At 39.5% G+C, this 144,179-nt stretch overlaps 3 protein-coding genes across 6 annotated transcripts; 2 read left to right on the top strand and 1 right to left on the bottom strand.

Annotated features, from left to right (window-relative positions):
• Positions 1-76,582: 76,582 nt before the first annotated feature.
• AASDHPPT (aminoadipate-semialdehyde dehydrogenase-phosphopantetheinyl transferase) lies at positions 76,583-103,585 on the bottom strand. Its single transcript, XM_059466911.1, has 6 exons — positions 103,430-103,585; positions 102,428-102,653; positions 89,448-89,569; positions 88,570-88,731; positions 81,875-81,952; positions 76,583-77,174 (listed from the first exon to the last, which is right to left on the bottom strand). Exons 1-6 carry the CDS (start codon positions 103,571-103,573, stop codon positions 77,016-77,018), a joined length of 891 nt encoding a protein of 296 aa, XP_059322894.1. The 5' UTR covers positions 103,574-103,585; the 3' UTR covers positions 76,583-77,015.
• A 333-nt stretch (positions 103,586-103,918) lies between these two features.
• KBTBD3 (kelch repeat and BTB domain containing 3) lies at positions 103,919-121,433 on the top strand. 3 transcript variants are annotated; one of them, XM_059466734.1, is made up of 4 exons: positions 103,919-103,951; positions 111,372-111,504; positions 112,757-112,998; positions 115,835-121,433. In XM_059466734.1, exons 3-4 carry the CDS (start codon positions 112,775-112,777, stop codon positions 117,453-117,455), a joined length of 1,845 nt encoding a protein of 614 aa, XP_059322717.1. In that variant the 5' UTR covers positions 103,919-103,951; positions 111,372-111,504; positions 112,757-112,774; the 3' UTR covers positions 117,456-121,433. The 3 variants fall into 3 exon arrangements, with proteins under 3 accessions (XP_059322717.1, XP_059322716.1, XP_059322718.1); XM_059466733.1 differs by lacking the exon at positions 103,919-103,951 and having other exon boundaries at positions 111,475-111,709; XM_059466735.1 differs by lacking the exons at positions 103,919-103,951; positions 111,372-111,504 and adding an exon at positions 111,521-111,539.
• Positions 121,434-124,387: 2,954 nt separating this feature from the next.
• MSANTD4 (Myb/SANT DNA binding domain containing 4 with coiled-coils) lies at positions 124,388-132,549 on the top strand. Of its 2 annotated transcripts, XM_059466801.1 has the most exons (3): positions 124,388-124,417; positions 128,257-128,884; positions 130,601-132,549. In XM_059466801.1, exons 2-3 carry the CDS (start codon positions 128,423-128,425, stop codon positions 131,174-131,176), a joined length of 1,038 nt encoding a protein of 345 aa, XP_059322784.1. In that variant the 5' UTR covers positions 124,388-124,417; positions 128,257-128,422; the 3' UTR covers positions 131,177-132,549. The 2 variants fall into 2 exon arrangements, with proteins under 2 accessions (XP_059322784.1, XP_059322783.1); XM_059466800.1 differs by lacking the exon at positions 124,388-124,417 and having other exon boundaries at positions 127,585-128,884.
• The last annotated feature ends 11,630 nt before the right edge of the window (positions 132,550-144,179 follow it).

Genomic DNA, 144,179 nt, shown 5'->3' with positions numbered 1-144,179 from the left:
AAGGCAACCTATTAAATTAATCATATTTTAAATTCTATGGTGTAGTCTTATATGTCAACAGAATTATGCCTAAAATATACTAAATGACAGGCAGCTTAGTCTCCGTGAATCATTTCTGTTTATGTACTTGAATGGTGTCAAACACAGTCCTGGATCTCCCATTAGATCCTGTCTGCCCACCATGATAAAAGAACCAAAACGTTTATGATGATGTTCTCATCTCATAGTAATGGTAAAAAAGCATAGTTCTTGCCCAGAAGTACTTGGAATCTCGTCCATTACTTCTTCAAAGTTTGCTTTTATTTTAGATAAAGATAGTAATGCTAAGTGATTTCAGAAGCCTGATTTCTCCACTCCTGTTATGCTAGTCATATATACCTGGTGACTTTCAAGACTACCATCAAATATTTATGAGATTCCATCTTCAGGAAGACAGTGATGAATTATAAACACCATCTAATTCGAGTTCACAGGCAGGAATGTCTAGGGTGCTAGAATTAGTGTCAAATCTAGACAGCTCCAGATTTCATGGGAACCTCCAAAGAGGAAAAAACCAATTTAATTGGTTAGCATCTCATATGCTCAAGTTTCCCAGAAGCAAAATTAATTTTGAACATTGGCAGAATGCAGTACATTTCCTGATCTTGGCATAAGGGGAATATTTGGAGATAACATACTTGGGCCTCTGTTGACAGCTAACAATAGCAGATCCACAAATCAGTCATGCTGGGATTCAGTTCATATAGCTGTGAGTGCCTGCAATGGACACATTGGCACGTGTGATAGCACTAAGCTTTTTGCACACCTTGTAGTGAGGAAGTTACACTTCAAGGACATGGGCTGTTTCCTACTCTCTTTCAGATACCTACTCAAAGAGGCAATAAATTAAGCTTGCTTTTTACCCTGACCCTGGTCACTGGCACTCTGGCAAGTGACACTGGTAACTGGTAACATGTATTGGCAGGCCTGGGAGAAGAGAGTGGGATATCTCCTCTAAAAGAGGCAACTCCGGTGAGATCCTGGGTCCAGCTGTCTTTAAAATTATTTTTACAAAACAGCAGAGATGAGGCAGCTAAGGCACTAAAATATGGATAAGAACTCAGGGAGCTAAGAGTAAGTTTTTCTACTTAAAAGGCAAAACATGAAAAATACAAATTTTATTTTCAGATTATCTTCAAAGGACAGAACTCCAGTGCACTTCTATCCGCTGTTAAAAACTACTGACAAATCTTCAAAAAATAATCTAAGGACTATTCAGTGTAAATATCTGCATATACAGGGATATTGGTGATGTTTCTCATGCTTCTTCTAAAAATTATTTTATTGTCATAAATATAGAGCACTGTGTAGAAGTGCTTAAGGCCTTTAGAGAAAAGAGAACCTTGTAGCTGTCCTTACACATTTAACAAAGTCATGCATTGCCTTATTGTCATATTTCATCCCTTCTCTCCCTATCAATTTCCTACTAGTCACTATTCCCTCTTCTTTCCATAAATGTAAAAATGAATTTCAGGTACTGCAGTAGTAATGAAGTCATATGGATGACAACAGGCTAGTGCTCACACCCACATTCTACCTCTATTCACTTTACTGGTGCAGCTGCAAAACCACCACCACAGCTGGAGAAAGAACAAGGAGTACAAGAGTACAGCCCATCATGTGCCTATTCACTTGTTCAGCCATCCTCCTGTAGGTACCTGTGTTTTTCCTAGAGCAGCATTTTCTGACTAACATGTCCAACTCACAGGTGCTGAAGTGGAAGCAGATGAAAAGCAGTCTCACCTTCCTGCTGCCCAGCCTGAACACAGCTGTCGGCACTAGGCAAGCGAACACAGTGGGACCTACACCACGGACATTGAATTGCAAACAGCTCTAAATTAGTCACCCAAGACATAAAAGGCATTCTTGAAAATAATTTTCAGTGAGTTTTGATGCTAGAACTGTCATTAATCCAGATTGCAAGTAACATTTTAGATAAGCATGGTGTCATTGCTGGCAGACACATAATGCCAGTAAGTGCATAGTAGATAATGTCAAATAACAGAATACTGATCAATACACAGATGCAAAAACCAGAGAATGTGATGGGGATTTTTTTACAATAGGCTGAAAGCAGGAACAATATGAAAAATCTAAGAACAAACACTGCTTTCACTGACTATGACATGTAGAGTAGTCTCAGCAAATGTAGTTCTAATACTTGATGGAAGTGTCACTTATTAACATTGTGTTGAAAGATGGTATTTTCCCTAAAAAACCTTGCAGGATCTGCTCAATGTATGGATGGATTCATCAACTTCCATTAAATAAATTGGCTTATTATGACAAGAAATGTTTGCTGACCCTTAAAAGCTACGTATTTCATTAGCTTGCCTTTCAGGCAAGCAGCCCAGGGGGCAGGAGAAGTCATGTAGCTGCAGATAATGGAAAGAGACTGGAGTAACTAGGCAGAGACATGGCTAAATAGCTTTTAAATGAGATTGGAAGAGTGGGCGGGAGGGGGTGTAATAGAGGTCATCTCAGGGAGAACGCGCAGCAGAATGAGGTGCAGGAATGAGCAGCTCTTGCAAGTCTAGATAAAGAGTTGGAAAGATGTTTCTCCTTTACTGGTTGACTGGAAAGTAACTCAGAGGGTGTTGTTGTTGTTGTGTACACATCATCAATAAATATTCTCTCATTCTCCTCTGTCTTCCTGCTTTTTTACTCTGCATGGAGATATGTGGAATATAACTCAGAGAGTGTTGCTGTTGGGTATAAAAACATGTAAGGACTGGTGAAATTATTAGCTATCTTACTGACATTGATGTTTTTGTGAAGAGATGAGGGAGCTTTAGGAAAATTGCTGCCGAAATTTGGCTTTGTGAACAGCAACGCAATTTAGTGAGTAGTTCTTATAACACCAAACTGGGAGCAGCTATCATTGCAGTGGAGCTGTCACCAAAACTCCCTAAATTTTTTGCTGTAATTTGACTTGAAAGCAGAATTCTAGTTTTTAAATGTTCACAGAGTTTGGCAGTACTTCTTAAAACTTTAGTACTTGATATAAGAGTAAAAAATTCATATGGAAAATATTTTAATTGTTTATTTTAAGCTTAATCTCAGTTTTTAAACCTTGTACTGCAGGCTCCAGGAATTTCTGCTATGGCTTTTTTTTTAGATCACAAAATGTGTAAGGCCTGATGTTTGATCCAGAAGATGCATTTATTTATGCTTGTCTTGGAACATTTAGACAATAACCACGAGAGAATATTCCCATATTTAGTCCATGATTAGGACCTCAAAAAAAAGATAGCCTCTGAATGCCTCAAAACACAGGCAACTGTGACAGCATGGCAGATGACACTCTTCCTCTTGGAATGTTTGATGATATGCAAATCCAGCCCCACACTGTATGTATTACACAGTAATGGAGGATGTCATTGCTGGAAGAAAAATGTCACTGTGTCACTTTCAGGGTAATTGCTAGGGAGCAAGGCTGATTTCCTTCAAATGTAGAGTCAGAGCTCTTTGATGAACGGATTGATGAGTTCATTTTTATCTACAGTACAGAGAATCTGGATGTTTACTCTTCATTTTCTGTGCGCCCTTTTTTTCCTCCAAAGGAACAACAGTGGCAACAAAAATCCCTCTTCTGCCTGCATTATTGGAAAGGATAAGAAGACTTTGTTAGCTTAAATCGCCCTACAAGTTCCTCCTTTCTCAAAGCATTACCCTCAGGGGATAAAAGAAAGCTCTTTCCAGAAAAGTAACAAAGTATTTTAAAGAAATTAAGTTTTTCTCCTTACTGTTTCAAAGCCAGCATTTTTATAAAAACGTGGAATGGACTCTGCGCAAGAATGAAATAATCCCATAAAATTATTTCCTAAAGTGATGTGATTTTTGATACAGCTTTCATAGCTTCAGTATAAAGAGGATGGAACAAAAGTGTTCAGAGAAAATAAAAATGTTGGTCATAAACTAAAACTCATTGATGTAACCTTCCAGTTTGATAAACTCAAAGAACCTATAAATAATTTATCATTGTTTTGACCTTCTGTCTCCATTAGTTTTTAACTTGCATCTGTTACCTTGAAAGGCTAAGACTTACTTTTTACCAGTGAAAAGAAAGATGAAAACTGTCAGATAACATGAGTACACCAGGAGCTGCTACTTGTGTGAAAACACAATCAGTTTTGAAACCAAAATAAACCCAAAAAAACCTTCACAGATAGCATTGGAGCTGGCTTTCAGATAAGAACTCAGGACTGAAGGTGTTAGTCATCTTCTTGGAGAGGGCTTATGAGGCCTGACAGAAATACAGTCTGTACACTCAAGTTGCTGCCAGCTTTTAAAAATCATACCATTTTTGGTGTCCTGTCAGACCTTATCTGCAAATCCTCTGCAAGGTCCAAAATTGACTAAATTCCCAGTTCTTCTGTCCCATCAAGAAACTTTGGTTACTTGTCCTGTGCTTACCTGTAGATTGTCACATTAGTCTGCTCAGAACTGCAGAGAACTAGAGAAGACAAAACATGCTGCAGCAGTTAACCTAGACTGGGTTTTCCACCAGTGAAGTCTCCCATGGGCTGAAAATGACACATTATAACCTATCTGAAAGCCAGTATTATGCTGACATGTATGCTGTGGATGTGCAAAGTTTGAAAAGACAGACAAAGTGCACCAATGAAAACCAGATCATATAAATAGGACAAACAAAAAATTTATGGGGATCGGACTGATGACTAAGGAGGTCACAGAGCTGAGATATTCCTATGCAGAGTTGGAACAAAAGCCAGCTTCAGTTCTCCTTAAAACCAGCCCCAAGAACTGGAGTGTTCCGGTCCAAAGGGCTGGAGTATGTGCCATGTTTAAGAAAGAATACCTTTGAAGAAAATTTGTTCACTTGAGAACTTCTTTGAGGGTTGATTATCCCAGTTCAAGAATTTGTAATGAAAATAAGACTGAGATCTAAGGGAAGATTTTGAGTTTTTCTCATTGAAAGAAGGCTTTGCAAGTCAGGGGTTGCTTCAATGCTTACTGACCAGCCAGGAGAAGCTATTTACAAACCTCTGTGTAAATTTATTCGTGTCCATGTCCCCAGGCCTCTACAGAGCTCTCCTTTAGCCTTGGGGGGGACATGAGAGTCTGGAGGTGAGAAGCTGCAAATGAGTGGTTTAGGTCACTTTAAAAATATTACTGGTGAGGTATCAGCAAAAGCAAGTTTAATACAAATTTGAGGAACTTCAATGGCAAGGTTCACTCTCTTGCTTACTGTGTAGATAAAGCACACAAAGAGAAACCTGATTAAAACCAGTCTACAATGGTTTATGTGGAGACCAGACATAAAAAGGGTAAGGAAAGAAAAGAATAAGGGAGGCTCTTCCATTGAGTCAGAAGGTTTAGAATAGACCCCCCCTACCAAACTTAGACTGGATCAGCAGTTTAAGTCTAAAGGATTCAGCAACACTAAATCATAACAATATCCAATCCACACTGTAATTGCAGCACTTAATCAATTAAATAATCTACCACTTGCAAAATGATTCAATAGATTTTTCTATAAGTGTTATAGTAATTTAGCCATAAATCTAACTTATCCATAAGTTTAACACAGTTTTTAATATTTACTCATAAATTTAATTATGAATCTAAAAATGCAACATTCTTAATGTGCACGCACACAGACATAAAGAAGGGTGTGCAAAGGTATACCTATGAAAAATTCCCCTTGAGCTCAGTGAAATTCTTATGTTGGAAGCCTTTGCATCTTCTCGATGGGCAGAGTTGATCCTCAGGGAGTGGAGACTTAGGCTCAGGCTTCATCATCAGCTTTCAGCAGCTGTCATCTGCATGTGGCAAACTGGAGATTTGGTGAGCTCCAGGAGGAGCGCACTCAGAGTATGGTACCCACAGTGGTTCAGGTTAAAGGGCCTCACTTGGCACCACTCTTTGTAGGGTCTCAAGATGCTTGAATTGTCAGTAAATTTCCATCCTGGCCACAATCTGGGTCAGTGATTACTGAGTTTTTCCTCAAAAAGCTCAATAATGAAGTTACCTTACTCTGTTGTTCAGACAGAAAAATAAAAAGTCTCAAGGCAACTTATTAGAAAAGAATCTCATTAGGCAAAAGAAGTTCTGGGAACAGTGTTTCTGCTCAAAGGGAGGTAGCTGCCCAGGTTTCATCAATTAATAAAAGCTGAGTCCTAACAAGCATTCCTGAGAACATAGTGTGGTTGGGAAGGGGAAGGTGTGAGATGTGGTGGTGGGAGATGCAACACACCATGAGGCTGTAGAAATTAGATTATATTTCACCTGCTGATCCAGGCAAAGTGAGATTTTTGACAGGAAAGAGTTTTGCCAAAGTTCCTTATTAAAAACTTTCAAAAACTTATATGGTGGGAAGCAAGTTGATATTGTTCAAACTCTTTCTGTAAAAATGTAAAAGCAGAGCTGTGCTTTCTGCAGTTTGTACCAAAGTACAAACACATGTAAAGAGCACACTATTAACAATAGAGAATCCTACTAAATCCCTCAAGGGAGTGTTGTTTCTTCACAGAGTGAAGAATCTACAGTGCTATCCCCACTCACACTACAGAATCTCAACCCCTCTTAAGAGGCAGGTTGCACAGAATGCTGAAGCCTAATGGGTTTTGGGGGTTCTCATCATCTGAACCCTTGAATGATATGCATCATGGGCGTGGAAGCAATTTCACCCAAGTCTGCCATGGCACAGAGCAGGTGTGGCTTTTCTGCACAAAGCAGGTGCACAGGGCTGTGGGAAGGTCTTCCTCTTCTGCTGCAGGTATGGCAGCTTGAGGGAATTGTGAGAAGCCCATTCGTATTTGGGGGTCATTTATATGCCTTAGGGAAAGGGCTCCTGGCTTTTGGTGCTCCTCACTCAGCACACTGGCAGGCAGGTGTCATTCAGGCATTAGACACTGAACCATTTAAAGTGAACTCAAATTAGCCAAATCATGAGATTGGACTTCTTTTTCCCCTGGAAAAGGGTAACATAACTGGCCAGAGGGCAGAAGGAGACAACTGTCCTGCGTTTTCTAACCCTGGGTACTGTGGGTTTTCCTTAGACACAGTGCAGCCAACAAAGCACAAACAGGCAGCTGCAGAGAATATTTTAATCTGAGCAGACAATAGTAGAGTAACTCCATGGCTGGACAGATAACTAGAAAGGGATCAGAAGGCATCAGCTCAGTTTTATATTTACAGAATATTTTCTGAGGAAAAAAAAGGCAAGACAATTTATAAAACATCCTTAGCTTTAAGTCATTTGGGATTTTTTGGAGGAGGTGGTATTTTGTTTTGCTTTTTTTTTTCTTTTCTCGTCACATATTTTGTTTGCAAAATGTAGCTAGATCCTGAATTTTCTAAGATTCCAATTACAGCTGTCTTGAACAGAAACTCATTATCATTAAATTAGGAAAGTAAAACCAATGGATTTTTGAGTGGAAATTCAAAGGTCCTTTATTATATATTTTACAGATATATTTTTCATATATATATATATGTCTTCATGCATTGATAAACTGTGTGATGTTTTGATATACAGAGTAATAATAGACTGACATTCTTGTTCTGTTGTTTTTGAGGAATTTTGGGAAATATTTCAAGAATTCCGGAGAAACTGACGTGCTTCTCTACTTCCCCTATGCAATAGATAGCAATAGGGAACAAAAAGGGATAAAACTACTTACACTGTGCTGATGAAAGACAGCAAAGATTCCCTGATCATTTGTGGAAAATTAAGGAAACATTCTTTTAACTCTGAACTGAGTTTCTAGTGAGAAAAGTTTCTGGAAAGAAAAAGTTTCCATCAAAGTGTTGCATGAGGCAAGATCCATTATTGGGACCATGGCTACACCCCTGGAGAGCAGCATTTCAGCTGTGATTTATTAGACAAGTTGTTTACAGGCTTTTTCTGCCAGCATCTGAATTTTTTTCTTGCCACTGCAGATTCATTTGATACAAAACCTGTAAATGGTATCCACAGCTACATATAGAAGAGCATCAGCAGTGCGACCATTTCTGTTTCTGGGCCTTTCGTTGCCTGGGGAGGAAATACGTTCCACCTGGAGATGGTAAGACACAGTGACAGCCATACCCATGAGTCTGTGACAGGTTTCTCTTTGAGTGTCTTTCCTGGGACTTGCCGTTCTCTGTTCATTCCCAATATCTGTACACTGCTTTTAGCATGCAGCAGATGCCTGCTCTCTGGAGGATCTAAAGAGAGTCCACTGAATAACTGGTCTACTACAGCCATAAAAAAAAGCTTTTCCTGATGCCTCAGAAAGTGTTTTTGGAAGCCATTGCTAGCAATGCACATCAAGAAAGAGTATGACTGGCTATCTAGTGTGAAAAAGCATCCCTCGGGAGAGAGCAAAGTCTGCTTTAGAAAAGCAGTTCAGTGTGAGGTGAGCTCTACAGACATTTTCTTTTCTTTTCCTTAAAAACCACTCACTCTAGTCCCTCTGCAGAAGCTTAATTCCATGAACAAAACCCAAACATCTCAATTTTCTCGCTCTCCTCCCCATTACCTGACACTCAGTTTTCATCAGGGGATGCAGAATACTAGTTGAAACACCTTCTCCTGGCTGATGTGGAACAACAACACAGACTTCATCTGGAAAATAGTTACAAAGGGCTGGATTCACTCAGATCTGCATTAAGCATCAGGTTGACAAAAATGCCAAAGGATGATCCAGGTTATCAAGGCACTTGTTGAGGCAGTCAGGAGAGGAGTGACAACAGAGCCATGAGCCTGTGAGCCAAGCCAGGCTGGGAACAGCAGGGCTTCAGTCTTGTTAGAGCCCCTCTGAGGTGGAATGGCCTCACGAGGGATGTCTGTCTTGGATTTGCCTTTTGGGATTCATGGTTATTTAGGAGTTAGCCAGTGGCTTCTGACAGGATTGTCCAAGGAGGTTTGGAGTAACCACATAAAAAATATTTTTGGCTAATTGGCAGCCTAATGATATTTTGTCATGAGTCTGGAGCAATGTGGCTCATTGTGTGGGAGTCCAGACAGATATAATTCATGTTTTGTTCTGCCTGTGAGAGAAACCTTAAAAATTTGAGGAATTAATTCCCCTTTGAGCTGAAGGATAATTGGATAACAGAGCCTGTCATTAAGATAATCACTGCAGATCTGCTGCCTGTGGCATTTCTGGACAATACCCTTACAGGCCCTTCCTGCTTGGCAGCTCCTGAGAGCACCAATCTTCAGTTCCCAATCCTTCCCATCCTCTGCACAGGGAGACAAAGAACTCAGGGGCCAGCAGTGCTCAGCCTTCACAGTGGATGATTATTGTGGAGTCCTTCAAAGTCAAATAAATGCATTAATGTAGCTCACAGTATGGAAGGTTAACAGATGGGCTGAAGGATCTGATCTACAGTTTTCAAAAATAACAGATGTAATAATCTGTGCTATAGGACACGAAAGAACACAAGCACACACTGCTGTTCTCAAAGTGAAGAAAAAAAAGGAAGTTTATTTTCTGACTCTAACATTACAGTTTTCTAAGAGTGACAATGTATTGGAGGGTGACAGTGCCACCTCTCCAATGACACTGGACAGTCTAACAGTCTATCAACTTTCTCTTCTTCCATAAAGGAATGCAAAACAATGAGTTATTTACAGAAACTGTGTGATAAAGTTCACTACAAGAATGTCAACATCAGAAGGCTTGGAAAATCTTAAAAAATCAGGGCGACAATAATCTTAGAATGTGAGTTTTGGTTTGATACCCAAGGAAAATGGTCTTTGATCAGTGTAGCTGCTTGGGGCTTGCAAGTTCACATGTGACAGGGGAAGCAGAGAAGAAGTGAAATCAGGCAAAATCCCTGATCTGGAGCCAGAAGATGGGGCTCCTACTGAGCCAAAGTGGCTGCAAAGAGAACATTGGGGCCAAAAGAGCTCCACCACTGCCCTCTCCAGCTGTATCCAGAGCCAATATGCTGACCCTTTGTCCTGCTTCCTGTCTACCCTCACTGAGGGATGGGAAGGATGGGAAATGCTGGCCTTTAAACCAGTCCAGTTTTAAGACTCTTCACCTCTTTCTCCTAAATGTTTTCATTTTCCTTAGAGGGATAAACTTATCCCTAAATAAAACTTACCAGCCCAGAAATGATTGATTACCTGGAACCAATCAAAATTACATTCAACCTGAAATTGCACTTGATGTTTTCAAGTAATGTGTATGTGTCTCAGACATTTTTTCATAGAAATCCTTTTCTTTGGGATTTGTTCATCTTCTGGGAAGCTGAGGCGCCAGAAGAAGAATGTAAACAATTGTTATCGGCTGGTGTGGAATGCAACAGGTGCAGCGGGGATTGGGCTTCTGTGAGTGCTTGGATTTGCTGACCACTCACAGAAAGAGTTTGTCCTTGCTTTCTGCTGGACACAGAACTTTGTTATTCACTCTTTTCTATGCTATTCTTAGGTTAGCAGCCTCTGCAACTTCTCTCCTTATTCTTTTTAGTATAGTTATAATGTATTATATATCATATATCAATAAATCCAGCCTTCTGATCATCAAACAAGATTCTCGTCCACTTCTCTCACCCTGAGACCTCATCAGGTCACTGTAATATGTATGTATGACATACATACATACATACATACATGTATGACATACATACATGTATGACATACATACAGAAAAAATATCAGAATAACACAGTACAAAACAAAATGTATTTGCCAACGTGCAATATCAGTAAACCAACAGATCAATAAACATTTTCAGAGTATGAAGAGGTGACCTTCCTCATGTGTCAAAAAGTTCTATTTATCATCTAACATTTTCTACCTTTTTTTAAAAAACAGAGTAAAAGGCAGAATTTTATCAACTAGCATGTGGCCTGACAATCTCAATGCCTGGACTTTAGGGAAAAGCACACTAAACAGATTTGCCAGACTGGTTGGAGTGGAAGTGGCTTGCATGATGCTTTCTGTGACATTGCATGACTTAGTGTAAAAACTTCCACATGTCAAGAGAGGTGTTCATATTTCCTCTCCTGTGAGATGAAGCAGCCTGGGATAGCAGCTCCTCTTCAGGGATGCTACTTCAAGGCATGCAACTCTTCACATCACTTCTTTGCTGCGTTTTCTAGTACATGGAGTTTTTCAACCCTTCAACCACTGGAGCTGAAATTTTGAAGGAAGCTTCTGCCTGTCATCGAAGCTTACCTGAAATCAACAGAAATACATCAGATGAGCTTGACTTTGAAATGCTCTCAACTCGCAGTTTGAAGTAGACGTGCCTTGTTCAGCTACGTGCTTCCCTCTGTGCTGCCAGTATCAACTCACATTTAGCCATACTCTGCACTTTTCAAAGCCTGCAATATGCATCTACTCAGCTGATGAAACCTACAGCTGGTTTCTAAACTCTTCAGACATTTTGTATAAATGGGGTGTATGCAGCAGAGAGCTTATCAATATCTGTAGGAGAAGTGGTAAGAAAACTGGTTCTGGTTTTGTGGTGTTGGGGAGACTTAAATGGAGATTGCCCAGGCACTGGGAAAAGGGAGGAAGAAGTGGGATCTAATAAAAAGAAGAGATAAACTGGTATTTGAATTTTGGTTAAGAAACTTAGGAGTTGAAAAGGGAATATTAAAGGTGGATAAAGGCATCAGGAAACTGTGCTGCTGGAAAGAGGAACTGGTCACACAGCAGATCTGCGATAGATAGAATGATTGCACTGAAAGCCAGAAATAGCTGGGGAAGGAAAGGTGAAGTCCTTTGGAGACTCAAGGAGAATCCAAAGACTGAGAGAGGAGTCTAATGGAGACTGACAAGGATGAAGCCTGAGGATAAGGCAAGTATTTGGGGATGAGTTAAGAACTAAAGAATTTTATTCTCAGCTGCTGACTGCTGCTTCCTTATCTTTTGGGACAGCTCTAGGAAAAGTTTATGACTTTACTGCTAGGAGAAAGACTGCTAGGTGTCCACAGACTGACCTCTCCAGTGCCCAGCTTAGCCTCTGCCTATCAGTGACAATATTCCCATATTCTCCAACACTTCAGCAAACATATGAGGTGAACAGCTGCAGGATGGTTCCTATCCCACATCCTTTCCTTTGACTGTAAGATTACACATAGAGAACCTGGCTAAAATGGGATTTCTACAGAGGCAGGATTAGGCTACTTAATGCAGTTATCCTTTCAGCCTGAGAGGAGGGGATACTGCTGGAAAGGTGACTTACTAACACCTCCCTCAACAGCACAACCAAGTTACATTCAGGCCTTCTGGAAATCTCTCTAACCTTGCAACAGACCAAGTATTTCCCAGTTGTTTCCCATTTGTTTCATCCATGTGCTGCTAAACATTTCAGGACAACAGCCAAGTTACAGAAGAGGCAGAGTTTGGGGGCTTGGAGTTTTATTTTTTGACTCACTCACAATATTTGTTTTTTTACTCACTCACTCACAACATATATTTTCCCTTTCTGTATTACTCAGGTATGTCCAAGAACAATTTGTTTTTCTCAGATGCTGTTTCCCCCTTCATAACTCATGAAGCATTCCTGTTGTCCCTGCACCACGCCTCTAGAAGACAGATTTCCTCCCTTCTAAAGTAAAATCCACTAGAGGGGGCATCTATCCTACCCGATCCTTGACTCCAGGAAAGTCCCTGGAGTTTCCTTTGGCTTCTCAGACTCCTCCTTTCGTCTGTCTCGACTGCCCACCCTACTGCACAGCTGGGTAAGGTCCTAACAGGGCCCTTTCACTGACGCCTTACCCTAAGTAAAAGCTTCAGTTTGAATAAGTATTTACAAAATCCAATACCTATATGGTGTTTATCATAATTGTTTTTAAGCTCTGTGGGAAAGGCCATCTTTCATCTAGGTGCTTCCCTGCCCCTTTAACAAGACTAATATTGTAGAGGAAAGATATGACCTTTCTGCAAGGTTTTTGTTGTCATGTATTAACTCCACTGGTCTTTCAATATCGAGTTAAAAAAACAACAAACCCAACTACATTATATACGAGATAACAAAGCAGAGAAATGAGTTGCAGAATGGAGAAATGGATTAGCATGTACCACAGTAATGTGTCTGTCTTAAAGACTGAAGACATTCATACATGAGTGTCCTTTTAAACTTTGAGAGGATTGTCCCTGGCCACAAGACTGCCCCAACAGCTTTGAACTGTCCTTTTGTCACAGGCTGCATAAACTTTCTATCTCCTATTGCTGTGCAGAATATTAGAGGAAACATTTTGTATGTGGCTTCCCACATCAGTAGTGCTCAAGGCTATTGCATCTTGTTGAGATAGAACTGTGGGGCATGGCTATTCAAAACTTGAAACATTCTTCAGTTTAGAAAGTATTGTGTCAGTGTAAAATAACATTACTGTTTCCCAACTCAATGTAAACTGTTCACAAAATGAAAAAGAGTTTGAGGGAAATACCAAACAGCAAAAGAATCCATCTCTCCCCACATCCCTCATGTTAAGTTAGAAGCCAAGGAAGGCAATAAAAGAGAACTGAAAACAGAACTTACCCGTGGTCTGAGGTTTACCACATCCCACAAGGCCAGAGAAGGATTGATCTACACAGTGTAGTTCTAATGATTATTTGTCAAATTTATTTTCCATAATGGATGTACCAGGACTAATGTTTTCCTGACAGATTATTCCACACTCTTGATAGATCATATTTTCCTATTGTTCCGACTCATTTTTCCTCTTCTCAATTCTGCTTCTTCATTGTGTCTTAGGTGAAATTTCACCATAATTCAAGAAAATTTTTGTTCCAGCTCTTTTACCTGAAAATATTATGGAAATTTACCTTTAGCACATTTTTCCCTATAAACCTAACTTTGGAAAATAACTAATTCTGTTCAGCACATATCCTAACCTAGGTCCTTCCACCAAGAATAACAGATGTCCAAAGTTTCTAGGAAAAGCACTTTAGTATATATCACAAGTTGAACATATTTGGAGTCCTCCAGTGCTAGACTTACTTGAATGAGTGTGAGCTGCCTACCCTGAGTGTTTTCCAAAGCCTGGCAACAAGGACTGGCCTCAGGGTGCATGGCAGAGCAGAGGGAGAGCTGAATGACTTCAGCTGATGGTTCCAGGTGTCTGAGAAACTGCACCTCTATTATGGTTCTCTGTGAAAAGAAAGACTAAAATTACTTCAGATTGACCAAAGTTGAACCCCAGCTCACATAGCAGAAGAAATATTAAGAATAATTTAGCTTATGTGTTAAGGTGCTTCCAGCAAACTACAGATTGGACCAGAGAATTTTGTTTTTTCTTTCCTGTACTGCTCACAGGCGAGAAGACTCTGACCAGAATGGTGTGAACAGAAGCCAACAAGAGCAGTAAATATTCCCCTACTACTGGTCACCAGGTCTCATTATGTTCCCAGTACTATTATCCCCCCCAACACGGTCAGACACACTAGGTCGTACTCTCCTCCTCTGTTTCTTACTAAAACAATAGGAAAATATCTGGTGTTAGAATATAAGATGTTTATTTAGCCTTTTAGCTCATACTGCATGTTCAATTTCAAAAGACATCTGCACTCAGACACAGTTAAAGAGAACTTGAGAGACTGTGTTTTAAAACACATTGCTTTATATTGAATTTTCTGAAAAAATATGAAAGCACTACATGCAAGACATTGTATAGCGCACAATGTTTTGAAACAAAATATATTCAAAATTAGTTTTTGAACAGCAGGCAAAAATAAATCAGAATGTATTAGACTGGAGCACAAAATGTGATTAAAATCAAATGGCATTTGATAAATTGAATACACAAAATTAAATGAGATGTCATGCTGAAATGGGAGCAGTCATACTGTATGGAAGGAGGGAATACCAAATTGGAGATGATAAATACTGGTCTGAGTATGTGGCAGTGAAATATTGGCATCGTTCAGCAGGTGAAGAGAGTGGTACGAGCTAAGGCAAAGGACAGAAGGGAAGAAAATACCCTCTGACGGATACAAAGGAACAAGTTTAACACAAAGGCCTATCAGGTATGCCACATCTATAAACTATTAAGATACTTAGGGGAAAAATTTCTGGTCTTTTGAGAGGAAAAGTCTCAGAGAATGCATGCAAATGAAGCCTAAATGTGGTGAACTAAGACTATGACTATGATTTATTACAAAAATTTGATCCAATCACAATGCACCAAAGAACAATGAGCAATATGGTGAAAAGATACTACCTCATTCACTTGATTCTGATCAAAAAGCTTTTTGAAAATATTTTTTTAACATTGCAAAGCATATATGAGTTTACCTAAGAAAAAGGAACTGTATTAGCAGGTACAGAAAATGCAGAAACAAAAGAAAAAACCCTCTTATGATTGCTTTGAGAAATTACAGTATTGTAGTCATGAATGCAGCAATTTTATTTCTAAATAAAAAAGGAGATTAAGAAAGTTTGGTACACTGTTAGCACAGCAATCAGTGCAGCCTGTGTCATAGCTGTGTGCATTCTTTCTGCACTCACAGAGGATATTTTCCTGTTCACAAATTTTACCAAATCTCCCCTCCTCTGAGCTGCATTGCAGGCTGCAGTGCAGCTGCACACACATAACACACACATTGCAGACAGACCTGAGATCCATTTCCCTGCATCCTTAGAAGGTCAGCTTCCCATTAAATATGCCTGGGCTGCAGCTAGGAAATCCCCAAATCTCTTGGTTTGAACATTTGGAGATCATCTATGGGGGACAAAAAGAGACAGGATTTGAAGATAAAACTTGTCAAAACTGACTATTGAGATAGTTATTCCAAGTATTAAACACATTCACTGAAGGTTCTTTTGGTTTTTGGCTTTCATTGCTTTGGAACTGATGGAATAAGGGGGCACATGATGTGACTGTGGGGTGGGTTCTCCTTGCAGTAAAAATATGTTTTATCTGGAGGGTCACAAGTACTATGACTATCAGTAGAGAGTCAGCCCCACTGGTTTTTTAACTCACAGGCAGAAATATTTCAAATCCCCTGCTGTCAGGATGGTAGCCTGAGACTTAACAAATTTTGCTTGTACTTAGATACCCATCTCCTGAGTGATGTCTCCTTTTCCCAGCAAGCATTTCCCCAGCTTTTGTTAACAAGACAGATTAATCTGCAAATAGAAGGAAAACTTGCAGACCCCTGCTGCCCTTGCTGGTGGAGCTGTGGCCACCACGGGAGGCCAGGACACTGAGCCCATTAAAATGCACAAGGCCAAGCCAATCTGCAGTGCACGGGAGAGGCGTAATCAGCTTTACCTTCTCATTGTAATGCTTAATACAAATGGATAATAAAGCATTTGGAGTACTGTTGAAGCAAAATGCTTTTTAAAATGAACCTGATAGCAAAAGGCTCAGTGGGCTTCCTTGAATCAAGTGGCAGCCTCAAGCAATCAAAAAGAATTTCCCAAGAGCTTTCTTAATAAAGGAATAAATGGAAACATTTATTATACTTCACACTGCTCATTCTCCTCATCTTCTGTGGTTAACTGTGTTTGTGCTTGGGACCCTTAGTGATGCCTTCCAGTCCCCCAGTGGAGTGAGTGATAGTGTCCAGCACCCCTTTGTCCAGGCAGGCTGCTCACAGACACACAAGCTGTTTGGGCTGCAAGAGCAGAAACTACCTCTGTTCATCAGATGCCCAGGAGAAGCTTCGGAAACCTTCTAGTTAAGCAAGAAGAGAGAGATAAGGATCAAGCCTTGTTTCTGTCCGTTCTAAGTACCAGGAGTTCCATCTACAGAGGTTACTGGGCAATAATTGCAAGTGCAGGGCAATGTGCAGTTAGATATGCAATGTGAGTGATGTGCATCCAAAGGACATAGGGCTATGAGAAACTTAGGCTATAAAAAAAAGGTATTCAAAAGACATAAGCACCGTCTTTATTTTACAGATCCTTCAAGCTGTCTCTCAGGCCACAAAATTTGGAGGGCTACTGAACAATGCAAACAAGATATTTTTCTTATTATTTTATTATACTCACTGTTCTTTGTTTAAGATTGCATCCTTTAAGTGCTGCCCTTTTCCCAGTGCCACCAGACCAGGAGTTGATAGTGGGTCCTGCCTGTGAACTGGGAGATGGAACGCATCATCCACCCAGACCCACCAGCAAAGATCTATCCTTCAGTCAAGTACTATGCTTTGTCAGACATTGAATTCCTTCCAGCAGACACAGACTTTGGCATTAATCACAATAGATATGGTAATTTTGACTTTCAATGAGAGGAAAACATTTTTGTTTAAAAAAAAAAGAAGTCTGATCTATATTCCATTAAAAATAAATGGAAGTGCTTCCCTTAACTTAAAAATGGAAGATGACCAGGCTTTCAATTCATCACTTTATTTCCTATGTAAAATAAGTCTGGCACAACCTTTGTTTACCTGCAGTACTGAAACTTGTCAGGGGATGTTATGCACTGCAGGGGAAAGTGTCACAGTGCAGGAGAGTATGTTGAATGTCCCACAGGAAGAAGAGAAACCTTCTGCGTGATGATTCAGAGAAATTCTTGCAGACCTCTGCCACTACTACAGTCATGGTGAACTGCCACTGTGGTTTGCTTTTTACCCCTGTCCTAGATACAATATTTACACACATACAAGCTCTTGCTTTAAAATAATTCATTTTCTATTTTTCTTATTGTCTTACATCTCTGCCAACCATCAGTAACAAATGGATGGAATCCATCTTTTTCTTGAGGAGTACCAGAACAGGTTTGGAAGAGACAGTCAGGAAGAAAGGAAGATGCATCTGTTTATACATTCCAGTCTTGTGATAAAGTAGAATATTTAGCAGCTTGCTAATGAAGGTGGAAAATGGAATGTGTTTCGCAGAACAAAGCAATCCTTTGAGAACCTGCTTAATGAGATGAAGGTTAGTTGATGACGCAGTCTGTGGTTTAAAGTCCCAAACTACCTGTGTGGAGGAAAAGATACAAATAAGAAAGAAATTAAACTCCTTTTTTTTTTTTTTCAGTCAGGGCAGGGGATAAGATAAGCATCAGGCACAAAAATAGCAGAAACACAAGATTCACATCTACATAAAGAAAGAAGGTACTGTCATTCAATATAATGTAGAAAAAAAATTGTACACAATTTACAATGGTAAGCTTCAAATCTGTTTGCTGCAGTTGTTCAGTAATCTAATACATTATATTTAATAGCCTTACAGTATGAGCCCATATAATCACATAATATCCAGCATTATTCAGTTTGATCAAATTTAAATAGAAGGGCTAAATACAGACAACATTTTCTCCAGTGGGATTAACTGAATAAATGTAAATATGACTAATATGGATACAACTCACTGCCCTGAGCTGCCTTCTAGATTGAATCAAGGACAGAAACAGCCTGTGCATATGTTCTTCTGAGTCGAATACTTATAAGCAGAGCAAAATTTAGAAGGATTACGTTTACTTAGACTAAAAGGGTACAGGAGCCTAGGCTATACATTCTCCAAAGGAATATTGTCTTCTTCTTAGTGAGTGATAGATTTTAAAGCCAGGAATTATTCGAGATTGAAAAAGTCAGTAAATCCACTATTTCTATAAAGTTCCTAAAAGGCAGTCTTGCACATATTGCTCTTAAAGTGCAACTTTGCATAAACAACCCCCCTGCAGAAAAATGTTGCCATCCAGTTCAAGAGTTCATAGATCCTATAGGCCAAACAGACCCTTTTGTGCCATCTCATAGTGTGTGTCTGTTTAGGTTTGAAGAAAACACCAATATTTACCTCATAAGGAAGGATTGTTAAATGGCCCTTGAAAGCTGAGTGAAATTATTGTGACATGATGCATGTGGAAGGTCTTTTATAGCTTTAAACTCCTCATGCCTGGTACTTTCATGATTGGGAGATGGCAACTGGTCAGCTCTGGACTTCCCAGTTATTTATTGTGTTGTTCCCTTGAAGGCTGAATGGAACTAATAGTCCTCTGTGTATTTGGCATTGAATAACCTAATAATTTTTGCAGTAAGTACTCTATTACAAAGTAAATTCTGATTTTCAGTGTATGGTGCAGTTCATGATAAATTGACTACTTAGTAAGTACTGGTTTACGGCCCTGACACATCTTTGTTTCCTTCTGTCCAGGTTTTCTTCTGTCCATGTGTTCTTGGAACACTTTGTTAAGAGAGAACAGGCACAAAGCTCACAGAGCAGGAAAGCTGAAACACGCAAAATCTTCTCTGCTTTTTGTCTGATTAGGGTGTGTCAGAGGGAGTGGATGCAGCACACAGAGCAAAAGATTCTGTTTTAAGGATGATTTTTAACACCTTCTATGTGTTTTGTTTATTAGAAATAATTCATATGAATTATCCACATTCAGAGCCACTGACTGCTACTTAATTATGATGCTATCAGTGCTGAAGGAAGAATGACTTGATGGAAAACAAAATCCTTCATACAATTTATCAGCCTGAATAACAGCCCCAAATAATTAGAACCATAGACTGCCACAGCATGCAGATGGCGCTGAAAAGCCAGCTATCTGCAATCAGTCCAATCAATATGGGTTTATCTTGGCAAGGGTGTTTTTCAGAGCCATAGAGAAAGGCTGTCATGCTTCCATATTTTATGAGCTTCTTTATCCTTAAATAATTGTTGAGAGGTCTTTTTGCTTTAGCCTTATCATTTCCCCTCTACTAGGCATAAATGATGTTCAGAAAAGTATTGCTCACATTCTACTGTATCATATGACAAATGAACAGAGACAAAGAAAAAAGAAGAGAAAACCCACAGACTAATTGGTAGGACTCAAAATTCCCATTGATTTTGACACAATGAGGAGGTGAAGTTCATAATAAAAAAAAAAAAAAAACCAAAAAAAATAGGAAAATCAATGTTAAGATTTCCTTTGCAACCTTACTTTGACTCTTTCCATGACTTAAAAGATAGTTTTACATTCTTTTGCTCAGGCAATTCTTATCTGACATTTGATTTTTCCTCCCATTTTTGTGAAGTTACCATCCCCTACTTGCTGTTTTAGCCACTTTATTGAGGCAAATAAAACTGGCTTTTACAAAATCAGACTGGGTAAAAGGTCAGTGTTTTAATTTTCACAAATCAATAAAAGCAACCTTTATAATATTTTGACTGCATCATTATTTTTAACTGCTATTATTTATTATTGCTATAATAATCATAATAATGAAATATATGTTTTTCTCTGTTCTGTTAAGAGTCAGAAAGGTCTGCAAGACTGCTAGATAGCCCCCAGAAACCTACACCAAGGTTAAAACTTTTGCTTCATCCAGTTTTGCAGAAAGGCCCTTCTCACAGCTGGTCCTGCAAGGAGTTGAATGGTGATACCATTTCATTTTCTAGAGTGCTCTTAAGAGCATTGATGGTCAATAACATCTCATCTAATCAGCACAAAGAGGCAGGGAAGGTCTGTCAGTCTCAATGCTTACAGTGGAGAATTGTGGACATCTCTGGGGACAGAAGCAGCTCCTTGGTGGTGGAGGGGAGCAAGACATGAACAAAAAGGTGAAAGGGGGCTCCTTCTCATCTCCTTGTGACAGCTCCTGGATCTCTGCAGAGCCAAAAATGCTGAGTTCAGACATTTTCTTTCTGTACCTCTTCCTGACCAAGGGCACTGCAGCAAGAGCACTTGGTCAAGTCTGGCTGCAGGAGACAAACAGAGCAAATTTGATTGTTCAGTGTAAAGGAAAAATTATGCTCCCCATGAGTGAAGTCCAGACCTGCTGCAATACAGCTGACATCAGCCAAGCTTCCTTCTAGGACTACAGCTAAATCAAACAAGAAAGGCTGAATAAAAAAAGAAAAATAATGATTTTTTCCCCCTTTATTGCAACTTTGGGAAAAAATGCCCTGAGATGTGTACAAATGTTCTGTTGTGTATATGGCATAGACAGTGCTCTCTAGCCCTGTTCTTGATTAATTTTTTCCTCTTCTTCATTCATTAATAAAGAATTAGATTAAACATGCATATATATTGACATAATTTGGCGTTGTCATGGCAATGATGCTATACCAGAAATAAATGCAGTGTGAAAGTATAGTATAATTATAATCAGGACTCAGATTCAAAAGGAAATATTTCTGAGACAGCTTTAAGTCAATACAATGCAAGTACCTTATTTGTATGCATTTGCAGAGATCTTATTTTTATAACAAATCCTTAAGTAGAAAGGGCATTACTGAGGGCTCGCTGAAGACAATCAGATTCTTGCTGTTGATTTTAGCAATTGTTCTTTCACGAGTCTACATTCATTTTGCTTTGAGCCTGTGCCTGGCAAAACACAAAAAGCAAATTTATTCCTTTCAGCATTTTCATTTTCAATGCTCTTTTTATTTCAGGCTTTGGCCAATGAGTATCAGAGTAGATGCAGGTGAAGGGTGGCATTCTTACAGTCTGTAAGATTCTACATTCTTATTAGTCTGTAAATTCCCACCTCACTTTCACCTGCACACCAGGGCATGTGAAGGAAGATGTATGGAGAGGAGGAGGAGAGGGATGAAGATTAAATTATTTACAGTGCTGCCCTTGAAAGAACAACAAGAAACACAGAAGAAGAGATGTGAGGAAATGGTGGCAGATCATGCCCAAAGCATCACTGGGCTGGGGAGGAGGACGTATCCCTCATATGCCCTAAGGGAGAAGTGGGTCTCATGTCATAGAATTTCTCTTAATTACTGTCATGATCTGGAAGGTGGGAGGGACATCATCAAAGTGCTTGGATTTTCTGAACAGTAAAAAAAGGCTGAGCTTGATAATACAAGTTCAGGATAGAGGATTGTCTCACTTGTTACAGTAAGTCAGTGCCTTGAAAATATTGCTGCTGAATTGTCTGCCTGAACATCAGTGATGCTTCTGTCATACCCTTTATGGCCATGTCTCCTCCTATGGCAGGTTTACCTCAAGTGAGTGTGGCAAAGTGTCCCACGGGAAAGTCACAGAGAGAAAAAGTGTCCACAGGGACAGTGCAGGATGCAGAGCTCACACTGGTTACATGACAACATGTTACAGGAGAGGAGAGGGAGAGGGAGAGGGAGAGGGAGAGGGAGAGGGAGAGGGAGAGGGAGAGGGAGAGGGAGAGGGAGAGGGAGAGGGAGAGGGAGAGGGAGAGGGAGAGGGAGAGGGAGAGGGAGAGGGAGAGGGAGAGATTTCAATTGGAAGTGACCTACAACTTCTAATCCAACTGCCTGAACACTTCAGGGATGACCAAACAATAAAGTATTAAGGCATAAAGGGCACTGTCCAAATACCTTTTAAACACTGACAGGTTTAGGGGCTCAACCTCCAGAAAACTTACTCTGGTATTTGAACATCCTCTTGGTACAGAAATTCTTCCTAACATCCGTCCTGAACCTCCCTTGCTGCAGCTTTGAACCATTCCCACACATCCTGCCACTGTGTACCAGTGAGAGGAGGTCAGCACCTCCCTCTCCAAGTCCCCTCCTCAGGAAGCTGTGGCGAGCAATGAGATTTCCTCTCAGAGCCCTTTTCCCCAGCTAGACAAGCCCCAGGTGAGCTGCTCCTGTCAGGCCATTCCTTGCAGCGCTTTCCCCTGCTTTGCTGCCCTCCTTCAGAGGCATCCGGGCGCTTTCCCGTCCTTCTGAAATTGTGGGCACGGAGCTGCACGTGGTCCTGGAGGTGAGGCCGCAGCAGTGCTGAGCACAGGGGGACAATCCCAGCCTTTGGGACTGTCCCATGGCTGGACATGCTGTGCCTGCTGCTGGGCTGTGCCCAGGCTGGGCTGTGCCCTCCGGGCTGCCAGGGCTCCCTGCTGGCTCACACTGAGCTGCTGCCCCCCAGCACCCCCAGGCCCTCTCCAAAGGGCTCTCCAGCCACTCCTCTCCCAGCTGTACATGAACCCAGTGCTACTCTGTTCTACGTGCAGGATCTGACATTTCAGAGTGTTAAGTTTCAGTGCTGGCACTAAACACCAAGATTTCTCCAAACATCTGTTGCACTGAGCACTCAAAGCCCTTAAGCGGTCACAGGCCAGGAGAGTTAGCCTTTTGGTTTTTAATTCAGGTCACATTTTGGCATACATGTATCTGAGTATGTGTGTGTATGATTTTTACCACCATATGTTTTTAATTTATTTATAATGCATAACAAAATAGTATCAAATATTAGCAGCAGTCTTAAAAGGCATAGATGAAACTAAGTAAGAAACACTTTGTGTTGACAGAAAGGAGACAGGAAAATAATACATTCAGTGAGTGCATTATCATTTACAAGTGATTCTGATGCATCAAATAGCAGAATTAGAGTAGCAGGTTGGTGTAGCAGAATAATCACTCAAGGAGATAGGTCTCCTGACAATAAGAGCATGTTTTTGGTTCAGGAATTGATTTTAATGGATATGCTATGCCTAAAAGGCTGTATAGTATTTAGAAAATTGAGGGCTTGCTGAAGATGTTTTACCTTGCAGACAGATGATTCTGCCAAAGACTGGATGTCTGGTTTTCAAGAGGCAAAAGAAACTTTGAGGGATTTGAATCTTTAACTTGTAGATCAGGCACAGGCCACAGTGCACTTCTGAGTGAAGAGGGGGAAAAGAGAGAAATGAAAAAGCTTTAAATGAAATTTAGGGAACTGAGACACAGATTTATTTTTTCTTACACAGAACATTGTTATTTAGGGATCACTGAGAAGCAAGAAGGGCTTCCATGCCTCTGACATTAGCTGAGGAGGACAATGGATTTGTAAAAGAGAAATTGCATTTCAGTGGGACTTGGGCAAACTAACTGACTACTAATTAGGCCCTGGAATTAGACTCCTGAAACACAGTAACTGTTCTGTTTTCTTCTTAAATAGCAATTAAAATTTGACTGCACTGCCTTCATGGATCAGTTCTGAATACCAAGAACTGCACCACTACAATGTTTATTCTATATTTTATTTATTTGAAATGAAAACTACTAGATCAGATACAGATATTTTCACAGCCTACTCTCTTACTGTGTGTCTGCCATAAGATGTTACTGAGAAAAAGAAACCAGTGCAGGTAAAAAACCCTTAAGAGGTTGAGAATATGTACCAGTAATGTCAGGTATATGACAGGAGTCAAGAATACAGTAATTTTCCTAAGCAGTGATTATTTTTTAATGTAAAATTTAGCATAATAATGTGTATGAATTTGTTACTGAGTAATTAAAGGAATTTAAGTATATAATCTAAAGTAATAACAAGGAAAATGAACTGTAAATAATAATTATGGTATTTTTCCTTAAAAAGTTGAGTCTTTTATGGTATCACAAGCACTAAAGATATCTCCAACGTCACTGCAATCTGAATTAAGAATAAATGAAGATAGCTTAACAGCTCCAAGCGCTGCTTCCTCCACACTGCTGGACTGTCTCTTGGATGCTGCTTACAGTACCACACCCTTTACCATGCTCCTGACTTCTTAAAAAATTGTAAATGCAGTGGAATGATTTATTTGTATTTCTTGATTCTGACCCCAAGTTATTGTTCCAAATATCTTATCTCATTTCCTCTACATGTAATCTGCGTATGTATTTTTTTCACAGAAGTCAAATTAAAGAATTCTGTGTTCTTTTTGAGACACCTAATCTCATTTTGAAGACTCCGGTGCAATGGAAAACATTGCACTTTTCTACGTAATCTCTGCAACTGGAAATTTACTGATAGAAAATTACAGCTAATTTCAAGGTTGAGTGTGATGACCTCAGTCCCAAGATGCTGCTTCTTGTTATTCCTTTTCACATCAGGGAAAAGGGAAAGTTAATACTACTGTCAGTTAACTTTTTTCCTTAATACTGCTAATACTATGCCAGAATAAAATAATTTCTTGCCCTTCTTATCATTTGCTGTCATAATAGTAAAAACCCAATAGCACCACTGTGCCTTTAGAATCCCAAGTATTTGCTTTGTGATCCATCCCATCCTCTTCCGAACTGAGGGCAGCACTGCAATGGTGATCTTCCCTGTGAAATGGACAGACCTGCACAGCCATTAGGCAAAATGAGATGGATCTATTCCCTTCCTTGGCCTGAGGAGAAAATGACCCCCTGCAGCTTAGAGCCCTTCCTGCTGCCTCAACTTTTTGGCCTTAAGCTGCATTAGAATGTAAATTAAGAACCTTGGTTATCAAGCAGGGAAAAGAAACTGTGACTAAGCCTTATCTCTAAATACCTTAGAGGGCAAAAGGGAGCAAAGGGTTGTGAAGGTTCCAGTCTTGCCCATATTATGAAATTAAATAGCTAGGTGCTGTAGCAAATGCCTTTGGAATAAAAATGAGATACACATCTTTAACAGGGAGGATTACTAATGACTGGAGCCACTATGTAGAAGTGCAGTGGATTGTCCAGTTGTTTTTTAATTGTCCATTAATTACTTGAAGTCATTTAAAAGAGGAGTGACTCCATCTTTCTCAAGATTACCTGTCCTAATTAATATGCAAAATGTTTGGAACACCTTTATTGAAAAGCACCAAAATCAATCATTTCTGACATTCAAAACCACAAATCATAGGAAAAGATGACTGATAAACCCTATCAACCACTGGAGAGGCATTAATTTGCTGATGAGTTAGCACATAACAAGGTGGAGTTTATATAATGTTTAACTTGTGGGAAACCCTGGAGAAAAAATAAAGTAACAAGATACTTTTAAATATTACGCATAAAGTATTTTTACATTCATACAAAACCCTCCTGTCTGTAAGAGGCAGTCAACATAAATTCAGATCATTAAGGGATCACAGATCACAATCACTGCTGCCGTTCATCATGAGACAGGAAAAGAAAACAGACTCTACAAACCACATGAGAAAGGTTCATGGGACCAAGGAGAAATATCAAGAGGCTTTATCCATGCAATGTGCCCTGTTGGATCTGCTGCCAGCAGTGAGTGACAGATCCATGCAGGGACTGAAGCATGGAGGCTTGGACAGCTTTCAGGTGTGAAGAGAAGCGCTGCTAAAGCATCCTGCTTAATGGGACAGAGCAGCTCCCAAAAGTCTCTCTGGGTATAGCTGGTGGGTTTTAGCTCTGAATTTCACTACTGGTCAGAGACTACTGGGCTGCATAATATCCTGGCTGTAAAACTGAAGGAGTGAAATAAAGCAAGGTGGGTTTTATTCTGTTTCTTTCTTGCTAAGTGAAGCAAGTGTACACCTGCTTCCTGGAAGTTCACATTAATACTGTTAAATAGTAACATTAGTAACATAAGCAAAAGGTGTGAATTCACTTACAAGGTGAAATGGGTTAGGATTTCTTACCTTTCAAGTTAGGAGAAATATTTGGAATATGTCTCCAAAATTTCTTCAGAAGTCTAAAACCAGAATCTTGCAAAAACATGGATTTTAAGAACTTCCTCATGGTTTGAGACTTTTTTTTCTTGGCACTCAGAGTTTCAACTGTTTGGGGTTAGGATTTTTTCCTTCCAAATTTATTAAAATACACATAGGTTTCATTCCCTTTCTGAAAAATCACCAGGTGCTTGATGAATCCTCTAGGCATGAAATATGGTAGCTCAGTGGGTGGCTAGAACTTTTCCCTCAAAAAGAACATAAACTTGATTCCAGTATGAATAACATCCAGCTAAAGTAGCGATTCACTTTCGTAAAGAGCAAATTAGAATGACATGATTCTTAATCTGCTAATGAGGACATTTGGAAGATGAACCAGAAATAGAAGTACACTTTGTACACAGAGCTAAGCCTACTGTGGACTTGGGGAGGAAGCAGCAGAGGTTGGAAAGCTGCGTGTGGAGACTACAGATGGAAAGTACAGCAAAGCCTGGCTGAGTCTCCTCTGCAGCCGTGGGTAGGAGTGGGATCCTTGAGTGCTGAAGGTGAGGGTATTTCTGAATTGCTTTCCCCACCTCCTTCAGCTTTCCTGAGTCCAGGAAGATGACAGAGGAGTCCTGCTTGCCCGTGTACTGTGCACACAGGCCATTGTCTCCAATGAGACAGTCCAAGTAGTTCTCTACTGCTCTCTTTCTCCACTACCCTCCAGCATGCAGACATTAGAAGACTAAAATAGGGCTTTGTTTGCAGGTGGTGGGCCACTGCAGGTAGCCAGCTGAGGTCACTGTCTGGGGAGCAATCTAATTTCCATTTGACGCTATCCTGGTTTGCCAAGCAAACGGTATTCTATTTGCCATCTGTACCGCAGTTGTCTTCTGTTAAGTGGGCAGTTTTCCTTATCTCTTGCACAACCACTTCTCCCTCTGAGGAGACATCTGCTGATAACAGGCTGTTGAATGTCACTGCATGACTGATCAGAACTACAGCATCCCATTGTGAGGTGCTCCGCCCAGAGGAAGGAGCCAAGCATTCCTACCCAGTTATAATCTTGAGTTTCTGGAACACCAGCACGACTTTCTCCACTGGATTCCCCAGAGGAACATCTGTTTTCTTCCACTGGATCTTCAGAGGAAAACTGCACCCTTCTACAGGATCCCTGATCCAACAGAACCAGACCTGACACTCCAGGAGGGCTGCAGCCACAGTTCCAATTGGACTGCTACCAACACCCTGATCCACAGGGTGTCAGGTCGTGTTCTGACCCTGTCAGTGTTGTTTTGGTTTACTGCATTGTTTATTTTATCTTTTTTTTTTTTCTTCCCTAATAAAGAACTGTTATTCCTTCTCCCATATTTTTTGCCTGAGAGCCCCTTAATTTCAAATTTATAGCAATTCAGAGGGAGAGAGTTAACATTCTCCATTTCAGGGGAGGCTCCTGCCTTCCTTAGCAGACACCCATCTTTCCAAACCAAGACAGACAGAAGGCTCACTGGAGGGGAGATGTAAATCTCCTCACAAGCCACTCTGGAAAAGAAAGTGAGCAAGGACAGGACAGTCCCTGTCTCAAAGTCCCCTGAAAAAGGGACTCAGGAATCCCTGAGTCCAGCAAAGGCTTTGCCACATCAACTCTTCTTCCTCACCTCCTGTGGTTTTGACTGTTATATCACCTGTTCCCTCTTCTGTTGCATTGGATTTTTAGTTTTCAACTCTCTCAAGTATATTTTAATAGTGCATTAAGTAACTCTTTATTAGAGACGCATCTTGGTCCCTGATTCCCAGGCTGGAAACTGTCACACCAAATTATTTTGGAGCCCACATGTTACAGATTATACACTAAAGCATGCAAGGCTTTGAAAGGCCTTCAGACCCCTAAAATATACACAGTTGTAATAGCGAGGAAAAGGCATTTACTTTGATTTTTTTATAATCTTGAGTAATAGAACATTGCTAATGGAAAGTAATTGGAATTTTTGTCAGGAATTTCAAATATGAAAATATAAAGTGCAATCCCTAACTACTAATTTAGAGAAAATGAGGACTTTAATCTTCACATTCTGGAGGGCTTTTTTGTAAACGCTGGTAAAAATGCCTCATTATCTTCTCCAAGCCTCCTCTTAAAACATTTCTTGACCTAATGCCAGGAACAAACTTATAGTGGCAAAACTGCTGCTGCAGTGGTCTAATGACACTCATCTTGACTGATGTTGTGTTACCGATTTCTTTTTGTTTCCATCTGCCTCTTTCCATCTGCTCTTTGTCTTGGATAGTAATGTCTTGAAAAACAGAACTTTACTTTTATTTTTTCATTAACTTTCTGCATATTTCTGTATATGCTGCATTTCTGTATATTCTGCATATACACATTCTACAAAGAAGAAAATAAAAAAATGTCAGGAATTTAAAATATGAAACATTAGGACATTTGTATTGGCTCAAACCAAAGATATGTCTCAGCAAGTTTCCTGCTCTAAGAACAGCTATCAGCACAGCTAACAGCTATCAGCACAGCTAACAGCTACCAGGACTAGTGAAAGCATCCAGATTTGAGCAATCTGAAGCTTTGGGACTTCCTAAACTAGAGGTGTTATTTTTTGCTTTTTATAATACTGGATTATGACATTTCCCAACTAAACTTACAATGTTCATGTTTTCCTGTGAAAATGTGCCTCAAGTCTTAATTGGACTTCATTTTGCTCATTTTTGAACCCTGCTGAACAGTTTCATTCATCACCTGCTTTGAAAACCTGTGGTAGCACTGACAAATCCATGGTAATATTGCCTAAGCAAGGTGCTGAACCTGCAGTTTATATTGCTGGCCCAGATCACTGCACTAACTAGAGCCCCACTGATTTTGGTGAAATGCTTTGCATCTGTACAGCCTTCACTGCTTGTCTTTCATGGTGTCTGAGGTATTCAGTGAAGTTCATATGGGTGTTCTTGACTTCTCTTCTTGAAGAAGTGTCTACCCATTTTTCATTTCTCTGCACAGGAAGAGGAACAGGAGCAGGGCATGTGAGGCAGTTTATGGGGAGCCACAGCTCAGTACTTCCACTGTTGTGCAGATTGTCTCACAGCAGACAGCATCAGCCATTGCCTGTGCCATCACCTCAGACCCATCACCCTCATGGATGCTTGGGTATGGATAACCTCTCACACACGGGCATATACCCACCCTGACATGTCTGGGAGGGCAGACAATTTAAAAAAATCTTGGGTAATCTCATTATTAGCTGAGCTTTGGAGCTCTCAAAGCATTATAGTTGTTCAGGGATGTGGGGAAAAGCCCCTTCAAGCCAAGGTAAAATGCATCTGGATGCATCAATGGTGTTATAATGTTCCATATCTGAGCACACATTGGAATGACTGCATCAGGAGTAATGGCTAAGTGTTTTAAATGTGCACCATCTGTGTTTTCATGCATTCTTGTTTCTGTTATTGAGATACTGAGATCTCCTGTTTCTGTTATTGAGATCAGATACTGAGAGCAGGCAGTGCAGGAGAGACACATTATGCTCTCAAATATTGTCCTAAGAAGCATCTGGGGCCTTGTGTTCCTTTCCTTGATGAGCACATTCAAAAGCACTTTTGGTGGTGCGAATACCTAAAACTGTATTCTTCTAAAAAAACCCCAAAACTAAAGTCAGAATCACCAGCCTGCCCTTTGGAATACCAGAGGCAGCTTCATTGTTTAGATCTTGAGTAGCAGAAACTGACAACAGAGTGTAGTTTTATGTGACTCTTCTGCCCAAAACAGTGGAAATTCCAGATGGATCAGCATTATCATTGAGTCATGGAATAGCTTGGGTTGGAAGGGACCTTCAAAGATCATCCAGCCCAACCCCCTTGCAGTGAGGGTACCCAAACCCACCAAAACACAAGCTCTGTGAATGTGGGTCTAGCAGCAATTGCTCTGTCAGAAGTTATGCCATGAGAACTGACACTGTAGTCAGCTTCTAGACCAGTTAATATTGAGTCATTTATGAATTATGAAACAGTTCCAGTTCCAGTGCATAGAGAGCACTGGAGAGTGATCTCAGGTGAGAGAGCATAGCTAAGGGGATGTTAAATTCCTCAAGGAAGATGTAGGTGAATTAATTCTGCTAAAGCTCTGAAATTGTGAGCAAACGGATCCAAATATTTTCTGCTCATCCTGCACTTACCTGCTCAGAACTAAGAGAAAAGCTGATTAGGGACAATGAAAAACAAAAAGAAAAAAATAAGCATTAATGGGTTTCATTGAGAAAATTACTTACAATGTATCTTTGTAGAAGAAATCAGAGACTGCAGAAGAACAAGAAAAATTTGCAGAAAGCTGTTGAGAAACCAAAGTCTAAATGCATACAGACAAATTTAAAGTTGTTGGAAACGTTGTTTGACAAAGTTGCTAAGAAGAATACTTGGAAAGATACCTAGATGTGATTAAAAAAATGGTGGAATTAAATGAACCGGCTTTCAAGAAAATGATACTTGACTGCAGTATGGTCTAAAAAAGTAAAAAATACCAACCATCCTTTGCACATTCAGTTTTACTTTAAAGTTAAACAAATAACAGAAATTTTATTATTATATTAATCAAAGTATAACAAGTTTAAGTTCAAATATGACGAAAATAATAGAAATTATGTTTCTTCGTTAAAAGTTTCCCATTATTTTAATGAAAATTTGCAGTTTCCCATCAATTACATTTAGGTGAATATATAAATTAAACATAACTTACTTGAAAAAAAAAGTAATACATTTAAAATACTTTTTTAAAGTAAGTCTTAAAAAATACAAGTTCTAGAGTGGAAAATACGTAACAGTGCTCTTTGTGTGCAGAAATGAGATTTTGTATTTATGCTTTCTATTTATCCTGTTGCTGAAGAATGCTTCAACTCTTAATTTCACAGATTGTCTTTAGACATCTAGGCAAAGCCCTAGAATAGAGGCGATTTTCAGTGACAGGAAAATCAATAGTTGGCCCTTAGTGCTCTTTTTTACCTCATTTTGTAGGTGAAGAGCAAGAGAGAGCAGTGATTTTATAGGCTACAAAACAAACCCAGTATTCCAGCAGTGGCTCTGGCAGAGCATGCCTGACCCAGCCCTCACCCCTGTTGCACCCCCTTGCTGGTGTCTGTCTTCTCCTGGACTCCTCTCAGCATGTTGCCCCAGCCCCTGCCCAGAGGGGCTGAGTGGCGATTTCTGTCCTCTAAACAGGCACAACCAGGCACAGTCCATACAGAAGTGTTCTTACCTCTTCCCTCAGATTTCCTCAAATGTTTCCAAGCATGTTACCTTATATTGACCATTTCTATTTGACCAAAATGTCAAATTTAAATGTCTTATTTCATATACCTGAATCCCTGTCATGAAGATTTATTCACTGCCATGCTTTCCTGAGGTGGTTAATCTCTACCAAGGGAGGTTTTGCTTCTCATTCCCTGTCTGGGTCTCAGTGCTGCTCACAGTCCCCTGGAAATAATTCCTGGAAGAGACCATACTTCTCATTTCATCTTCTGCAGTAAACTGTCCTCAGTACCATTTTCTCCAGATACCTTAATTTGCTGTTGTCACTGTGCTGTTAAGTTTTTCTGGAATGATTGTTTGTAAAGAGTTGTTTAGTCACACAAGATCTCTGGAAGTTGACTAACCTGCTTAGCTACTCCATTACACCAGTTTTATGAGATATGAGCCACTTCAGTTCAGTTTTTCTCAGCAGACAAGGAACAACACAAACCTGTACGAGCCCGTGATGATATGGGAATTACTTGGCACAGCAGCAGAGCACAGGGCAGTCAGACCTGCTGGCCAGACTCCAACACACCCTTCTTGAAGAACTGAGGGCAGAGCCTCATCTAGATGGCTGATGAATCAGCCATCAGCCATGACCAGGGGGTGGAGGTGAGGATGAGAGACAGGCACTTCCATACGATCCCACTGATGCATGGAGATGACTTTATTGTGGTCATGAACAACACACTGCTGGGGAAAACACACTTTTTTACTGCTTACAGAAGAGCTGTCTTTTCTGAGACAGTGTGACAAAGCCCAGGGTCATACAGGCAAGTAAACAGCTAAAACACCCTCTATCCTCATGTAAAAGGAGTACAAGAACTGTCTCAAACACAGAGGAAGACTGTTCAGCTGTAATTCTGGATTTCAAACAATCTAGCCAAAATACGACAGACACAAATATTCAATAAGCCACTCATAATCTTACCAATACATTTATTACTAAACAGAGTACTTAGGAATGAAGAAAATTTTTCTATCGCTTGCTGGGTTTGGGTAGATTTGGACTTATAGCTGTTTATATAAATATGAAATAGTAATCTAACCACCAATAAACTATGATGTTTATTTTTGGGATGCCCCTTATATTAGGGTCCTCCTATGTCCTGGGACACATACAGGAACTCTGCTGCTCAGGGACTGACTGTGAGATGGAGTGAAAATCACTACAAGGTACAACAATGAAGGATAAATAGCTCCATAAAGATTATTTGTGAGTTTTGGTGGGTCTGTGACACCAAGTGGAAGGCTACAAATTTTTAGTGTCAAAGAAATAAGAAGGCTCATTCTCTGCTTGAAGGTACCTGGTAGAAATGCATAAAAATCTACTTTTCAAGAAAAATCCTTTTGCAAAATTATGGATTCTTTAAAAAAGCTCCATTTATTTATTCACAGACTTGAAGTTTTTTAGGCAGAGTTATAAATTCATAACAGTTTTTCTGAGTGCTGAGAATTTGCGCTTGGGAATAACAGTGAAATGCAAGACGTTCACTGTCACAATTATAATTGTATATTTATAAGAAAGGCTCAGAGTTGTGACAGCATTTGCATACAAAATCCAAGATATTTGTGTATTCCTTAAGAACATACTTGATTGCATGTCCCTATTCTTCATTCAAATGCACTTTAATCTTGGCTGACAATTTCTACCACAAATTATCCTCTATGCAATTTGCAGTTTCTGATCAAATTTTGAAAACAAAATTAATGACTTTGTGCTGTGTATTAATATTAGTTATGCTGCAATTTAGATGCGATCAAACATTTAAGCTAATATTAAAAGAAAGCAACAAAAAAACTGGACGCAAAATCTGGATGATAAAAGGGCAATACATTTAAGTTCATAGGGAGGGTAAAGGGCTAGGAGAACAGTGGATTAAAGACATTATTCAGATTTTCAAGGAACTGCTCTTTTTAACTGCTATTCCATTGTGTTTTACAACAGCCTCAGCTCTTCTCAGTCAATGAGGGATGGGATAGGCAATGCACTAACTCCCTAGAGAAGATTTCTCAACCAGAACTGCCTGACACTACTTCTATATGCTCTGAAGCCAGAGGACCATGGGCATTGGAAAAGATCATATGACAGTGAAAGAGAGAGAGAATGACTCAGGCTGTTTTCTCTCAGTGAGTCACTCTGAGTCCCACAGTCTCGCACTTGCCTGGACCTTCCATAACCCTTGCACAGGATGAATAAATTCCTGGTGTGAGTGCCATGGTAGGGAGTGCCTCCTCAATGCTCTTAAAAAGCCAATAAATGGATAATTAATGCAACTGAAAATGCAGGAATTGTCCAGGTAAGACTGTTGAAGGATAAAGCAACAACATTATTGAAATTACTTTGTTAGTAGTTGGTATGGTTTATTCATATAAAAGAATTAATGAGTTAAAAATACAGAATTTTTCATTATCTAATCCAACCTACCTGTGTCATTAATATACATACTATATATTTCATGTCCCAGAACCGTAAAGATAATTTAAAATTCTCAGGCTGCAGATCAATGCTTTGTTGTATTTGTAAATATTTTTCTTTTATTCAGTAAAAGGCATTATTTCCTAAATCTGTAAATCTATCAAGTGTGAGAGCCAATGAGCAGTATCTAATATATATATACTCTACTGAATAATTCTCTGGGATCTTCTTTCTAAAAATGTATTAAAGTAATTTATTACAAAGTTCCTTTTGTTTGGTAAACAGAACTAGTCTTGTATAAGTCTGTCACTGAAAATGAAGAAAAGGTCTATTGGAATGAACACCACTTCGGAAACAGAGATGAAATGGAATTACCTCTGATTACATTTCAGCTAATCTGAACAGACAGCACATCTAGACAACAAATTCAGAGTAAATAACTTCTGTTCATCTTGTGACTGATATTTCCTTTCTTCACTGTCAGCCTAGCATGCTAAAGCAAACTTTTGAAAAATTAGAACAGATTGTTTGAATTATCCAAATTCATCTTGCAAAAAGTGTCAAAGTCAGGTTGATAAAGTGTCATTGTGGTCTCAGATTATCTTAAGGTTGTTTTTACATATAGCCCCACCCCTGCTATCTGCAGACCTGCACATCTGGGGGTCCCCAGGGCAGACCTACCACGGCAGGCACCAGACCTGCCCCCTGGTACCAGACCTAGCAAGACACAAAGTTCCTTGGTTTGTGCATGGGCAGGAGCACACTAAACACAACCCAAGTCTGAAAGTCTGAAAGTGAGCAAGACTACACTTTCCCATGGGAATTGAGGAGTTTGGAGCTCTTCTAATTTATTACCCTCCAAACAACACTCTTTTTCACACCTGGAGCCACACCCAAACGCAAAAATGCACTGTTTCCTAGGAAAGAACCCTACTCTTATAACCACCACCAAAAGGAAAATTGCCATGCTGTGTATTCTAATTATAAGCTTGTTGCTTACAAATAGCTATTTTTAACAGAAAAACTCCCCTCATTTCACATTCATTTTCAGAAGTAGGAAGTTACATGGGAATTAAAGAACCTTATTCTATCTACCACAAACCTGCAACTAAGGAAAGACACTATATGCCTCATTTTATTCCTCCACAAATGGAAATAAAGCTACTGTTCCTTGTATAATCCTTTAAAATCTTGTAATAAAATGTTCTAAAAAGAGCCTGTTACTCCTGTACTAGTTGTTCTTCACTGTTCACTGTCAGTACTCCACATGTTTGTGACAGAAAACTGGAAGGAAGCTCTTAAATCAGAGTGCAGTCCCCTGCTTGAATTGCATCATTACTGTATGATTTTTTTCCAGAAGACAATTGAACTCGATCGTGAAACTACTTAAAAGCCTTCCATTGAAAGTATCATTAATAGCATGTAATGATGATAAGGAAATATTTTATTTTTTATTATTTTGAGCCTAAATGCATTCCCATTCAGTATATATCCATTTTGAAGTTTACTAAGGGTTGTTTTTAAGGATGGTATTTTTTGCTTCTCCCTTCTGCAGTAATAATGTGCTTTGGCTTAAATATCTGGTCATGTAGTGTGTTTGTCCCTTATTATATGCCACATTTTCCTTTGGAATTGCAAAGGAGTGCACACGGGGGAGAACATAAGTTTGCAGAACAGCAGAGAAGTCCCACAAAAAATATTACTACTTCTCACAAGATCCATTTTTATGTTTTTGCCTGCACTGAGCTTCAGTCTGCCATGCAGGTGAAACAGACAAGCAGCCTCTGCTGGAAACACCTATCTCAACACATTCCTCTGAGGAACGCTCTTACTTTCATGTCCACGTCCCCACGGTTCCTCAGAAGATACTTGTGCTCACATAACACCATTTCTCTGCCTCATTCAGCTGATGAATTCCTTATTACTGCAGAAATTCTTAAGCACATGGTCTTTCATTTTATACACCATTAAATTTAATTCCATTTCCATCATGCAATCTCCAACATCATGCTCTTCTTCCTGGCCTGCCTGTCTGCTGGGAAAGTCACGATAGCAGAGAGTTCTGTCATCACATATTTGCTTTTGAGATATGATAATTAATGAAAATAATAGTAGATTAATCTCACAAGCAATTTTTGAGGATCCTCACTGTTGCCTTTCCCTGGTGACTTACCCTCTGGAGAACACCATTTTCATTTGGTCTTTGTGCACTTCCCTACCCACCTTAAAGTAGTTACACTAATACATTATCCACATTGCAATTAACTCTCTTGTTCTTCAGTCTCATTATGATGTTTTTAATGTAAAATGCCTACTATATTTAAATTAAAAATAATTTTAGCTTTTAAAGAAAATTAATAATGCTTTGACAGAACTTCGACAAAACCATATTGCATTTATTTATTTATTTATTTATTTATTTATTTATCCCTGTGTCTTTTGTAATTTTTTTCTATCAAAATTTGTTTCAAAGCTGTGCAATCAAATTCATTCTTCAAATTTAAACACCTGAGTTGGCCTTCCAAATTTTAATAAATTAGTTCTCCTAAAAATGCGTAAATTCTCCACATGCAGAGGAAAAAAGCAGATATTTTAGAAATTCTTCAGAGGACAAACTTGTCTGCATTACTAGGGTATTAATTAAAAGACAGGCTAAAAATATTCAAATACTATTTAAAAATTGTAAGAAAATATTTTATGTAATTTTATATCTTTGACTTGTTTTTCTTCTTTTCATCATTCTTAAACCTGTATTGGCTTTTTTTTCCCCCTACAGTTTTTCCCCATGTAAGAGTGAAATTCACCTCAACAAATTTTGATTACTGGCCTAATTAGTTATTTATCTAGTATGTAGTTCCAAAGGCAGAGGTTCCAAATTCCCTCACAGTTAAAAGAGAGCCCAGATCTTCTCAAGGTAGCCACCCTAAAGCATTGTTCAAAATAAGTGAGATGAATTAAATTTGGCTGTAACATATTTCTTTCCGCTAACTACACAAGAAACTAGATGATTATGGTGAAATGAGATGCTTAAACAGTTAACATCTCAAATGCTTTAAATTAGGCAAGATTAATCCCACCTTAGAAGATTGATTTTCCTTTTTATAATACCTAGTTTTTCATCAGATTAATTTTTTAAAATTTATTTTTACTATCTTGGCTGTCTGTTAAATTCCTTTGTATTAGGTGTCTCTTCTGCCTATCATATAATTCCTCTATTTATTGCTATTCAAGTAGTTGTAATTCACCCATGTTCATCGTAAAAATAAAATGGAACAATCCCTAATATTAACACATGTATTAATGTATCGGTGTTCCTACTAGATTTTCCCTGTTTCTCTGCTTTGAGTGATTTTCATTTTTGTTCATCCATGTTTTAATAGTTTGTGTGCAAATAGACCTGAGTGGTTTAGCACATTTGTGCTGCAGTCCAGCACTCTAGAGTTTCTGTCAAAATTACAAAAAATCCATAAAAAGTATTGTAAGTATTCAAAAATCATCATCCTGGCTCAAAAAATCAACCAGTTTCTATTTAAATTGAAAGGATTAATTAAAAAAAAAGTTTAAAGATCTATTTGCCTTGTGCTTTTTAAGTCTTAGAGAATTACAATCCAATGATTTTTCTCCCCAGCCATACAGAAAACGTGAAATATTCATAAATGCCAAAAAGAAAACAGGGAGAGATAAGGCAGTGGAGGTGCTACAGAATAGCATGAGCACCAAAGCTAAAGAATTAAATTTCTTGTTTCATGTTAAAATACTGAGTGATGGCAACAATGTTTGAGAATACTGTTACTTAGTTTTCCCTATCTCTTTCTGTGGATGATAATTCTGTCTAATAATCCTCTATATATTTCTGTGAGTTCCTAAATTCCCCACTCATCTCATTTTGATTGGTTTAAGGCATACTACATTTCAGAGCACCCTGGTCCAGCTGCTAGATATTTCCCCACACATAACCCTGTTTTCAGTTTTATTCCAAAGTAAATCTATTCTGTTGAGCTCCAGGTCCACTTGTCTGCTAGAGAGTTTGACACATTGACATCCCCTCTGAAAAATCCCATTGAAGTTTAGGCCTTCATGCAGTTTTCATACACGCCTCAAACCTTTTCAGAATGCTGGAAGCATGAGTGTACCCAGCCTGGGTAATGAAGCAAGCCTTACTAAATTCCCTTTAAGTGTCTGTCTTAATCCAGGTGATTGCTAAGTAAAGAACAGCAAATAATTGTTTGAAAAATGAGATATGGCCATGGATTCTCTAGGAGTGCCAGAAAAAGATAACCTGACCGTTAGGTTAAGAGGCACACATTTGTTCAGACAGGCACACGGGGTGGGTGAGCCTGGCATCCTCCCTGTGCCTTCAAAGAGATCTCTCATCAGGCCTGTTAGTTGTATTATTATCTATTTCTGCTACATAGCCCCAGGAGCCTCAGCAAGAGCATACTGGTGGCCTCACCACATGTCCAGTGGTCAGAGGAGCACAAATAATTACATTATTTATGGGCAGGCACCCTAAGATGGAACGACTGGCTCTGCAATTTGTCCATGTGCTCATGGGGGAGTCCTGCTAAGGCAGCTGTATGGTTTCTGATAGCCAGGCCAGTCTGGGTGTTCTTTCACGACGTTGCAGTTGTGCTGTATTCTTGTTGTGCTGTAGCTGTGGTGTTGGATTCTAAAAGACTCTCCAGTAAGTGGGAGAATTTCCATGGCGTTTCTTTAGAGAGATATGTGGTGTACACACCAAATGTGCCTAGAATAGATATCTCAAATTTTCAGCTAATGAAAATACCTAACTGTCTTTCCTACTGGCATTTTCACTTATATTTGTGTCTCCTTTTAGCCTGCTTTTAGAGACTTCTGGAGAAAAGGAATGCTTCCCAAAGAAAGACAAATGACATAAGCTATCAAATTAGTTCATTTCAGCTGCTTTGTTCAAGTGACAGCTCAAAAGGACAGCAGGCTAAATGACTCAGAAGCGTGAGACGAATTTGAGTACAATTTATTATCTTGACACTCATTATATAATCTTTGTTTTGTGCTGTACATCAGAAACTGTCTCATTAAATAAATTTCCAAGGATTTTATTATTTTCTCTACTTAAATCTATTTTTAAGCAATTCTTTTTCAACACATAAAGATTAGATTTTTGATGGATGTCTGGGACAATTCATAGCATTTTTATATGCCTCTACATCACATGCTGCATACAGAGCGGAGGCACATGTTTTAGAATTACTGCCTTAATGGTTTTTGTCAACTTTTGGCCCTCACTCTTTTTTAGATTTGAACTCTGCTGGCAAGTCCATATGCATTGTACTCTCTCATGTCTTCTTCTTTTGTCTCAATTTATCTCAGTATTGGTGACTGGGATATTTTGGTTTAATTTTTAGTTTTCATTTTCTTTCCTTTTCAAGGACAGATTTTAGGAGCCAGAGTGGCAGACCTGAGCAGCAGCATGCTACTTCCCCATACCTCTGAAGGTTGCAGGGGGTACAGGCAGAAAAAAACCACGAGAGATGCTTATGAATGACAGATCCAGATCTGAGACACCTGACAACTCCTATCTATGTTGCTTGAACTGAATCAGATTGGGCATAAACTTTATCCACAATTAAACAAGAAGATGAGTTTAATAAGAGCACAGATGGAGACTGCAGTCTGGCCTAAGAGGGTGCAGAACAAGCCATTGCAAATCTTGATAAGAGGCATAGAGATCAAAAACTTAAATATCCTAGTGGTCTACACCACCTATTCTATAAATGTTGTACAAATGCTTCCTTTTCAGTCAAATTTATTACACTATTGTTAAAAAGTTCATGGGAAAAAGGACAGATCCTTTAGTGTGACACCCTGTAGAAGAGAGATCTGCCCTGAATTCACTTCACAGCTTCCCAGCAGACCATTTTACTGGTGATGGAGACAGCACCAGGCATACTGGCCAGCTGCCTGTCTGGTGGCTACCCTCCCTCTGGAGAACGGAACTTTGTTTTTAACCTGAATTTATCTAATTCCAGTTTTCAATCACTATGGTTTGTAGTGCTTCATTTGCTTGATTCAAGAGCTCTTGTCACAAGCCAAGTTGAAGTTGAAATGGAAATGGCAACCTCTTCCTTTAAATCTTTTTGAAGCCACAAAGTGTTGCTTTTCCAGCTCTGACCCCTCTGGGATGGATCCTGTGCCCTTCTCCTCATCCCAGGCACTTTTCCTTCCTCCTGTCTCTTACTGTGATCCCCCAGTAGGTATGGTGTGGGTGCTGGTCCTCCGCTCTCACAGAGCTGGTGAACAAGATACCCAAGGCAAAGAAAACATATTTAGGTCAAAAGCTTTCAACACAAAGAGTAAACATTTCTGTTCTGTTAATCCTCAGTTTCAGAGCTATTTACTATCCCCGATTGCAGTCTGGTCCCTCACTGCCATCCTCAGGGCTTTGAAAGGAAATTTTCATCAGCCCATCCAAATTAGCCAAGGCAAACATGGAACTGTGATTCCTTACAGGTATTTTTAGTTTTTGCTCCCTTTTTGCATTTCATCTAAGGCAGTTTATTTCACGCAGAAAACTTCTTTAAGTCTGGAGACAGAGTCACTCTGTTCCATTTGGCAATCATTATCAGAGTACTAAGGGACAAGACAATGCATTTATGAACGTTTCATAGTGAAAGTCTGGCATCTCTTATTCTGTTGTCGTTGGCTTTACTGTTCCAGGAGCACAATTTCTGCATGCTGTTCTCTTTTTATAATGCAGTCCTAATTCAGGACAGTTTTGAGCTGTTTTTTAGCATTCTATTCAACAGTTTGGATGCGAAAACATGACTGAACTGAGTCCTGTATTGGGACCTTTTTGGCATTGAGTTAAATGGAAAATCTGCACTATGGAAATGTAATTTGCATCAAAAATAAGAAATTATATTTTCCTTTTGCACTTTTCTTCTACAAAGTGCTTTCAAAATACTAAATAATTAATCCCACAGTGATTTTGGCATTCAAACTTTGATTAAAACTTTCTGTAAATGTTAATGTGCTGCTGAAGTTTGAAAATGTAGACACTGTAGACTGGATTGAAAATGAAGACTGTATTGAAAATGCTTTCTGTCTAAATGCTGTTCTGAAGCATAAAAGGTAAAGAATGACAGATTATTCTTAATAATATTGTTCAAAGATGCTTAAAGGTCAGCATTTTAAAGGTGGGAATTTTAAAGCTTTCCCCTCCTGAAGAGAAAACTCTTACCCCCTTGAAGTGTTGTTATCAAGCCCTTTTTTCAACTTTCTGTGACCCAGCCCTTCCATTTCATCTCATCCACCTCTAAACATGAGTGTTTGTTCTGTTGACTAGAAAAGTCCTTCTGTGGCAACAAAACACAAAGAAAAATAAGAACTTCTTCATTTGCAGATCAACTTTTGTGCAATGAAAATGCTGATATGCTCAGAGAAAACACCTAGAAGTTGTACCAAAGCAACCAGCCAAAAATGAAACCAGTGTAAAACAACGACTCTTCTCCAAGTCAGCTGAGCAATCTGGGAAGCAGGAGGGGCTTCAGAAATTCCTCATGGGCTTTGTTTATGGAAGTATCTTGGGCCTATGTCAGTCCCTGCAAAGATTTCTGAGCTTTAAGTACTATTAAAAAATTACAATTAAAGTACATGATAATAAGCAGTCAGTGAGCTTGCTCTGACATGCTCTGACATCTTGATTTCATCCTGTAATATTCCCAGTGGAGTTATGAACAGAGTAATACTGTAAATGGTGTAAAGCTAGAGTGAGAACCCGAAACTAGACCTTGTTGAATGTACGCCAAGGTGGCTTCTTGTTCCATGAGATTACCTTCCCTCTTACACAGACAAAATGAACATAGGTAAAAAACAGCCAAAAAAGATATCTGAGTTTTATGGCTCCTCACAAAGAATTTTGTAATGAGCACCCTGTCTAAGAAATACTTTCCAGATGCTATCTTTCCTCACTGTCAAACTTTTTCAGCTGGCTATGTAAGAGCATGCACTTTTCTGTCGGGCTCACACCCACCTGAAAGAGTTCCATTTAAATATTCACATTTTGTTTAGCATGCTTAATGACCATTGCAATTATTTACAACTCACATACTAAATTTCATATGCTTTTGTGTTGTCTTCATTAGCTCTAATGAAGACAGAAACAGGCAGTAAGGTAAAAAGAGTCAGATCTGCAAAGGGATTTGGAGACTAAATTTATCTTTCCCATTCAGTATAGGGGCATCTGCTCCATGTTCAGGCATATTCTTGCAAATTCAAAGATGAATTGATGCTTCTGTTTTGAGAAATGGAGCTCTGTTTTCAGAAGTGGAGTAGGAGCAGAAATTGCTTAGGATTATTCTGTCCTGGTGGGCCCACAGTCCTGCAGTGTCTTAGGAGGAGTCTGAGCACAACTGAGAGAGAGACGTGAATTCTTAAAACTGACTCAAATCCTTCCAGAAACAAAACTGCCCCCACATGCCCAGACAAGGGAGAAAGAGCCCATTTGCCCTGACTAACACCAGTCTCAGTCTGATCCTCAGACCATATCCTCAGCTGATAAATTTGCCCTACAGAAAACTCTGAGTGTTTTTCAACTGATGAGAAGTGAACTGACACCTGGTGTATGGTCTCTGTGCCTTAGGGGTGGCTTTCCCAAAAGAAAAGCTAGGCAACTTTCAGTATTAAGGTAATGTAAAAGAAGGAGGAAAAAAGAAAAAAAAATTCCTTCCCTACCACAAGTTAAAAAGCATAATGAGGGCACCAGGGTGCGTTTCTCATGCAGGTAAGAAATAATCTCCTTCTGCTATTGACATGACTTAATGAAGAAAATTTTGCAGCTGGTGAACAAAAGAAATATTTCCTTAGGGATGAAAAATGGATCTTCTCTAACTAATCTGACTGAAATCCAACTGCGGCAAATTCCTGGAGACGCTGGGACAAGGCAGCACAACTCACTCTAGAAGAAAGGCTGACCAACCAACTCACGAGTTAGATCAGAAAGCAGAGCAAATGATGCAGTGCTCTCCCATGCAGAGCTGTATGAATTTCCTGTGATTTATAGGAAAGAAGTGGCATTATGCAGATGGCTATTTTACAGTATTTTTGTTAGAGGAAAAAGGCAAGGTCAAAACTATCCCAGGTAAAAAAAAAAAAGGAAAGGGGCTTAGCTAAGGTGAACAGGCCAGGAAAAAGACTGCTGAGGTTCATGCACTCCTTGGATGATAACCCAGAGTGCTCCTCCAAATGGGAACAAATAATATGGCCTGGAAGAGCTGGAGTGTTTTGGAGAGACCACTGCAGCTGCCAAAGGCATCCCAAGGGGAATGCAAAACTCCCACCACATGGCTGCCTCCACGGCTTTTCCCTTGAGACCACACTGAGGCCACAGCTGCATTTTCTGCCTAGGGTTAGGGGTACATCAAGAGCTAGCATCTCAAAAACCACAGAGACCAGAGCTCCTGGCACACCACACCTGCCAAAGCCATCCCAAGGGGAACGCAAAACTGCCACAAAACAGCAGCCTCCATGGCTTTATCCTTGGCACCAACCATAGCCCCAATCTGCTTTTACTGCATAGGATTAGGGTTAGGGTTACACCTAGGGATAGTATCTGAAAAAGCACAGAGCCCAGAGCTCCAGGGACAGCACATCAGTGAAAGGCATCCAAAGTAGAACGCAAAACTGCAACAACATGGCTGCCCAAATGGCTTTTTCCTTGGGCCCACCCTGAGTCCAAGGCTGCATTACCTGCCAAGGGTAAGGTTTAGGGTTACACCTCAGTTTAGCATCTCAAAAAACACAGAACCCTGAGCTCCAGGGACACCACAGCTGCTAATCGCGTTCCAAGGGAAATGCAAAACTGCCACAGCATGGCTCCCTCCATGGCTTTTTCCTTGGGACCACCCTGAGTCCAAGGCTGCATTTTCTGCCTAGGGTAAGGGTTACACCTGTGGTTAGCATCTCAAAAACCACGCATCCCAGAGCTCCAGGCAAAGTGCACCTGCCAAAGGCATCCCAAGGGGACCCCAAACCTGCCACAACATGGCTGCCTCCATGGCTTTATCCTTGGCACCAGCCTTACCCCCATTCTGCTTTTACTGCCTAGGTTTAGGGTTACGCCTAGGGTTAGTGTCTCAAAAACCAGAGACCCCAGAGCTCCGGGGACACCACACCAGCTAAAGACATCCCAAGGGGAATGCAAAACTCCCACAACAGGTTTTCCTTGGAACCATCCGGAGGCCAAGGCTGCTTTCACTGCCTAGTGTTAGTGTTAGGGTTAAGCCTAGGTTTAGTGTCTCAAAAACCACAGAGCCATGAGCTCCAGGAACACCAGGGCTGCAAAAGTCATCCCAAGGGGAACAAAACCTGCCACAGGATGCCTGCCTTCAAGACTTTTTCCTTGGCACCAGCTTTAGCCCCAGTCTGCTTTTACTGCCTAGGGTTAGGGTTAGGGTTACAACTAGGGTTAGCATTTCAAAAAGCACAGAGCCCAGAGCCCCAGACACACCACATCAGCGAAAGGCATCCCAAGTGGAATGCACAACTGCCACAACATGGCTGCCTGCACGACATTTTCCTTGGGCCCACCCTGAGGCCAAGGCTGCTTTTACTGACTAGGGTTAGGGTTAGCATTAAACCTAGGGCTAGCATCTCAAAAACCACACAGTCCACATTTCCAGGGACACCACAGCTGCTAAAGGCATCCCACGGGGAATGCAAAACTGCCACAATATGGCTGCTGGCACAGCTTTGTCTTTGGGACCACTCAGAGTCCAAGGTTGCATTATATTCCGAGCGCTAGGGTAAGGGTTACACCTAGGGTTAGCATCTAAAAAACCACAGAGCCCAGATCTCCAGGAACACCTCAGCAGTGAAAGGCATCCCAAGGAGAATGCAAAACTGACACAACATGGCTGCCAGCATGGCTTTTTCCTTGGGACTACCCTGACGCCAAGGCTGCTTTTAATTCCTAGGGTTAGGAATTAAAATTTAATTCCTAGGGTTACACGTAGGGTTAGGGTCTCAAAAATGACAGACCCCACAGCTCCAGGAAAACTGCAGCTGCCAAAAGCATCCCAAGGGGAACGCAAAACTGCCACAACATGGATGCCTCCATGGCTTTTTCCTTGGGACCACCGTGAGGCCAAGGCTGTTTTTACTGCCTAGGGCTAGGGTTACGGTTACGCCTACCATGAGCATCTCAAAAAGCACAGAGCCATGAGCTCCAGGGACACCACAGTTGCAAAAGGTGTCCCAAGGGGATCGCAAAACTGCCACAGAATGGCTGCCTCCATGGCTTTCTCCTTGGCACCAGCCTTCGCCCCGATCTGCTTTTACTACCTAAGGTTAGGGTTTGGGTTACACCTAGGGTTAGCATCTCAAAACCCACGCAGCCCAGAGCTCCAGGCACACCGCACCTGCTAAAGGCATACCAAGGGGAACACAAAATTGCCACCACATGGCTGCCTTAATGGAATTTTCCTTGGACCACTCAGAGTCTAAGGTTGCATTATCTTCCTAGGGTTACGGTTAGGGTAACACCTCAGGTTAGCATCTCAGAAATAACTGAGCCCAGATCTCCAGGCACACCTCAGCAGTGAAGGGCATCCCAAGGGGAGCACAAAACTGCCACAACATGGCTGGCGTCACGGCTTTTTCCTTGGGACTACCCTGAGATAAAAGCTGCTTTTAATTCCTAGGGTTAGGGTTACACCTAGGGTTAGCATCTGAAGAACCACAGAGCCCAGAGCTCCAAATACACTCCACCTACAAAAGGCATCTCAAGGGGAACACAAAACTGCCAAAACATGGCTGCCTCCATGGCCTTTTCCTTGGGACCACCGTGAGGCCAAGGCTGCATTTACTGCATAGGGTCAGGGTTAGGTTTGAGATGCTAGGGTTAGCATCTCAAAAAGCACAAAGCCCAGAGCTCCAGGGACACCACAGCTGCTAAAGGTGTCCCAAGGGGAATGAAACACTGCCACAACATGGCTGTCTCCATGGCTTTTTCCATGGGACAACCCATAGTATAAGGCTGCTTTTAATTACTAGGATTAGGGTTAGACCTAGGGTAAGCATTTCAAAAACCACACAGCCCAGAGCTCCAGGCAAACTGCAGCTGCCAAAAGCATCCCAAGAGGAATGCAAACTGCCACAACATGGCTGCCTCTATGGCTTTTTCCTAGACACCAGCCTTAGACCCATTCTGCTTCTACTGCCTAGGCCTAGGGTTAGAGTTACACTTAAGGTTAGCATCCCAAAAAGCAGAGAACCCAGACCTCCAGGGAAACCACATCAGCCAAAAGCATCCCAAGAGGAGCGCAAAACTGCCACAACATGGCTTCCTCCATGGCTTTTTCTCTGGGACGACCCTGCGGCCAAGGCTGCATCATCTGCCCAGGGTTACGGTTAGAGTTATGACTACAGTGAGCACTTCATAGAGCACCGAGCCCAGAGCTCCAGGAACACCGCACCTGCTAAAGGCATCCAAAGTGGAATGCAAAACTGCCACAACATGGCTGCCTCCACGGCTTTTTCCTTAGGACCATCCCTCAGCCTAGGCTAAATTACCTGCCTAGGGTTAGGATTGGGCTTAGGGTTAGGGTTTTTAAAAGAGAAAGCCCTCAGCTCCAGGCACACTGCAGCAGCAAAAGGCATACCACGGGAAAGGAAAAACTGCCACAACATGGCTGCCTCTAGAGCTTTCTCCTTGAGACCATCCGTAACCTTAGGATGATTTACAGCCTAGGGTTAGGGTTAGGGTTAGGGTTATGCCTAGGGTTAGGGTTTTTTAAAGCAGGAAGCCCAGAGCTCCAGGCACACTGCAGCTGCGAAAGGACTCCCAAGGGGAAACCAAAACTGCCACAACATGGCTGCCACCATGGGATTGTTCTTGGGATCAACCTGAGGATATGGTTGGATTAAATGCCAAGGATAAGGGTTACACCTAGGTTTAGCATCTCAAAAACCACAGAGCCCAGAGCCTCAGGCACGCTGCAACTGCCAAAGGCATCCCAAAGGGAGCACAAAACTGCCACAACACGGCTGCCTCCAGAGCTTTTTCCTTGCTACCATCCTTAACCCTTGGCCAATTGCCTGCCTACGGTACGGGTTAGGGTCATGCCTAGGGTTAGGGTTTTTTAAACCAGGAAGTCCAGAGCTCCAGGCACACTGCAGCTGCGAAAGTCATTCCAAGGGGAGCGAAAAACTGCCTCAACATGGCTGCATTTAGGATTTTCCTTGGGATCACCCAGCAGCCATACTTGGATTAAATGCCTAGGATTAAGATTAAACCTAGGTTTAGCATCTCAAAAAGCACAGAGCCCAGAGCACCAGGCACACTGCAGTTGCCAAAGGCATCCCAAGGGGAACACAAAACTGCAAAAACATGGCTGCCTGCACGGCTTTTTCCTTGAGACCACCCTGAGGCCAAGGCTGCATTTTCTGCCAAGGGTTAGGGTTAGGGTTACACCTAGGGGTAGCATCGTAACAACCATAGAGCCCAGAGCTCCAGGCACACCACTACTGCCAAGGGTGTCCCAAGGGGAATTCGAAACTGTCATATCCCTGCTTCAACCACAGCTTTTCCCTTGGGACCACTCTGAGGCCAAGGCTGCATTCTCTTCCTAGGGTTAGGGTTAGGGTTACACCTAGAGTTAGGATCTCAAAAAGCACAGAGACCAGATCTCCAGGGCTCTGTCAGGACCATAGTCATGACCCTGCTGTCCCATGTGGTTTTTGCCTGATCCTGCCTGAGAGGGAAGGGCTGGAGGAGAAGGTGGTAGATCCTACAGGTCCACCGCCAGCTCCATAGCTAGCATTACAAATAGGGAGTGTTTGATTGACAGACCCCTTAAAACTCCAAGACCCAGTTTGAGTCTATAAGGTAAGTATGGAGAGACAGGACACAGATGACTCAGTGACTTTCTTTAACAAAATGACTGTGTTTCTGAATGAAAGAGAGCAGTGTCTCCCACAATATCTTTGGATGCACCTGAGGACATGATGGTCTGGAAGGTGGACCAGCAGATGCTTTTGAGAGGTGGAGTGCAGTGTTTAATGGGCTGTACTCCTTCTGGAGGCCAAGAACAAGGAGAATAACACATACATATCAGTTATCTAAAGGAGGAGACAGAATTCCCCCCTCAGCAAGACTGCAGATTGCACCAAACCTGGGGCGCAACTGGGATCCAGGACCATGTAGCAAGGAAGGCTTTCCCCATGCACACTCTGCTCTGCTTGCCCATTGCTGCCCATTGTTGTTGTTGCTAGAAGACTCCTCTTGCTTCTTTAGCCTGGAGGTATCAGGAACAAAGGGACATCATGATAATAAAAGTTTTAAAGCCTTTATTTATGTTAGCTAACTTTCCTGCTGCTTCTTCTTCTCTTCCTCCCCCCGGTAGCTTTGAGTGTTGCTCATGGGGAAGATGAAGGTACAACAACTCTGCCCATATTTGGAAACCAAAGAGACAGATGATGAATTTGTCATTTACAAAGAACTTTTACTTCTGTTCTTGATGCAGTGAAAAAAGTGCCTCCTCTTGAAACCAGAAGGAGTGCTCTCCCTAGGTTTTCCGTACAGCCCTTCAAATCTCTAGGACTCACTTGGGCTTCTTTTGCCCTGAGGTCTTTTTTGTTCTTTGAAGTTGGGGGTTAGAGAAGAGGAAGTTGGTTTTGAGGTTTGCATCTCACCTTCTCCCTCTTCTCTTGTTTTTCTTGCTTTCTTTCCTTCTCATTGTGTGTTTTGATGACTTATGCTTTTAGAGAAGCAAGGTGCTTCTGGGAATGTCTGTTGCTATTCAGATGCCTGGAGGAAAGAAAGCTTTTGTAGGAAGTTGATGAAGTTACTACTAAAATCATGTTAATTTTATGTTCTTCTGCTTTCCACCATGTTATCATCTCTGATACACATAAGGGCATTATCCTGATCAAGAAGTCTTGTCTATTGCTTTGCCTACATTTCAGTGGAATATTCACTGAATACTTTTTTCCGTTTTGGAGATTCAGGGACTCAAGAGATGTGGGAAGTGCAATCGCTAGTGAAAACTGATGCCAAAAAGTTGTTGAAAATATTAGTCTTCTCCAGTTGTTACCAGATCCCTTGTTTTATTCATCATGAGGGGTGTTTCAAAGTCAGCAGAGCCATGCAGAAGTCCTTGAGGTCTGCTACATGATGCTACCAGACGCAGCACACAGCAACCCCATTTTCTGTCACACACATGTCCTGATGCAGAGAGGAATCCAATGCAGAGTTGGAGGCAGTGCAGTGATTGCTTTTGAAATTAGGATCTATAGGAACTTACTCTCATATTTCCCTAAGTCATGATCAAAATACTTACATTGTTCAATACATGAAGGAAGGAGATTTCCTTGTGTAATTGTTTGGGAAAGATACTCTTAAATCTCATTATACTCAGCTTTTTCAGGGCTGAATTCCATATTATTGGCTCCCAGAGACGATGCTCCTGGGAAAATGTGAAACATTGAGTTACACAATGGCAACAACTGTGGACAGTATGGTTGCATCTTCTCAAGTCAGCCCTCCTCAGCCTTGCAGGGGCCTGCAAGCCTCTACAACGAGGTTAAAAGCTGCACATCTGGCACTGTGCAGGTGGCAGGATAGCTTGCACCGTGCTGCTCCCAGGGGAAGCCAAGGGGCCTATGTGAGCCCAAGGCAGTGACCCCCCATGGCCATGCTGGACAAGCATATGCATTGCAGCCTACTCTGGCAGGTCAGAATTGCCTCTCAAACTGTGCCAGCAGAGTAGAGCAGACATTATCCAAATTTACCTCAGGAGGCCATATTTACAACCCAGCAGTCTGTGCTGAGCTCTTTGCAAATGGGGAATCTGGCTTTGATTACTGCTTTGATATAGCTACTTGTTAAAACTGGAGGCTTAACATTTAGACTTCCAAAAAATAATTCACGGCTGTAGTTCCGTACGTTCTTCATCAATCTTGCAATATTTGTTGATTTTAAGGCTGCACAGATGTAGGAACATGATTAACCCATGTGCTTTTGGCTTGATCTGTAACCACGTCCAGGTGGGTGAAGGTGCCCTTTGTCCACCAGTGCCAAGACACTGTGCGTGTTTGTGCTTCAGTCTCTTACGTGCTGGCAGGGAGCAGAACAAGCCAGATCCTTTGATGTTTTCAGTAATTGTGTCAGCTGTCCCTGCCATGGTCGAAAGTAGGGAAATATTTGTTCCCATGCAATCAAGGGTAGCACATTTTAACACACTCAGGAGGAGGGAATTGGGCACAAATAACAATTAATTCAATTGCCTGACTGAACTTCTGAAACTACCTGGAGTCTGATTTGATAGTGCTGGATTTTTTCCCCATCATTTGATTTTTGTGGCCATGCATTACCTCACTGGCATGCTCAGTGGAGTCAAAAAATAACAGTTCCTGCCATTAACTCTGACAGTGTTCTGGCACGCGCTGCTATTAAGCTTCTAAAGGAGTGAGAAGGGATTTTTTAGTATAGGGATTGACTCTCAGTGCTACAAGTCTTCACAGGCTGCCCTGAAGCATTATTTGCAAGCAACTATCTTTTCTGCATAAGAAAGTTCTTACAGTACAGCCTAGAGGTTTTTTTGTTCTTGAAAACAAACACACAGATGCTTCTTGCAAAATATAGCCATAGGACTTCTGATCTTGAGTTTATTCTAAATAAGAAATCCTTTCCTATAATGGAAAATCCTGATCAAATTTAATTCTGAGAGCCGAAAACCAACAGTGATTAAAACTTCAGTGTTTAGACCAAAGCAATATACGTTTTAATGATAAATCCAAATGGTTGAAATAAGCAGCTATATCTGTCTAATCTTCTTTGATCTTCAAATTGGTTCTCCAGCTCCTTTTCTAATGCAGTACACAAATATATTAGTGGACCCTAATCTGGCAGTTAAGAACATAACAATGTAAAATGGCTTGAGTTTGAAGTAACTCAAATTCAGAGTGAAATACAGAGAACAGCTTTAATAGTGAATGTTGTACCTTTTGATCAGATTATTATTCATAAACTATATAAAATTATTAAATTATAGAGACACAATGATCAATTTAATTTTTAAAATGCAAATTCCTTGATAGCCTTTTGTTACCGGAACATACCACATCCCCAAAAAATATTTAAAATGCATTAAATCAGTGGCCACATGAAAAAATAGTAGATCCGTCGCTACCAGGCAGGAATGAACTTATTGCTCATGCCCTACACAATACATCTGTGTAGGCATGTCTCTGTTACTGAGTTGCCCCTAAAATTAACTCACCATTGCTGGAAGACTTCCAGTCCCATTGCATTAAGGGCATTGTCCAAATGTCTCTTAAACACTGCCAGGCTTGGGCACTGACCACCTTTCCAGGAAGCCTGCTCCGGTGTTTGACCACTGGTGAAGAAATATTCCATCTAGGTAAAGAAATATTTCTTAATTTCTTGTCTGAACTTCCCCTACTGCAGAGCTGGACCATTCCCACACACCCTGCCATTGGATACCAGGGAGAAGAGCTCAGCACCTCCCTCTTCACTTCCTCTCCTCAGGAAGTTGTGGAGTGAGATCAGGTTGCCAGTGAGCCTCCCTTTCTCCAAACTGAAAAATCTCTAAAGTCAGCTCAGGTGTATTAACTTCAAAAAATGGTCAAGCTTCAGAAGTTTGGAACTTTATTAACTGGCAGTGTTTACCAACTAGTAGTCTTTGGGGCTGTACATACAATTAAGTCCTGATCCCATTAGGATCCATCCAAGGCAGAAGGCATGTTAGTAACCCTCGTGTTATGGTCACACAGGTAATGATGGAGGCAGAATTGTCCATCATGGTGGCAACTTCAAAAGCTTTGCAAGAATGAAGAGTTACAGACAAAGAATTGCAAAACTGTGTCATCTAGGGAACCTCGCCATTCAACAAATACATTCCCCTTGTCAAGTCCATCATCAGCTCCCTGTGTGCTTAGTCATGTTGAGGAATGCCACCACTTCTAAGAGAAGTCTGCTTTCTGTCTTCTTTGTTCACCGCTCTTTATTTATTTCTGCAAATAAAGTGGCCACCCCTGGGTTATAAACTGATTGCAAGCTGGCCAGTTTGTAAACTATTCAGCTGGTGCCACTGAAGAATCTTCATTCCAGACTGTAGGACTGCTGAATCTTTCTCTTGATCCTGATGAGGAACATGTGACTCACTGAACTGACTCCAGATTATCTGTGTTCAGTCCTACACCACAGGGATTATTTCAAAGACTACAAAGGGAAGACAAATGATAGCTTGGAACTTCCTTAGTAGTTAATGAGTTGCATCCCTGTGATGAACACATATGCTTAACACCAGCAACTGTGAAGACAGAAACATTTTCATGTGTTAAACAGAATGAAACAGAACCACACATCAATCAGCTCTCTGTGACAACAGAGATGAACAGAGTTCTGAAGCTGAGTTGCAGATTTGGGAAGTATATGAGCATGTGCAATCAGGCTGAGCCAGCTAGTTAGTGCATTACAAGGATTATTTTTGACATACACTCCTAAAAGTCTAACACTTGGGCTAGCTTCACACCAAAGAAGACCAGATGCAAGCCACACTTTGCAACGGTATTTAAATGTTTGCACTCACCACAAGCAGAAAGTTATTGACAGTCATTTTGTTGGACTCATTAGAACAGAATCTGTTTTATGAAACATTCAACTATCCTTCTCCGGTCAGAATTGAAAGCAGACCATGCTGGCAGACTAAGGCATGTCTTCACTGTTTTGATGATCTATGAGTAAAAAGGCAGTGGCTAATCAAGGTGCCAAAGGTTAATGTGAATGGAAGAAGAGAGTGCCCTAAGATAATGTTGACTTTCCATTTTCTTGCTGGGTATTGACAAAACTGCTTGTTTTGAATTAACAACTCTGCAGAAGCTTTTGTTTTTGTAAAATTCTACTTTTGTTTCTCTGAAGCACTAGTGAGAAAAATCAGGTCTGTGGATTCTGTACAGCTCAGATGGGTCTTAGATTTGCTAAATAGCACATTATAACTTGTTTGTCATTGTTATTTCTTCACTAAAACCTAGATGGACTGGTTATCCAAATGTTTTCCACTTCTGTCATATCTGCTGGATTATGACTTGCTCCAGCAGAATATTCCAATGTTCAAAACCTACCAACAGAGGAGTACCAGAAAATAATTTGACTCATAACATTTTCTTAATAGGGCAGTAACCACAGGCTGGCAAGGATCTTTGAAAGTTTCCAGTCTCCGAAAGTTTTTAAATTCTGTTAGCCCAAACACTTCAGCTGTGTTACCCAAAGGTGAGCAGTGTCAGGGCTCTGACTGCACGGAGAGCCTCTGCAAGTCCTTCCCCTCTCCCGTGGATTTGGCTGCCTGTGTTCCAAGCCTGCCCTGATACAGCACGGCTGGGTAACCTTGGCTCAGACATGCAGCACAAGAGCTGGAAGACTTTGGGGCGTCACTTCTCACTGAGGAGCTGAGTTAATGACCTCAGCCCTTGCCTGAGCTTCATTGCAGAGTTTCCTGCACCCAGCGCTGTCCCACACTTCCCCCTGCCCCAGCCTGGTGACCTGGATTCCTGGCTTGGCCATGGTCCTGCCTTGCCACTGCAGATGTGACTGGCAATCACTGGCCGTGGTCATGGACACAGCACCTGCTCTGTCCTTGCTGTCTGGGTGCCATGGGGCATGGCACCTTGGCGGAATGGGGACAGCCGTGCCACTGTGGCTGTCACCCTTGGCTCCAAAACCACCCTCTTCCACAAAGCAGCCTGTAGCTGCTGCTCTCTGACAAGCAGATGGTCCAAACAGTTTCAAAGTCTGTAGAGGATTTTTAATTTCAAGTACATAAAGCATTCAGAAATTAGTATTTTTATTGTTCTGGCATTTTCTTTCTAAAACTGAAAAATGAGCATTACTCCATGGGCTGCCAGTAGCATATTTACCTTTCAAGTCTGTTTATCAGTTTGATGCAAAGATTTGCATGGAATCCGTTTTTGTCTGAATTAGATCTAATAACACACATTTTCTTCATGACTGCTCTACATGCCAAAACTGCTCATGCTTAAAATCAATATTGCATTATTGTGCACCTGTGACAGTATGGCTAGTAGCTTGTTTCCCAGCTTTTTTACCTGCTGGCTGCACATGAAATCCTTTTCAATACACCACCTTTCCAGTGGGAATTTAAGCTTGCTATTTTGGGGCCTGTCAATTTAAACTATACCCATATCACTCTGTCCAAAGGTTGCTTGGCACCCAAATGACACCATGACACCCAAGGCTGCTCGTGTGTGGGAGTATCTTCCTCAGAGAAATGGCAATTCTGAATAGTTTTGACAAACTGCAACCAAGCCTTGAAATCCAGCTGTTGAAGAGCAAAATTCAACATCAGAAGATCATATTTTTTTAGCATTTTCAAAACTTGCTGTGAGTAACGTTAGACATTTTGTGATTCTTTTCTGAACTGGAGCTGGTATAAAGGTCTACTGACACTGTGGATGTGTTTAATCCATATTTGGAAAGTCTTAGAACAGGTTCATAGACCTCTTGCTCTCAAAATTATAAACATGCCCGGTCTTTTTTTTCTGTTATTACTAGTTTTACATGCCTATAGTAAGAGGGTAAATCTAATGTAAACACCAATTTAAAAAAATTTTTTGATCAGTGTTGGGAAATAGCTATTGCCTCAGATGCGATATTTCTGGGTAGCGTGATCTCAAAACTTCAGAGTAAAAATGAATAATGAATATCTATGTAAACGGTATGTCTTTATATAAATGTTGAAAAACACCTTGAACTGATGGAGCAAAAAGAATGTACTTTGCTTTTCCAAGACAGCATCACAACAAAATTAGAAAACAGAAAAAATATTGTTTGAATGAAAGAATGTGATGAGCAAAATCACCTTGTGGTGACTTCATGCCTAATCTGCTTGTGGTGTATAAGCATGCCTGTTGGACACTCACAGAAATCAAAACAAAGACCATCAATTTTGAATGTTTTTAATCCATAATCTCAAAGTAGGTATCAGATGTCCAGGAGGGAAAACATGTAGATGAGGAATGGTGAAGCCTGATGTGAGCAATGATGTGAGCAATAATGAAATCATACGTACCATGAAAAATGTGATATGAGCAATGGCTATTAAGAAGGCACCTGAGAAAGTGAAGGATTTTTCACCCTTTGGTGTCCTCAGCTGAAGATTTCTACTGCCTTCAGGTGAAGATATTGATGTTTTTTGGGGAAATATGCTATAGTCAAGCAAATAATGTTTTACTCAAATATACACTTGTATGATGAACACAAGTACATTTTTTTATGTGATTTTGATACAAACCAGAGAAAATCAGACCCTCAATTAGATTATAATTGGAAAATGGATGGCTAGCTGTCAAACTCCTTTGTAAAAAGCCCTTTCTAAATCTGTCTGACTGGTGTTGTCAAACTCGATTTTTTCCTGTAAGGAAAACAGATTGCTTGCTTCTTTATGGTAAATTACTGTACCAATGTACTCAGAACATCCCTTAATGGTGGTATAACCTAGTTAGATGCACTGTATCATCAAAATTTTCATTTCTGCATAAATTTATTGGGAGACTGGACGGCTGTAGTTTTAGAGTACCTGCCCACCTTATGTCTACTTATTATATTACAGATGCTGCTTCTTTAATTTTCTTATGTGCTTCTCTGGAGTTCATAGTGTTCCAATGAATTTGTAGTTGATATTGTAAGAGTGCAGTTTGTATTAGCTGAGCAGAATGGTCGCGCATCACTCCCATTTTTGGTTTTTCAATGAAAAATGCACATCTAAGCACTGTTTTCCAGAGGACTCATCAGTGACTGTACAGATATGTAATGATGTTGTACTAAGAGAGGATTCCTATTCCGACCACTGGAGTTAAAACTGAAATGTACAGAGGAAAACCTGAAGTATATCATGCTGGAATTGGGCTCTAAACAATTACAATGATTTCTCCTTAAAATTAAGGGCAAATTTGTGAAAGTTCATGTTAAATATTATTTTAAAATTATCACTGACTGTATTTCATGTCTGATTTAGTTACACATACAACTCTCAGACAACAAATTGGAAGCCAGAAAGCACTATAAAAATAAAAATAATTCAGAAGTGGTAAAGCAAAGCATCACTGAAGATATGTTTTATTTGCCACCTTCAAAACCAGCAGTTTCTTTTCAAAGTAAAACCAAAGCTTGTTTCAAAGCTGAATTGTGTCACAATTGATTACACATTTCAGCCTCACTGAGGCAGTTCTTTCCAACAGGGAACTGTTTAACCAGAAAACCCTTGAGGGTCTCTGACCCTGGGAGAGTGGATCAACCTGCCCAGAGATGCTGACCTGCTTGGGCAGGAGAGCAGGATGTTTGTGGCTGGGATATATCAGGACTCCTACACTTCACTGTGGTATGTTTGGAGAATTTCTGCTCAGATATTGTGTCAGATGTGCCTTTAATGCAACACTCTCCTGTATTTTTGTGGTCTGCTTCTCCTAACTCGATGTTCCCACAGTCCCTTAACACATAATTGTGTTCAGGGAACTGAGGCAACCTGCTCTTTCTGAGGCTATTTTCCATGATGAACAAAATAGCAACGTGTAAAAGCTGCTAATAAATGGCACATCCCTCAGGAGAGAAGGTATTACCTCAGTATTATCCCATTTTCTGCTCATTCAAAGACTCTCAAGGTCAGAGAGACCAGGGCCTCCCTCGAGGCAATGCAAATGCCAGACTGGCTGTGCATGCCAAGCTGCAGCCCAAAGGTTACGTGGTACAGGCTTTGACTGTCAATAGTACTATACTGCTGCTTTGCTTTCCTATTTACCATTCCCCTGCACTGCACCAATTTTATGTCAGGCTTTTAAAACGTCTCCTCTTATCACCTGAAATTTTCAAAACAGTAGGTGAAGAGGCAGGCTATATATAAATACTTACATACATTATGCGCAAAACAATATAGGTTGAAGGAACTATCTCAGGAGGATAAAGCACTTGAATTTAAGAATTAAGAAGAATAAGACTATCTGTGTAGTTTTAATTTATTCTCCTGTGCTCCTTATATAAAACTGAAGTGCTGAACAGAGTTATCATATCTCAAGAGACTTGTAATTCATTCTCTTTCTTTTTTTAATCTCAGACTGAACCACATTTCTGATAACCTAATGCAAACAAATACTCTGTGCTGCAGTGTTCCTTCTAAGAATGGATGTGATCATACAGAAACTGATAAGCAAGCAAAAATATTACAAAGAAATCAAACCTGCATGCTTTGTATGATGCACTAAGAAAAATCTTCAATTAAAACATGGTCTTAAAAGAAACCCGTCATCCAGGCTGCTATGCAACACACTGACAAAAGCAAATTCAGGTCGGCAATTCCATTCTAAACTTCTTTTAAAATTTTTAATCTATTATTATTTTAATCTAGGACCTGTGAATGAATTTGCATTAGGAAAGGCACATACAGAGGTTTAAAATCTGTCTGTGCTCATAAGGAGGGAGAGAACACTTGGGACTGGGATTTTCTTTCTCATCCGTCTATCCTGCATGCAAGGACAGCATCAGGTTGCTAAGGGCAGAGAAAGAAGGTGTGCTACATTCCCTGGCTGCCTGCAGGGTCCGAAGAGCAGGGCAGCTGGGAGAGAAATGAAAGGAGAATTCCTGTACCTCACGACTGGCACATGAATTCTGCTGTTAGTGAAATCAGAAAGTGCAACATTTTGGAGTGTTGCCATTGGGCTCCCTTACGGGCTGTGCCACAGCAGACAGACCTGAGGGTGAAGACCTCTTCTAGGATGGAGAGAAGATGACAATTCAGACCAAACATGGGGATTTTTTTGACACTTCCTGTACACAGTAACAGTCTCCACCCCAACTTAAAAGAAAAATTTGAGTTTCAGAGAAAATATTGATGGGAAAAGGGACTGGATGATCATTCTGCCTTTGTGAGACAAAACTAAAAAGCTTTGCATGAGGCCAAAGAACTGAGATGCCACCATTAAACCTCTATCACGTGCTGGAGAGGTTGTGCTCCTGAGGCTGGTACAAACAGTTTACATCACTGTATATCCCAGAGGGAACTGTAAGTTAGAAAACCTTTCACTGACCCAGCATATTTAAATGTGTCTTTGCAGAGTTCAATTCTATTGCAATTATATTTTTTATTCTCCCTCCATTCAAATATTGCATATTTGGTCACAGGGTCAGATCACTTTAAAAACCATGATTTTCAGTCAGTGCCCAGTCCATTCAAAGAATTTCAGACACAAAGTTTGCGCAGCTGCCTCTGCTCTAATTCTCTGAGCAAATGTTGGAGGCTGCAAATATCTGTGTTTGTGTCAGAGGTGTTTGCAACTCTGTACACGGAGAGAACTTCCCCAACAGGGAAGTGACAACTGCTTTCAAGGCTAAGAAAGATCTATTTCCTGTCTTTCTTGAATCCACAGCAAAACCTGCCCAAGTTCTTCTGTTCTGAAAGTTGAAAACTAAGTATTGTGGAAAACTTAAGGAAAATGTTAAGATATGCACAGAACATTAACTATAGCTCATGATTTCATAAAATAAATTTTAAAATATTTAATCTAGATTTGCTAAGGTGGATTTCTTCAAACTCATGGTTTTATCTCTTCTGCTAATTTTTCATGAAAATCAGCTATTTCTATAATTATATTTTGTAGTGACATTTCAAATATTGTTTAATTACTGTTCGCAGCAGATTTGAGAGTAAATGGAAGTTAGAATAAACAGTAGATTTTAAAATCTTTAATATAAATAGTCACTGTTTGTTCAGATTTTAATCCCCAAAAAACAGTAGTTATGGATAAGGGGATGAGACAGCACATCACATCCAACAAAGTGGACTGAAAAGCCAATTCTGCAGATACAGATCTCTTCGGGACTGCAGCAGACAAATATTGCCTTTCCCAAAGGATACATGGTTGGAAGGTTGACCACGCAGCTGAGCGACTGTCACTAGTATGACCTTAGTACAAACCAGAGACATTCCAAAAAGGGGAAACTCCATGCATGGTCCTCACACCTGCAACTGCTTTTAAAACTTTTATCCGCAAACTGTTGCTAGAGGGAATTGTTTGCTTGTATGCAGTTTCTGACAATGGTTTTGGCTTACTCAACTTATTCAATCTCTTACACTTATTTCATTCGGCAGTGCTCTTCCCAGGCAGTGTCTGGGGCCCCTCTCAGCAGCCAAGGGATGAGCTGGTCAGTCCTGTGGAGCAGGAGCGTGGACACTAGCAATGGGTGAAGAGCCACCAACACACAAAGGGTTCATCTTTCCTTGATTTTCCCCTTGGAAACTTCAAAGTGAGACCATGCATTTCCTGTGCTGATGCTCCTGTCAGAAACTGATGATTTAATTAGAAGAAAATCTTCATTTTTATCCCTTTGGCCTTTTCCATTTTCTGTGTTTGGTTCAATGCTGGGCCATAAGTGTTTCTGCAGAGAGGTGGTCTTTTTTCTCTATGTGTTTATAGTGTTTATTTTAATATTTACATTAATTAGTATAAACAGCCTTTTTCATTAAAAGTTGCAAAAACTTTGTAACCTGGATGCTGCCCCTGGGTCACTTGTTCACTTTCAGATAGCCCCTGGACTCAAAGGAGCAGCCAGATTGCGTCCTCTGGCTTGTCTTTTAAGCATCAGCTCACTATTGACAGTCATTCTTCTCCAGATGGGAAAATTCACATCCAAGTGCAAAACATTTTTGCATTGGGGATTTATTTTGGATAGGTAATTTCATTTATTTTCTACAGTTTTGAAATGCTGCAGAGATAACAAGCAGTCTGCCCCATTTCAGATCTGGCATGCAGTGCTGCAGAATTTCCATGCTGATTTAAGTGGCACAGCCATTCATTTGTCATACAGCCAGTTGGAGAATTTGTTTATAACTCAGCAAATTCAGTTGGTTTCCATCTTATACTATTTTCCAAAAGATTTCACACCTGTTTTTAATTTCTTTTTAAAATTCTCTTTTTGCAATATCTCATACTTTTTGAAGTGACCTTTGCTTGCAAAGAGGAGAGCAATTATCTCTGAGAAACATGGAAATCTCTGGACTGTCTTCATCCTTCTTTTTTGGCTTCTACTGCTGACTCTCTCAAAATTTTCTTTTTTGGACCACTTCTTAGAAGTTGTCAATAATGTTCAAGAAATGGAAAACTCATACTGCAAACAGTACCTGTTATATTTTTGATGGTTCAGATTGTAGCTAATAGCTTCCATATAACTACCAAGAAACAATTTTTTCAGAAGCTCTATCTTAGCAGCACATATTAACCTCTGCAATTCCACCTACAAATGCTGAATTGAAGTGGTTTACTAAAAATTCCTCTACTTCTATCAGAAAGAAAAAAATCACCCCTTATCTACTTTGTACATTCTTATTTGGTTTTATTCGAACAGGTTTAGCTAAATAAGGTTTGAACAGCGAAAAGCAATGAGTTTCAGAGCTCCCTCTGTACATTGCATCTTGAAAATTGAAGTAATCACAGATGATTGTTTAAACATGAATGGAAAACAGCTAAGCAAGATTTTTAAGATATGCTTTTTCCTCAGCAGCACTTGGTCGTGGGGCTTAATAGTGACTTACAATGGCTACAGCTACTTAGTCAAGCAGTTTTGCAGGAAAAATTAGTAATTAGTCTCATATTTCTCTTCTCCTGGAGAGTGCCAGTCTAAGACAAGTCAAGTTACTGTTCTGCTTTCTGCCATTTTTAGATAGAGTTCTGAAATAGGTTACAGCAATAAAGAAACAAAATACTGTATAATCTGTGAGGAAGACTACTCATTTGCAGACACCTCAGACCAGCAGGGCAGGAGGCATTCCTGCCTCCTAAAGCCATCTGCACTGGGGACAGACTGCAAAATAAACACCTGCTCCCTACACCAGCACCACTGCCGACTCCACCTTAGGCTGGATTTAATTTGCCATTCTCACTGAATTCAGTACACACTCACCAAAACAATTGTCTGACACAAATGAAAATGCATTATTGAAGAAATTCTCTGAGCTGTCACCAATGCAGCATTGTGCAAAGCACAAAGCATAATAATGCTTCTTAAAATTACAATGATGATACAGTAATCTTATATCTGTTGTGTTTCTTAGGGGAGTTTTTAATCATGTATAATACAATATGATAGATTTTAATGTACTGCAAGTCACTTAAATACTTTAATATAAAAATAATTTTGAAATTACTGTTTTCCTACTTCATTGCTGATGTTAAGGCTTTTACACATTCCAGATCTTGTGCAAGCTCTTAATCATTAATTGCTCAGAAGGTACCACCTTGTTTAGGTAAGTCACTATTAAAATTTTTAACCAGGAGGGTGGATGAAGACTCCCAAAGCCAGGAACATCAGCATTCACCTTTCACTCAGAGTAAAACTGAAAAGCAGCTAAGTGTCTCCAAGAAATGAGAAGGGCCTTTGCCCAAAAAGCACATTGATGTGGTTAGAAACTGAGCTGCATGAAAGGCAGAGTAACCTGGGAGGTGGTGCTGCTCCCAGGCTGATCAACAACTGAGTGCTAAGAGATAGTGTGTGATTTTGGGGTGGGGAGTGGTGGGTGGGCAATGGGAGATACTCAGAAGGAGCTCCCACAAATTGCTTGTCCCCTGAGGAAACATAACTTGGAGCACCTCTTTGGGAAACTAATCAAGTTGTATGATAAAATTCATAAAGCCCCAAATACCAATAAGTCTGGCCAAATAATTAGCCTTCTTTCACCATCTATAAGGGAAGCAGGCAGCAAATTACAGCCACTCTTCATGTTGGACAGCACAAATTACAGCATTCAAAGCCCAGCAGAGCACTTAGGCCCCCCAGTGCTGGGCACCAACAGACTCCATTTAATGATGTATGTCTTTCCCCAAAAACACCCGTGTGCTCAGAACTGCCGAATGTAAAGTACCTCACTGACATTTCAAACTTTCCTTCTCTCTGGAGTCTGTGCCCCAGCACCAAGAAAAGCCAAATCCACTGCTAGAAAAGTACCTTGTAAAAGGTGAAGCATGGGTTTAGTCCTTCAGCTTCGATTGCGGTTGGCTGTTTCCTACAAGCCACAGAGCAGGCTGAGGGCACTGCAGTCACCACACACTCCTGGGCTGAGCAGCTACACAGACTCTGCTCCCCATAAGGAGCATCCCCCATGCCAGAATTCAGGCAAAATTTTTGTCATCCATGTGGAGAGCAAGACATCAACTCCAGCCCACCAGTAACTGTGGGGCTTCAACATGAACCCTTGGTTTCCAACAGTATTCTTTTTACAACGTAAAATGATGCAAGTGATGAAGTAAGAGGCAGGGATATCTCACCACTGTTTCATGCTGAAATAAAGGCTGACCTTTAAAAATGGGCCTTTATGTCATATGGAAACCTGCACAAGATGAATTATGAAGCAGTTAGAGGCTGTGATTGAGGCTGTTCCATGTGCCCTGTCCTCTGCCACTCAAGCTCCCCTCCCAGGTACCAGTGCTGAAGCCATGGTGGGCAGGCCAGTGAAGGGCCTGAGCCAGCTGAAAACTGTGCCCTCAGAAGTCCACGGGCTTCTCTAGAAGACACCTACACAACATATGCTCTGTGTTTGACTTGTGTGGTCAAGCTGCACCTTTTAGAGCTAGCATCTCACTGCACTTCAGCTCTTCAGCATTGTGACAAATTCAACCTTTTGCTTGATGGATTGCAGTAGTGAAGAGGGGACAGTAGCCTAAGCGTGTGAATCATGAATAGGATGAAGGAAGTCTTTTACAGCAAAGAGAGGCAAACTGGATGAACATCTATTGATTTAGCTTTACATATTATTTTGCAATATACCAAGGTACAGGGCCTATTCTAAACACCTAATACAGAAAACATTTACTTGAAACTTCAGCAGTATTTTTTAGGCAAAGAGTTATAATTTAAAAAACCTCCGCATCTGTTTCTTGCACCAATCAAAGTTTTATTTTAGAAAGCTGTAAGAATTCTTTTCAGAAAGTTTATCAAAGCTCTTTTCCTGACAAACTGAGACAAAATGACAAACATAAATATGAACAGCAGTGTTCTCATTTGCATATAGATAAACATTATAAACACAAGTAGTAGCGATACTGAGAATACTTAAATGGGTTCTAGTTGTAAATACTATGCTCCACTTAGCTGAAATAGTTACTTTCTATGCATCATTAGATTTGCATTAGACACCCTGTACTTCTACATTCAAACCAAGGCCAGCCTTGAAAACATCAGGCAAGGTGTGGATTTTGAATGGGATCATTATTTCCAGAATATCGGGCCAAACTATAATCTGATAGAAATAGGCTGGAGGACTTTGAGACAATTGTACAAATGGTGCGACTAGAAAATAAATTTGAAACAAAAAATTAAATACAGCACCCACCTAACTAGACTGAGTGGATACAGCCCCTGCTCTTCCTAGGCATAGCTCCAGGTCCTTTGGAAATTCAAATCCAGTGTTTCCACTGGAAGCCTCTGAGCCTGACACACCTCAGTGGCAGAGAGGTCTGCCCACATATCTGCCTTTGCTGATTCAGGGTAAACTCATCCTCATTTACATCCATCAAAAGCTGTCTGGCAATAGCACCAGAAATGTGTTCTCCTGCAATAATTTAAATAATAATTATATTGTAGAAATAATTTAAAGGTAAATGTATATTGGTCGTTCAGCCAAGGCTGATTTATATGAACAGTTCTTATTCCTTCATCATATTCTGTAAGTTGTTTCAAATTCAAAAGTAAAATATGTGGCATTGAAGTAAGGAAAGTAAGAGAAAAGACTTAGTCTGGTCAAACTTAAAGGACACAATTTTTATAAACAAAAATTCATGGATAAAAAAACAAATTTAAAAGTAATCAGAAGCCTAGTATATGGAATAGAGAAGAGAAACCAGGAAAGGCTTTTCTCCAGAAAGCATTCCCAAACACTATTTGAACTTCTCTACATTTTTATGATTACTTCTGACTTGAGGGAGAGGATAAACCTGTGAGTACTAGCCAAAAACTAGAGCAGAAGCCTAAGTAAAATTTTGAGATGTTTTCTCCTTTTTGCAACTGCTGAGACAAGTCACAGAGAAAAAGCTGATGAGTGAACTTTGCTTTCTGATTCTTTCTGAAGATTTCCAGTGCCTGGAATCAAGGAGGAGAAAGTCTCATTTGCTCCCACATGGCAGTGCAGCTCGCACACGAGGGTCTGACTCTCTCCTGGCCCATCTGTCAGTCAGTGCCTGCAGGACAATCACCCATGTGCGCCAGTGCAAACACTCCTCTTGTTTCACATCTCTGCTGCCTCTAACACTCTCCTCTGCTGCATCCAGGTAGGACTAACTATAGGCTAAGCTGGATGCTGATCCTGTAAATGTGGGACAGTAAGGAACTTGCAGAAAAGGTCCAGTACCAACAGCCAACACAAGCTTTTGATCCCATTTATCAAGTTTTCCTGGCTGCAGCACTGTGGTCATCTCAGCGATCACACAAGTCCCAGCTGCCTTCAGGGAGAGGCAGGAATTCAGCTGCCATTGCAAACAAAGAGGCAGGGGTAGGCACCACTCCTGTGTGACTCCATCTAAGGACCTCCCCAGTGCCAGTGACAGCTGGGCCACCCTGCTGCATATCCAGCTCAGTCCTCACCCCGTGACTGTCCGTGAGCCACCCCTGAAATAGAGGGAGAATGTGGTATTTTTAGGGTCCTCCATGGCAGGAAGGAAATGATGAATCTGACTCCATGTTCTTAGAAGGCTTATATTATACTATATTATACTATATTATACTATATTATATTACTGTGCCCTGAGTGGGTCGCTGCTGGTGAGAGAGAGATGGTGAATCTTGTTTCTTGATCAGAAGGCTGGATTTATTGATATATCATATATAATACATTATGACTATACTAAATAGAAATAAGAGAGAGGTTTGCAGAGCTGCTCAAGCTAGGCTAAGAATAGAAAGAAGAGAATCTATAACAAAGTTGTGTCCAAGGACTCTGTCCCTAGCTTGTTCCTTGTGATTGGCCCTTAATTATAAACATGGGAACATGAACCAATCACCAATCAAAATAGGTGCATCCTATCGCATTCCACCGCAGCTGCTAACAATTGTTTACATTATCTTCTGAGGCCTCTGCCCTCCAGAAGACACAGAAATCTGAAAGAAAGGATTTCTGTGAAAAAATGTCTGCAACAATATTATACTATATTATATTATGCTATACTAAAACTATACTAAAGAATAGAGAAAGGATACTTACAGAAAGCTTAACAAGATACTAATTAAAAACCCGTGACTCTCACCAGAGTCCCAACACAGCTGGACCGTGATTGGTCATTAAATCAAACCAATCAAACAACCACCTGTTGGATAAACAATCTCCAAACCACATTCCAAAGCAGCAAAACACAGAAGAATCAAATGAGATAATATTGTTTTCCTTTTTCACTGAGGCTTCTTCTTAACCAGGAGAAGAATCCTGGGCAAGGGGATTTTTCCAGAAAATATGACAGTGACACGAGAAGGTCACAATAGAGGAATGTCTTTACATTAGATATGGAGCAGAATCACAGAATCACAGAAATTCTAGGTTGGAAGAGACCTTTAAGATCATCGCGTCCAACCCATGTTCTAACACCTCAACTAGATCATGGCACCAAGTGCCACATCCAGTCTTTTTTTAAACTCTTCGAGGGATGGTGACTCTACCACCTCCCTTGGCAGAGGAGGGAAGCACAGGGTAACCATATTCTCTTCATCTCACCTTCTCTGCAGGGCAATGATACATTTTCTAGCCCAGGCAGTGCATTCTCATTATTTGTTTTATCCTCTTTGTGGCAAAATTTGATTTTGCCTCCATTGCTGTACAGGGCTATACTTTTTGAGGAATCTGAGGTCTGCTTCTTATGAGCTACCACTTTATGGAATCACCCAGCTCTTACCAGAGTTCAGTAAGTCAGAGCTTATTACATCTTCCTGCTCTAGTCAGACATAATATTAAGAACTAAAAAATTAACATAATACTAAATTAACACAATACAGAATTTCAAACCTATCATCCTGTAACCTGTAACAGTTTATGAAATTCATTGGGTGCCCAGAGGGGCATGGGATGTTCTGTCTTGCCTCTACTGCTCTTATTTCTCAAATGGTTGTAGGCATAAAAGGTCTGGGGTCTCTGCCTCTTGGGCTTTGTCACCTACAATGATGGAATTTCATCTCGTACATTGACCTGTCTGACCTGTCCAGGAACCAGAAGATATTGCTTCCTCTTTCACAGTTTATATACATCTGTGCCCAAAATCTCTTCTATTGAGAATGCTATTTAAAGGCTTCTAGGTTGTAGCTTCTCTTCATCAGCTCATGCATGCCTTTTGGACATGGCTGCTCCCGAGACCCTCATTGGAACCTGCCCCAGGATGTTTAAGACCGATCAAAACAGCTGGTATTTTAAAACCTCAAAGGTATCTTTTCTAGATTGCTTCATGCTACTCCCACAATGACAATCTTCATTTCTTATGGCTTATATATCCAGTGGAAGAGAAGCAGCAAAATAGTTATATGTCAAGTTTAAATGCTGCTTTGATTACAGCTTTGTTCACTGTCCAATACAAGTCAGCAGCCAGAAGGTCAATGCCCAGATACAGATTCTCTACCACAGATGACATAATGAGTGATTTGGACCTCATAAGTCTGTTGGACAAAGATTGAAGAGAAGCAATGGCTCAGTTTATATTTATTTGATAATATATTCAAATATACTGAAATATTCATATTTCTCTCATGGGGAAACAATAGAAAACTTATTATGTAGTGCAGAAACAAATAAACTCATAAGCATTTTACTTTTTATGCATAATTAAGCTAGTCACTGTTTCTGTTCCTGTGGTGTGCAACATAAATCATTGATAAGCAATTAAAATAAAACCCAAGCTTTTGAAAACATTAAGCTAACATAAAATTATTCACTTGTCACATTAAATGAACATTTATCCAATTCCTACAGCTCAGCTGTGTGACCTCCAGCTATCTACTACATTTTGATACCCCTGAGAAATAATTTTATCCTTAAAACTTCTAAATACCTTAAGACTTAAAATGAAACTTTATATGTCCTTTATGCAAATGATCTCATCAAAAATTCCAGTTGCACTCAGACTGCTCACACAATCCACAGGAAACCAGTGTTCTCTTTTGACTTGCCACACTGTTGGGGTACTTCTTTTTTAAAGTCTTTGGGTGGGGTTATCTGCTTTTTGCAGTCTTTTGGCTAGCATCAGCCACGTCAGTGAGGAGACTTAACTATTTTGTGGGTGATTTCACCCTTTCCATCAAACCGATAATTTGAACATTTTTGTTTAATTGACTCAAAGCCAGACTGGACCAGCCTGGGAGGTGCAAAGAAGCAGCAGAGACTCAGTGGATCCCAGAGAGCTCGTATAGTGCATCCCAGAGGGTTGACAGTGGCTGTGTAGTTGGCTTTTTTGGCTCTGCCTGCACTGCTAGAAGTAAAGAAATTGGTAGGCTGTCACCTAAATCCATTCAGGTATAGTCTAAAACTTAACTCTATTCTGCTGGTAGTGTGTGTGGATGCACTCAGAAACCTTCACAGTGGATTATGCTGATTTCTGCTTGAGCACAGCCAAGGTGTGTGCCAATTTCTTTCTAAAATAAAAGAAATCCATTGATTTCCAAAACCCATAGACCCAACCAGAATAACAATTTTTTAGGACATTTTCATCTCTTTAAAAGCTTGAATCCAAGGGCTCTGAGGCACTAAACAAATCAAGCCACTGGGTAATAGAACTGTCTCAGTCCATTTTACACGTGAGGAAGCAAATGCATTGATAACTTGATGCAGGTCCCATGTGAAGAGGAAAACAAGGCCAGTGAGACCCATGTGGTACAAACCTTTACACTTTCCTTTCCTCATTATAAATTCAGGTCCTGCCCCAAAAAGATAAAATAAAAAATATTTATTAAATCAACATAACCCTAGTCTGACTGCTGTTCAAAAAGAGTGAACATCATCTATGCCAGAACCTGGAAGACTCTACCCCTACCTGGAAACAGTGTCACAGGGCAGATTGAGTCAGTCTAACTCAATGCACCTTCCCCACCTCTGTAGCCAGAACACAGCAGTGTGAGACCTTCAGGCTGTGAAGAGGGAGCAAACTGGGAAGTAAAATGTGGATATGTTCTATGAGACAAAATAGAAGTAGCTTAAGATTGAAGAAGAGGAAAACGTATCCAGAGAAATAAAAAAGGAATTGAGAAAGAAAAAAGGGAAATTATAAAATTGGGAAAGAAAATATCCAGACTCACACTGCAGATATTCAATTTCACTTGTACAAAATGGGACCCTATTGCTCAGAACACCTTTGCAGTCAAGGGAAGGAATATCTCTGCTGCAAGGAGGGACTCGGACTCAGTTGCCCATGGAGGGAAATTAAACAGAAATGGGTAAAAGAATAAGAGCAGGAGGAAGAGAGTGCTGGTAATGTGCTGTGATTACAAAGTGTTTGTGAACTGGCTTGGGATGCAAGCAGCATCACAAAAGAGACCTTGGCCTGCAGAAGATAAAAATATCCTGTCCAAGAAGTTGTAGGTTAAGCAGGAAAGCCTGACAAGCAGAGGCTATATACCCTAAGCACAACTGAATTATCTTTTTGTTCATACATACACTCACATTTAATTAACTTATGATATTGTCAAGCCTTTGGCATACTGCCTGCTGTATAAACATTACTGGCACAGATATTCTATAATTCCATTACAGACTTACTAATTCAAATGGAGGAGCAGGCAGGAATGAAACCAGCTGGAAATTTCATCTGAAACCCACCTCTGCTTCAGACAGAGAAATGCAATGTGCCAGGGTGGCAGCAATGTCTTCACTCACAGGAGTCACCCAAGGTCTCTGCCCATATCTTTAGTGTATTAGCAGACAAACATCAAATCATTCTTGTATCAGCACAGCAGCTCAGGATGATCCCCATGCACAACAACATCATCAGAGCTCGAAGGAGCTGCTGTTGGATTATTAAGTTTGCTATTGGTGGGATTCAATTATTCCTGCAGTATTTATGTAAGAGTAATCCAAAGGGGCTCCAGCTGGGACAAAGCCTCCATTTTACTGGGAGACAGTTTTTTTTCTCAAAAGGGGCTTGCAGTTTCAGCTGATGATACACAGACAGAGGGAAAACAGAGGCAACAAGAAGAGATTTTATTATGGTTGCACAGAAATACAGGCAGCAGGCAGACACTAATTCTAAAATGACACTTTTATATTATCAGACATCCAGTAAAAACATAACTACATACCCTTCAATAGTTAAAATAGAAGTAAGGTAATTTTAGACCAATAAAATAAACAAAAACTCATATATCACAATAACAAGAAAATGTATGTTACACATGCAGAAATCCTAAACTTTGGAAGCTAAAGGAATGGAGAAAAATATTTTACCACCAGAATTGGAAGACTCTTTAAAAAATACTTTATCACCAGAATAGGAAGCTCCTTAATTCTTATCTCCCCACTGTGCTATTGTCCTGTATTATTTGTAATTGAAAGTGCATGCCTTGATGTACATAAATGAAAAAGTGACAGACTGGGGCTCTTATCTTAGAATCTATAAATCCTGAAACAGTAGTTTTCACCACAAATAGCACACTAGACATTCCAGTTTTAGCTGCTTTTGTACTTACCTTAAGAATTAAAGCTTCTTCTTCCAAAGTCTTGTTTGATGTCAGCTCAGGTGCTAGACTGGTTTGCAGTGCTTGGCCTGATTCATTTTTCTCATCAATTTCCCCAACCTATGTGAGTTCTCAGAGAACCTCGTGGGTCCAGGAGGGAAGCCCTGCATGCTGTAATGGACAAACATCTGACTCAGTGTCCTATGGTAGAAATGGGAAACTTTAGAGAGGGAATCATCACACACAACAGAAAACAGGTGTCCATTCTCAGAAGCTCAAGACTGAAGAATCCACAAGAGTTGAGATTCAGATTCAGATTTCCATTAACACTTATGCTCTTGATTACTCTTTTATCAATAATTTTACAGACACCGAGAGCACGTTTGTCTAAGTCCTAAGGACCTGTACTGCACAAAGAACATGTAGGCAGCATTTCTGATACCCTGCCTTATACCAGCACCACAAAACCACCCTTTCAAAGCAGGACACTGTAGTCATTTGACTGTGATGTGCCCACTTGTTTTTCTAATTAATAGGTGTTTTGCTACCTGCCAAGCCACCATGAGCTTCTCTTTTCCAGAAGCATTTGTTTTCTGAAACAGTTGCTTCTGGTCTCTCTTTTCAAAAAAAATTGCAAGCATGTCCTGTAAAGCTACCATGGATTTTTCCTGTGTCCCACTGGATGTTGAACTAGGAAAGCCTTTAAGAGCAATGGACTAAAGCAAAATAAATTCAGTGCAGTTGCTTCAGCTCCTGCTGACTTCCTTCATATCAATCCTTAAATGATAAAGAAAATAGATATTTACCTACTATATTCACTCATTTGCGCAGTATTTTAACTCTTGTATTTTTAACAAAACTTTCCAACAGATAAAAAAATTATATCTTAATCTGCTCCTTCTCCTGTTTGTTCAAGGCACCGTTTTTTTATTTCTCAGCTGCTGGATCCCAAATTTTCTGCATCAGCCCAAGTTATTTGTACCATTTGTATTACCAACTCTTGAAGCACTTCTCTGACACTTCTTGGTTACAGAGGTAATAAAGATGGGGTTGGTTTCTAGTTCTTGTAAGGCTTATTATATGTATATATATGCGTACGTATATGTGTGCACTCTAAATATCTGTATCAATGTAGCAAACAGATGCTTGCATCAACACATTTAAATTCTAATGCAATTGAATTTTCATTTGCCTTTTAAAAGTCTGTGTATACAAACTAAACAACTCAATCCAATCAATGCTGCATTCCAACTGCTGTCACTCAAAGAAAAAAAACCCCAACAAAACCAAAACCATAATCATTCTATTGAAAGACTTCTCAAGTCCTCAAATTGGCATCTATAAATAAATCATACGTGTTTTAGAATTCCTACTACATTCAGATCTTCACTCTTTCAGCAGTCCTTCAGAAGAAATTATTGCCTTCATCTGACATTTCCTTCCTTCCTTCCTTCCTTCCTTCCTTCCTTCCTTCCTTCCTTCCTTCCTTCCTTCCTTCCTTCCTTCCTTCCTTCCTTCCTTCCTTCCTTCCTTCCTTCCTTCCTTCCTTCCTTCCTTCCTTCCTTCCTTCCTTCCTTCCTTCCTTCCTTCCTTCCTTCCTTCCTTCCTTCCTTCCTTCCTTCCTTCCTTCCTTCCTTCCTTCCTTCCTTCCTTCCTTCCTTCCTTCCTTCCTTCCTTCCTTCCTTCCTTCCTTCCTTCCTTCCTTCCTTCCTTCCTTCCTTCCTTCCTTCCTTCCTTCCTTCCTTCCTTCCTTCCTTCCTTCCTTCCTTCCTTCCTTCCTTCCTTCCTTCCTTCCTTCCTTCCTTCCTTCCTTCCTTCCTTCCTTCCTTCCTTCCTTCCTTCCTTCCTTCCTTCCTTCCTTCCTTCCTTCCTCTGAAGGCTCACCTCAGAGAATAAAAGTATCTTCTGATTTCTTAAAGGCATTTACACAAGCAGTGCTCTATAGCCCTATGGCCAGCACATCTGACTTTATCCAATCCAACTGAAACTAATGTGCTTCCACTGCAATCAACAATTTCTTACTTTCTGGTTTTATCCCAAAAGGTGGCCAAGAGATAACAATGATTTCTGCAAATAGGAGAAGTCTGACTGCTAGACTTGAAATACAAATAAATATCCTACTGCACTCTAGGGAAAACGTTCTAAATTAACAAAGCAAATAATCTAAAGATCCTAACAAGCAATTAGGCAGAAACAATGATATCAGAAAGATCAGTCTCTTTGTAATACACTGTTTTCACTCACATGAGAACAGTAATTGTGGTATGTGGAAATACAAAACCAGAATACAACCTCTACCCACACAGTTTTACTATACAAAATTAATCTAACACATTTTCCTAATGTTGTACAGGCAGCTAATTAATTGTAGACCACATAATTGTCACAAGATTAACAAAATGCTTTTATGCAGGTAGTAAACACTGCTTGCTGAGAATATTATTCTATTCAGTAAACAGTGTATGAACTTAATAACTGCAGGAAAATTCCATTTCTCTAACAAAGAGACCAGTGACCTCACTGAATAAGCATTTCACTGTGCCTTTCACAAAAGCTCTCAATCAGGATGAGGAGCACATTGTACAACAGATACAGAAACTGAGTGGATTGAGAATCCACTCACCTGATGGCAGCTGTGATAAATTACTGAAAACTTTGCTACTGAAGCTGAGAAAACATAGGGTATTCATTTTAAAGAGAAAATATTTTCATGGGAGTATTTTTTGATTTTTGCCTGTGTGCTGTTTTAAATGCAAACCCCAAGTAATTTCAATAGGGAATCATTTAAATATATCAAAACACCCCTATGATGAAAAATAACAAATGAGTATTTCAACTACGTACAGATATTTGTGTACTTATTTGCAGAGGAAAACACAGACCTGTGCTTAATTGAAAGATAAGATAAGCAGTGTGCGCATTTATATAGAAGTCTGCATTTATAAACATAGAATACGTGTATTAAATTATTGTTGTAAAATATTACATATACAGCTTACTACATATAACATGCAATAATGCATATAAAATCTGCAATCATTTTTATTAAGTTTTTTTTTTTTGCTATTCTTATTGCATTTCCCTTCTGCACTAGTTATTAAGATTGCTATCTATGATGCCTTAAAGCCAAAACCAGCAGTATATTCATGCAAAGGCAAAAACTGAAAACAGTGGTGACAACAGGTGGCAGCAAATTCATGGGGCAGAACTCCAACACTGCAAAACAAAAAATCAAAACAGTCATGCCACGGAGAGTTTGATATTTGGTACATAATGCAGCAATATCACTCAGCAGAGAGAGTAATTCCAGAAACCAGGAGGCAGCTTTAGAGCCCCTGCAGCAGGAGCATGTCCTCTCCTCCTCTGAGCAAGCCAGTGTCACACCCAACAGCTGAGACATCACTGCCTGCTCAAGCAGCACCAGGCTGCTGGAGCAGGGCACACCAAGCTCCTGACTTCTGCCTCTGGACAAAGATTCCCAGGGATTAAGTGGATGTGACTGGCTACTTGGGTGAACTTCAGCCTATTTCATGATTAAAGGAAAGCAATTTCTTAGAACACTGAACCAAGTCTGGAAACATTAAGCTACAGGGACAAGAGAAACTCACAGTGGGGAAATCTTAACCGGGACTTTGAAGTTGTAACACAGATGCTATTTAACCTTGAGGGGAAAAAAACCCCAGAAACCCAAATAATAGCATTGAAGCAAGTTCAGTTGCTTTGAAAACTTAGAACAAAGCAAAACTAAGAACTTCTGTGAGTTAAAAGCTAGCATTAGTATACCTTTTCTTTTATATTTACTTTTCATCATTTGCATTACAGCATTAAAGTCTTTACATGTAATTTCTTTACCCATATTTTCAATTAATCTACTAGAGTTTTGTAATGGTAACAATACATTTTCTTCTCAGCTCAAAGACAACTTTGCCAGCAGGAATTCTCAGCATGCTGGGAATTATGGGAGTAGCCCTACTGAAATTTGTTGCAGCAAAAGTACCTCAGGTGGGTGTGTTAGAGGTCCTATGGTACCAAGGGCACAGCACAAGGCACACCAACACACAGAGAAACAGGACAGAAATGAGGTACCTGTCTACTCAGATGTTTCAACAAAAAGGGGCAAGTATAAAATGAAAATCTCAGTGTTTTTGCAGAATATCTGGCTAGAATTAAATGCCTGTGTTTATGAGGTAATTACCAAGTCCAAAGTGAGACATTTATACAACTTTTAAAAGTATGAACCTGAAGAAAACTCTTATACAACCCCTTCAGAGCTTTGCCATTTATAACTATAGCGTTACCATTTATCAAAGCTCTTATAGTCCTTCCAAGTTCTGGCATCGCCTATTGATCTGGCATTGCATCTTGATAATGCTGGGAATCTTGGTGTTCCTGCTCCAAATGTCAAAAGGCATCACTAAATCCCTAGGACATATCTGGCAAGCATCCTGGCAAACCTCTGAAGTACTCTAAGAGGTGTTGGAAAACAGAAGATGCATTTCAATGCGTTTCCTTATTGTTTAACTCACTTATAAATACAAACAAGTTTTCACATATTTCAAAGAAAGTCTTGTGCAAGTAAAAGAGCTTTTTCTGTATGAAGAAGCTCCTACTACAGCCTAAAAAACCTTTGAGTTCCATGTCCTAATTAAAAAACAAATCTTCAGAAATTTCATTTTAAGCAACACTGGGCAGCACTGTAGTCTAGTATTTGAAAATGTTCATCCTCCTAAGAGTGTTAACTTCACACTATGCCAGTTTCGACCACAAGATGAGAAAGACTCCAGCACAGAATGCACCAATATTACGTCCTATTTGTCAGAAACTGGGTTGCATGTTATAAAATTAAAATTGAAAGCTAAGTAGTGGAGAACTGGTCCAGACCTTGGCTTCATGATTCATCCAAAGGATGTCATTAAGAATGTACAGTTTAATGATCCCATAATTTGTTTCCAAAATCGCAAAGGAGTGCTAGACAAGTGTTTCGATAATCTTACCTCTGTCTTAATCTAAGTAATAGCAAGATAAAATAATAACCACAAACAAACAACTCAAACACGAAATAGTCCACATTTTATTGCAATAAAGAAATTTTACCCAATCTTAGAAGAAAGAGGATTCATAACAATAATTTGCCTGTGCAGAACAAGAAAATAACATATTGCAAAAAATGACTTTTTGAAAAAAGAAACTTTATTTCAAATAAATAAAGTCTGTCTCCCTTGAAAATTCAGAATTCATTTTCATGCTTACATTTTCTACAAAGAGCGAAGTAATCAAAACTAACTGAATTCTGGAGGATAATGAAGTACACCTGCAGAATTAGGCAGCAGTTAAGGCTGACAGTCTCAATTGCTGTTTTAGACATGGTTTCAATTTTGCCGAGAACCACTTATCTTTGTAGAATGTAGCACTATAATCGTGAAAAACTCCCACAAAGGCCACTCTATGCTGACTTGCATAACCATCTTTTCAACTTTTCCACAAATCATCTCCTTATTGCAGTGTCTTGGGTAGAGATGGTAGTTTAAAGTTGAGCTGTTCCCCAGATGTTTCCCAGAGCACACATATAACAACCATATATACATTTCTTCTGTTGATGCACCTCTGATTTCTTGTCTAAGATGAGCATACTTGATTAACACCAGTGGACTTGATCCCATAAGATAGTAACAATCTACATCTTGTGTAAGTTTACAGACTCCGTAGAAGGCTGAGGGAACTCTCATGATCCACTTTTCAGTTACAGATTTTCACATCAAATGGCACCTGTCTCTTGTCACACAGTTGCTAAGTGCCTTGAACCCAGTTTTACCCCCTGAAGTTCCTAATCCGCTCAACCGTTTTTGATGTAAGATACAAAAAGTTTTGAACAAGTCCAAACTAAAACACATCTATTCACTTTTAACCATCTTTTCACCGCAGACCAAAACTTTTGAAATTTATTTTTTGATCAGAGACTTAAGAAATACTTCTCAGAAACACTGTGTTGATTTGCCACCTAGGAAAACATAGGATCCAATCTAAGACCGAAATCTGAGAATTTGAGAAATGGGAGGATGGGTCAATGCTGTTCCATAGGGAAAAAGTCTACCTAGCTGCAGCCACTGCTGGAAAAGGCTCATGTGGAGCAGAGCTTGTGTTTTTACAGCTTCTTACCCTCATAGGCATGTGGTAGGGTTATGTCAAGGACACTATGCAGAAAACAAAACAGATGAAGGAATGGAGCTCTGGAGAAGGAATCAAAAGGCGCTGAGGCTTTTTGATGTAAATGGGACAGAAGAATGATGGGAGACAGCAAAGGTCAGCTCACCTAGCCTGGACTGGGCCGACAGCTTGACCTAGGCAAGGGAAGCTGGAGTTGCTCTCAAATGGCAGAGAGGCTCTGTGGCCATTGGCTCTGTATTCTGTAGAAATGCAAGTAAGTTAGTGTTCTGGCCTTGTGTGGAGAAAAGACTCAATTATCTTCTTATCAGCGAAAAGTGTGACAGTGAATTAAAAAAGAAATTTATCTTAGAACTGTGAAATAACATTAATTTATTTGTACACACTAACAACACTAATTTCAGTATGTGCCTCCACAGCACAGATATCCAGAAAAACTTACTTCTGATTTTAAGAAGGATCATTCACATTTCTAAGGAGTCAGAATGTCCTGCTGGCCTTTTAGCAGCATGCTTTTAGCCAAAAATTCCATAATGATCTAGCTGCTCTTTCCCACTGAGGTAAAAGCAAGTACAACAATTGTGTCCATTTGCAATGACATAAAACAACCTGACTCAAGTGGTTCTTCAAAAGGCATTACCATCATCTAACCTAACTGCTATTAAAACTAAAAATGAGATTGACCTTATTTTTCAAACACTTCAGTGTAAATTAAAAGACACAGAAAAAAATAACACCCTGAGAAACAGCAGTCTTCTAGAAAATTCTTTATGAACCACTCTAAACTAAGATTTTACATACAAACACCAAGTGTTGTACAGCATAAGAATTTGTAGTATTTTTTTTATTCGTCCATCTGAGAATAAATGAATAATTTTTGTAAGAGAAAAAGCAGTATCATAATTTAAGTTTCAGCATAAATTAGTATGGAAACACATTTTTATATACTAAACACTTGTTCATTATAAACAACATTATTATACAGCTGCTTTCTGTTCCTAGCCTGGATAATTACTGAAGTGTAAGAACCACAGGCAAGGAGATGCAAAAAGGCATGTTGGTTTAGGCTTCTGATTCTGAATTCCTTCAGAAAGGAAACATGTTTTCCTTAGAATTCCAATGAAGTGTCATGAAAATCAGGTTGTCAGCTTTAATAGAGAAAGATACATTTCATTTACATATGTGCACTTATTCACGTACTTCAAATTAAACAGGATAACAGCATAAGAACTTTGTCAAGTTTCTTTTTCTTATACACAGTCCTATCTTGAATGTGAACTCTGTCTCACTGGACCCTCCTGCTTTGAACAGAAATTGTCCCAATATGCAGAATCCTCGGGTGCGACAGGAATACCAGATGCAACTAAGTCTTCAAAAGTCAATAATGTAAATTGTGGTTGGTTGGGCTCCATGGAATGGACCTAAAGAAAAAACATATTAGCACAACATGAATCAATAAATATAAATTTTCTTCCTGTAAAATTCTCTGTCACATTTAAACTACACATTGCTAACTGAAGAAGAAAGAAGACAGTCTATATTTGAGACTAATATCACTTCCCCTCATTTAGGCTATACAGTTACTATTAGAAGCATGTAACAGGCCACACAGAAAAATTGAGCTTTTTGTTCAAACACAGTTCACAAAACTGATGGAATAAGGGCTACAGAATGCTGCAAGTATGACAGAATGACTATTTAAGTCCAGTAAAGAGAAAGACCACCATCAAACATTCTTCATTCTTCAGCAGATAAGATTATTTGAGTCAATTGTGTGAGGATTTATTCCACTAGGTGTGCCTATTTGTACTCATTTTAATACAGTAGTCACTGATGTTTTGCATGCTTCTCTCAGACTCAAGTACTACTTAAAAACTGAAGTGGTCACAATCAACCTGCAATTCCCCATGTTAAAACCAATTAAATGTGGACTGAGATATTAGAGATGATGGTGTCAGGGTCTCCATGATAGATTCATCACTCCAACAAAAAAAAAAAAAATCACAATTCAAAGAAGAAAAAGATTAGGGTTTTTTGTTTGCTTGGTTTTTTTTTTTTTTTAGCACGCTACTGTGCAGCCTGCTGTATGCCATCTCCAAATGTAATTGTTTGGAGACAGCAGGGCAGATAGTACAGCCTGCACAAATCAAGCATAAATATAGCTGATTCTTCTAAATAGGCATTTGCAGGAGCAACCTATTCTTAATGTTTAATATTTCATAAAATTCAGTAGGGCTCCTCTGCAGTGGTGTTACTCAGTACATCAGGCAAACTGACTCATTTTTGATGAGCTTGTCAGAGTCTCTCTGTGTGGCACTACAGCCTCTGGTGCATCAGCCACTCCTCCCAGTTTGGTGTCACCAGCAAACCTGCCGAGGGTGCACTGCACCATCATCCAGTTCATTAGTGAAGATGTGACACAGGACTGGACCAGTACTGACCCCTGGGGCACAGCACTGGTAACTGGCCTCCAACCAGACTTTGTACCTCTATCACCACACCCTGTGCTCAAACATTCCGCCAGTTTCCAATATACATCACTGTTTGCTTACCCAGCTCTCAGCATTTTTCTAGGAGGATCTTATGAGAGACAGTGCCAGAGACAGAAGGTACTGAAATACAGGCAGACAACTACCCACTGCTCTAACCTCATCTACCAGGCCAGTCATTTCATGACACAAATTTACCAAGTTGGTAGAGCATGATTTTCTCTTGGCAAAGCTAGGCTGACCAGTCTTGGTGATTTCTTTGTCATTCCTGTGCCTGGAAATGGTGCTCAGGACTGGCTGTTCTACCACCTTTCCAGCAGTCATGGTGAAACTGTCAGATCTGTAATTGCCTGAGTCCTACTTCTCCCATGCTTTCTTCCAGTCTTCGGGCACTTCTCCCAGTCCCCGTGATATTTGGGGACTCAATAATCTTTGGATTATTGAGAGGGGCCTTGCAATGCCAGCTGTATCCCATAAATATTACTGACTTACACTCATCCAGTTTGCTCAAGCATTCCCTGGCCTAATCCTCTTCCTCCAAGGGCACATCTTCCTTGCTCCTTCTTCTTCTTTCATCCCTGCAACCTGGGATTCCTGACATCCAGTCTTGCTAACAAATACTGATGCAAAAGGGGTATTCAGCACCACAGCCTCTTTCAACATTTGTCTTGTTGAGTAAAACCCTTCCCTCTGGCTTCTTTGCACTTACAGAAGTGCTTCTTGTTGCTTTGAACATCCCTGGTCAGATTAAATTCTATTTGAGCTTTAGCTTTTTAAACTTCATCCCTGGATGCTCAGATATTTCTGTATTCTTCTCATGTTACCCATTCTTGCTCCTACCCTCTGTATGCTTCCCTTTCTATGTCCAAGTTTGGCTAGGACCTCCCTGTTCATCCATGCAGACCTCCTGGTATTTTTGCCTGACTTCATAGGCAATGAGATGGAACTATCTTGAGAGTGGAGATGATCTTTGAATCAAAAGCAGCTTTCTTGGCCTCAGCTTTCCTCTGAGGCCCTATCCCACAGGACCCCTCTTTGTCCTTTGAGGAGGAGAAAGTTTGCTCTCCTCATGTTAAGGAGTGAGTCCTCCTCACTGCCCTAGGATCCTGAACTCCAGCATCTCGTGCTGTTGGAACCCTGCAGCCACAGACAGATCTGTGACTCATCATGTTTATTCCTCATCCTGAGTGCACTGGTGTACAGGCACTTCAGAAGCACTCCAGCACATTGACTTTCAGGAGAAGATTTGGGGAATTTGTTCATAATTGTGCCCTGTAGACCCTTCCTTCCTTACATCCAAGTGCTGGAGGTGACTTGGTCCAAGGTCAAATTTGAGGATTTTGTTATTCCTTTCTGTCACATCAGTGAAGGTAGGTCAGTAAATAGGCAAAAAGCAAAAATTCTCCACGTCAGTATTTGAGCAATAGGCTACTATCAAGAATAAATGCAGAGACAACAAAATGGTTTGTGCTTGTTGTAACAGCACAGAAGAACTCTTAGCTGTCAATGCAGACTGAAAATGAAAAAGATTGAGCTGCCTCTCACTTTACGTCCTTACACAAGTGACATGGTGTTGAGACATTTCTGCTCATCTGACATTCTGGAGATGAGGTAAAGCTGCAGGAATGGTGCCTAGAGCCATGCAAGTGACATTACAGATGCATACCAAATATGAACCAAGCCTCTGAGCTAAGAAGTTGTTAACAGATGTAGTTTGAACCTCAGCACGTGCTTGTCTGAAGGAAGCGTGTCCTGACAGAATGCATCACAACTCTTGTGAAGTACAGCAAGAGACAGACTGTCTATCCTTTATATCCTACACAGGATTTATAAAGAATTTTAAACTCAGACATCTTTTATTGAGACTAGCCTCAGATAAATGTCTAGATCTAGGTTAAAAGCATAGATAAACATTCTGTTCCCTCAAGCATATAGCAGTCACTAGCATTTTGATAAGACTCTTGACACTAGAGATTTTTAATTACAGTACATTGACATAACAATTGATCTTTCCTGGGAATTGTAGGTACATGCCATCATTTTGTGAAGAAAACTGAAAACAGATGTTCTGCAAGCAGACCATAATGAATTACTCCTGTGACTGCAGAGAGGAAACCGACACAAACACTGACATCCTAAAACAACTGGGTAATATTTACCCACATGTTAAGCTAGAATGAACAACTTTTTCTTTCAACACATCTAGCAATAAATATAATAATTTTTATGGTTCTTTTAAAAAGAGAGAAGGTAACATTCATTTCCTCCATGTTCCTGTTAGAAGGAGGCCTAAAAAGGCACAATGCAATAGTACATAAATTTTCACTTAATTTCCTTACTGGGGAGTCACAGAATGCGCTCTTGTTCTGCTTAAAGTGACCTTTCTTCATAGAACTGAAATAATGAAATTTAGGCCCATCATAAATTTAGTCAATGGACAAGTTAGCCTTTGAGACTCTTGATTCAAAGATTTTTCATCATAACCTTTGATATCATGACTATTTTTTCTATGGTACGTTTAAGCTAAGTGACCACGATGGTGAAAGTCAATACTTAAAAATCCTGGATTCTTGTAGAATACTTGGGTAATTAACTTAAGTAAGTCCTGCCAAAAAAAATGCACATAATTTCTTAAAAAATATCTGTCCACTGATTTATCACATTAAATCCTCAAAGGTAGTTTAACACCTCTTTTTCTCAATCTAACCAATATGAGTTAAAAGGTCTGCATCCCTTTGCTATCCATGAACATTGACTTTGTTACCATGATAGATAGTGTGCGTTACCACTTCCATGCTTTTATCCATTCCTATACTAATTTTCTTTATTCTTTCTAGTTCCTGGTAGAATCTTTGTATCTAAATAACATAAAACAACTAACCAATTTTCTTGTGAGCAACTAGAACAACAGAGAAAATCTGGCAATTTGTCACACTCTCATTTGCTGACTGTCTGGCTGTTTTGGCTACAACTTGCCAATCTGCCTGTCCCTTAAATTTGACTTTTATTGTTATTTTTAGGACTGAGGTATTTTTTAAATTACACAGAAAATCATGAAAAGCTTTTAAGTAGCTTTTCTCTTTCTCTCTACAGAGACACCACATGGAATGAACACTAACACTGCTGTTCTTCCCATCTGTTGGTTGTTGCTGCTTGTCTCAAGGGTTATCTTGTCATAATGGTGTTTGAGCGATGGATCTGCTCTGGGATACAAGCACTGACAGTCCCCCACTATAATCAACTTGGTGAGGTGTCACACAAGTTTAGCAGTCCAGATTGGTTCACTGTTTCCATTTCCCTCTGTGAAAACCATCTTTCCCACATGAGTACTAGCAGGCTGTGAGAAAAATCACTTAATCTTCTCTTGAATGAACACATTAAACACATGCATTACAGACTTGACATTATCTGTTGCTGTCCTCTGAAACCATTTCTCCTTCACAGACTTTTCCTGAAATAGGCACAACAGAACTAGAGAAAACACTTCAGTAACACTGCTTGGTTCTGGTTAATACCATGCCTAAGATAAGCCTTCTTCTTGGCCCTGTTTATGAGATGACACACTTTTAGCTACACTCTAAGTTTATCTTCAAGTGGTCACCAAGAGATAGAACTACTTCCCAATTCCTTACATCAGAATCCTTCTGTGCAAATCCCTCCTGTTTCCCAAGTGCCACTGCAACATGATGATTGTCATCCAAGCGGGTTTCCTAGAAAGATCAAAAATGGCAATGTAAATGCATTCTCTTTTATCTGTTTCCAGAGTACAGAGTATATAAGTTTTTAGAGAATGGTTCAGAACAATAGCACAAGACCATTTAAAATACTTTAAAATAATGAAATTCAAAAAGCAATAGTACTTTTTAGCAGTTTTCCTAAAGAGTTCAATGATGCAGACACATTAAATGTTCACAGGGCTGAGGACAGATTACTACAGGTTGCCACCATCTTACCCATTTGTAAATATTTGTATTCAAGTTTGTGACCTAAGCACTCCTTTACCAGTCCTTTCTAACTCCCAAACAATATAACCCATCTTAGTTATCCTTTTCCAGTGAGATAACTGTGAACCTCAAGAAGGTATTCTGAAAAACAGTGATGTCAGTGTAAACTTAAACCAAGGATTCTTTCCCTCGGCTTCAGACAGCATGTAAGAGCACAATTTTGAATTCCTGACACAGTCTGTGTACTGCTGTGTGTAAATACTAATCAACAATTTTTAGATGTATAACTATATATTTAGTAATGTAGCGTTTTATCTATTTAAAAGTTTGGTTTGAAAGTGTTTTCTTCTAGAAAGACTAAAAATTCATCCTAAACAATTTCAGGATAAAGAACCCCAAAGACATTTACTACTTCTGAATAATGCTTAATCCATAGCCAAGCCATAATTCCATTGATTTTAAAAATATATATATCTAAGGGGACAAAATAAAAATTTCCCTGCTTATTTATTCAAAAGCTTTCATGTATTTTCTGCACACTTTCTAAACTAGAAATGAAGAATAAGAAGAATTTTACCTAGGAAGGTGATCTGTTTCGATATTGCCATTCATCTGAAAATTAGAAAGTCATTGGGATATTCTCCTGGGACTTAATACTAAATCTCCAATTTTTGGCTTCCTTGGGAATTATTTTAACTGCACTGTATTATAATATAAAGAAAGCAACATGATTTCCTCCTATTTCCTCTGACAGGTGGTCGGTTGCCTTATTTTTCTCCCCTTTTAATCTAAGCAAAATGTCTTTTAGAAGAATGGTGTCAGTGGGCATCAGGCTTTTCTACAGTTCATCTAATATACAGAATTTTCAAAGGCTTCAGTTGCCAGAATACCATTCCTGTGATTCCAAAACAGCCCTGTGCATATATATATAAATATAAATAAATACATATATAAAAAAAAATGCAAAGCTGCTCTGCTCAAATCTACTCATCCCAGTCCAGCCAAGGCAGCAGCTGCTCCAGTCATGTGGAGCACCAGTACAACTGTAAGGTTGGGGAATGTTTCTGGCAAACGTGGTGCCTTGGCTGAGAGGTGCTGGTGAGGAGATAGAGCTATGCTTTTACTTTGATCTCTTCAGCACCAAAACTGTGCCCATTTGACAGCTTTAGCAGTGAACTTTAGAAACCTCACCTACTTAAAAAAAAACCCCATCAAGCTCATGTTGTCATACCCTTCTGCAAAGTGCTAGTAAGAAAATGAATATTTCAATTCTGTCTAGATTATGAAAAATATTTTATGTAAGAAAAACTAAAAAACCTACAGAATAAGCAGTACTTTATATAACTGCAAGAGCTATAAATGTACCTCCTATGGGGTATTTTACTGGGTTTTCCACTCCTTTACTAGGATACAAAACTGAAAGTAAGTCAAGCATAAAGAATGCTATCTCAGAGGTAACCACTTGTAGTCAGCATGAACATTTCTGTAACTTCCTCAAAAATAAGAAACTCTGAATACTAGATGCTTGATCAGGTGTCGCTAAACCATTTCTATAGTTCCGGGGTGGCAGTGTTTTGTTTTTCTAGATGGAAAAATTACTGTATCCTCTTTTTAACTGCTTCATTTTCCACCCTTCTTCATTTTTTTTGCATGTCCAAGAGGTCAAAGACAGATCAGAACAGAGAGCACAGTACAGTACATTCAGCAGTGGCTTACACCTGTAATCAGAAATCTGCAAACAGCTTTAAGCACAGAATTTTCGTTTTATCAGCTAAGAGGTCAACTTATATTACTTCTTGTTTGTTCAACTAAAAACATATTATAGATGCTATTTCACATATTGTTAGCAAAATAATGGTGTTTTCAGTTCAAAGCTACATTTAACAGGCAGTGATTGTTTAGATAGACCTTCCCTGCAGAGACCCTGCCCAATGAACAGTAAATGAAAAAGGTTCCATTTCATTTATTTCATGTATCCTCTGTGGTCACAAGAGAGTTTTCAGCATCTTACAATAAAACATAAACTGTGCCCTTCATCTATCCTTGCTGTTTCAGAGCAATGTAAATCCAGATGAAATACAGAAGGAACATCCTTCCTGGCCTTTACCAGTGGCCAGCAAAACCTTAAGCAATGGAATTAATGAAACATACTGAAACTATGAAAACCAGTGGATCAGCTTGTTTCCCTGGAGATATTGCTATACCAGCTTATAAAATTAGTATCTTAAATGGAAATAGATAATTAACAAAAAGAGGACAATCCTACAGAATTCCTTCAGGGTAGAGAGATTGTTCTGTTAAGATTCCTCTCTATAAACCAGAAGTCATATAATGGACCAAAATTTGTTTTTGTCTGCACAGAACAAAAGTGTTACTAGAGCACACAGAGGTTTACAATGATCTCATTTCAAAGACTTGGCAGAATGATGTGTCTGGAATTTAAATCATTATGAATTCACTCAACAACAGACAGCTTATGATGAATCTGTACCTTCCCAGCCAGCAGAACTGATTGATGAGTGAATCCAGTTGGATTAGCTAGTCTTAGAAATGAAAGTTTCTATTCTCATTTATTCCTGACAATGCAACAGGATTAACTTCTCTTACTGAGGGTGAAAGATGCCAACTACAGTTGCACACCAGCAATTACTAAAGATGTTTCAAATTGACCCAGGTAATCTCTCTTTGAAATTCATATTCTGGAAGTAATTTATTTGCATATAAACAAAACAAGCAAATATTTGTTGTGAAAAAATGCAAAATGTTATCTGTGCAACAGCAGTCCTGCCAGGTGATTCTTAATCCCAGAGCAAAGTTTAGGATAAATCATGTACTTCCTGTATAAAATAATTGCATCCAAAGTTGAGGTAGGTACAAAAATAAGTGTTATGTCTCATTTAAAATTCTTCTTTAACATTGATTCCAGTAAGTAGTATCCAGTTATTCTTCCTGATCAATTGTACACAACTGGGACTAATAAGGAAAGGGTCACGAATATATTTAACATTTTGCAAATCACTGACTAGGAATTCATTTTTTATAAGCTCATGGAATGGCTTACATTGTAAGGGACCTCAAAGATCATCTCATTCCAACACCCCTGCCTTGGACAGGGATACTTTCCACTAGACCAGGTTGCTCAGTGCCCCATCCAATCTAGCCTTACACACTTCCAGGGATGGGACATCCATAAGTTCTCTGGGAAACCTTTTCCTGTGCCAATATATATTTCCATATTTAAGATCTGCTACAAATCTATCTATCTTATAAACTTGCATTGATCTCTTTAAATTATAGAACTTGTCATAGCTGTTTTCAATCAACTTCTTTTGTTTTTACTAGAATTAACTATTTCTTCATTCTTGTCATAGTAGTAGGCAGCTCATACCACACAGGAGGGTACTATGAGAAACTGGAGTCCTTGACTTTGTTTCAATGTGTTAACAGCACTACTCTCATCCTGAATTCAAAACACAGCACTACACCAGCTACTAAGAAGAAAATTAACTGTACCAGAAATAAAACTAGTATAATTTTCCAAGTTTATTTTCTTCAAAGGAAGTAAACGGAGCATACAGAATTACCCATAATAATAATAATCATCATCACCATCATCATAATGACTCCATCCTAAATCAACACCCTGACAAAATACTGTTATCACTCTCCACTGGGCTAGCTGTCCTTTGTTTAGCAACAGCTAAAGTCACCTTTTTAAAATGAGGAAAGCATGTACTGTCTATATGAATAAAGCATATTCAACACGTATAGCAGTCATATCTTAAAATGAAATTGATGCTTTTAAACAAAGCTTTTTTTCCTCCAACTCCTTCCAAAACAGCTGAAGGGAATCTGCGTAGCAATCTCTAGAGTAATATACAAAACCAAGACCCTAAAGCTAAATCCTTCCATCAAGACCAAACAAGAACAGCCTATTTCTGATCAACTGCCTTCCACTGAAGCCAAAAAATGCGGGGTGTGAATGAGGGCAAAGATACTTCTAGCAAAACTAAGCCCTTGGTAAAAGAACCACACACAGTCAACTATTAACTACATAGTAGTTAATTTGGTATTTACAATGAAATAAGAGAAACCTTTCTGCACTGTTCACAGAAAATTCTATCTCCAATTTGAATTGGCTTTGCTCTGACTGTGAACAGTTACAGGGTGTCTAAATAGTGTCAATTTTGATTTGTTCTGATTCATTAGTATTTCTCTTGACCTTTTAGTCATGACAAGTATAAGGTGGAGGATCTTTTCTTGGTCTTTATGAATTTAAAGTTATCTTTTTCATATTACATGGTACTTTCTGAAGGAGATTTCAGAATATTTTGTGTAACTTAAATGGATAAAATCCCCTTTATTTCTCCCTTCTATTTTTAGTAAATTAGCTTCTATTTAAAGAGAAGCTTTAAAATCTTTCTCTTAAAAACTGAAATAAATCAATCAAAAATATGTGATAACTGACTTTTAAAGAGTCTTGCTCACTTTGATCATTTCCTTTCACTAAGATATAGGCAGTTCTGAAATGTAGAAGTGAGGTCATTATATTTTTTTATTTGATAGAAAAAGCTCCCTAAAGTAAAACTGGCACAACAGGGAACCTAAGGAAAAGACTGTATCAGTAATATGTAGTCTTACAAGTGACACTTTCAGATTTCTCAAAATTAGTGTTTTCAACTAAAAAGTTATTTCAAAAAATCTGATGAGAAAAAAAAGACTTTTCTAAGTAAGAAAACAAACACAAAATTGAAAGAAAACTTGGGAAGAGACAAAAAAGTAAAGCTATGCATAATTTTTGGCTCTCCAGAGCTTGGTAACTGAAAAACATTTTATTTATTTAATTTTAATGAATGTTGATATTTAAATGAAATTATATCCCAATTGAGGTTGTACTTAAAGGAAACTTGATATTAAGCCCTTTCTTTGAAATACAAGAATCTGCCTCATTATAATACTGCACTTTTGGGAAGCAGGTGGGCAAGCTTGGAAGTGGAGACATTCCTCAGACAAAAACTGCATGAATGTTCTAGCAGTAATTACTAAGTACTAGGAAAAAATTCAATCAATTAGAAAGCATTTAAGTATTACAGGGAGCTATCTGCATCATCATCTTCAGGCTATTTCTGTAAATGAACCACAGGCACATGGAGGACCAAAATTAGGAGTTCCAGAATTCAATGAAGACAGGCAGATGCTCCCTTGGCCATGGGACACTGCAGTAACACAGAAAGCATTCTGCTACAAGACCTACCACAGGCTTTCCCAATAACCTCCTTTGCCAGTGTAATTCCAACTAGTGAATTCCATGACATACTAATATTGTTATACTATACAGGAATTGAATAAGGGGACTGATTTACTATGCGTAGACTTGGAACACAAAACCAAAAATGGACAGGAGTGCTGAATGAAGGAATGAACTGTGAAGAAAAAACTTATACTCTGAAATTAAACATTACTGGAACATTCATTCTTTCAGACCACATGCACAGGGTACATGTAGTTTGTATACTAAAGAAAATAAACATACAGCAGAAATTTCTCATTCAGATAGCTCTATTGGAACAGCTGTCTACAATAATATAGGTACTTTCAAAATGCAAATATGAATTTGAAACTGAATAATCTTACTGAAAAGTGCACTTGACAGTTTGTGCCATTTTTTGCTTTGTTTAAAGTGGTTGAACAAACATGCCTCTGGGGTGTAGAGATATGGGACTGTCATTTATTTTGTTTTTCGGGTAACAAAATAATTTGAGAACATTATGAATCAGAATCATCTCAGCTGGAAAACACCTTCAATGCCAGCAAGTCCAACTGTTAACCCAGCACTGCCAGGTCCATCAGTAAACATGTCCCTATCCGTTTTTTCCCTATGTATCCTTTAAGCTACCTGAGATGATACTGATGATTTCTTACCAAATCTGAAATGACAGATGTTTTAGTGATAAGCCCCAGTAACTCTGAAGGAGGAAAACAAAAGCCTAAACCCTAAGACTCAGATATTGAGACCAACAGTTCTACACCTTCTGATGCAGAACTTTAGAATCTTAGACCTGTTCAAGAAATCAGGCCTGAATATATTTCTGTGAACTTCATGCATAGGAATGTCCTTCCCAGAGTGCAGGAAGTATATTCCAGACACAGAAAAAAACAAAAAGACATTATGACTAATCCATCTATGAGGTGTCTTTGCAATATAAAAAAATCTTTCAAATGCTGCAGATTTATATTCTAAGTTTTGATTAATATAAGCTCAGTGGGGTTCTACAGAGGAAAGAGGCAAAGCTGCAATTATAAAAAAAAAAAAAAACAACAAACATGCAATGCAACGATAAGGAGTTGAGACTGCTTATCACTAGTGAAAACATTTTCTTTACCTCAAATGTCCACTCCTCTTCTTTTTCTCCATCCAGAAACATCTTTGTCTCCTTATACACCTTTCCTATTTCCAGTTGCAATGGAGACACATTAAATTCAATTCTTTGCAAGTTAAAGCCAATTCCAACTCCAATGGCCTTTAAGAAGCTTTCTTTTAAGGCCTAAAAGACAAAAATGTATTTTATTTATACTGACTACAAGCTGTTTTTTAAACTGCTATTTTCTGCTCTATAAACATTAATTCTGAGCGCACATTGCAGATAAAATAAATTTAAGACTTACACTACTGTAAATGTGAGGGTAGACTGATGGAATTATCAAGAGAAAAAGTTATCAGCATAGTTTATACTCAGCCTAACCTGCTGCATTAAAATAAATATGCAACTGAAATTATTCAGTGGTGCATAGAGATAGAAGTGCTTTATCTTGTTCTGGCTATGTGTTTAAAACTACTAATAAATCCCATTGGAAATGTCAGCTGTACCATGGTTCTCAAAGTTATTCTGATATTAAAATAATCACTGAAATATAAAGTCCACAAATATCTTCACATGGAAATGGTACCAGGTAGCACCAGGGAGTTTAGACTGGATAACAGGAGAAACTTTTCCATCAAATGGCATTTCAAGCACTGAAACAAGCTGCCCAGGGAAGTGATTGAGTGACCCTGAAATTTTTTAAAATATGGGTAGAGGTGGTGCTTAGGGACATAGCTTAGTGGTGGATTTGATGATCTTAGATGTCTTTTCCAAGCTAAACCATTCTATGATTCTGCGCAAATACAAAAGGATTACATTTTTACTATAATGAAAATAAAAAATTACATCAGAAAAGAATGTGAACATTTGCAGGCTTTAAATAGGAAAAGAAGTATTACCCAGTGCCGATAAAACATATCCAGCTGCATCCATTCATTACTCATGGACTTGATTACATCCCACTCTGTTTCAGTAAACTGTCGCTTCATTAAGTGAAAGAAATTTGGAATTGAGCTACTACCTATAAATCAGACAGAGATATTTACAGAAATTTTAACAGAGTAGTAATAATAAGCAAATGAATTACCTCACATTATTGCTCTAGAAAAAAACTCATGAGAAAAAAAAATATGAACCAACTCTGCTCCACAATTTGAATTTATACAGCCTCAAAGCAGTGAGCTGCTGGTTGTACAGGATGTAGTATTTCCAGCATTCTCTAAAAGGCAAAGTATTTAACCAAGGATAATTTTTATATAAACATAAAAAAATTATATTCAACTACAAAAGTAGGATATACAGTCTCTGGCACCTGACAGCTTGATCTAGTAACATTTTATAAAATAGCATGCTGTTTGTCAAAATTTATCAAGCTATTCTGCCTCCCACCCTTGGACGGTGAGATACTGAAGAAACACTTTTTTAAGCACTTGTAAAAGCACAGTCTTCTGAATTTATCACACACATTTAGCTATTTGGATTGGATTTATTCTGGAAGAAAATGGAGACAGAGAGGTGCCCATAATAACAGTAAGAAATATACCAATGGAAAAAAAAATCCTCCAAAAAATCCAGCCTTAAACTACCAAACCTTCAAATCCTTAGATTAAATTTAAGCTACCTCTAAAAATAATCACAGCTGAGTGGCACTGCAGCAGCTCTTTGGGGGCTACACCACTTTTCCCCACTAGTCTAAATTTGCCTTCTAGAAGACACTACGGTGTGTAGTTATAGTGATCAATGGCATTTCTATAGTAAATTGAAATCTGTGAACCTTGTTACAAGCTTGGCTACCCATAGCCTGTGTTAATCAGTATCCCATGCAAGCATCCAAGTCCAACTGGACTTACAGGTGGCTAAAGAGACAAGGGCAGAAAACAATCTCTTTTCTCTAGTAGGGATAATAAAAATCTGGATAGAGACAATTCCACATACCGAGACAAGTTCTTTGATAAGTTACTTAGTGTTCTTACTAAAAATATAAAACATTTTCCCCCTTCATATACCACACTACTCTGAAGAACTCACTCACTAAATAATTGCTCGAGATGCAGATTCTAACTAGTTGTACCAGTAATTTTTTTGAGTTGACTGGGCAAGGAACTTTCCTTTCCTGTGCTTATGTTCCCCATACTCAACCATGGGTAAAGGCATCAAGCCTCCTCTATAAAGTGGTTGTCTTCCACAGCTATCTAAGCAGTAAATTAAAACAGGTACTGGCAGCAGTAATAACTGATCTGACCAAACCAATGTAACACTAAAGCACACATTCAGGTTTTCTCACAATTTCCAAACCAACTGCAAAGTCTGACATACACATCCCACAAGACGTGGCAGTGACATTTCAGAGATACCCTCAATGGCATTTTAAAGCGAACATCTTAAGACAGAATTTTGTTGACAGTTGAAGCACTAAGCTATGAATGGAATGATCCAGAACAGTCTAAGGATAGGACTACCTTCCCTCTGAAGAAAATAAAGTAGAAGAAAAAAGCAACCACAACGTTAAGTATGCCTTAATGAATTACCGAGGCAAAATTCCATATCCATCTACTAACACAATCCAACTTTCCTGAAACAAAAGAAAAAACATTGTTGAACTTGGAGAAGGGTACTTTCTTTCGCCTCTGTGTTTGTATGGCCCATTTTACAAATAACTACATTAATACCTGCTCTAATCCACTTTTTTCTCCCCTTTCTCTCTTTTCTTGAATATTTAAGACATCAGTTGTGATATTCCAGCCTGTTCTTGCGACTCAAACTACAAAACATTCCAGAATGTCCTGGTGTACCTTTCCTCCCCTATTACTTTCAGAGAGTTGTCCTCCTTTCAATAACCCGGGACTACCAGAGAAAACCACCCAAGACTATTCACACTACACTACACTACCTTCAGCATGCAGAGGTATAGAAAGGCTCCAGCTTTGTCAGTCCTGCCACCCCAGCTTTATCACATGCAAATATACTTGATGCTTAAATCATTTAGTACACCAAGTGCATATCAAACCCATATGCTACTGCTTTCTTCCTCATTGTTCACCCCTTTTCCTGGCCTAGATTTCTTCAACTGTTCAGCTACCCTTCTCAACACTCAAGTTCAGATTCACACAGCACTTTCCCCTCCGTTTCCACCGTCTGTCACATTCCTCCTTTGAGAAGCTCGGGCACCCCTTTGTCCTTAAGTGCACTTACTCCCTGTTTCCTAAGGCAGTACAGTTGCTTTGCTCTGAGGAGTGGATCAGGAGACTTAGGACTCCTATTCTCCACAAGCTACCTGCAGTTCCACAGCCTGCCTAGTCCTTTCTCCATATGTGCTTCAGTATCAGAGAAAGACAGATTCACAGAACCATGGGGAATGTGTAGGTTGAAAAGGACCTTTGGAGACCACCTGGTCTAACCTTCTGTTGAAAAACAGAGCCTTCTGTTGGGTTACCCAGGGCTCTGTCAAGCAGAGTATTTCACCCCTTCTCTGGGGAACCTAGTCCAGTATTCTGCTGTTCTCATGGTGCAGACTTGTTCTACAGAGACAGAATTCCCCCTGAAGCAACCGGAGCCTGCTGCCTTTTGCCCTGTTCCTGTGCACCCTCATGAAGACAACTATGAACATCCTCTCTGCAGCTACATTTCAGGGAGGCTGTGATTAGGTTCCCCTCTTCAGAACTTTCACCTTTTCAGGTTCAACAAACACAGCTCCATCAGCATTTCTACGTCAGTCAAGCTCCCCACCCTCTAACACCTGGTGGCCCTTTGCTAAATCCCCTTCAATTTTCCCTTTATCTCTCACAACATAGGAAGGGGACAAAAGTAGAAGCAGCAGAAAGTTTATGTTTAAATGCTCTGTTTTTTGCTTTTAGTTTGATTTAGAAAAACAGCCTCAAGTTATGGCCAACTAACTTGCCACAATTTATAAAAAACTTCATTTGAAAGAACTGGAACGAGTCCATATAGCAATTAATTATTTGGTTTTAAATTTGCATTTCTAAAGTAGCTCCCCCTTGTCAACTTGTTTCAGAAATAAACTGACTTCTTAAGTAAGTACTTCTTACCAGCCTGTGTCAGGAAATAGAGTTCTTCAAAATAACAAACTAACTCCTTTTAATGCTGAGCATTAATCATACTGCTGTCTGATTTTAAAACACATGCCTTGTTAATCAACTTTTAAGTACATCAGCTCTTTAAGAATATAAACTAAGTAATCTTTCAAAAATTGCATTCTAGTCGTTATAAATAAACCCTAAACCCAAAGTTAAGTTTCTTCATTAAATTAAAAGCACACAACACCCTGGAAATTTCAGGAAGAGTGATGAGAGGAAATAGTGAGTGATACTGTAAAAAAGACTCCAATATTAAGTCTGTAAAGTAAACATGCTATATACAGGTAAGTGTGTGTGTTCCTATGTGTGCATATGTGTCTGCATTTTGGATTTTTTGCATGAGCTATTTCAATTAATACATAATGCCATGTTTTCCACTGCAATGACAACTGAGTTTTTGTTAAACCTTTTTAAAGACTAGACAAAAATATGCTTTGCATTTTCCCTGTAGAACAGAAATGCCACAGATCAGCTATAAAAATTGATTTTAAAAAGAGGCAGGAGTGAAAAATAAGAAAACAGACTATAGTCTCTAGTCCTGTTTGCAAATGTACTGTAGAAATAGCACATAAATACACTGTAATTTCCCCCATTTTTCTGCCTGCTAAAGAATCCCAACAAGCTACATTTGTAGGAAGATAAAGGCAATCAGAATTAAGATCCATATAAACTCTGATGCTATTAATAGTGAAAATTACAATCTATAAGGCTAATACAGAAATTTTTTACATTTTTACAAACATCAGGTTAATCTTAAATCAGCTTTGGTAACACAGTGTATACTTCACAAAGGCATGGTACAAAACTTGTATCAAAAATTATTATAACCATGCCATGCATTCTCAAAAAAAATGAGAAGAGTAGATGATCGACCATCTTCACTTCAGGTTTTATGAGTTTACAGTTCTCAACTTGGTTTGGTCAGATCCAAACAAACTAGCTTATAAAGCTACCACTGCCACCTCATTGATCAACTAATCTCCTGAAAAAACACAACAAACAAACAAAACCAAACCCAAACAAACACCCAAACCAAAAATATCACAGAAATCCCAGAATGCAAACAGCCTCCTCACCAGCTTGAACTGCATAAAAGAAAGAGGTCAGTGGTTCAGAAGTGATATCTAATCAATATGATCAGTTCACTTTCAGATGGAAAACAGGCAAAGTGGCAGTGTGACACCTCATACACAGCAAAACAAACAACTGAAGCATGAACAGCTCAGTCTAAAATATGAAACCTAAATGTGAACCTAAAATGTGAAACACAAGATAGCTATGGAGCTTCTAAACTAACCAACTGTATTGGATGGATGTTTCAAGTCCTGGATGCTTGGGCTGACAATCCTTTTGGTGTACAACCATATTTGATCACATTTTACCATCTCTAAAGGAAACCAAAGAAACCTGATACAGAGAAAACATTTCTGTGCAACAGATGCCCAAGCCCTAATTTTTTATTAATATCAACTAACCCTTGTACAGACATTTAGAAACAACACAAGGCAAATAATTAGTGAGATAAATGAGTAACTTACAAGAACCAGATAGAACATTAACAATTCATATTTTCTCAATCTACCAGCTCACACAGCTTTCATGTGAATTGGAAATTGGATTTAGATTCTCTGACCTCCACACTTCCTGTTGGTATTCCACAATTCTACCAATTATATGTATGTTAAACATCTATTCTCATCATGTTAACTTCCATGTGTTTTATCTTGGCATACCCCAGAGAAGCACTAACTCTAAAATGCCTGAAAATTTGACATTGCCTCCTTTGAATTACCCAACATCTTCCAGATTATAAAAGTGTCAATCTGGAAAATTCAGCCATAAAGAGACTGAAATAATTTGATAATGTTTGATATTTTCTCTGCAGATAGCACCATTAAGTCTCTGCAATATTAGAGAAACTGCTAAGGTTTCAACTGCATTAATGTGGTTGGGTCTAACAGCAGTGATGAAAATTTAAGCAAGCTGCCTTGACAGACAATATAAAACAAAAGGAAGTAAAGAGTCATAATGGCTTAGATAGCTCTAACTCTAAAACTGCTGGAAAATCAGCAGCTATGACTTGGTTAAAAAAACCTGAAATAACATTAAAAGCTGTTAACAGCATATCGCAGAGCTGATAAATTTAAAGACAAGTAGCACACTGTCTGCAACAGACTCATGCTTTTTGTCATTTATTCTTAAAATTGAAAAAGAAATTCCAGATCCTCTCAAATTTTGTCCAGACTCCAGAATATTTCTGCATGTTCTTATCATGCCAAACATTCAGCTGGAATATACACTTGCTATTGAAGAGATTGCAGACAAACTCACCCGGATGCAAGCTCATGGTTTTAACTTACTTCTGAGTGGAGAAAATAAAAACATGTAAAATACAAAAGATCTTAATCACTATGATGATTCAGGGACCTCAAACTCTTTGAGGAAAATGCACATACAACTAAATAAGTGATAGCAAATAAGAAAACGAGCAGTAATAAAATAAGAAGTTTCCTAATTTGTGCTTGCCAACTCTTATACCTTTTACTTGCTTAAGCTCTTTACAAGAAGTTGCATGACCACAGCTAACAGAGCTCTAGGTAGCCATAATATTTCAGCAAAACCAAAAATTACCCCACAAAAAAGACATTTTAATCAGTTTCTCATTACAGACATATATCAAACAGTTACAGCAATCACTGCATTGCCAGAATAGCAGGAACTCTACTTCCTTTCAACAGTTAGGAAGTTATGCTACATCACACTAAAACACAACCACAAAAATATAAATAAACATAAATATATGTTTTCCTTTATAAAGCAAGTCATGAGGACACAACTACAGATGTAAACAGAAAGTCTAGATGGTGTCTGACCACCTTCAGCCTTACACTACCTAGTACTACCAAGCCACCAGATCTCTGAAAAGTTTTGTTACATTTTACGATCTCCCTTTCACAGTTTATCAAGCAGAAAAAGTTAGGTATTTAGCAACAAAGTAATTATAGGGAAAGTAGCCCCATCTTTAAGAAGCTAACACCACTGCAAAACCTTGGTTTGCACTGGAATCCAGTTGATATTTGGTATATAAAATACTATACTGTATAAAAGGAGTGGCAGGGAGCAAATTCTCAGTACCTAAGTCATCCTCATCTTCCACATGAATTTCACTACATGATTCATACTTTCTAACACCTCCTTCATCTGACTAATGCAAATTTTTCCTGGGAAGCTCTGCGACCTTAGAAAGCAGAAGCTGATTCAAACTGAGCTGGTTTCCCTGAACAGGTCTGATGAGAGTTGCTCTTTAATGGAAGAAGTCAGGACACGGCACAGAAGCTGTCCCAGAACATGAATTGCATAGCTGAATGCAGTAAAAATATCCCTTCTGTTCACACTTAAAACTTTCCCACTTCTGTCTGTACTCCTCCTTCGTAATGAAGTCCTAAAAACTCCACATGATGAGAGAAGTAGTATTAGTGTTTCAAATTTGGGAATCAATCTCTCCTACATAAGGACATTCTTTAAAAACAAATGAACAAAAATCCAAAAACCAAAACCTTATAAAGCCATTTGTTTGGCTTGCCAGCAGATGGAAGACTGTTTGTGCCATCTGACAGCTAAAATCCAGCATGTTTTGCTTTGTTTGGTCTTCTCACAGAGAAGAGACAGCAGTCAGCTGGTCATTGGCATGTTGTCCCCCCACATCCTTCCCCTTAACATCACACAAATTAAATTTTGCCACTACAGGAGCTGTCTTTTATCCAGCCAAAATATACAAGGAAAGATGCAAGTGTAAGATAAATGTGCTGCACCATGGCAAAAGCAGATGAAAAAGCAGAGGCCCACAGATGAAAAACTGATGAACTTCAAAGGTCTATTCACCTGTATCAGCTGTATCTACTCTTGCAGATATCATCTCCAAGTGTTTGCTTTGCTTTTATTAAATTTCTTTTTACTAGGAAAGAAAAAGGAAGATATACATGCTTAACACAGAACCCAACAAATCTGATGAACAAACCAGAAAACTGTGCAGGGCAAGTAATAACTTTTTAATACACTACAAAATTGGATTTTCTATCAAAATACAACACAGCACATAATGGCTATGAATGCTCAGAATTCCCAGCACCAACCCAATAAATGGAAAGAAAGCATCTACCTATGGAACTACCAAATGTCTCCCAATCCTAAACGCTCCTGAAAACTGGACATAAGCAACGTGTCATCTTTATTTAGGAAATACAAAAATATTTGCCTTGTTGAAAATAAGAATTTCTCTTTGAAAGGAAATATATCAGGCAAATACAGCTGAGGCTATTTTTTCTTATATTTACTGAGAAGAGTTGTGAAATTTTTAAGATAAGTTTCTAGCATTTCATAAGTCAGTACAAAAAAAAATCTGCAAGTCTGTCACTAAAAGGCTGTCTCACAACCTTGAAACCAGTAAGGGCTCCAAACTCCAATACCTGCACAGCCAATATCTAAAGCTTGTGACAACACAAAGCAAACTCAGCTTCTATGTTGCAGTCTTGCAACAAATAGATGTATCTGCAGGGCTGAAGCTATCGGAACTGGGCAGCGTTAGCAAGAAACTCCTCAAAGGGCAATTTTTTAACACCTACATAGTAATTGCATCACCTTAGTCCTTGGATCAGATTCTTCTGTTACACTTTCTTAATTTGGAAAGCCAAAGCTAACTGTCAAAGGCTGAGAAGCACTTTTGGTTTTGTTAAAAAAATCAGTTCTATTTAGCTGCTCATTGTGACTGTGCAACTTAATTTCCCAAAATACCAATTCAGTAATAAATTGTGATTATTGTGCAGAATGAAAAAACCCACAACACCAAAACAATCTGACAAGCATTTTTATAGTTACGCTTTATTCCAACTCTTATTTTTAATAAAACCTCCTAGTTTAGGATATTTCTTTTCCTAATCACTAGTTTATTCCTCATTTTAAATATATATTCTTCACTGCTTAATTTTATAGTTTTGCATTTTGCCATCAGTTTATATTTTAATCCAAATTGTTTTACATTTTTCTATTAAAGAAATAATCATAAAGAATTAAGAATGTTTCTTTGGAAAATAAAGAAATTTTCTTTTAAAGAGGAGATTTAATCACAAGATCAACTCTCTTTCACAGTTTATCAAGCATTGGTGCTTTATCAATTACAGAATTGTCTCATTTCCAATTAAAACTGTGTTAGAAATGTGAATAAAGCACAGCAATGAAATTGTTACATATTATACATCCTTTAAGAATACATTTAAGATGGCTGTTTCTTCCCAGTTGCAAACAGAACAAGAACAAAGAAATGCCTCCCTGTTTACTCAGTGTAAGTGCATAACATCACTGTGATTCTTTAGCTCAGCAAGAATATCAGCTGTTTTAACATCCTTCACATCTAAAAATGATGTGCTTACAGAAGTATTGAAAAATGATGACTTCTTTGATCTGTAACAAGTAACATTTAAATCAAACCCTTTGTTAATTTCTTCATTCCAAGCAGTGCACCTACACACCTAAAGCTGTAACATTAGCTAACAATTTGGTGATTATCTCTAGCAGTAAAAGATTAGATACTGATTGCTGCTATAAGATTTACTGAAATACAACAATAAAACCAGGAACAGTTAAAACTTTGTTTAAGGTAAATCACTTCAAGGACAAAAGCACTCTAAAGAACAATCTGATTTGAAATTTATTTCTAGGTCAGGAAATTCTTATTGAAAAGCTGAAATGCAGCAATTAAAGAAGCATTGCAATTTAAAAAACTGAACATGGCTGCTAGACAAAAGACATGCCAAATATCTGAACTATGATGTAGGTGAGCCTAACTCAACTAGGCTTAGGAATACACCAAAATTAACAGCACAAAGTTTAAATTAACAGCACAAAGTTTAAAACTGTCTGGAGAGAGAGCTTTCCTCCACTAGCTAGACTGAAGTATGGTATTTAGCTTCTTCATGTGGGACTTATATACACATTTGACCTGTCTCTGATTTGAAGAACTCTATCATCTCTTGCATTACCTCACCCCAATAATGTGATAATGAGAATTAAAAGAGAAAAATGAGTCAAGTTCTTTTTTTATATTTTCTTGCCTCAGAGAAAACCTGTTTCAAATAATTAGGTGTTTGCACATAATAGCCTACTTTCTTAAAAAAGTATTTATTTGAGTATTTTTAGATCAAATTAATTTTTCTGTGAAATCCACATGCAGATAATCTACCCTTTTGTGTCTTTTAACAAGCAAGCCTAGCATAAAATCAAAATATTAATGAGAAAAGCTAATTCTACTGCATGTCAAATATTTAATTCTGGAATAAAACTGATATTGGAGACATCTGGATCAAAGTAAATATAGTGGGATATGTAAGAAAGATTGCAGGTTGATTTTCAAATATACGGAATGAACTGTTAATTTATTTATCTTTGCAAATCCATCTAAGCTAAAAAATAGCATCATGAAAAGAAATTCACTTGCACAGCAGGAAAGCTCTTGAGCCTAAGATCTAAACTTTTTTCAAATGCTCAAAGCAATTTTTATTAAGCTGTAATTATTTCCTAAGTCTCTGAAAATGTTTTGCTTTACAGAGCTTAAGTGACTGGTCAATCAACATCCCACACACCACTCAAACCAAGCTGACACTTGTTGCAGAATTTCTTTTTCATAAGTGAAAAAACCAAACACAAGCTCAGTTTTTTCCACAGGAGTTAATAGTATTGTGAGAATCCTTCTCATGTCTTTTTTGAAAGGCTTAAAATAAACTCACATGCATTACCTGGGCAAATAATGTACACAGACACTTCTACTAACAAATTTACAGGACAGTCCGCATTTTTCCAAATGACTCAAGAGTTCATCTTAAATTGATCTAAAGAGAAGAAAAATAACCATTGATCTCAGTAATTCTTCAAAAACAATTAAATTGAAAGACTTATTTAAATCTACAGTAACCTGCCAGAAAACCAAAAGGTAGCAACACACAATACCTGAAGAGGATATTTTCCTTTTCTACCATCACTACAGTATTTACTGCAGTATCTGAATAGAGGAAAAAAGGTGATAAACCATTGCACACCTGTGGAACTTCTGTAGAACTGCTGCTTTTTGCAATGGTAAGAATAGCTTCTAGTGTGGCCAGCCTTCACCTTTGAAGAAGGCTATGTCTTGCAGTAGTTTCATTTCTCAGATTTTAATAAGGAAGCACAAGTAATATGGAAAGAAGCAATTTCTTATGAACAATAAGTAAAACAAAAATGCATAGGATGGATTAAGAAGTGACATAAAATGTTTATGTGCACCAGGACTCCTTGTTACATAGTAGCACACAAACAGCAGATTTCTCAAAACTTTCAGCTGCACGATACTCTTGTATAACTGCACTGCAGATTTTGCATGCTCACTGGTTGAACAATAAAGGAATATAAGAGCTACAATACAACAGACCTCAATCAAGATGCTGTTGGATAACACCATAAGAAGAAGAACTTTGTAGTTAAACAAGTGTCTGAAGAAAACAAACAAACCTACTGAAATGTACTTTGTTCATAGGGAACTCTTTGTCCTTGTAGCCGTTCCAAGGAAAGACATTTATAGTGGATGCACCTTCAGAAATACAATGTACTTAGCAAGTGCAGGACAAGAGCACCACTCAGTGGAACTATCAGATAAAATAATACTGGTAAAGTCAGTGCTACTTATTCATAGCCCAGCAACAAAATAGAGCTGAAGGTGATTCTACTAAGACAAAAATCTTCCTCAGAATAATTTCAGGTGAAAAGATGGCCACCTTTAAATTATAGTCTCTGGAATATGAAGTTCTAACCTTAATATTACTTATTTACTGGCTCTCTTTTCAACATACAATTATTACATTTCCATTTATCTTATTTCTTATTTCTTTCTCAAAAATAGAAATTATAATTACAAAAAGGAACACATATGAGTCATTTTTCGCTGTTCAGTTTTTTGAAACCACCAGCATCTCTCAAAAACTAAAGCCTGTCTGCATCAGATCTCAAAGTATTACTTAGTCTTTAGACTTCAGAAATAAAGTTTAACACCCTTCATAAAACTTGTCTGCTGGACATTGACAACATGCCTTTAAAATGCCACCTACATTTACCCCTGCATAAAATACCAGCAGAGGATGTAAGATATCCCTATTTCCACATATAATTTTATTTTTCTGTATAAATTTTAATTTCGCAGTTCTCAAGAAAAGCTTCAAATACAAGAGTTTGAATGTTTTGATTTTCACTGTTTACCTGCTGAAACGAGAAGCTTTTTGGAATGAGGAATTAAAATTAGCGAGTTCTGTGGTAAGGCCAGTGGCAGCCCAACCAGGGTGTTTCCAAGGGTACTGGGTCCAGGGGTTACCTTTGCCATGGCAGCCTGTGGACTGCTGTGTTTTATGTCTATGCATAACCCAGTGTTGATAGCACACTGGTATCAGCAGTGTTTGCACAGCATCAAGGCCCTCTCTGTCACTCTGCTCCCCCAGTGAAGAGGCTGAGGATGTGCAAGATGCTGTGAGGGGACACAGCTGGGACATCACCTCGCTTGCTTTGCCTGAGAGAGCTATGACAGAAGCACCAGCCTCAAGCTTAATCTGGTTATTTGGGCCCTGAGTTCCTGCAGTCCTGTCAGGTGTGGCCCTGTACCAAAGCAGGCTTACCCACTGGACACAGCTCCTGTCACCAAACACACAACAGCTCTGCTGGAGGACCCTCCAAAGGCTGCCCTGGGCCTCATCTGCTGACCACTGGGCTCAGAGTGAGGGTCTACAGCAGTTGTGAGTCACAGGAATGAACTTCAGATTGCAGCAAAGCTTCCGTGAATCCTAGCTGAATGTGACAGTGGAAAACTACACACTTGTAGTTGTCATTAAAGAGGTGTAAAGTGATCAGATAGAAAGTTATCCAGTCAGGGTTTACCTGAACCTCTCCCTTACAATACAACATATTTTGCAGCATAAAATGCCGGGCAACTCCAAAAAATTAGAAGAAAGATCCTCTAAGAACACAGCTACTACTGTCATATCTGGTTAAATGTTTAAGGAAGATTCTAAAGAAAAAAAGAATTCCAGTGAATCATAAATCCCAGTATGTTTCTCCTTTAACCCATGACTATGCATTGATGAACATCTGCAAGCTAAATCACCTCCATAAAACTGTATTTAAAAACACACTTTGCTACAATCCTAATTTGGATCCTGAAGTTCACCAACCTATCCAGTCATTTCATACTAATAAATAGGCCAATAGCTAAAGTTTGTAAAGTGTAGTCTTTTCCCAAGACCACCTCATGATCCCTTCTCACTGAGGATTACTGCACATTCACAGCTAATCTGTGTTACTTACACACAAAATGTCCATACATATGGGACAACTGAGTAACAGTCTATCAAGCTCTCATGGGGATGGATCCCATTGTCCCTGTTTGGAAAGATGTTCCTCCTTCTGCCTCACACACAGCAAATCCATAATTAAAGTATCTGCAGATGCTGCCCATCTGATAAAAAGATTCATGACCTTATTTTCCCAGAGTTCTGTTTCTCTGAAAGAGAAATATAACTGTATCTGTCCTATAATGCACCCCAAAATAAACAATGAGGAGTGCATTTAACAGCTAGAAATCCCAAATACACGAAACATTCACACACCCTCTGCTAATTACACTACATTTCTAGGACACAGATTGGTTCTTTGGGAAATATGAAAATGTTCAGTACTCAAACACTGCAGAATCTGCTTCAGTCACCATAATGAATTACCTGGTAAATCAGTCTTCATAATATCAATGCCAACTTGAAGCTCAGGCTCAGCTGCAAGGACTGCATAATCTCCTTGATGAGAGACATTGAAGCTGTAATTTGAGTTGATACCAACTAAGTTACTGGCCAGGAAAGGTTTTCCTTTTGGTGTCCTTTGCAAGTGGACTTCGTTCCAAGGTATGCACAGCTCCTCTGCCATTAATTTCCGCATCAGCAGGCGACCAGCCTGTGAAATAAAATGGAAGTAATTCATACAGAACTACTGTGCTACGAGGCTGCTAAAAAACCACCCAGCTAAAAAATGTTGCTTTATTACTCTTGATATCACTTTGTGTCTTTTAGCCAAATAATTAAAATTTCTCCCTTTTATAAAACCTGTGTCAAGTAAGTTTAAGCAGGAGAGTCCATCAGAGCATCAAACACACGGTCACTATTAGCACAATTAACATAAGTCCCAGCCCATACAAATCGTAGTAGTTCTTTTCTCTACATTAGCAACTTATTCATGATACTTTATGGCACAAATAAATACTTTTTACACCATCCCGAACAGTAAAATTGTCTCAACAGACTTCCTTTCAGTACATCCATTTACTACCTAGGTGCTAAATGAAATTCTCAACAGCTAAGAGTGATGAGTAACTCCTTTCAGACTAATTAGCAAGCGTGTACTACTATGTTATTAGGCGAGGTTTAAACCCTGGATCTTGTAAACTAGCTTTATTCTCCCAGTCGTTACCCCGATGTCCCATGTAGAATCCCTCGGGGTATGCTGATATTGTCTCCTGACTTGGTATCGCGACTTAGAAGTTGCGAAGTCTTTCAGAGTAACTACTGACAGCAGCCTGCCGTCCCTCCTGGCTTCATACTTTTATACAAGCCTTCTCCTTTAGCTTTGCACCCCTGAAATGCCCTCACACGGCACGTCTTCCCACGGCAATTCAGGAACTTGGGCACCGCTGACTGTGCAGAGAGACAACCGCGCCCCGGCGCCCCATGTACCAAGGCTGCTTTGGCATCGCGGGCAAACACAAACTTGCCGATGCGCTCCTTCTCCTCGGGCTGCACCAGCTGCGCGGCCAGCAGCCACTCACGGCGGCGGGGCCGCCATGCGCCGCACGGGAAGGCCCAGCGCACGCTGCCCATAGCCGGCCCCGCCGCCACGGCTCGGCCGCGCTCCCTGCGCCCGCCCCCCGGGCCTGGCGGCAGCCAATCGGCGTGAGGGAAGCGCGGAGGGCCCCGCCCCTGAGAGCAATACCCAACCAGATGTCAGAGCGCCCTGTGAGTGACAGCGGAATGCGCCAGGTAGCGACCTATCAGGGGAAAGGCGGTGCCTGCGGCGGAGCGGCACCCGCGGTGTCGTCAGCGAGGGCAGGTGGGCGGGCCCTCACCTGGAGTGGCGGCCAGCGGAGCCATTCCGAGTGCAAGGAGCAGGAGAATGACGTCGGAAAGAGCCAATCTGCCGGCGTGGCTGCTGCGGGGGGTGGGCCAGACCGGTCGGTGAGCTGCGGGTGTTGGCTGCAGGTGGGTGTGCGCTGCTCGGAGGGAGCGCTCAGGGGGGACCGGCGCCTCGCCGCCTGCGGAGAGGCGGCAGTGGCGGGGAGCGCCGCATGCCGCGGCCGGGCCGCGCTGTGAGGGAAGGGGATCCCTTTGCCCCATCCCGCCCGTCCTGTCAGAATTAATCCTCCCTTAGAATGAACGGAGCCGCCGCGGGGCGCAGGCGCGGGCAGCTGAGCGTGCGCAGTAGGGGCGCTGCCGGCGCTGCCCTCCCGCGGCGGACGGGGCGGGGGCGATGGCGGCCGGTGCTGCTGCCGGGCTGGGGATGGCAGATAACCCTGGCTGTGGCACAAGGAACATAGCTGCCCGCTAAATTCCGCTTCCCTCGGCCCTGTTCGGCGCTGGGAGGTGGTTATGGCCTCGAGGGGGTCCGGGGGAGGTGGTTCTTAGTGGCAGCGCGCCCCGTTGCGGACAGGTGATGCGCGGCCCGTCGCTGCCAGCAGCGCATCCTGCTGAGGTGTCGCCGTCAGCGCATCCATCCCGCTGCAGAGCCCTCCGGGGCCCTGGCAGAGCTGTCGCTGTCGCAGCGGGCTGGGCTCTGTGTACCTTTTATTGACCATAAAGAGGAGCTGATTGTCCCGAGAGCAGATGCAGCGCCTGCATCACCCGAGCGGGTTCTGGCTCCTAAGGATCTGTGCAAACAAAAGGCTCTTGTATCTCGTGCTCTTTGTTCTGTTAAGAATTCCAATGGTTGTCAACTGGATTCCCATTTTTCCTCAATTATAGGCCATCTGTAAATCCTGAAAAGGTAATAAATTTGTTTGCCCTTTGGTTCTGGAGTTGAACCATAGCTAAAATCTGGGGCCTATTTGAAAATTTACAACCTGTCTTTCTGTTGCTTACCTTTAGAAATACTTGCACTTCATCCATCCCCTACTGACCATGTACAAATGATGCAAAAATGCTGAAAATTGTTTTATTGCAGGTATTTGTTACCATCCTCCTTTTTTGTTGTTGTTGTTCACCGTTGCTGGCTCACTGTTAATATGGAAAACTGCTGTTTCTGCACAGGCCAGAAGGTCTTTCTGTCCAGAATAAGTCTCAGTTATAGTTTAGTATAGATTGGTCTTCACAAAATATTTTAAACACAGAAGTAACTTGAATAAAAAAATGTTTAATCAAGGAATCAATTGGGTATTTGACTTATTTCAAAATATTGTTCCTATTTTTCTCCATGATTTAATGAAACAAGGAATGGCATAATCTTTTTTGCATTATCCAAACCCATAGACAAAGTTAACTGACAACAGAGGAGGATTTAACATCATCAAAAAAAAATATCCCAGGAAAATGCTCTTCACTAATATCAAACTGTAGCTGAGGCTTACATTTCAAACTTTGTATTCTGTGCACTTTGAAGAGAAAATTGTGGCAGTTTGTATATTTAGTTACTGATAGGTTATAATACTAATGAATTGTGGATCTTACCTAGTTCCAAAAAAAAACCCCCTCTGGTTTGATTGATAGGTTTGGCTTGTCCATGTTCTCTACTTAAGAGATTTAAACATGTAGTGCTTTTTTTCACTAGTGGATGAACGTTTTTTTTAAATCAGCTTCGTGTGTAAGTGCAATCTGAAGCTTAAGGTGCATTGTATAATATGTAATATAATTATGGATGTATTCAATATAAACACATTTTATAAGGTATGCTAAAATAATCTCTAAAGATGCTCAATATTTCATGCATGTTTTGAAAAAAAACCCACATTTTAATCACATGCAAAAGTGACAGACTACAGAAGCCATTAAAATCTGTCATTTTCTTTTACAGAATTTGCAGTTATTTTCAGCAGAATTAGAAGTACAGTGTCTCATTTTAATTCCTTTTTTTCTTGAAAATTAAAATGACAGTTCTTGATCTTTTTTGCCAAAGGAAATAATTTGCAAAATAAATTCATGAATTAGAGAAATTTAATTTTAAGAGAAAATTCAGCCAGTTTTACTTCTTTTAAGTGATTACTACTTTATCTTAATGGGTTCATGTGTTTATCAGGGAACATGCACTTAATAATCACTGCTTGCAGAGTGGGAATCTTCCACTCTGGAAATGCCTTCAGGAATTACTGCAATTTCCTTACTTCCTATTGATACCATGCTAGGTTTTTTTTCCATGTTGATTTTTTTTCATCACTTCTAAAGAACACAAAGCTTTAAAGTCTCTGTGTCACCTTTCAATCTGAGAATATTATCCCAACATTTATTATTGATAAATGTCATTTTTGTAGATTAAATGTCGCAACAGATCCTGTCCTCTTTTTTCTTTTGCTTACTAAAATGATTGACTGAATATTATTTTTCTTTGAAGTTCAGTTATTTATGAAAAACCTGTGAGACTCAGTTGCATTGAAATTTCTAGGCAGGAACTTGGAATTCTCTTAGTGTTTTCAATCTCAGGCAATCAGTGACAATCAACACATTAATGGAATATAAAAGCACAGAACTTGTACTCAGTATTTATAGTTTAATTACATTTTAAGTGACTCTTGGCTTTTTAGTAGTCAGTCTTTTTAGTTCATTAGAAGTGTCACCAAATCCTACAGATATGTGTTCCACTCATACTCAGCTTAGAGAATGTTAAATGAGATGCAGAGTGTAGAGTGGTGTTTTTAAAACTTATTAACAAGTCATTAATTTCTCTCCTTTTGAATGGACAAGGAATGAAAATAGCAAATCATCTTGATTGGGTATACAGTATACTCAATACTATAATACTTTTAATATTAGATCTTAGAATGGTGATCTTGACCTTTTCAAAACATATATTAATGCACCCTTACATTTTGTATGGAAAAGACCCCCTGAAAGTTCCCTGGAGAAATCTATACAATTACTTCATGTTCACTGTGCTTAATTCTTTCATCCTGGGTACATTAAATGTTCTGTAAAATACCAGGTCTTAAGATTTCCCTTTTTTAAAATCCTGGTCCTTAGTAAGACATACTGTCCAAGCTGGGAGAAGGCCATGTAATAAACACAATGTTCCATTGAAGAACAATTTATTTCTCATAAGTTACCTGCTATGAAGTACAAAGATTTAAGTTTTTTTTAATTGGTGAGTGCTGTAGCACAGCTGTATTGTGCTTTCAGGTAAAAGCAGATAGATTGTTTTACAATTGGTTGTAACTAATGAAATACCAAATCAGGGTTGAGTTTTGACTAGTTTTGCCAGCTGTGTTGGAAGAGGAGAGAGCTCTTCCATGCATGTATGTCTACCTGCGCAGTGTCACCTCTGATTTCTGAATGGCCACTCCCTTGTGCTGGTACAGTCTGGAGTCTCAGCCCCGTTCCAAGGGTTTGGTCCTGTTTATTGTCAGGCAGACACAGCCCTAAGGGGCTTTTCCTGGCAGAGTAGGAGCTGAGCTATGTGAGATATTTATGTGTGCTCAGTGCTTCCACAAAGCAGAATTCCCTAGGCTATTTCAAAGTCACACATATTTATATGTATATTGTTATCTCACTATTATAAAGTGATCAAACAGTTTGGTGTCTTAGCCACTGTCTTTCTGGACCCTCATTTGGGTGTTCATGCTTCACTGTTATTACACATCCTCTCCCTAGTTTGATATCTTTTCCTTGGTTATTCACCAAGAAATAATTGCACATCTTCCACCATTCTCAACTTCATTAGCATATTTAAACTTCTCTAACCATTTTGTTTATCAGTTGTAGCAGCTAAGGCTATTTGGACTTTTGGTTTAGCAAAATCTTTTCAGCAGAAGTGTTTATTAATATACGCACATTATGTGAGTATGTTCCCATCAGTGCTTTGGAAGGAACTACAACAGATTCTGCACAAAAAAAAGTTCATCTCTGCTCAAAGGTCACTTCACAGTTCTGTTTCCTTTACTGTTTCTGATCTGTGGGATGGATGTGAAAGTCATTTCTAGGACATCTGTTGCAGTGGTTATGATTTTAGTGTATGCCTGAATGTTCTGAAAATGTCTGTCCTGATGTTTTTGGTCTCCTTTATGAGTTTAACAGTATGCTGTGTTTATAGTTTCCTAGTGTAATATTAAACATATATCCAGGTTATTAAATTCATGTCTAAAAGGTTATTTGAACTTCCCGAAGGAAAAGTATAAAAAAATAAATTAATGCATTTCAGTGTCTTCTAGGTACAGAATTATAAGAACACTTAAGAAGGATTGTTGATGGTGCTAACTAAAAAACAATCATAAATATGTTGCATCCTCCATATATCTTTGGAAAGGGAGCATTAGCATTGGTGAAGTGAAAAGTTCCACTAGAAATTCAGTGAGGTTTTGGCAGCTGTTTGCATGGAATCAAGGTCAGTTAAACACTTTCTTGTAGCTTTTTACAAATGCTTAGATACTATGAGGAATGTGTGTATAACTCATATTTTGACTGTGGTCTTATCAGAGTTCTCAGTGTGGTTACCTGGCATCTGGGTCAATGAGCTCTTTATGTTCTAGACTGCTCCGTCCCTTAGTGTCCTGGGAAAAGGACAGTGTTAAATCTTGGCAAAGGCTTGTAACCAGGTGATCCCTCATGGCCCTTCCAACCCAAACCACTCTATGCTTCTACGACAGAGGGGTCTCATAAACAGCACAGCTAATGAGGTCTGGGCCCTTATTACTGGATTTTGTGACAGATCATAAGAATGCTCTTACCCTCTGAGCTCTCAGGCTGTCCCTTATTTCATCCACCATAATGACCAAAAGTAGTTTACTATCCCTGTTGGGGTCTCTAGCTTGTCAGAGTGACCCCGAGAAGAGTTTGGAAGTCCCTTTTCCCAGCCCGGCGCTTGAAGAAAGAGTCAGGGCTCTTCATTTCTCGGTCTCAAGGTTGTTTATTGTATCTTATCTATAAAAGTTTTCTCCTGTCCTGCTGAGGTCTCCTGTCATGGGGGACCTCAGCAGGATAGGACAAAGAATTGTATTTTATGTCTTTATACTAAAAACTACGTGTACAATGTTTACAATTACTTTCCAATACCTATCACCTATGTTAGACAGTGAGCTTCTTCTCTAAACCAATTTAAAAGTGCCAACATCACAGCAGAAGATGGAGACCAAGAAGAAGAAGAAGGAGAAAGGCTGGACATGTCCAGATCCCTTCATCTTGCCCCCTAGACCTCCATTCTTAAAACCCAAAATCTGTTTTTTCACCTCATGATAAATTTGCTATCATTCTACTTAATTTGTCGTGGCTTGCAGATCTTCATCTAAGGTTGGTAACTTGCTCCATGGGTCATAATCAAAACCACAGGCATTTTGGGCTCTGTGCCAGGGTCTCTGAGACCTCTGGCAGGGGTCTTGGCTGCTCAGGACAGCCAGAGGGATGTCCTGGGTCCTGGCATATCCCCAGCCTTCTGTTCAACTGCTCGCTGCTCTGTGGCCCTACACAGACTGGCCATTGCTTGCCACTTGACTGTCAGGCATGCAGAATCTGGCCCCTCAACTGGACACCTGTACAGATAGTTTTGAGAGGTACATGTATGTCCCCTTCACATGTGTTATATGGGGTTGACATTAATAACTGTGAAGTTTGTATCAGTTTTCACTGTAGCAGCCAACTGGCCTTGTGTTTCAGGTGTTATCCAATAAAAATAAGCCAGGGAAAATGTTTAAATTTTAACTTTAGGGGAGTTTAGTTTTGGAATAGTTTTCAGTTGTCTTTGTCAACCAGTTGTTGGTTTGTTGTTTTTTTGGTTTTTTTTCAGAAAAGCAGGCTAATAGCTAAGGGGGCATTTGCCAGTGTACGACTGTAAAGGTCCAGGAGGAGCAGGGAGGTTGTGCCAGGTGGTGAGAGATTGGATCACGCACAGCAGTACTTGTGTCTTGTTCCAGGAGAGGCTGCAAGGCCGGTTGCTCAACAACACACAGATGTGTCTTAAAAAGGAAAAGTAAGAGATCCCAGATCTAATGAACCCTTTACTGGAGCTTGGTTCTTGGTAATCCACAATAAGACAGGCCTTTTAATGGGAATCCTGGGGGAGTTTATGGAGCAAATAAAAAGAGGGGTGTTCCCCAGCATTCCTGAGCTGCAGACCTCTTCCATGTATATTTGCACCCCCTAAGTTTCTTACCCTTTTACAAATATTTATAAAAACCCCTACTGATCAAATATTTATAAAATCCCCTACTGATAATTAATATGGCTTTGTAGAAGAATGCATGAAATAATTATAAATGCCTTGTTAACATACCAAGTTTTAGCTGAATTGTTAAGAGAGTTTGAAGGGCTCTAAAATCATCAGCAGATTCAGTGAAGTGGTACATTAATACCAAAATTATAATAAGTCAGGAATTGGCTACAAGACAGCTAGAAATTGAATTTATTAATATGTATTTTTTTAATAGAGAGAAGGGTGAATTAGGCTAAGTCATCGCACAGTGTTCATTACTACATTCCTTAATTGTGGACAAAAACATTCACGATGGAGTGCTGAATTTTGCTTTTGAGAAAATAATGAGATACTGCTATTAGAGATTAGGATTAGGATGCACTAGATGACTTGGAAATTGGTCTAGTGAGACAGTGATGAGGTCTGAACCATAACATTGTACAACAAATCTTGTATCAGTGAAAGAAATTTAGGATCAAACCAGAGTAAAGAGAAAACTGCAAGCAATAATAAGGAAAACCAGAAACTCAGCCTTATAAATGAACCTTGGAAAGTTTGACAATTATTCATTCTAGTGAAAGTTGAGAGAGGATATCAACACTCTTGATAATTGTAAGAATGAATAAATATACAAAGGAAAATGATGTCAAATAACAATTTTAACAGAAGAACAAATATATGTAAGCATTAATAAATTGATGTGTAATTAAGAGGTTTACAGTCTCTACACCAATGTACTGGAATAGAGTATTTGTGGTAATAGTGTGGTAAAAGAAAACTTTCTGAAACATTGATTGCTTGTATGAAAGTGATCATATGATGTCTTGTCTAAAATAGCATAGTTCAACTTGATTACAGTAGATGTTTCCATCTTCATAATACAAATATTACTGAAATTGGTAATTTTATCATCAGAAAGCATATTGTAGGTTGGACCTTGCTATAGAAATGACATGTAAGTGGAGAAAGATGTCTAGTATCAATTGTCAGTTCCAGAATTTTGCAGAAAGGTTTATGTTTCTTTTAGAAGGAGTGTTATTTGACGTGATGCCAAATAAACTTTGAAATTCACTTTCTTTTATAAAAAAGTTTCATTCAAATGTGGGAAACTAATGTTATTGAAGCAACTCTGCTTTTGAAGATTCAGCCTTTTGAGGAGCAGGCTTTTAAATTCATAAGAAAAGGGTATTCTAGAGAATTCTGACATAGGAAAAAGTTTCATGATTTATGGAAGTTGGGGTTTATGAGGCCATACATTATCAGAATAAATGGTGGTCTTGTTCTTCTGTATTTTCCTAGTTCCTCAGGCTTAGAATGGAAAGAGTGAATACGTTGAGATTGTCTGGCCATGGGAAGGAGAAGATGCCTGCTCCAAGAGTGCCAGTGCTGGCAGCAAGATCACTGGATCTCTTCTCTTCCAGGAGACATGGAGGTCTATTTGTGGTTGGAGCTACCTGACTAGATAAAGTATAGATCAGTCTGCTGTGAAAGTACCTCACATGAAGACTGCCTGATGGTTTAGTTTCCGCTGAATATATCTTGTTATCAGATGAACCTTTTCAGAAAATTGAAAACCAAAACCAGTATTTTCTTGTTTCTGGGTTTTGTTTGGAATGTTTTGTCCCCTGTCAATTCAGGTGGGCCATTATCTGTTACTGATTTTAATTGGAATTGTGGAAGCAAAATCCTGGAATAAAAAAAAATTGGAATGTTTCTTTAAGCTTTAAAATAGGCAGTCTTGACTCAGATTTTCAGTAAGGGCAATTTATGCAATAAATAAATAGCTCTTTGAATAGGTGTAAATAAAATATAATCATGTTTGAAGTTTCTTTATATTGACAAAGTGGTTGTAAAAAACAGTTCAAACCAATTTACCATAGAAAAGCCACACTTCAGTGTAGGGATTTTCACCAGAGAAAAACTTGGCTGCTGAAAGGGAGATGGTCTTAAATTTAAATGTGTTCTAAAGCCAGTTAATTTACGCCACTGTAAATGAAACTTAGAGTGGGCAAACACAAAGCTTCCTAACATGACTAGAGGTACATGACAAAATCAGTTTCAATTGACTAAGCACTCAAAGGTGTACTGTCAAAAAACTGTCTCTAAATGACCCTGTTTGGTAAGTCGCAGCAATCCTGTTATTCAGTCAGGCTCTTGGTGTTGTTTGTATGCCATTATTGCAGTCCAGAGTGCCTCATGGGAATCCACTTAGGATGCAGTCTAATAGCCTCTGTCTCCCTTCCACTACAAGATGTAGAGTGATCAGCCTTTTGGAATGTAAAATATGTAACTAAGTTTTCTTTTTCCATCTTAATTTTACATAAAATTGTAAAAATGTGGGGTTTTTTGAGGGTAAGCCTAGGACTAGTCTTTCTCTTAATTGACAATTAAACACACTCCTTGATGTGCTTCCTGTGTACTTTTATTAAAAAAAAATTCTTACAGGTGGGTATTATCTGTAGAATTGTTCTTTGATATATGGCAGATAATTTGCCATATGAATGATATTTTACAAAGTAGTAGTATTATCAAAGTCACTTGTAACACAAATTTCTAACTGTGCATATGATACACGAACTAAATTCAATGCTGGGAACTTCTTTGTTTGTTTTATGGTGCATTGATTTAGTTTGGTTTTTTTAATAATAAGACTGTAGAATCAATTACTTATTTTTCCATTTCAGGAATAGATTGAAGAAAACATGGCCAATCAACGGGATTACATTAGCAGACCTATTTGCAATGGAATTTCTGTTCCTGAAAATAAAATCAATTCCTTAGTGGCTGAAGGTCATGGACAACAAATTCTAAAAGTACTACAAAAGTTCAGAGAACAAAATATATTTTTTGATTTTAAAATTCGTGTGAAAGATGAAATAATTCCCTGTCATCGTTGCGTACTGGCAGCATGCAGTGATTTTTTCAGGTAAACCTAATTTTGGTGTGAGTTTGCAGGAAATAGATTGTAAGTTCTCTGGGAGGGAAGGAGGGAGGGAATAGAATTTAAAAACAAAACAAAACAAAACCAAAAATTAAAAAAATTATCACAATTTACATATGTCTGCAGAGTTTTGAGCACAGCATTCAAACATCCTTTTAGGGGTATGTGAGATACAGTTCTTTGTATTTACAGAAAGCCATGAGGACTTTATGAAACAGATTCCAACAGCAGTTGAAACTCTGTAATAAAATTTCAAATCATAAATATGTGGTTCTGCTGTTAGGTTGAACTGACACAGGTTATGTATGTTTAAGAGTTACCTGTTGCCTGTATCAGTACTTGAAGGTCTGCAAGGATATTGTTTCAGTTTTTATATCAATTTTTATATGATAGTCTATGTACTTTAACACATTCATGTTGTGAAACGATTGATTAGAAATACATCTTGTAATCTTGTACTGAGCAATTGTGGATAAATTGTACATAACTTTGGAATGGAACTGGTTTTTGTTTGTCCAAGAAGAGTGGTCGGTATTGTAGAAATTGTCTTCAGAGGTATTTAAATAGATATGCATACTTTTCCTAAACTACAGATTTCATCTTTTCAGCATGAAATGGATCTTCCTTCTTGTGCTTAAAGCTGTGTATTCTTAAGGGACAGTCTTCATTCACATACAGAATATTAATTTATAAATAAGCCTTAATATAAATTAATATAAATATTAATTTATAAATAGAAAGATTCAAACTCTCAGTTCCACACTGAAAGTGTTTCTGAATAGAGTTTACTAAAAACAAAGCTCAGACTCTTAACAATGAAAAAATGGACTCTTGGGAATGAGTTAATAGCCTCAATTCGGTTGCCTGTACATAGGTGAGTGTTATTTTCAAATGTCCTGGAACATCCCATGGTCTAAGTGAGTCTGCCATGTATGACAGAAGATAGGTAGATGTGTTCTAAGAATTACTGAAAAAAAGAAGGAATGCAGATGAAATGAGCACTTTCTCCACTGTAGGAGCAGATTTGTTTTTTTCTCTGACACACAAGACTACTTTCATTTGTCTTTTAACTGCTTGACAGCACCAAGATGATCTGGTGGAAAGAAATACTAGGATGAAATAACTTCCAGTGGTAATTTTTAGAACTGAAGTTAAGCACATGGAAACGCGTGTGTCCTTTTCATTACCTACAGACTCTTCAGATTAAAAACTGCCTGGAGAGATCTCTCCCTGCTCCTAATGGTTGATATGGTAGATAATAGCAGCCATCAGGTTCATAAGTTGTCCTGCAATGCAAGGCCCATTTTTTACCTTCAAAGAATAAAAAGTACCTAGGTCCACTACAAACATTTTGAAATGGAACACTTTTTGTCTTCCTTGGCCTTTGGACTTCTCTTACTTTTGGCTTCATTGTGTAAACCGAATAATCAGCAACATTTTGATCCTCACTTGTTAGCTTTAAGAGTCAAAACCTTTGCCTACATTGCTCTTCTTCTATTAGTATTGTTCAGTTGCTATTTTACTCCCGAATTAGAGCTTTCATAGCTCATGGGTTAATGAGCAAAGGATTATAAGGGTCATCACTTAGTATGCAAAGAGGTCTTTGGGACACAGTTGTCTTACTGTAATTTTGTGTTCTTGTTCGGGAAGTCAGACAAGTTCCTCCTTTACCAGGTGTTCACATCCCAAAGAGTATGTGCTATACACAGGGATGGTTTTTTTTTTTTCCTCTTTGGCTTCAGAAAAAAATGAGATTTCAAAAATCCCATACAACAGAGATACTAAGTGTATAACTGAACTATGATATAACACTTTTTTTAGTATGAATTAACTGATATATTAATATCCAGATTCTCTGCTTTGCATTTGATGATTTATCAAACTCTTCCTCCCTTATTATCTTGTGTCATATTCAGAAGCCACTGCTATCCTAGCTTGAGGCTTAGTCTCTGGGAGGGTAGGGCAAGGGATATTGCAGCACTGTTCTGTTGCTAGCACTTACTTGCTTGTAAAACTTTAATTATTTTATCTTGCCGTGTTAGATTGTGTGAAAGAGTTAAATGTTATTACATCGTTAGAATAAAGCAGTTAAAGTTGTAATAAAATTTCCACAAATCTCCTGGTCAATAGTCCATTCCACAATTTCAACCATCATCTTTATATTCAGTCACAATCTACTTTCTGCACGGTTTCTTTATGTCATGCCATCATATCAAAATCTCATTTTTTCTCTGACATTGGCCTGTACTCATACATCTCTCTGTCAACTCTAAAGCAAGAATTAAGTTTCCTTGTGTTTTTTCTCCTCATGTACCCCTTACCTACTTTTATTTCTGAGGACTACACCCATCATCTGTCTGGCCATTTGCTCAGCCTGCAATTTGGAAGGGGTTTTTTTTTCCACATAATTTTATGTACTCATCCACATTGCATGACCTAACTCATAGGGCTTTTTTACTATGTATTTTTTTAAATCAGGCTTTCTTTCCCAAAGTTGAAACTGATGCTGTCCTGAAATATTTCACATATTCTCTCATGCTGAGAGCTGCAGACTTCATCACCATTTGTGAAAATGCATACAAAACACAGGTGCTGCAATGATTTTGTTAAGCCATCACACTGAATATGTTCTTATCACCAATATTTTTTTTTCAAACACACCAAATAATTTCATTGTTCATATAAGAACTTTCACAATTTAGACCAATTTTAGACCAGCCCACATTATTAAGTGCCCCTAATTGTCTCCTTCCACATCAGTGTTCTCATCTGTTTGCTGAATCTTTAATTTGTGTGTATATCTTGTGTATTCTATTCACAGAGCCATGTTTGAAGTTAATATGAAAGAACGGGATGATGGCAATGTTACTATTAGTAACCTATCACCCAAGGCAGTGAAAGCTTTTCTTGATTATGCTTACACAGGAAAAACAGAGATAACCAATGATAATGTGGAAATGCTGTTCCAACTGTCGTCATTTCTTCAAGTTTCACTCCTTTCCAAAGCTTGCAGTGACTTCCTAATAAAAAGTATTGATCTTGTGAATTGCTTACAGTTGCTTTCTCTATCAGAAAGTTATGGGTCTGTCCGCTTGTTTGATCATGCGCTAGATTTTGTACAACACCACTTTTCATTGCTGCTCAGATCAAGTGACTTCTTGGAGATGAATTTTGAGATATTACAAAAATGCCTCGAGGCGGATGAACTAGATGTCCCTGAGGAAGAATCAGTGTTGAAAGCTGTCCTCCAATGGACCAAACACAACTTAGAAACACGGCAGAAATACCTGCCTAATTTGATTAAAAAAGTGAGATTGCACCAGTTACCTGAAAAGACTTTGCGGGACTTTCTGCATTCTGAAGAGCACTTACTTAAGAGTGCTAATTGCTCAGTAATAATCAATGATGCAGTTAAAAGTGTGCAGAACTTCAGTGGATTGTTTCCAGATGCACGTCCTTCAACAACAGAAAAATATATATTTGTTCATAAAACAGATGAAGATGGAGAAAACAGACATACGTTCTGCTACAACATCAAAACAGATAAATGGAAAGAACTACCACATACGCACATGATTGATCTGCCAGGGTCGAGTTTGTCTAGCTATGGAGAAAAAATATTTATAACTGGAGGATGCAAGGGTAATTGTTATAGGACTGTCAGGCTTCATATTGCTGAACCATTTCATGATGCCACTGACCAAACCTGGTGCTACTGCCCAGTCAGCAATGAATTCTCCATAGTGTCAGCTATGAAAAAACCAAGGACAATGCACACATCTGTTGTAACCTTAAATCAGCTCTTTGTGATAGGTGGAAAGACCAGAGGAGCTCAAGAAACGCGGAGTCTTTTGGACGTAGAATCCTATAACCCTCTTTCCAAAGACTGGAAATCTGTAAGCCAGTTACCAAGAGGTATCTACTATCCAGAAGCAAGTGCATGCCAGAATATAATTTATGTCCTTGGCTCAGAAGTAGAGATTACTGATGCCTTTAATCCGTCCCTTGACTGTTTCTTTAAGTATAACGCTATGACTGATCAGTGGTCTGAGCTTGTAGCAGAATTTGGGCAGTTTTTCCATGCAACTCTAATCAAAGCTGTTCCAGTGAACTGCACATTGTACATATGTGATCTCTCCACCTACAAGGTTTACAGTTTTTGCCCAGAAACCTGTGTTTGGAAAGGGGAAGGATCTTTTGAATGCGCTGGCTTTAATGCAGGGGCAGTTGGGACAGAAGACAAAATTTATATACTAGGTGGTGATTATGCTCCAGAAGAAATCACAGATGAAGTTCAAGTCTACCACAGTAGTAGGTCTGAGTGGGAAGAAGTTTCACCAATGCCAAGAGCCTTAACTGAGTTTTACTGTCAGGTCATTCAATTTAATAAATATAGGGACCCCTGGTCACCTGTACTGACAATTTGCTCTGGAGAATTTTGAAACTCCCAAGTTAAAAGAGTCTATTTAAATGAACAAGTTGTAGAATAGTTTTTAAGTATTAGTTTACAGATGGAGAAATATGTACTTATTTGCTTAAATTTTCAGTTTTGATTAAATGCTGTAGGATTGCTTTTGGAAGACTCCATTAAAATGTCATTCATACTAGTCATTATACAGACAGTATTATATACTTAATTTTATATACAACTCTTCTCTGTAATTATTAGAATAATTTTTAAAATTATATTAATTTTCCAAAAAGAATATTCATGAGGAATTAGTTGTGTAATATGTGTCATTATTTCTGTAATATTCACAGTTGTCCCAATAGACAAATTGCCAAATGAGAAAACTGATTGTGTACTGTTTTCCCTATGTAACTGAAGTTTAAAAGACATTTTCATTAGTGCGATTCAGATTTTCTATGTTCATAAACCTGTAAGAGGAATACATTGTCAGCTTTATCTTATCACAATGACCTTAGCAAGGACAAGAGCCAAAGTGACCTTCACAGTATTAAAACCAGGTATTTAACTTGAAGAGACTGATAATTCCTGGCATCTTACTTCAGCTCTTCAGTTTTGCCAGTTTTTCTCCATCCTTGTGCCTTAGTAGTAGCTTTATTTTCTGTTTCCATGCCATTAACTGTGGCAAAGTAAACTCCAATAACATACTGCAGGGTAGGTAAGATTTCTACAGGACAGATGATTCATGTGAATACCTTTGCTTCAGTCATGTTTCTGACTAAAGAAAGAAGACTTCAGGATGTTTTCTGTCAGAAGTCTTCATCTCTGAAGTCTTCAGTGCTACCTACTAAGCAGTCACTAGGCTGCTTATAGCAGCAAGCTGTAAACTGAACCGTAGCTGTTGCTTCCGTTAACTATGGGAAAAGGTTGTATCTTGTCGTACATCAAATATAAAGTTACGAAACTACACCCCCATATTAAAAGGCAATAGTAAATAGTATTCTGAGGTGAGAAATCATCTCTTGTGGTTTAAATTAATTAAAACACTTTATCTTGAACTTCATTGTATTTTTAAGATGAAAAAATATTACACAGTTAACACTTCACAATTTATTGCTTGATAAACTTTAAGTAGTCAGCTATGATAATGTTAAAATTGTAATGGACTTTTAGTGCTAATATTAGTCTAGCCATATATTCTGAAGTAAATTTGATCTCATGCTTACAAAGTCAGTCTTCTTTCTGACAGGAGGACACTGAAATTAGCTAGGTTTCATAAATTAATTTGGATTCTTCCACAGCCTGAGAATTTCCTTTCTTACCAGGTATCCAGATAAGACACTGAGAGCCCTTATGTTCTCTATAAGTGTTGTGAAAGCAGTAAGGTTGTCTTCTGCCAGACAGAAATCATGATTCTAAACATTTAATCACATCTTTTCAAGAAGTTTAAATAATTAATAAAATTTAGTGAGGCATCAGAGACATCTTTTATATGTCTTGAGACAATTGTGGTAAGTTCATTATCACATCACTACTGCATGTACTTTTTGTAAAACCCAAGCTGAATATTAATGCTTAATATTGCCTAGAACAGGCTTCTGTTTTAAACAGTAAACAATGGAAGGTTCTGATTCTGTGACTGACTCTGTAATTGGTTATGAGATACCCTTACAAATTTAGATAACATTCATCATAGCAATTTTCATAAGCATGTAAACTAAAATCATGTATATTTGGAATAGAGCAGGACCGTTCCACTCAGTAATTTCTGTATATTAATATGTGTGTCAGTTCTGTAGAAGTTAGTAGCTTGCTACAGTATTTCAGGCAACTTCCCCATTTATTTTGGTTTTTTTTTCCATAATAAGTCTCCATATTTTAACTAAACGTAGCTAGGTAACCTCTACAATCACCTTGTAGAAATGCAAGTATTTTTATATTGGGACACAACTACTTTTTGTTAGTGCAAAGCAAATGTATTGAGTAGAGAGAAGAAGAATACTATTCCTACTTACTGAAACAATAGGAAAAAACCAAACACATAGGAAAATGAGAGTTTTAGTTTTAATGAAGCTACTCAGGGTAGCATAGAGACTTCATTAACCATTAATTATTGCAACTTGTCACATCATTGGAATAAAAGGCCCAATTCACCTTTGCTTATGTATTTGTGTTGTGTTTGTACCTGAGTAATATGAGTATACAATTTATGCATTGAGAAAAGTGACATAATATGCCCGTAGTACATGGGTATAAATAGCTATGCAAATTGAAAGAGACTAGAGAATTGCAAGGGTGTTTTAATTGCCACTGTCATGACCAGATTGCTGGGTCACATAAACAGCAAGCGAGTGAGTCATTCAGGTGATGCTCTTTCCTCTGAAGTTTTTGCCTACAGCAGATCTTTTTGGCAGTCTTCCACCCAGCTACTTGCTATAAGACTCTGGCATCTGACATCAGACAGAGCAATGACGTATGTGAGAAATTCCTCAGTGCAGAGGAATTATAGACAGTGAAAACTGACTGTAGCTGAATTGGGAAAATAGACATGCTTCTTTAATATTCTACACTATACTTGTGCAGGAACTAATGTCAGTTCCCAGTTGAAAAATCATTCACAGATTTCACAGGGAGGTGAGCTCTTACTCAGTGATCAGGAAATAATGTAGTAATGTCAGTTACTTTCTAGTATTGCTTACAGAAAAGTTACTGTGAAATGGTACTGATTTTCTGCAGTTAGGCACGTCAACCTGTACTACAGCTCTCACAGAAGGAAAAAGGATCATTTGCCACATTTCCACATACAAAGTATTAAATCTGGTAGCAGAACAGAATGCAGAAGAAGCAGAAGTGTTAGGAAGTCATGTTTAAAAACAAGGCTTTATCATAGAAGAAAGGACCTATGTTCCAAACCCTGTGATTAATTGCTAAAGATGTAAAAAATCTCAGTGAACTACACAAAAAAAAAATATTTCCTTGAGTAACTGTTGTAGTCTGGATCAAACTGATTTTTCAGTCTACAGAGCATTTATGCAATTAAAAAACAAGTCACAAAATTAATGCAAAGTGAGTTTTCAAAAATCTTTTATGACTTTTCAAAGCTCTTTGAATCAAAGCTTTATGAAAAAGTACCTTCCTCTAAAGATAGTAACTAGATTAACGACTATGTACGTTCTCACTGAAATAGAGTGATGTTTAAACATACAAAATGCATGTAAAATTATAATCTACTATTTGCACTTAAATGATGTAACCAAAACATTTCTAATAGTATTCTATTTTATGTCACAGAATACATTATAAGCATGACCAGTATAATATACACGAAGATAATATATATTGTATGTGGGATTGTAATATCCAATGATGATTATATTGGATAATCTTAATTTTTAAAGAATGCTATCAAAACGTTATGGCACTTTGGTAATGTTATCATACTGGTTTAGTTGTTATAATAAATATCAATTATTCAGGTATTTTATTGATTATGTTTGCACAGACCTGATGATTATTATTTAAGGACTAATTAATCTGTTTTCTATATTCTAAATACATTTGTAGTAAGTCAGTTTACTGCTGTTAAAATTCGTTATATTCACAAAATTGAGTAGATTTTCTGGGTCAGATTTATTTATGTTATTACTCTGTGAAGAAAACTGTTTACCTCCTGTGGTTAGTAAAGGGTAGTAGGTAAGGTATAGGCTATAGAATGTGCTGACTGCAGTTCCTAATGTGGAGATTAATTTTAGATGTTTCTGTTTGTAGGTGACCAACAGGAGGCAGCATAAGATCTCTTATAATTAAAACAGACTGAAAACAGGGATGTATTTGACAATATTTATAGTTGAGCATTATGCTCAATTTACTTTTTTCCTTCTAACAGCCAGTAAAGCATAGAGAACAGTAACATTTCGCTGCTGCCTGGGCTCTGCTGATATGTGGAAAGTATGATACTACACATTTGCTGAGATGTTCATTCTTTTGTGAAATAAAGCACTGAGCAACTGAATCCTTCTTGGGTCTCTCTTTTTTTTTCTTTTTTTTTTTTTTCCAGTGAGTTTTAAACTGCAGAGATTCTACAGTGTTTCTAATGCAGGTAATCTCTTTTGGGATTTGTTGGTTTGTTTTTTTCCCTTCAGTTGGAGAACATTTTGAATGCCATAACCAAGAAGCAGTGAGCATGGATGAAAACTGCAGTGAGGGTGGTTTATAATTATCCTTAGACCTTGTATTTGTATTTCCTTTGCATACTGAATTACTGTTCCCATGCTAATTTTAATTGTCTGCTGAAAAGTTTTTAAGTTTACCATGGTAAGGTACTCAATTAAATTGGTATAATTTTTTAAAATTAGATCAGATTGATATACAGGTTTTTTTAACAGTCTAAGTATTGCAAATGATTGGGTGTTTACTGTTACTGAAATGGACCTTCCATACTAGTAGAAGGAGCTTTATATGGAAGGAGAAAAAAGCTACAGAGTCCAAAATTTGCATGCCAAGACTTGCAGAAATGGCATCAATACAAAGTGATGGAGCCCAGTGTTGTCTTATATCCTTCCAAAACTGAAAATTCTGTAACCCCGAGACTCCTCTATAGATAGATTCGAGTTGCAGCAATACAAATTGACTTTCCAACACTCCAAGGCCTTTGCCCCAATAGCCTTTCAGCTAGCAAAAGCCTTTTGGAGACATGTACAAAGCATTCCATCAGCATTCACAATATTAAAAGCTTATATTGAACAATTAAGGGATTCACAGACCAAATCTGAGAGCTTAAGTTGCATAACCCTGTGCACAATCAAAAGGAAACTGTATTTGTATGTTCTACAGATCCAGGGAATTCACCATGGACTTAAACAGTTTGTGTCTGAAGTAAACCATATGGTAGGGATTTTCCTCCTGTCATCAAAAGCAAGGAAGAAAGAATCTGGATTTAATTATTAAAATACATATAAATTACTCAAAAAATCAAGTCAGTTCACATAAATGAAGGAGGTCCAAGGATTTTTGTTGGAGGAATCTGTTATACACTCGGATTTTTCACCAGTGATTAACAGCCTCCATAAAAGTAGAGTAACAATTCCGGGAGAAAGTAGAGCTATTTAGGTTTATGTGCACAGCTACTCTAGGAAATAATGTGATTCCTAGTTAAAATTATTCTAGGAACACTAATCATATTTAATGGGTTTGTCTTTCACAATAAAAGAAGGATATTCAACAAGGTATAATTAGGACTAATTATTTTTGCAGACTAGCAGAGGATCAGACTGTTAATGACCTCCCCTTTCCATCATTTATCCACCAACTTGCTCCTGAATCTAGTTTGAACTACCTTGCAAGACCTTTACAGAGTGCTTGAATTCGATTTCTGAGCACCAGAAAATTACGAGTTAAAATACTGGTGTCACCGTTGGGTCAGATATGTCATACACACACGTGATCAGGGTCCAAGAAAAAAAGTTTTTATTCTGAGTATTCTCCAGTTTATACACTCTTAACAAATCGTGATCTTAAGCCATTAACTACATCACAATAACGTATTATATTAATTGGTGGAAAGCAATTAGTGTCAATGTAATTGGCAAAAGTTTTACAGAAATTTAATGAGGCATGTATACACATTTACTAATGCACGTAGTCTAACTTATAAAAATGTTCATGTATCTTTTCTAATCTGTTCCCATGCTGATGGCCTTGTCTTCTTCCTTGCTATGGATACACTCGAAAATCATCAATTGTTATTTCTTCTAGTAACTCAGCTTTGTTTGCAGGCCAGCTGTCAAGCCCCTCCATATACTGGTAATAATGTAAAGGGAAGCCAAGTTCATGTATGGGTTTCAGTAAGAAATACCCCAGTGTTATATTTGTCAGCAATGTGGCATGGTCTTGCTCCACTACTCTTCACCATTTTCCTTTTTAACTGGATTTTCAGTACACAGTGGGCAACTATGACAGCAACACTATCACTACCTGTTAGCAAACTGGTAAATTAATAGTTGGCTGAACCTGGAAAATACCATTTTAGGGAGATTTGTAATTTCATCACAGTTATGATCTCTTAAAGCTGTATTAATCAAATAACTACCCATACAAGTGAAAAAACTTGGAAAGACTGAGCAAGTCACTGTTAATAAATATGTGAAGTACTAAATGCATACATCAGGTTCGGCAGACTAGAGGTACCAAACTTGGAAAAAGTAGAGTTACATCATTAAGGCGCCAGGACCTAACACAGAAGACAAGGACCAGACACATCTTGTGTGGTGGAGGGGGCGAGGAGCCCCGAGCCCGACAGCTCCAGGAAAGCGATTTATGTGTATATACCAGCCACATCAATGGCGTGGTGCAGCGCTTCCCGAAAAATACTTTTATTTCTTTCATTACAGGATGTGATACACGTCATTTCTCCATTTTAATCACAAACCGCGCAGTTCAGGACGAACAGCCTGTTGCCGCGCGCTCGCTCTGGGCAGCAGCATCATAAACCTCGCGGCCAGACCGGTGGCTTATGCACAGTTATCCCGCATGTTCGGGCTGCCCCTGTCCCTGCCTCTCTGCCTGCCTCCCTCCTTTCCTCCTCCTTGCTTTCCTCCTCCTTTCCTCCTCCTTTCCACGCAGGCCGCCGCCCAGAGGCACCGGGCTCCACCCCGGGCCGTGCCCTCCGGCGAAACGGCAGCACCACACCCACCCCGCAGAGGGTCCCTGGCTGAGGGGGGCGGGCCGCCACAGCCCGCAGCCAATCATCGGCACGTCTGGGGAAGACAAGCGGCGGCTGCAGCCAATGGCTGCCCGGCGGCTGCGCGCGGCGCGGCCCCGCCAGCGGAGGCGCGTTGGGGATTCCGGCCCGCCTGGCGCGGCAGGGCGGGGCGGGGGAAGCGGCGGACACGGAGCACCAATAGGCGTGCGGAGACGAGTGACAGGCAAGCAGCTCGCCCAATGGGAGGGCGGTGGCCGTTAAAGGGCCGGCGGCCCGGAGGGGAGCGCCGGGCGCAGGTGAGTCGCGCGCGCGGCCCCCGGGGACCGGGCGGGGCGGGCGGCGGCACCGGCCCGGGGATGGGGCGGCCGCTCCCCCCGCGGCGTGTGGGCAGCCCCCGCCGCCCTGGGGGGGTACAGTGGTGGGGCTCCGTCGCCCTCGGTCCCTGGGGGGGATGAGGCGATTGCCCGCCGTCTTATCTCCCCACGGGGAGGTCCCGTTCCTATTTCTCCTTCTCCCGGGAGAGTCGCAGGGCCCCGCCGGCCGGAGAGGCCCTGGTTTGCGGCAGGGCCCAGGGGCCCATCTGCTCCCACGGCCTCGGGCTGTGCTGGCAGGGCAGCCCGCCGTGCCCCCGCCTCCCTTTGTTGCCACCTTGCTTTGCCTGCAGCGCTCCGGGTGGGAGCGCGCTGAGCCCGGGGCCGCGGCCGAGCCCGCCCTGAGCCTCCCGGGGCGCCTCCGCGCAGGGACCGGGCCTCCCGTTCCCCTGCAGGGCCGTGGCTCGTCCCGGGGAACGCGAGCTGCGGCCTCATAGTCTGTGCCTTCAATTGCCTCAGTCCGCAGCTGCTTCCCATCTTCTGCGCTTTCTCCCCGCTTCGTTGAATTGTCCTTTAGGTGCTGTTGGTTCCCTTCTGTGCCTGCTTTTTCGTTTGAGTAAACCGCAGGCTTCTTCCAGGGCTGTGTTGGGTGATGTGTTGTGCAGCGTCCAGATCCTCCTGTAGTAAAAACCTTTGTACAAAAGCATAAGTTGCTCCAAGCCAGTGTAGCCATCTCTTAGGAATTACAAAAAAGTTTTCTAGCAAGCCTTAGGCAGAAGATATTCAAGACCCTAATTTTGTTTAAGAAAACTTAGCGATAGTAGGTCTTTGTAATTTGATAATTTTTTTTATTCAAGCATAAGCCCTAAAAGTTTTGGGTTTTTTTAATCAAGACTTCATCTCTTGTAAAAAGTAATGATCTTCATAACATTCAAGTTTGATGCTAGCAACAGTCTTCCACTCTGGTGAATGCATGGATTTTTTTGTTTGCCTCATTGTTTGTTTGGTGCCTTTGATAATTTTTTTTTTGTTGGTCCAACATGTGGTCAGACAATAAAAATGTGAACAAAAAGACAGAAAATATAGAGGCAGAATGAGGATGCTTCTGTCTTTAACTATGCCAAAGGTTCTCAGTGTATGCATATTCTGTCTGTTTGTGGAGTTTCCAGCTTAGTTTTATAGTACTTGTTTCTTTTCAACCCCAACAGTTTGTATTTCTTTTGTGCAGTGATGAGAGCCTTCTTGATCACAGGTTGCTTTTGGCCTGACAGGCCCAAAGTCAAAGCTCCATCTTGCCATCTTTTCTGGAAGACATTAAAGTCTTTATGTTGTCATCAGAATTGGGTTTTTTTAGCCAGCACTTTACCTTTCTACCCAAACTGTCAAAGTGTGCATTTTGCATTGCAGTTCTCCCCAGCTTCTTGTGCGCCTCCTCACTGGCAGAGCATGGGAAACCGAAAAGCCCTTGGTTTAAAGTAAGCACTGCCGAAGCACAACCAACACATTGGTGTGCTGCCAACATTATTGGCATGCTAGTCCAAAACACAGCGTTGTCCCAGCTACTAGGATGAGCAGTAATGCTATCCCAGCTGCTGAGGCTTGGAATATTGGTGGGTTTTTTTCCTGTAGCTATCTAGAAGGTGTACAAATCCTAGCTTATTTACATTCCCATCTCTTAGGTACTTTGAGTATGTAACAGCTCATTTTTCCTCATTAAAGAGTAATATCCTGGAGACCATCTGGCAGTGGCTAAGAACTGAATATCCCAAACCTCAGCTTTTGTTAGATAATAAGGTTTTTTAGTTAATATATCAGATAGATACACAGAACCATCTTTGGGAGTAAATATACTTATAAGACAATTCACTAACTCACCTTATATTAATTAGAAAGGAATTGTCCTTAACAAAGCAATATGCTTTCAAAAAAGAAAGAGTTAAAGAGGCAGGATGTCCTTACCAATTGGAAGTTGGTAGTCATGAGTTTTAAAAAATACATATTTTGCTGATGTTTCACTGGGAAAGTCAGGGGTTTCTATTGGATGTGTTCTAGTAAAAGTTTTAAATAAAAGTCTAAAAGAAAACTTCACCTACTAAAGGAATTGGATGCCAGTAGTTTCCAAGTTAGTATTGTAGTTCTTAAAGGTCATGTCCTTGGCTTATGGCATAAAATCCAAAACAGAATAGACATTTAACAAAGCATGGCTGGGGAGATCAGTCAAGTGATGCAGGGGGCTGGCCCACAGGGTCATTTAAAACATTTGCATCTTTTAACTCTCAGCCCTCTCTAGAGCTAAGGAGAAAGCTTACCTGTCAGCATTTTCCATGTTGATCTACAGTTGTATTTGGAAGATGATGAAAATTTGGAAACCCAGTTTATTTTTTGTTTGCTTTTCTGTGTTTGTTGGCTATGAAAGAAAACATGGATGTGGAAAACTGCAAGTGAGCCACTTACTTACAGTCAGTAGTATATCAGAGATGAAGAACAATGTCTAAACTATGAGACCTTATTCCCCAGGTGGGGAGTTGTAGTGCAGTGTGCTGATGTGTGTGCTTTAATCAAGTTTATGGAGAACAATAGGAGGAAAAATACTTAGTAATTTAAGAATCCTGTATAGGTGGGAGGGAGTTATTTAAGTCCTTTAGTTAGTAACAAGTGAATCTATAATCTGGAAGCCATTTCCCTTCAGGTGGACCAATGTCTCTACTGCACGAACAGTGAACAAGCAGCAGCTGGAAGTGTATAGTGAGTCCATGGCCCCCTTGACCTAAAGCCTTTTAAACCTACCTGCAGTGGTAGGTAACATGGTACAAAAGTCTGTTCAAAATAATCCTAAATTGAACCTATTGCCAAGCAGTCTGTGAGCAAGAGCCTTTTTTGATTCCTAGTCTTTTCTTCTACTATTTGGTGGGTTGGTTTGGTTTTTTTTTAAATATAATCTGTTATTAATGCAGTAATAATATTCATTACTGTGTTAATAGTCCCCTCAGTCTCCGCTTTCTGCAGAGTTGCACACAGTCTGTCAGGTGAATTAGGGGGGTTTGTGTTCTCCTCACCATCAGGCACAGGCCCAGCTGGTGCTGAGGGTAGAGCACTGGCTGAACTGTAAAGCTGCCCTGGTTTCTGACAGGAGATGTTCAGCAGCATGAGAAGGATGCAGGAGGGTTTTACCATGGGCATATAGTGACTTAAATCTATTTCCTGTAAAAATGTCTCTAATGAATGACATTTGTTTTAACTAGTAGTTATTTTGTGACATTCAACAGGATTGCTCCAGTTCTTTTATTTATGTTTATGTTAAGTTAGAAGAACCTCGAAAATGTCAACTTTTCATATTAATTTACTTTTTTTTTAATGAAAATGTTTTCTTATTTAAAATGTGTCTCAAAAATTTCAGTACCCTAAACATTTCATATTTTTGAAGTAATGATATAACAACTTCAGCTTCTTTTGTAAGTAGTTGAGCGTTCAAACTGAAATGCGTGTGTCAAATTTCAGTCTTAAGGAAATCCCAACTGACAAAACTCTTAAGAGCTGAAGGAAAATATCTGTAGTTTTGTAATGGAAATACCAAATCAGCCTTAACACTTTGTGACGTGGATATATTAATATATCCATGGTTTTATGATTTATAGGAGATTAGAGGAAGTAGAGAATCTATGACTGCTTTGTATTGAAAGTTTAGCAAAATGGTTTTCCTTTATCAAATAAACAGTTAGTTCAAAATATGCATTCCTTAAATGATGACTTAGGAGTCAAGTTGTTAAATGAAAATATTTGGTGTATACCTTGGAGATTTATCTTGTTTGCTCTTTTTCTCTTAGGAAGCCTGACAAATAGAAAAATACAACAAAGTGAAGAGAAAATTTACTTCATGAGAACTGAGCTCTGCTTTCATTTGCTTTTAAATTTATTTGTATTAGTAGCTGATTAGTGTCAGATCATCTCTGTGGTCTGCTTGGTGAAATTACTAGGTTAAGCCTGGAAAAAATGAAACAGTTAAAAAGAAAAAGAAAAAGCAATTTTAGTGTTCAGGAAACACAAACTCTCCTTAAGGAAATCAGAAAAAGGAGAGAAGTTCTCTTTTCGAAGCAACTTAATACAACAATTAATGAGATGAAACGGAAAGCTTGGGAGGAAATAGCAGAGTGTGTCAATGCTGTAGGTGAAGGAGAGCAGAGAACAGGGACAGAAGTGAAAAGGCGATACCTTGACTGGAGAGCACTCATGAAGAGAAAACGTCTGAATGCAAACATCAAAGTAGTAGGTGCTGGGTTTCACCTTCCTTCATCCAATTTAGATGACTCTCTCAATGAAGACATGGATGAGAAAATGGGATTTGCAATTGAATCTAGTTTTGAGTGGCAAAATATCACTGACTTCAGAGAAGCCGGGGGATCGTTAACAGAAATCAAAGTAGAAGAGGAAGAGGAAGACCCGCAGAATTTTGAAGTGAGTGACTGATATACTTGAGCTATGTGCAATATGGCCTTTGCTTCATTTCAGCATAAGGCGTTTTACTCTGTTTCTTCATAGCATCTGTTTCTGTTTTTTTCTGAATGTGTGAATTAAACTGTAGAAATAAATATAATTCAGAGACATGGTATTCAAATCTAGCAACTTGGAATTGTCTGTAAGGTCTTGCATGTTGATCACTGATTTGATATCCCTAAACTTTGAGTATGTCTTTGCACGTGTATTTTCCATTTGCATGTGCCACAGATAAGAATTAGTTGAGTCAATGCAAGGAAAATACTCTGTTGAAGGAAACTGGTCATTTTGGTATTCAGAATGCCTCGATGGATAAACAGAGAAGTGCTCATCTTTAACAAATGGAAGTAAACGTTACCTGCAGGTACAGAAAGAAATGGAATACAGAAAAAAATAGGATACTGCTTGCATTTCTTGAAATGAACCTACAGGAGATAAAAACATTACTTGAATTAGTCAGTCAGCCTTTCCTCTCTATCAAAATTTTAGCGTGAATTTGGCAAGCAGTTGTGGATTCTATAGACAAACTGATACTCCTAGTAGTACTGTGACTGTCTTGGGATAGGCAACCAGCTGGAGTACAGTCAAATGTTGGGATAGTTTTGCTGTTCCTCTTTAAACACATAGTTCCCTTTTCCAAAAGGGGTACTCAAACAATTTTGTGTGGGATATTTTATTGCTTTGGGTTTTTTTGGGGGGAGGTTTTTTGTTGGGTTGGTTTTTTTTTTAGTGGGAGGAGTGGGGAGGCAATTCCTGTCTTAACTCCTTTGATATGTATGCTGGGAGAAAACCAGTGTAAGCTGTTAGATGGTAGTGAGAACTGCTGTCAGACAGTGCTGAAGGAACAGTGTGTGTCTTCTCTAATGCTAGAAGATTGGCGGTGGCTCTCCTAGTCCTAAAATTTTTCTGAACGCTTGCCTTCCTCAGTTTGCCTTTCTCTTGCAGCATGCATATTGGGAGACAGTTTATCTCTTTTGTACTATGAATTTGTAAGGGCTGTGATAATACACAAAATATTACAGTCTGCTGAAAGCAGTGGTCTTCACCACCTCATCATGTGCCACAAATAGCTTTACAGCAAATGTGATAGTACAAAATGGTTAAACAAGTCCTGCTTATTGACCCACTTAATAGAGTTGGGAGAGTTAGGAGCATGTGAAAAATGTCAGTGTTAAATGTTTTTTAGGAGTGGAATAGCCCAAGTTATTGAAGGTTAGGCTAGCTTACATAACACATACCCTATGGATCCATCTGCTCTGATAAATAATTAGTCACAACAAATGCCTGGTGGCTTACATAAATGTCACTCAGCTCTATGAAAGGTAAGAACAACATATGGTCTTCTAGATCCAGTTTTTTATCAGTTGTTCTGAATTATATGTAATAACTACTCTGCTATATTTTCTGGATGTTTTTGTATGTTCACTGACAAGATTTTCCATTTTTCATTACCAGATATTAAGTTGCAGATAAAGCCTGTTTCTCTTCCTGTAATGATAAAAAAAATCTTCTGAGGTAGCATCGTTATTTTACAACATATAAGTTAAACATTTCTGAATTGCTTTAAAGATGATGAAAAACATGCACTCTGTTCTTTTCAGTCAAGTTGTATCTAACAAATTTGTTCTGGCATAAAGACTGGAATGTAATTCTTGTCTGTCACATTCCTCTCTGCAGTTTCCTATTGAGGAAGAAGAAGAAATATTGTCATCAGTTCTACCAGATTCAAAAAAGGAAAATGACCTACCAGACTTCCCCCACATTGAAGAGTTTGGAAATCTGAGCTCTGCTCAAGCTAGGCTAGCCTATGAAGATTCTCACTTGCTTATAAATCTGGAGAAGCAAAAGGTGGAGCTGGAGAAGCAGCGACTGGACATTGAAGCCGAAAGGTTGCAAGTGGAGAAGGAGCGCCTGCAGATTGAGAAGGAGCGGCTGCGCCACGTTGACTTGGAGCGAGAGCGCCTGCAGATTGAGAAGGAGCGACTTCAGATAGAGTGGGAGAAACTCAGGCTAGAGACTCTGCATGCTGAAAAACCTGCCCTGGAAAGTGACCTCACCCAAACTGACAAACCCATCATGCAGCCTCTGGATCTAGAAACTGAAAAGTTAAAACTTGAGAAAGAACGTTTGCAGCTAGAGAAAGAGAGGCTGCAGTTCCTAAAGTTTGAGTCAGAGAAGCTGCAGATTGAGAAGGAGCGCTTGCAAGTGGAGAAGGAGCGCCTTCGAATTCAGAGAGAGGGTCACTTGCAGTGAACATCTCAGCTAAGGTGTCAACGTTAGTGTTTCGATGTTTCTAAATTAGAAGTAGTTCTTTCCTTGATACTGAAAGTGTCCTAGAGGCTTAACATTCTTCTGTTCAGAGTTGAATGTTGATATTAAATTGAAAAAAAATGGTGCTCAATATGTCAGTGTGCCTACATAAATGATCTTACGTGTGAAATTGCTTTTCAGTGTATCAGAACTTAAGTGTTATGTTCTCTTGTCTTCAGTATTGTGCTGTATTAGTTCAGTGTCCTCCTCTCACAGAGGCCTTGAGCAGAGTCCAGGCTGAACCTTGTACTTTTGTCACCGTACTAACAGGAAGGAAGGATCAGAATAAATCAGCTTGCTGTGAGGACATGGTACTGACAATAGCCTATATGGTAAAGAAGTATAATTTCGGCAGAACACAGGAATACAGAGTCATTACAAGAGCAATTCATTAAAATTTATTCCCACCCCCCCTTTTTTTCTCCACCCCCATAATTGGGAAGAACAGTTGAAGAGTTATCTAGAAGTTAAAAGTGCAAGTTAAATTTGTTGCAGTTGTGTTTACTGTTGTTCCATGGCTTGAACTGAATGGGAGTGCAGAAGATAGGTTTGAGTTTTTATGGTGTTTTTTTTTTTTTGGTTGACATATTCATATTAGGCAAAGTTACACATCAGCCATACATACTATGAGCTGGCCTGTTGGTTTCACCCCGCCATTAGTAATGCTGCATGGAGTAAAGCACCTGTGTTAGGATAGCACAGGGATTTACTGATGGATCAGACATGCTGTCTAATGAGTCTGTGATGACCCTCTGTAGGAAATTGCTAGACCTTGTTTGTTCTTGGAAGGCAGTAGCTAGTGATAGGAATCTCAGAAATGGAGACTGAGCTCAGCCTAAGAACCTCTGAGCTTGAACACTTCTGCACTCATTGCTGGTTCTGCCTGGCCAGTGCCAAAGTCACATTGTAAGGCAGCCAGAAGAGGCTTCTGTTGCTCTCTATGTAATGTATTTTAATTAGACAAACAGAAATGGTCAGTGCTGAAGGCTGTTAGTATTTTTCATAGGCAATGTAGTCATATAACAAAAAAAAAGCCAAGGAAGGAAGCTTTCTATTATTTCATATATGTTTAAATACCAACTGAGCCAGACTTCACCTTTCTCATCTTTCTGCAAGTAACTGTCATGTTAACTCCATTGGAAATGTAGAACTGTGGGAATACTAAGTCTAAACGTATGTCGAGTGACTTAGGTGAATTTGTGTGCAAGTAAATAATATTTGTATCACTACAGGTTTACTTTTATTCTGCAAAGATTATTTTTTTATTACTGAAACAAGTGTGATTCTACAGTGGAAATAAATTTGACTACTACACTCCAAAATGGCTCTTGAGGCTTTCTTCACAGAGAAGCTAGGCTACATCTGAAGAGAAACCTGGATGCTGAACCCTGCAGCACTCCAGAGTTGCTGGTGCCTGTATTCCCTGCGTAGTCAGTCAGGAACATGAGGCACCTCAGAGCTGGACTTAAATCACCTGGGACTTAGTTGAGAAAGGATGAAGGAAGGAGATACCAACCAGTTAGATAAAAATGCCCTGGGGAAAGTTTCCCTGAGTTTTTTCTTTCTAAATGACCTCAGTGGGATGCCAGGTGCACACCAGTATTGCTCCATCGCTCTTCAGCTGGTCAAGAGAGACAATATAACAAAAGATTCATGGGTGGAGATAAGAGAGGGAGAGATCACTCAGCAATTACAGTCATGGGCAAAACTGGCTTGACTTGGGGAAATTAGTTTGCTATCAATCAGTTCAGAGTAATGAGAAATAAAACCAAATCTTTAACCACCTTTCACACAACATTCTCTTCCTCCCAGGCTTAACTTCACTCCTGGTTTTCTCTGCCTTTCCCTGCAAGGGATGCAGGAGGATGGGGAATGGGGACTACAGTCACTTCAGCACATGCTGTCTCTTCCCCTCCCTCCTCAAGGGGAGGAGTCCTCACACTCTTTCCCTGCTCCAGCGTGGAGTTCTTCACATGGGAGACAGTACTCCATGGATTTTTGCAACAGGAGTCCTTCCCACAGGCAGCAGTTCTTACTGAAGTGTTCTGGTGTGGTTCCTACAGGGTGCAGCCCTTGAGGGACAGGCTTCTTCAATGTGGGTGCCCTGTGGAGTCTCAAGTCCTGCTAGTAAACCTGCTTCAGTGTGAGCTCCTCTCTCCGCAGGTCCTGCAGGGAGCCTGTTCCTTCAGATGTTTCCATGTGCTTCAGGGTGGGCTCTTCCAGGAGCTGCTGGTGGATCTCTGCTCCCCCATGGGCTGCAGGGGCACAGCTGCCGCACCATGGGCTGCAGAGGAACCTCGGCTCCAGCACCAGGGGCACCACCTGCCCCTCCTTGTGCATTGACCTTGGTGTCTGGAGCTTTTTTGCTTGGATATTGTCATTCTTCTCTGGCTGCATTTGCTTCTGCCTGTTTCCCTCTTGTTAAATACAATATCCCGGTGTCACTAGCACCATCACTGATGGACTTGGCCATGGCCAGGGGCAAGTCCATCTTGGAGCCCCCAGGGATTGGCTCTGTTGGACACGAGGACAACTTCTGGCAGCTTTTCTCAGAAACCACCCCTGTAGCCCCTCCTTCTACCAAGACATTACCTCACAAATCCAATATACCAAAACAAAGGGACAAATTGGCAGCTCTCTGGTATGCATCATGCAAATTGATATTAAAAATAGTTTTCTATGATTTGGAGAAAATCTTTTCCTTTTAAAGCATGAAAGAGGCAGAATTCACGGAATTAGTCAGGTGTCTAGTGCATACAAAATTGACCAAGATAGTGGGATAGCATGGATTTTATGACTGTGTGCCCTGAGGTGGCCAACTTTCTAGATAACTATTCTGGCTGCCAAACAGGGTCAGAGTAGGAGCAAGGAGCAACATTGCCAGCTCTGCAAGAGGTAATGACCAGAAGGGCCAAACCAGGAGAGAGAACATCCTACAATCTTACTTGGAAGACATGTCTTGCCAGGGCGGAGCAGATGTGGATTCTGGCTCCTGTTTTGACAGGTAGTTTGACCAGCACCTCTGTCTTTGTGAATTACTCCATTTATCCATTAGGATAATGATTTGTATTTTACATTTAATGACTTCAGAAGTGTACCCCAAGAGCATGAAAGGTTTTAGGGAAAAATAGGTAGATAAATCTGAACCATCTCTGAATTCTTAATTGTTTCAGAAATTTGAACACTTTTCCAAATGTTAATAGAGCTGTGTGTAAGCAATTACTTTTCCTAACAACTGTTCAGACTCCTAGGGAAATGATATGTCTTTTGGTTATAGAAAATGTCTTGGAAAATATTGAATGATGAAATTAAGTATTGAGATAAATCATTGAAAATGCAGTTTCAATATAAAATTTAGAGAAAATTACAGAGTTTAATATGTCTATTTTATAGCTTGCTTTTTTCATAATGAAAATGCAGTCATTTTGTGATAATTTGAATTAAAATGTCATATATTTAAATACTAATCTACAATCCCTTAAACTTGAATTGCTTGGTGATCACCTGTGATCCTGATGGTGAAGCCTAAGGTCAAGGTTTCGACCCTGTAAATGTCCCCCGGGTTAGGACATACACATGAACTCATTGTTCTACCAACATTGATCATGGGGTAAGGGTTGTAAATGCAGTCCCCAAGAGCAGCCCAGGATGAGCAGTGTCCCAACAGGCACAGCTGACAAAGCACAGTAGGATTCAAAGACAACTTCCTTTCCTTGAGTCAGTGGTCTTATGTTATTTCTAGGACATTTTGAGCAACTTTCATTGCACAAAAAGAGGTGCTGCAAGCAACATACAAAAGGCATAAAATATTAGTTTATTAAGATGAACAAGAGATGGTTAGGATTTCATAAGCATTTGTATCTTTATCACCTCAAGGTATTTTTACTACCCAGGGAATTATCAGCCAGCGAGGAGGAGTTTCTAAAAGCCCCCTTGCAAGTGGGAACGGAAGCCCATAATTTATATTTCTTCACCTTTTCACAGAACTGTTCATGCAGTTACCACAAAAGAGCATCAGTGATGAGTATCCTCTCTGGCTCATTCGCCCCCAAAAGCTCCCTGCAGAAAGGCACGGAGTGCTCCAAGGAGATGGAGTCAGACCTAGGGCTGATATTTTACAAACACAAAAATACCCTCAAAAATCCTACTCTCTGTCAGTCAGGAGCCTTGACAGAAGTGATAGGTGGGAGAAGAGAGAGGAGGAAAGAGTAATTTTTCTCTGTTGTTGCTGAAATTATTAGTGAATTTAAGCCAGACTGTGTCAGAAAATGTCACCACATGCAATAGTATTCACCTTTTTTCTCTTTTCTTTTATCTTTTTCCTTTTGCTTTTAATTTTTTCTCTTTTCTTTCTCTTTTTCTTTTTTTTTTCTGTGTATCACTATAAGTCTGAATACCTGCATCACTCAGACACTGTTGAAGTTTGCAGCTAACATTAAGATGAAATTTAAGAAGGCTGGATTATTCTGTAGGATAATGAGTTTGTTTTGCATCAAGGGCTCAGAATGTTTGTAGTTGGCATTAGGACTATGGAAAGATTTTAATCCAAGTTTTAAAAAAAAAGGAAAAAAGAGAAGAAAAGAAAAATGATTGCATTTTTAATGAATTCCCACCTGGTTTTTTGTTTCCAGATAATCAGCTTATTTGAAGATGCAAATACAAGGAGCGAAGAACACCTTTAGTATGGGCTTGGGACAACTTGTAGTACTTCATATTTTCCTTTTTTTTTTTTTTTTTGTTTGTGTTTTTTTTGTTTGTTTATTTTGTTTTGTTTTGGTTTTTGTTTTTTGTGGGCCAATTTGTACCAAACCCATGATTTCCAAAGCACTAGCTATGCCACTTGTGCTCTTGGTTTGTGCCCCAGGTGATCTAGCAGTGACACAGTGATCAGCCTTTTGCCATTCAGACAGCATCAAATGGGAGTTGGGGAGGGAGCTCAGGACAATGGGAGCTCTTGCCCACACCTCATTGGGTTTTTCTCTCTAGTCTCTTAAAGCAAAATCTCCTGATGCTATGTCACATGATGCCAATGAATTCAAAAGTTCTCAGCCATCACAAAACGTACTAGGAAAAAAAATATGTCACCTGACAGAAGACCAGAAGAAGCCCTTTTCAGATGCTGCGCATAATCCTTGTAAACTTGACCTGCTTTAGAGGACACTTCCATCCTCTCCTTTTACAGATTATGTATGGAATGCCATTGTTATTTCTGTTCCAGTTTTATTGGTTTTAATTTCCCTGCTTCACTCTATCAGTAGTTTTATTCTATACATTAGTAGACTGTGAAATACCTTGTCTTGTTACTTCCATACTTTCTAATTGCAACACTCCATCATTAGTCAACGGGTTCATAATGTGGAAGGCAAAGTTGCTATTTCATTTCATGCTATATAATACAATGCTTTTGGTTCAGTAATTACATTGTGCCAGACTTGTGATCAATCCTGAGATAGCTCACTTGTGATGGATAGCCCCATCACAGAGCGTATAAGAGTTAAAGGAAGAAGCAAATTTTTAATTTTGCTCCTCTGTCAATTTAGCTACTTGAATACTTCTTTGCAGACCAATATTTATCTTACTGTAGAGATTACAGAAATGAGAACTTAAAAGAGAAAATTGAAGTTTGAAAAGCATTTTATAAAGTTTTGGTTTGCAAACCAGAAAGATAAAAATTGAATGTTCTTCCACAGAAAGCTATTGTGTGTTATTCTGTTAATGTATTGCCAATCTTCTAGTCACCCGTTTAATGTACTGGAGAAAATCATTACCTGCTTCTTATAACTATTCTAAGGGTTATGTGAAATGAGCTCATCATTTTACTACTATTATTGCTCAGTGCTAGGCCTGTGAAAAATAGATTTCCAAAGGTTTTTTTTCTTCTGTCATAGAGGTGTTTGTGAGTAAAACAATTTTCTGAAGTGCCGGCAATGTTCAAAGTCACAGGTTATAAGGAGTGTCTTTTCCTGACAAGGAAGGAGTTGCAAGTCTGGGGTGCAAGAGTGTAGCATGGGTTGTTGCAGGGACAGCAGGACAGCCACGCCAATGGAGTAAAGGTGGAGAGAGCTGTGGCCTTTAGGGACAAATGACATCCTAGTGCCCTGAGGTTACAGCAGAGGAAACCCTGATCCTAGTGGGACATGTATACACTTTCTGAAAAGGACCTGCTAGGAGACACAGACAGAATTTCTGTCCAGACAGACTACTGCTTTAGTTAAATGAAGCAAAACTTGTTCTTGAATATCTTTATAGATAGGAGATCACAACCTATTCCTAGTTTTGAACATAAATACAAATTTTTCCTATTCATGTTATAAAATTCTCTGGTCTTAATTGTTCTTTCACTTTTGCTTGGGGCTGCATCTCAGACTTTTCCATCTTACATCCTATCTGCCATACTTTTGGTATATAATCCTTCTCCCAAGGAATACCAGCGAGATCCCACTAGTGAGAAATAACAAACTTAAAAACCCCTCAGAAAGCCAAGGTCTGGCACCCTAATGGGGATTTTGTCATCTCACCAAAGCAAGGCAAGGTGGCTGTGTCTCAAATTATGTCAAGGTCATTTTGTATCCAAAACTTTGGGAAAGGTCTGAGGTTCAGAATTCAGTTAGAAGTAGTTCAAAGGAGAAGGGGCAGCAGGAGGACTACACTGGTGAAGCAGGTAGGACACACTCTGCTCTGACAGTGGATACTAAGACACTGAGTTAACTGTGGTACTTAACAAGTGGAGAGACAAGGAGGTGGGAAAGGAGGCATCAGACGGAGCATTGTGGGTGGGCAGAGCCTGCCTTCCACTGCCTCCCCTCCCCTTTCTCAAGAAGAAAGAATACATCATTGCTTTGGATTTTCCATTAGAGCAGCTCCTTCCAGCATCCCCTACATGGCAGATGAGCAAAACCAACATGGCAAGGCCAGCTGTAACAAAAGAACAACACAAAAGGACCACATCTGGAATTGGATTACAGGGGTAGAGTCAGTAAGTGAACTCCAGGGACACGGGTGAAGGCCAAGAGTGATGGCAGCTACAGAATGGATAGCATCTCACCTCTCTTTTTGGCTCTGTAGGATCAATATGCTTTTCTATTGATTCGGGTATTCAACTGACTTTGAAATGGAAACATTGCCACTATTTTATATGCATCCTACTAATCCAAAAGTTTTTTAGTTGGAGGACTTCAGGTGGTTTCTGAGAACAGCAAACTGCTCCACCCAAGAGAATTTTGGAGAAGTCCTGTGAAGACAGATCATTTGTTTAGTCGCTCCACTTTTGGTATGCATCTTATGCATCACTATTGCATCAAGATAGCAATCAAGAAAGTCAAAACACAGCAGAAAAAGTGGAGAAATTGAATATGCAAAGGTAAAGAGATGAATTACTACTTTTACCATGCCTGGGTTCAGATGTGCTCAGCAAGAGCAACACTAGCGCTTTGAGCTCTTGCAGAACTGAGATCTGCTTGGTGATCCCTCCTTGGGAAATAAGCCTCAAGATTTCTGGAGAGGACCTGAGAACTCAGGAGGTGAAACTAAGATGGTGGGCAGTATCAGCACAGACCCCTGCGGGGTGTGATTGTCCCTAGGCCTGGGGATCCCAGGGGTCAGCCTGTGCCAATTCTGAGCCGCTGGGGCAGGAGGAGAGGTTCAGCATCCTATTGAACTGTGGTTGTCCTCTTCCAACTGGCCCAAAGCTTAAGGAATTGCAAAAAATACAGAAAGGAAAGGAAACATAGGTAAGTGTTACTATTCTTTCATATTGGTTTTAATACACAATAAAATCTCAGAGCTGAGGGCAGGAGACAAAAAGGGACCAGTCTAATGAAAACATTAAAAAAAAAGTTTTTGTTGTGTGGCTGTGTGGGTGCTACTTTTCAAGATCTGCAGAGGACGTGGGCAAGAGTACAGCTGCTTTTAGATGTGTGCAGGTCTAAGGGTTATTGCGATCCTCTGAACTGTCTCACACACAAGAAAAAGCATTTCTGTCATGCCAAATAGGCATTTTCACATAAAGTACTGGTTTATAGTTGACCTCATATAAAAGATGTAGATAATTTTTTTTTTTTGTCTTGAAAACAAAATATTTTCTGGTAGCAGTTCTTTCAGAGGCAGGAGTGAACACAAACACGTGAACTACTTCATTTTTATAACAAAAGGACCCTTACTGTGAATTGAAGTGCACGTGCCAGTTCCTCCTTCTTCCTGGAGCCTGCCAGCTTCCCTTCCCTTAGATTGTTTTTTCATCTGCAGTGTTTATAATAGTTGCAATGTTTCTGCAAGATGGAGAAAGGGCTGTTTATTTAGGAGGCTGTACTCAGAAGCTTGTCAGTTTAGCTGGACTGTTTGCCAGAAAAGAAAATTCAGTCTATTAAAAGATGCCAGCTTTTATTCAGGATGAGCAAATCCATTCAGAAAATAAATCCCTTGTGCCCTCTTCATACTCTCCCTTTTGATACATGAGCATTTTTGAGTCTTAGTTCATATGTTTATTCTTTTTGTAGAAAAGAGTTATTTCCTGTAGAAGAAAAGTCTTTTGAGAGAGAAATCAAGCTCTGTGAACTTCAGTTCACAGCTTTTTATACAAGAGTTCAGAAAGAGGTTAGGGGAAAAACAAAACCAGTGTAAGTGGAGCAGGCTTTGAAAAGCTTCTCCTGAACCTGCTCTGTCAAAGGGAGGGAACAACCTCCAGACTTATCTGCCAGCTTCCCTTGGTGTCAGCAGAACCTTCTGCATGGCCCAGATGGTATCAGGGCTGTGGTCCTTCTCCTGATGAGCACTGTGCTGGCATCCCCACCATTGCCTGCACCAAGGGAAGCTTGGAAGGCTCAGCAGCATCTCTACTGCTCTTCAGTTGATGGAGACATAGGCAGGAATGTGTAGGTCTATGTGTGCACACAAACCAAAGGAGGTTTAGGGGAATATAGGTTCTGATGGAGAGGGACCCCATGGACCACAAGGTAAGAGCTGCCCCATAGCCCATGGATGATGCAGTTGAACGCACTCATCCCAGGTGTTGGTGTACTCCTACCCAGGTGCACACTACAGATCTGACACCTGTGACATTTTTGTTGCATGGTTTTCATGGGTGAGAGGTGTGGTGGTGCATCCGTCCTTTCCTCCCAGGCCACACCATGGTCTGGGAGATGCTCGTGAGGCCTCAGCCTGTGACAAACAGTACTTGGAAAGAGCTCCTCTTGACCTTATCAGAAACACCATCTGTTCTCAGGAACTTCTGATGCCTAACAACCTCCCGCCCTTGTTTCTTTTGTAATGGACAGTCTTAGGAACATTTTTTTGCCTGAGTACCAACCCAAGTGGAATGACATTTTTGTTCTCAAACTTTCAAAGAGAGGATGCCGACCTGAAGTGTGGCCAGGATGATCCTTATCGCTAGAGCCCGCTCTCTGGAGGCCCTATACACAGCAGTCCAAAATGAGACCCTTTGAACTCTCTCAGTGTCTGTGTGCATACAAGTGTGTATGTGCTTTGGCCAAAGTGAGAAAAATTGGATTTTTCCTGCTTCTCTCCTGGATTCTTAAGTACTTTAGATTTGTAAGCAAGTTAGGCATGTAAGGATGTTACTGCTGTATTATTGTAAATCCCATATGAATCCTTTACTCTCTTCCTGTACCTCCCTGCCTTTCCCCCATCACCACAAAGATGATTTTGGGGTTATTTTGGTTAATTTTGGTTTGGATTGATTGACTCCAGATTTCTTCTTGCTGTTTTTTCTCACTCTGCTTAACCATCTAGTAAGCAGCAGAGTGAACCTTGCCAATGAACTTTGTCATGCTGTCACTTTTATTTATAATTAACTTGTTTTTACTGATACTTTTGCTGGTGATTCTTTAAGCAATTTAGAATAACAGTCATTCACAAAAGGAAGGGAGGAAGTCGTTGTTTTCCTTTATCAGTCTTGTCCAGCATGGCACAAGCATTCTGGATCCTGTGGCAGGTTTTCCATCTGCTTCACAGCCTCCCCACCATTGCTGTGTTTCTATAAGTGAAACCAGCAAAGAGCAAAAGGATGGAGAGCCACCACAGTCAGATAATTCAGAGATACTATCAGGAAGAGATCAAATTAACACTAGTAATTCCTAAGGAAATTTAAAGCACTTTCCCTATCGAATGACCAGGAGAACATCATTGGCTCGGATCTAAAGTCTACTAAGGAAAAAACAAAAGTGCCTCTTTGAGAATGAAAAGAGAAAGGAAGAAGCAAGTCCCATTGCTAAGAAGTGACTATACTGGGTATGCAAACTGATTCTATGATACTGAGATAAATGGATTTTGGTCTGAAATAATTCCTCCAAAAACAATGATGAACTTCTGTGGCGAGACCTTCAGAAATTTAGTGGTGCATCCAAGGAAAAGGAAATCATAAAACTGGAAGGACAGAATGGAACTGCTCAGGTTATTTGCAAAGAAGATTTTCCTGATGGAATATTTCTTGTCAAAGGCCTGGGCTATGGAAGTGTCCTGGGATGAGTGTCTGAGAAGAGTGAGTAGGTCCAGAGTTGTGACAGATACATTTATGTGACACAATGGCATTGTTTAGACTTAATTTTAATTTGAAAGTTAAAAATAAATACTAGAAAATACACAAACAGGGAACTTTGAGACTATATTTTCAGGTGAACCGATATTTTCCTATCAAGCTGCTTTTCTGACAGTGTCTTTGTTTTTCCAATGTAAATTCCACAGTGATGTTATTAATCCTGTATTTTTATTAGAGATATTTTTTCTAGACTTATCTCTGCTCCTTTGTCATATTCAACCTGGAGTTCAAATTGAAATTTTAAATTATTTTTGAAACCAGTATAATGAGGTGGGTAGTAAAACTGAAGTGTCCTGTTTATATTTCCCAAATCATGGGTACAATGGCTAGCTGGAAAAATTTTACCCAATATACAGATTTTTTTTATATACTAGAGAAGGAAGGAAAATAATAGGGAATGAGCAAAAGTAGGAACTTGTTTTAAACAAGTACTAAAGGAAATTCCAACAAGGTATTTGTGAGAACAAAACCCAAACACCTACAAAGTTTTTAAATTTAACATTTTTGTCTTGTTCCTTATTGAAATTTGACCTCCAGTGTAAGTACTATCAACCTCTGTAGCCCTGAGAGATGCTGTTTCTTAGGCGGTGAGAATCTTCAGGGACAAACAGGCTTGCAAGAGCTGAGCATATTTATACCAGCAGCAGAAAGAATGGCCCAAATCAATTCTCAGGTGTCCCCCTATAGTGGTTTCCCATACCTCAGCACTCAAGTTTGACAGCATCACCAAGGGACCCAAGAGGGTTACAGATGGACAGACAGCTTTGTCACCATAACACCAGGCAGTTCATCTCCAGAAGCAAAACACAGAGAAAGGTAACTGAGGTGTGGTTTCCCTTTAAATAAAGGCTGATGTCAAGATTTACTGGTGTGGTCTGGGGGCAGCCAGCACTGTTAGTGCCTGTGGAATATTTTTCCCAGGACTATATAATAAATTTCAGTTTCAGACGGAGTATGTTTGGTAAATTTTAGCAGTGCCTATGTATTTTGCAAAAAAACCCTCCAGCCCACCAACCATGCTACTAATATATATGAAATACAGCAGCCAAAAAACTTTTTGTCCTTTATTTTGTGTATGTGTGGGTACATAGGAAATCATCCAAAAAAAAATCAAACTAAGAAATGCATCGCCAATTATCAAATATACATAAATTAATCTTTTCTGCCTGAAATACCAATTCAGGGGACATATTCACCTACTCATCACATTTCCCACTGAAATTACCAGAGCAAGGTTGTCGGCCCGCAAGGAGTAGGCAGGGAAAAAGCCACCACATGTTCACTGCAGCATGTGATAATAGCTCAGTGCTGAGTGTGGTTGGGCTCCCATCCCACCTTGTCCTCCCTCCAACAGTCTGTGGCTGCCTTGGGATTTGGCGAGTTGCTCTGGGATCAGCTCTGGAGGGGTAACCCTGTCCTAGGGGTCCTGCATGGGAGCTTGGCTTCATTCTTCTCTTCCCTGAGTGTCCATCCAAGGCTGGTGGCTGTGGTGGGGTCTGGGCACTGCCCTCTTTGGCTGCTTTTGGAGGGAGGGGTGGCAGCAGGGAGGAGCATCTCTTCATTGGTGTCATTGCTGGGACAGCAAACCTGCCACGTCCCTGAAGAGAGGCCCGGCAGACCTACAGGTAAAGCCAGGCAGGGCAGAGCTTTCTGCCTTCACCTGCACACGTCTGGATGGGTCTCTCACGGCTGCAGAGAGGTTTCCCTTCCTCCTGCCAAAGTGGTCTCTGTTTGACAAAGCTTTTAGGAGTATGAAATATGGCTGATTGAAGCATTGTGCTGACACAGCCCGAGGGTGCATGGATCCAGAGCTGCTCCAGGTTGAAAAAAAAATGCTGTACAATCAGCTATTTAAATAATAGATCAATTTAATTTATCTGAGAGAACATATCTTGACAACATAACTTGATTAAGGTCTAGCAATATCTACATGGGAGATTTCAGAAGGTAGGGTATTCTAGCACATAAAGGCAAAACAACACAATCAAGTTCCTGGATACAGAAAGTAGCTGTATTTAACCTTGAAAAAAGTTAGGGTTTAAGTCAGTTCTGAGTGGCATTTGGAAGCCCAGCACCAGCACAGGAGGTGCTGTGGGCTGTGACAAATGTGCCCTCCAGTGAGATGCTTGTAATTTTCCCCTCTCCACTGTAGCCCTGTGAGTCTCGGAAAAGAGCAATTTGAGAATGCCCAAATTGTCCGTGCTAATAAACGATCAAGGTCTAAGTGCCTCAAGAAGATAAACACCCCAGGTGGTAGGTGGGTATCATGAGATGGAGTCAGCATGTACCACACAAAAAATTAGCTTGTGAAACCAAGTGACCAGCCTACACCTTAGTGTTTCTTCCCTCTTATCTTTATATGGTATAAATTATCTTGTGTGCTGGCAGATACTC

The sequence above is a fragment of the Ammospiza nelsoni genome, chromosome 2 (genome assembly GCF_027579445.1).
Source record: "Ammospiza nelsoni isolate bAmmNel1 chromosome 2, bAmmNel1.pri, whole genome shotgun sequence".
NCBI lineage: Eukaryota > Metazoa > Chordata > Aves > Passeriformes > Passerellidae > Ammospiza > Ammospiza nelsoni.
The sequence above is the reverse complement of the archived record's forward strand: the minus strand, read 5'-3'. Positions and strand labels throughout refer to the sequence as shown.

Coding starts and splice junctions, on each gene's coding strand:
- AASDHPPT (XM_059466911.1), bottom strand. CDS start 103,573: ATGGGCAGCGTGCGCTGGGCCTTCCCGTGCGGCGCATGGCGGCCCCGC. Junction 89,570..102,427: donor TATGAAGACTGATTTACCAG/GTAATTCATTAT, acceptor TCTGATTTATAG/GTAGTAGCTCAATTCCAAAT. Junction 77,175..81,874: donor TTGCACAGAAGGATTCTGAT/GTAAGGAATTGG, acceptor TTTTTTCTTTAG/GTCCATTCCATGGAGCCCAA.
- MSANTD4 (XM_059466801.1), top strand. CDS start 128,423: ATGAAACAGTTAAAAAGAAAAAGAAAAAGCAATTTTAGTGTTCAGGAA. Junction 128,885..130,600: donor AAGACCCGCAGAATTTTGAA/GTGAGTGACTGA, acceptor TCCTCTCTGCAG/TTTCCTATTGAGGAAGAAGA.
- KBTBD3 (XM_059466734.1), top strand. CDS start 112,775: ATGGCCAATCAACGGGATTACATTAGCAGACCTATTTGCAATGGAATT. Junction 112,999..115,834: donor GCATGCAGTGATTTTTTCAG/GTAAACCTAATT, acceptor TTCTATTCACAG/AGCCATGTTTGAAGTTAATA.